Consider the following 144179-nt stretch of genomic DNA (forward strand, 5'->3'; position numbering starts at 1 on the left):
AATGGGAATTTTTTTCAACTCTGATAACGATTAAAAACAGAAAAAAACTCCATTTATCTTTAAACAGGGTTCTTTTTCTTTTTTTTTATTTGTAAAAAATCTTTTTTTCTATGGAATTTGAAGTTATTTGTTACAGAGTATACTTATGATTCTGAAATACAATACATGTTACAGATCGCATATTTCTATTTTTACACTTTAATTGCGTTTTACAATGAAATCTGTTAGCAATGATGATAATGTTTAGTAGTGTATTCATTTTGCGGGAAAAAACCATGAAACAAACACTAAAAATATTTAATCTGCTGATTTGAAATATTTTTGCATTCACCAAAGCGTAGAATGTCACACATCTTGTGACAACATCTCTCCTCCTCTTCACAGACTGTCACAATTTCACAACTCCCTCTCCTCCAAGCATGATATCATTTATAAATGGTCTCTAATTTAAATGGAGGTTTTTTTTTTCTTTCTTTTTTCTTTTTGAAATTCCGGATATGCTGTTAAAGATTTTAAAAATCAATTGTTTAATTAACAATATTTTATTTTACATCATTTGTTATTCATTTATATACTCTCAAAGTTGCTGTGTTTTAGATATAAAAGCATTGACACCAACTAGATTATATTTTTTGTAAGTAGAATAGGCATCTCATGGTTACGCAATTTTTCCACATACCACGCTTACCATGGTAACAGAAAATGTACCCTTTTTCCTGACTGCTGTACGTTTCTGTAAGAGGTGGAAATACGATGGCTTGGAAAAAAGTAAGATTTGCCGTTACCTTAAAGGAGATGGATGAAGTGGGGAGAATGAGGAAATTACTTAACACTGAGACGCCAACTTCGCCGTGCAATTGTAAAAACAACGTAAATGCTTCACGTTTGCTTCACGTTGCAAAGATTGATTTTATATCAAAGAGATATGGTCAAATGATTATTTTTGAGCCTTAACTGCACAAGCTAGAAACATAAATTTCTGATAATGGGTTCCTTTTATAACGTAGGCACCTACTAATGAAGGACTTTTTGATATCCCACCTCTAAAGTAGTCAAATGGGGGTTAAAAGTTTGATTGAAATTTTGTCTTTTTGTTAGGTTCTGTTTAACAACAATATAAGCAGAGATGAATAGTCAGTCATACGTTAAGTATCTATACATATATTTCTCTTACACGGCGGCAAAAAAACGTCTCCTTACAACTCCCCGAATGGCAACGCTAGAAAATCGACCAATGATTGCCGCTAAAAATGTCACCTGCCAAATCTAGATAAGGTGGCTCAACATATAGCGCTTGTAAAACCGGAAACTGAAATAACCAGAGTGTAAAATATTATGTGCTTATGCGCATCGTATTTTTTGTTAAATAATTTATTTATTACATATTAGTTTATAGATGGTGACGAGAAGAGTTTTGTGGTTGCTATGGTGACTAATTAGAATGTAAATTGTTTTTTTCGAGTGAGTGTGAGATTTGTTTTTCGGAACTGCGATGCTGTAATTTTATTGTTTATGTTAAACATGATAGTAGTTTCCTTAATTATTTGATTCGAAGTCCTTTGAGTTTTATTTGAGGTCAGTTTATTTTGTAATTTTTGACAAGAGAGAGCATTCTCACCAAATGAGATTTCTTCCGAAATTCAATGTTTTGTTTATGCAGGTTTTTCCATTGCAATTCACTCATTTCAGTATTTAATAGACTTAATTATAGCCAAAATTTTAACCTTTTTAAAGAGATATCAGTTTTAGAAATTTTATCTTAAGATTTTATACTATAGCACATTTCTAATAGACTTAACGAATTATATGTCATTTATTTGAATTCAAATTTATTTTAATGACTTAGTATTTACTGAAAAGATGTAATTTAAAAAAAAAAGTTGTTATATGGATTTGAGTTATTGTTTCGAATTCTTAGAATTTTGTGCATTTGCAATGTATCTAAGTTAGTAGCGAGCGAAGTGAGCTTGGTTTGCGAAGCAAACCATATAAGATTGCGTAGCAATTTTTGGGGGTTGACGAGCGTTAGCGAGCAGGAGGCGCAGCCCACTAGTTTACTTATATTCATTTTGTTAGGTTTCTTAGTAATAGTTTAAGTAGTCTTAAAGAATTTATTATACGTTAAGGTTTTTTAAACTCGTTTTGTTAGGTCGTCCTTAATAATTTAAATAGCCAGTTATACATTAAGTATTTATTTGCTATAATTTTGTATTTTTATAGAAATAAAAACTTAGTTGAGATGTAATTATTTAGATTTATTTTTTATCCTTTTTAAAATGACTGAAATTTTTTGAGCATAAACGGTGATGTGGCGCAGCATATTGTCATACCAGTTATTGGAGACGGAGCTTCTCTTTTTCGATCAATAGCTTAGATATATTATACAATGCACAAGTCATGACTCAAGTGGTGCATACAAATCAAAGTGCTTCCGTGCGGGAGAAGCCGCGGGCAACAGTTAGTAAATTATATATTCATTGAAGTTGAACTTATTTCATTATGTTCTTGACAATGATTGAAAGGTTTCCACAAGCAAACTTTTTAGACTAAATTGATTTTATTCCTTTTTTTGAGCCTTACTTCATTTTTTTTTTTTTGTTTCGTGAAAATAATTTCAAAAAACTGATGAATCACCTATTACATCTTCTAAATGGTCTGAATAAGGAAAAAAGTTTCGTATTAAACCATCAGTTCATTTAACTAATATAACTTAATGAAATTAAGCAACTGATATTAAAAAATGTCATATCTTGTTTCTATTTTTTAATATCTTAAACATATTAGTGTGCTATCATTTTCTTATTAAGCCTTTATCTCAGTTTGATTATGAAATAAAAAATGTGTTTATGTAATTGAATTTATTCAATATTTCTTTGCATTGGATGTATTCCTGAATTTAAGTAGCTTTTTGATTTTTTGACAACTTTTGATTTATATTCTAGTTGATTAATAATTGATTTTAATTTCACTGTTGAATTTTTTTTTTTGTTAAAATATTTTTAATTTTATTTAATTTGGATCCCCTGAGATCTAGAATGCGCTATCTAGAATGCGCTATCAAAAATCGATTTTCTTTAAATAAATATATCCAATTTTTATAACTTATTTCTTATAAATTCAATTACTTATTTCTTATAATTTCATATAACTATCAATACAATTTAATATTTTACGCGTTTTAGTAATCAACGCATTGCGCGCATAAGGGAAGACTTTGCCACGATCATTTTGAAAGAACCTATAGGTTTGAAAAACAAAATACAGTATGAAACAAAGATTAACAAATAACTTGGACTAAGTTTGAAACGAAATATTTAACTTTTAGAAGATGCTGTACCCTATTAGTCACAAAATTTCTTTGGAGACCTAAAATGAACCTTATTATATTTATTCGATATTTTAATATCTGCTGAGGATAGATTAGAAGAAACATCAGTGTGTATATATATATATATATATATATATATATATATATACACTGGTTATCATAAATTAAGGAAAATTCACAAAAATCGCGATAACTCAAGAAATTACACATGGAATTTTATGAAACTTACCCACAATATACAACACATAGTAAGGTATTAAACAACATAAAAAGAAATTATCAGACATTAATAGTAGTATAGAAATTAGCACATGTATAAAATAAACAAATTGGAAGTATCGGTTTGCAATAGAAAAAGTACCTTTAATATGGAATATGATTGCCTCTAGAAGCAATACAGCACAAACAGCGATGTGTGATGCTTTCAATTATGCGGTCTATCAGTTCAATAGGAAGTGAGAGCCATTGCTCTTGTAAAGCAGTTGCAAGCGTGGCAAGGGTCTGAGGGGGCGGATTGATGGCAGATACACGCCTCCCTAGAGCATCCCAAACGTGCTCGATAGGATTCAAGTCCGGGGATCGAGCTGGCCACTCCATGCGAGTAATTGTTTCCTGTTGAAGATAATCATCAACAATGCGAGCTCTGTGTGGTCTTGCATTATCGTCCTGTAACAGGAAGCAATCACCAATTGCCCCGGCATATGGGCGCACATAAGCATCAAGGATGTTGTCTCGATAAACCTGAGCATTCACGGTTCCCCTTGGAAAGACATGGAGGTATGTGCGCCCTCCTAAGGATATGCCTCCCCAAACACAGACACTGCCTCTTCCGTATGCATCTCTTTCACGGATGTTTGATGGATGATAACGGGTCCCAGGTTCTCTCCATATCAAATAACGTCTACTGTCACTTTCTAGACTAAACCTGGACTCATCCGTAAAGAGAACAGGCCTCCATTGATCTGACGTCCAGTGGACATGTTGTCGGGCCCACTGCAAACGGTCTCTCCTATGGCGTGATGTGAGCGGCACGCAAATGGCTGGTCGTCTCGCATACAGACCACCTTCGTGGAGCCTTCTGCGCACAGTTGACGTTGACACCAACCTTCCGGTGGCTGCAGCAAGAGAGGATCTAAGATGTGTCGGAGTAGCGGTTCTATTCCTGCGTGCACTTAATGTCAAATATCGGTCATCGGCACTGGTCGTAACAGTTGGCCGTCCTTGACTGAACCTCCTAGATGCCGAATCTGTGGTTTGAAATTGCCTCCAAAGTCTATGAACCACAGATGGACTCACATTTAGCCATCTGGCCACTTCTGATTGACTCTGCCCTGCCTCTAGTCTCCCGATGGCTCTCCATCGTAGTTCTTCAGGCAAATGATGCCTAGAGGTCATTATTACGAATTGGCTATCTCAGATTTTCAATGTCGCAATCACAGTAAAATTTGTGTGCTTTCTCTCAAACTTGGACTTTTATGCTCCAGGCAGATGACGTAAGCCGAGTGCAGCGCCACTAATTTGCATATTGCAATTTTACTCAGCTACTCTTAGTGGACAACATATGCAAATTTTGCACGGTTTGGCTTACTTTTGAAAGAGTTATCGCTATTTTTGTGATTTTTCCTTAATTTATGATAACCAGTGTATATATATATATATATATATATATATATATATATATATATATATATATATATATATATATATATATATATATATATATATATATATATATATATATATATATATATATATATAGCGGTTAAGCGGACATTCTTCGGGCAGAAAAAATTATCCGCTTAGGACAGTTGGCCGTTTACGGGAAGGGTACCCTAATAACGAAGTTTGATTACTTGTAATCAAACTTCGATTACTGTAATCAAACTTAATTAAATTATGATTTAATTACTTTATTTATGATTACTTTAAATTATGATTACTTGTAATCGTGATTACAAGTATTTGATTACATAGCAGTAATTATCTGTAATCAATTACGGTTGTAATTGATTACTGTAATCAACGCCCAACTCTACCTTGTACTATGACATGAGCACATTGCAATGAGCTTACATACCTTTAGACTAATTACAGAAAAATATCATTCATTACTAAACTAAACTCATTTATTGCAGGCAGATTGCAATAAGTTCAGAATATACTGAAGGCTTATTGATAACACCATTATTGGCTTATTACTTTGAACCTACGCAAATTTATCTTGTGTAATGAATTTTGTTTTATCAGTTTTCTGAAATTCCATTTTAGAGTTCATAGCATTAGCGATAGAAGGAGAAAAGCTGTCAAACCACTTTTCTCGGAATCAATCGTGAAGCCTTTACGTCTCAAGGTTACATGATTTCCCCATTCTCCCCACTTTATCCCTCTCCTTTACTAAGGTATCCGCAAATCTTGCTTTTTTTCCAAACTATCGTATTTCCACTTCTTACAGAAACGTAAAGGAAAACAGCAGTCAGGAAAAAAGGGAACATTTTTTGTAACCAGGGTAACGAAGAGGGGGTAAGCGTGGAAAGTGGAAAAATCGCGTAACCATGAGATGCCCATTCTATTTACAAAAAATATAATCTAGTTGGGTGACAATTCTTTTACATTTGAACACAAAAATTTTGAAATCATGTATATGAATAGCAAATGATGTGAAATAAAATATTGTTAATTAAACAATTGGTTTTCAAAGTCTTTAACAGCATATTCTGAATTTCAAAAAAAAAAAAAAAAAAAAAAAAAAAAAAAAAAAAAAAAAAAAAACAGCCTCCATTAAAATTAAAGACCATTTATAAATGATATCATGCTTGGAGGAAAGATTAAATTTTCTTTTTGTGTTTGTTTTATGGTTTTTTTCCCTCAAAATGAATACACATCTAAGCTAACAAATTTCATTGTAAAACGTAATTAAAGTTTAAAAATAAAACTTGATATGTGATCTGTAACATTTATTTTGTTTCAGAATCGTATGTATACACTGTAAAAAATAATTGTAAATTCTATAGAAAAAAAAAAATTTACCAAAAAAGAAGAAAAAACTGTTTAAAGATAAATGCAGTGTTTTTCTGTTTTTAATCGTTATCAGCGTTGCAAAAAATTCCAATTTTTTTTTTACAGTTTTCCGTATATTTGACGGATCAAAGCTGTTTTTCTCTAAATATTTTTTTTCCTTTTTTTTCCTAAACGTAAACGGATTAAAACTGTCATATCAAACATGCAGTTTTGCATACCGTAAGACAACTTCATCTTTTTTCTTTTATCATTTTAAGATTATTTCTTTACTTACTCTTTCTTTTCAGAAATTATTTTACGGTTTTGAACATAGTATAAATAAAATTGCAGTTAGAGTATCGATTCGACTTCAAAGTCGAATCGATACTCTAACTGATTATTATCGGTCTTCAGATATCATTTCTCAGTAATTTAAATTCCAGACGTTTTAATAAGTGTGGGCAACTATAGCTTAAAACGTTTTCACAATAACATTATGATTCAAATAAATAAGACTTGTAAGTTATTAAAGATAGACAGTATATAAGATAAAGAATAATTTTCATTATAAACAGCCACTAGAGCACACTTCCCCCCTTTTTAATCCAGTTAATTGATGGGATAGATATTGCATCACTTAAATTTTTGTGAAACTAATTTCATGAGAAAGAAAAAGATGTCATTCAAGATAGAGTGAATAAAAGCAATTTAGGTTAAAACGTTTGCTTTTGGTGGCTTTTTCTTTATCGTAAAGAAAATAATTAGTTTTTTTCTATAAGTGAAGGTATAACTTATATATTCGGTCAATTCACAATTTATAGCAAAAAGTGAAATGTATTCTTATAACAATTGGTAAAAGGGGGCTGGCGAAAACACATTCATTTGGTTATATCTCTTTGAATAAAAAGCGATAGTCGAAAATTTTATAACAAAAAACACCTATAAAATTTAATTTTCTTGCAATTGTATGTCAGCTTAATTTGCTTAATATTGTGCTATCTGTTAAGTGCATTAACAACATTGGTGTTGATTCCAGAAGAATATGTTCGACACGCAACCCTTTACTCAACGAATCAGAGCATGTTTTCACCACTTGCGAAACACTTAACACAAGGCACCTCTTAACCCAGTGTTTGAATTTAAAATTTAAAATATGTTACTTCAAGCCCATTATTGCTTACATAAATTTTAATATACTATTATATTATAAGGATATTTTTCCTTAAATTAAATAGTACTGTGCTACATATATAGTGCTTGCCACGATATAGTCTTTTTTGACTCTTGGGCCACAATAAAAAAACTAAGCAGAAAAAGAACACCATAAATCCGGGAAACTAAAGATCGAATAAGGCATCATAATTTAGAATTTGATTGATAACGAATTTTTTGCAATACCAAAAACTAAGATCTCTTTTAAACCGAAACAGAAATCGGAATTGTAATGCTTCACAACATATTATCTAATTGGTTTTTAAATTGCTAATATTATTCTTCACCTCTTTTGTAAGTAAAGTTATAAAAGAGTTACAGGATATTCCTGTGAGATTAATTACAAGCACATAAAATATCACGATATTCTGTCTCTACAAAAAGAAATAAACACTGACTTGTGATTTTTCAACAGAAGACTTGTGAGAATCCGAATGCAAATAAAGATATCAAAACTTATTCTAATAAAAATTTAATTCAAAAACTAAAAGCATCAACATATACGGTTTTTGAAAATTTCTGAGTATGACTTGTATTTATTATTTTGCTTACAGCGTTTAGCATAGTAATACCTGCTATTCTGGCTAATCAGTTGTATCAAAGCAAAGATTTAATCTCCTATTACAATATTCTGTCGGTATATAGACAGAAACTGAAAGTTCATTTCAATATTTTAGGAATATTGAATTGTTATATTACTAGTTTGATTGAAGGACTCATTTAAATAGTGAACTAACTCTTTTTTTTTTTTTAAAAAAAAGAGAGTAAAAATTACTTTCGCTTCCATGCGAATCATTTTTAGCTTATTTTAAAGCTAGAACGCTTCAAATTTATTCTGCTGCTGCACTTAAAACATCACAAATCATACAAGATCTCAAACTAAAAAAAGGAGCGGGTTCGTCATTCCATTAGTTTTAAATCATGTACACTGTTCTTCAATCTCAAATGACGAGTATTACTGAGACAATGGAGAAGCAAAAGAAACAAACAAAACAGCTAAGCAAACTTGTCTTTACATTGTTCTGCCTCTGTGGAATATTACCAATATTTGGAGTCGCAAGAAACAATTCAAAAAAGAAGACATTATTAAAATCATCTCTGGGATTATTTCACATAATTCTCATAATTTCATACATCTCTATAGTAATGTCAACTTTTATTCACGAAAAAGCTTCAACTTCTAAGTTTGGAGATACCTTACTAATCACCGTATTGATAATATTTCGCAGCGTCATTTTGTATAAATTTCAGAGGCTCAAAGACATATTTGCTGATTTAAGTAAAACAAATGCAAGTATTAGATTACGAAACATAATTTACACATATGCATGGATAACTGTAAGTTTGTTAATTCATGTTACACACTTCCTCTTTGTTGCAATTATACTATCCAAGGTAATTTATGCTAGATTGAATCTCAAGCTAGAATATGACAGCAAATTAAACTTAGAATTCTTCTATGCTTTGTTGGGCACTATAGCATCGTTTGTATTTACTTTTTTTGTTATGTTGCCCATGAACATTTTTGTGGTATATTATGCATTAGTTTGTCAACATTTGAAATCATTGTTGCAAAATTTTGGAACAAGATTTTTGCGAGAGGAATTTTTGAACGCGGATATACTGTGCAGGGAATACCATAACATCAAATCGAAAATACTTTCCATTGACGATGATCTTTCATTGTTAGTTTTCATTGAAGTGATTGCTAGGGCAACAATAATATACGTTTCTATATGCAGTTTTCTTAATTCTAATGAGTTTCATGCTGTAGAAAGACTTGAAACTATCATAACTTGGTTGGTTCTTATTTACAACTTTTTATCTTTCTTGTTCATGATGGTTTCAGCAGTTTCAGTAACTGAAAAATCAGCTAAAATATACACTACTGTCCACGCCATGCCTTGCAATGCTTTTTCAGATACCTCAGGCAAACAAATTCTTCTCTTTTCCATCCAAAAAGAAATTAATCTAACCGCTTGGAACATAGCGCCAATCAAAAGAAGCTTTATTTTAGGCACTATAGGGGCTGTTACAACTTATGTAGCTTTATTAAATGGATTTAATCTTTCAATTTAAATAGTATAAGCATTTATCTGGTTCTAGTTCGTTAATACCTTTAGCTTTAAGGTATACAGTAACTTGAAGCAAAATACATTATCTTCTCAGTGATGGTATTTGAACTATTTAAGAATCAGTAGAATAAAAAATGTCTCAAACGTTTTTTAAAAAAAAAAGAAAAAGTAAATTAATAGTAAAATATAAAAAGTCACACACTTTAGCATTATTGTTATTCAACTATTTCTAAGATTTCGCCCAATTTTCTCGTATTAATAATACAAAATTGTTTTAAATTTATTTCAATAAATTTGCTAAAAATATTAAACTAAATTTACTTAATATATCCTTATATAATGCTGAAAATTTCAAAATATTGTATCTATGCCATTTTTTAATAATTTTGTCACGTATAATTTGCATTAATAAATTTTCAAATCCTATTTCCTTCTGTTGTTGTATTAATATTTCTCCGTATATAAAGTTTTAAAGATATAGCAGAAATTAAAAAACGAACGGTTTTTCCCGCCAAGAAGTTATGCATGCACTTTAAATCTAGTCCGAATTCGTTTTGACATTGTCTATGTGTTACGCACACATTTGATTAACATATAATTTTTTTTTTAAATTAGTTTCTTAAAATAAAATTGATTTGTCACTAAAAATTTCAATGTATCTTAACATCGAAAATGATTGCAGCTATTTTACATGAAAAGTTGTGCAGTGAAAGACCATGGTGTAATCGAACACCAAAGACAGTTCTTGATGTAATGAAACACCAGGAATGTTCCTTTACATCAATTTAAGTGTAGAGTAGTCAACACGATTTTTAGTGCTTATGTAACACTAAAATGCATAATAACAATAAGATATGAAACACATAAAAGCCAGTAAAGTCAATCTTACGATGTAAAGTACGAACGAGAATTTATTAAAGTTTAAGATTTCCCTATTTCTTTAAATAAATATTTTTTATTTATAAAACATCCAAATAGCACATTAAGATAAATTTGAAATAGTTTTAGTAAAGCAAAAAGGGATGTTACAAAACACTAAAATGTATAATAACTATAAGATATGATACACATAAAAGACAGTAATGTTAATTTTACGATGTAATTTAAAGTAAGAACGGGAATTTATTTAAGTTAAGGATTTCCCACTAATTCTCAAAAAAAATTAGCTTATTAATTCAAGAATCCAAATAGCACATTTAGATAAATTTGAAAAAAAGCATTTTCAATAAAGCAAAAGTGGATAGAAGTCACATATTATAAAACTATTAAATACAATTGTCAAAAATTGAAAAATAAAAATATAATTGTTCTTACTACACTATATATATATATATATATATATATATATATATATATATATATATATATATATATATATATATATATATATATATATATATATATATATATATATATATATATATATATATATATATATATATATATATATATATATATATATCGAGCAGCGATGGCTCAGGGGATAGAGCGTTCCCTTCCAGAGGTGAACCGAGTTCGAACAGATATTTTGTTTACTTTTATTTCAGCAAATATTAAAAGATCTTTTCATTAATTTCAATGAATGTATTTAGGGCCGCGATAACTCAGGGGATAGAACGTTCGCCTTCTAATGAGGTGAGCCGGGTTCGAATCCCAGTGATGGCTGGTCTATACGAATTCCGCATCCGACTTCCAACCACAGTACTGATGTGAAATGTCCTCATTGGTAGACAGATCATGGGTTTGTATCCCCTTGCCGACAGGCTAACTGTGGGAGGTTCTGGTGGTTTTCTTCTCCATTTAAAGCAAATGTGGGTTAGTTCCATTAAAAAGTCCTCCACGAAGGCAAATTTCTCCTAGTACTTGATCCAAGAGTTCTCTTGTCTTCTGTATTGGGTTGAAAATTACAAGGCTACGGAGTTAAACATTAGTAGTCGGAACCCAAAAAATCGGGTTGGCTCTTCAACGATGATAATAAAATAAAAAATTCATATAATCTTAAAATAGTGTATAATAGCATAATGTAAATCAACTAGGCCTTCATCCCTTAATCTATGTGCTGGCCATCTCACCATATTAAGGCTGCATTTCAAAGCAATCCCACATCATAGTCCAAGCTGGCTTTGCTTGCTCATTGGATACCAATGTATTTTAGTCTAGCTTTATTAGGAATGGTTGTACTTTTTTTTAATGAAGTTCTAAAAATTTGAAATACCTGTCGTGAAACATTTGACTTACGTACATATCGCCAGTGTTCCCCAATCCCCGGTCCGCGGACCGGTACCGGTCCGTGGATCAAATGGTACCGGTCCGCCCATTTCATTGAAACTGAATTTAAACTCCTAGGTTTATACCCCAAATTAAAAATATCTGTGTTCTAATAAAATTTTATTTATTTAAAAAAAGTGGCCCCCGAAGGTAGTGACATAAATTTTTTAATGTTTGTAATGTATCATTGTCTCCGATTAACCCCTGATGGAACCGTTTCATTGCAAAGAAACAAGCTCAGGGTTCTCATTGATTTAACATTCTAGTAAGTTAAAATGTTAAATCACTTCATATTTAATTTTTGGTATAGCTGTATTTTATTTTGAAGGCATGTTTAAATACAATTAAATTAAATTAGTAATACGAAATAATTAACGTCCTCCCCCCCCCCAGTGGGCCGCGGTAAAATTATCAAACGTTGGCAGGTCCGCGGTGATAAAAAGGTTAGGGAACACTGCATATCGCTACAGTTCCGTTTTAGTGCGCTGTAAAATTTCTATTACTTGAGTATCTATATCATGCAACATTATTATTTCCTATTTATTACCACAACATTGATAAAAAGGTACATATCTTATCACTGTCATTGAACAGTCGTCCCAATCTTGAGTTCAACGTCATAGCCAATGTTCAGCTTCATAGCCTTGTAATTTTGAACTCAATCCAGAAGACAAGGGAGCTCCTGGATCAAGTATTAGGAGAAATTTGCACCGCACTTGCGTTACATGGAGAGGAAAACCATGAAAGCCTCTTACGGTTAGCCTGACGACAAGGGAACTCTATCCCATGATCGGTCCACCACGGAAGCTATTTTAAGTCTGTACAGTATGCGAGCTGGGTGCAGAATTCGTATTGATCAGCCATTGCTTGGATTCTAACCCGGGTGCCTCCCAATGAGGTGAAATCCCCTGAGATCCCTTTTATATCTTGTAGTACTTATTACTTTATTTAATTAGGCATCATTGCTATCAAGAATAGCTTGGAGATATTATATGCCACTCTGAAGCGGAAAAGCTACAGTATAGCTTCTCTCATAAAATTTACAAAATCCGTGAAAAAAAGTATTAAAATAAAAGTTTTGCTTTAAATTTCACTGATTGAGCAACCTCATTAAATATTAGCATTATAAAAGCAGGCTATTTTAATATTCTAGTACTAATATTCAACACCATTTAATATCGGTATTATTAAAGTGCTTGGAAAAAGTAACAGTGATTATTTTCTTTTCCACGCTTCCCTTACTGTTCACTTGCATGCATGGGTGCAAGTCTTCCGTCCCCAAGACGGATTTCCGTCTTTCGAAAATGTCCGCGGACGAAAGTAAGACGGAAACAAGACTGATTCTAAGACGGAAATCGGAATTTTTTTTTTCTGTCCTTAAAAATATTTTTTAGGTCTACATTATTGGTCTAATTTCTAATGTCCTGTTGTTATTTTATCAAAAGACAGATGAATAAATATTTTTTGTACAGTATTTAAACTTGATGTATTATGGTAAAGCTTTCTTAGAGAGTTTGCATATGTCGAGGGGGTACTGTGTATGTTAGGTATTTCAGTCAAAACATTTTCAGTCTTGGCCTTTTTTCCAACTTGCACCCATGCTTGCATGATGTTTCAGTTCCTTATTATTAAATCTTGATTATTCAGTTTTTTGTTCAGAAGAATTTTATTGATTTGACAGAATACAAAAATGCGCATTAGTGTTTAATTAAATACTAGCAGTATGTACGTTCTCCGAAAAAGTGAAGAATAATCAATAAATCAGTGCTTAACACTACAAAATCATGTACAAAACTGAAAAACACTATTAATTATCCAATTCCAATTAATATTCAAAATAAATCCAATTTTTTTATTTATTATTTTTTTCTTTGCCGAAGACTTTACGTTATTAGATTAAACAAAACATGTTTTTAGCAGATTATCCCATTAAAATGGGGATAACTGCACTCAGTATCATATAGCATGATGCTGTTACTTCAGGCGAACTCATGGTACTCAAAACTTATTACAATCAAGCGATTTTCTCTTGTACTAATCCCTTTCGAGGGACCTGGAAAAAAACATCTTTCTACAATATCTATATTAAATTTGCACAACTTTAATACTATTTGATTAGGTATCAAGTATACTAGTTGTACTTGTATTAGTATATCCCGTACCTATTAAAACTGCAGAAATCATATGCCAAAACTGCCAATTACCACAATTAATTATTCCGCTTTGGTTCCAATTTTAACTTGGCTATTTTTTTACATTTCCCCAAAACCAATAAGTACTTTTTCTCCATTAACTTTTCTTTCGAGTACATAGAATTTTTTTTAATCTCAATTAGAACATATTATCAAAACTAATTAAGTACCATTGGCATCAATGACATTATGACGATTTTTTAACGAAACACCTAAAACACTTGGGACCATTTCTCAATTTCTTGATTGCCAATAAATAAAAATCAAGTTGTACGCTTTTTAAATTCGAATTATACTTTCAAAGTTCTATACACCACAGGTGAATAAGTACAGGAATGTTAGAAATATAAATAAAACTCTGTTCTGTATCGCTCACAGGCATTATCCAAATCGAATTACATAATAGAAAATTATTACAAGCCTTAAAAATAACATTTAAAAGGATTCTAAATTGTGTTAAATGAAAAACTTTCTGTTAACTATACTTCAAAAACGCTTTTTTTTTTGCCAATTCAATAAATCAAATTTAATTAAAATCAAAAATTTTTTCCTGTCTTTAGACACCCACGGTAGTTGGTTTCGTAACATTCAGAAAATAAAATGTATATTCTGCAAATACAATAAATTGTTTTCGTAGGTGGTGATTATTATTACAATTGTTAAATCTTATATCTTCATTCGATTATCTTTATTTGATTTATTTTAGAATTCAGCATTTCATCCCAAAATCTAAAACAATCTGTGTCTTGTTATAATTTTTTAATTAAAAATAAATGAAATAGTAAGGGATCTTTATTAGAGTTGCATTAGATAAAAGTTAAAGATATAAAAGTTAAGAGTAAGAGCTCTTTATAAGAGTTCCGTACTTGCTAAGGAACAATTGAAAAAATTATTTCACGATTAAATAGAAAATAATTATTACTAATTATTACTACGTAGGGGAGAGGGGGGCACATGTGAACAATTTTTTTCATTTCTTCATTTTTCCAAAAATATAATCAATTTCTCACAGTAAAGAAGTCCATATGTTTAAATAGTCTTTTCTTTGTCTTATGGAATTTTTTGAGATTTTTCAATAAAATATTTCTTTACTTTATGATATTTTAGAAAAATGACTTCAATTGTTCACATGTGCCCCTATGAGGGGTATTGGATTTTGTTGAGAGCAAATCAGACTGAAAGTCACGTAGAACAAACTGAAAACTTAACTTTATTTACATAAAAAAGAATATAAAAACAATAAGATGTTGCCAGCACAGGAAACTCAAAACTATATAACTAATCTCGAACTCAAACCTCAACATCCTCCCCACCCTGGTCGACCTCGAGGGGGATGACCAGAGCTACCGGACGGGTTATATTGATGCAAGTTCACCACTCTAGCTTTCTTCCACATGTGACGTGGTCGGACATCTTCTTGTAGAAGTACAATATCGCCAATTCGGATGTTAATGATATTGTCCTGATTACGCTTGACAACTCCTATTAGGCGTTCCCACCAGCCTCCCCACCAAGCCGCTCGTGGGGCGATAAATTTCCTAGTTATGCCATTTTGGGCATAATATTGCTGAGTTTTAGCTGATGACAGAACTTGCCATAATAGAATCAAGTCCTTATTTGCTGCATGAAAAGTGGTAGCATTGTCGGTATAGATTGTGTGTGGGAGTCCTCTGCGGCCAACAAAACGTTGTAGTGCCAAAAGAAATTTGTCTGTGGTAAGATCCGACACAAGTTCGATGTGTAATGCACGTGTTGTTGCACAAGTAAATAGTGTTATGTAGGCTGTGTCTCTTGATTTCAAACATCGAATATTCACGGGTCCAGCAAAATCAATTCCTGTGGTAGTAAATGGAGCAGAAGGTACAACTCTTTCAGAAGGTAAAGGAGCTTCGCTTTGTTTTCCGTATTTCGCTTTGGACAGCTTGCAAGGTAGGCATTTGTGAATAACTTGCTTTATAGCTTGACGTCCTCTTAAAATCCAGAAGGTTGAACGTAACTCGGACAGAATTATACGCACACCTAAATGGTGAAGTCGTATGTGTGTATGCTGGATCAAAAGGTGGACAAAATAGTGTTTACCATCGAGCAATAAAGGGTGTCGAGTGTCAGAAGAAATGTTTGAAAATTGCAACCTTCCCCCAAGGCGTAAATAATTATCTTCGAGAAAGGGATTGAAACAGGAAATTTTGGATTTTTTCGGCAGGGGACGTTCAGCTTTTAAGGCATTTATTTCAGCTGAGAAACATTGATTCTGTACAGTCTGTATCCAATAGTTTTTAGCTTTCTCTATTTCATTACAATTCAGTTCATGAGTTATGCGTTGCTGTGTCTTACAGTTGTATACAAAACGTAGTATCCAGGCAGTCACACGAAGAAGTTTCGTATAAGAACTATAACGAGATATATCTATGATGGGTTCTGTAGTTGCAACGTAGGAGGATTGAAATTTGGTTTTTCGTGATTCAGCTTCAACTAAAGGTTGTGTACGTGTAGACAAAACTTTGATAGGCCAAGTTTCTGGATCATGTTTTAACCATTTCGGACCGTGCCACCAAGATTCTAAAATCGATAACTGTGATGGAAAGGTACCACGAGTAAGATGATCCGCAGGGTTATCTGTACCGGGACAGTGGCGCCATTGTGCTGAAGTAGTGTTTTGAAGAATTTCTGTTGTTCTGTTGCAGACAGATGTTTTCCACTGATTAGGATTTCCCTTTATCCAACTTAAAGCTACAGTAGAATCGCTCCATAGTATTGCAGTGTGGGATTTCATGTTCGTTTCCCTGCAAAAATATCGGAGTAGGCGAGCTCCTAGTAGTGCAGCTAACAATTCAAGTCTCGGAAGGGTGACCCTTTTGATTGGGGCTAGTTTATTTCGACTGCAAATGAGATGGATCTCTGTAGAAATATCATCTGCGTGACGAGCGTACAAGCAAGCACCATATGCACGTTCCGAAGCGTCGCAAAACACATGTATGGTAACGTTGGAATTTTCGGAAAAGCCAATCCATCTTGGGATGCATATTTCATTCAGATAGTGTAATTCATTTATCCACTTGTGCCACTGCTGTGCTACAGATGGAGGCAATAGTTCATCCCACTTAATACCACTAAGCCATGTATCTTGAAACAATATCTTCACAACTACTGTAACTGGAGCAAACAAGCCTAGAGGATCGTAAAACTTTGACATCAACTTCAGTAGTAAGCGTTTTGTTACTGGTTCTTTACATGCTTGAACAATTTTTGTCTGCACATCAATTTGAAAAACATCCCTGTTAGTATCCCATTTAACACCCAAGACTTGCGTGATATCCTTAAACGAGACGTTTTCTTGTTTCCACATATCTTTCAAAATCTTAGAATTTGTAGTCCATTTATCTAATGGTAGGCTAATAAGTGATGTAAGTTTCTGCAGTTCTTGGTAAAGAATCAGAGCTTCAGTATCCGTAGACGTTCCGGTTACAAAATCATCCATATAGGTGTTATTCTCAACGTGTCTAGTAGCTGTAGGATATGCTTGTTTGTGTTTTGTAGCCAATTCACGAAGAGAAGCTGCTAATAAAAATGGACTAGAGACGAGTCCAAATGGAAGACGTGTGAATCGATAGGTTACAATTTTATCTTCAGTGCGGAGTCTCCCATCAGGAGTATATGTAGTATTGTACCAAATAAATCGTGTTGCATCTCTGTCTTCTCATTCATCTTTTCATCATCTTTTCATTTTTAGCTTTAGCAATTCTATCTTTCTCAGGTGTATCAGTTAATATGCGTGATTTTTCCTTTTCTCGCTCTCGTTTCTTTAAGTTACTTACTTCACTTACTTAAGTTACTTACTTCTCTTGGAAATGTTCGGATTGATTCTGGTGTAGGACAAGTACTGATGGCACTACTGTTAAGATCATCGTCAACATTTTCTGCTTGACCATTAGTAAACTTTTAAATTATTAATGACCATTGGTAATCATAAATTTTTGAAAGAAAAATTATCAATTAATTAATGAATTATGGAAAAGTAAATAATAATAGTTTTAAACGCATACATATTTTTTAAACTTATAATATCATGAGGATAATAATCTTAATACTATGTAGGGGCACATCTGAACTGTTCACATCTGCCCCACATGCTCTGTTCACAAGTGCCCCATCATTTTTCTTAAACCTAACTTGAAAAATAAAGAATTTTTAATTGAGTAAAAAGAAATAATAACTGTCATAAATTTACCTGAATGTTCATATAATGGTCTGCAATAGTTAATTTTAGCTTATTAGTTGATTTATACTGTGTTTTCACTTGAAGAAGCGAGTGATAAAAGTATATACAACACCAGTTGCTACAAAGAAATTGTCAAAATAGTACAACAAAATGGAGCATTGTTCTGAAAGTTTTGCAGAGAGGTAGGACTAGTATTGCCATCAATTGAAAATTTTTCAAGATTTTTTTATTTCAAATCATATTGGTAAAACATACCATGTTCACATGTGCCCCCTGTTCATATGTGCCCCCCTCTCCCCTACATAAAATTATCAGAATATTGACTATAAAACTTAATTATAGTTAACTGACACTCAATTATAGTTGTTATAAATCTGATAGATATTGCGGTTCAAGATGCGCTAAAACGTCTTTAAAAAAAGGAATGTATTTAATTAAATTAATTGCACAAATTATTTTATTTTATAAGATTTTATTTATCTTCTAAAATCTATTTTATAAATGTATTTTTTTTTTAATTTTTCATTTAAAAAAAGTTTATTTAAATAATGGGGAATAAATATTATTACTTCAATTCAGAATATGGTCTATATAATGTGACTATAGTCCATATATATATATATATATATATATATATATTACACCGAAGAGCCATTACATTATGACCACCCTCCATTTATAACAATGGGCTCACCCAGGTTTTCATGGTTTCTCTCCCAGAAACAATGTATGTTTTCATGGGGCACATTAGGACCCATAATCCTCATAGAACAATCCCTGACGTCTGTAAGCTACTTGAACATAGTTACAGACCAGGTTCACCCACTCATGGCAACAGTTTTTCCTGCAGGGGGTGGTGTTTACCAACAGGATAATCCACCATGTCATAAGGGTCGAATCGTCACTGGAATGTTCGAGGAACATTCCAGTGACTTTCAAATCATGTCTTGGTACCCAAATTCACCTGACCTTAATTCAATAGAGCATTTGGGGTCCTACTTGGAAAACCAAATTCGTGCTGCCACACTACCCCCACGCAATGTGAGGGAATTGCAGGACCAGTTGGTGAGCGCTTGGTACCAGATACCTCAGACTACCTATCAGCACCTTGTGGAATCAATGCCGCGGAGGGTACTTGCAGTTTTGAGGGCTAAAGGTGGTCCTACATGTTATTAGCTGGGTGGTCATTATGTAATGGCTCTTCGGTGCATAATATATTTATATATATATATATATATATATATATATATATATATATATATATATATATATATATATATATATATATATATATATATATATATATGTATATATGTATATATATATGTATATATGTATATATATATATATATATATATATATATATATATATATATATATATATATATATATATATATATATATATATATATATATATATATATATATATATATATATATATATATATAAATGGATCATGCGTGTATGGCTCAACCTAAAATCTATTATGGCTCAAGTTGCCCCAGATATTTTAAAATATTGATTTTAATGAGTTTAAAAGGTTAATTTTTTTCATAGTATTTTTCCCTCAAAAATATCTCACAAAATTTTCGTTAAGAAAATGTATTTTGGAAATTAAAAAATGAAAGAAAGTGATTCGAAATGGAAAAGTAATCCGCCATGAGTAGCTCTTTCAAATTTTGTCCAAAATGAAAACGGGAAGAGTTCTCTGAGCATGTTTTTCATTTTTCTTTCTAAGCGAAGAATAAAAACATGAAAAATGCAATATTTGAAATGTATTTGTGAGTACAATATATTTATGGTTATGTTGGAATGCTCTAGGTTGAAGCCAGTATTGACATTAAACGAGTTTTCAAAACAGAAGATGCATAGTTAACTTGTCTAACAATCCTATACATGGGTTTTATTTTTTTCACGCGTATTGTTTTCTTTTTAACAATAAGTTTAAACATGCTATTTTTTGTTTTTATGGTAATAACTTTTTTCTAGCATTGAAGAATTGCATTTTATAGCACGTGATCAAGGATTCCTCGAAAAGTTCTTTCTGAAAATTTTAATTTAAATTTTTAGTTTTGCTATTTAATATTGTTATCTCATTTAATACTCTAAGTATTAAGTGAAAGTTTATCATCATTATTTATGGACTATCTTATCTACATTGTAAAAAATTGCAGATCAAATTGCAATAAAAAGTACAGTCACTCAGTATACCTGTACTTTTAAAATCATTGAAATTTTACCTTTCCATGTCAGAAAAAATCATACTTTTAGAAAATTAAAAATGTTTAACACATTTCAATTAATGATAATTTTTTTTACAAATAATAAAAGTTGAACTATAGAAAAAGGATTTCTTGTTTTTACAGCTGAAAGCTGAAGATAATACCATGGGGAATACTGAAAATAAGTTTTTACACACACCATAAAATCTTCAAATTACGGTGAGAAGTACTGGCACTCAGATTTCTAATACTTTCTACAATGAAAACCATTATTTTCGCTGCGAAATTTTGTGGAACAAAAATATCATCTATCGTAATTTTTACAACTAATCGGCTGCGCCCCCTGCCCACTAACGCTCGCCAACCCCTGAAAATTGCTACGCAATCTTATAAGGTTTGCTTCGCAAACCAAGCTCGCTTCGCTCGCTACTAACTTAGATACATTGCAAATGCACAAAATTCTAAGAATTCTTACTTTCTTACACATAAAATCTTACGTACAAAATCATCATAGTATAAAATACTAACTTAGGTACATTGCAAATGCACAAACTTCTAAGAATTCAAAACAATCATTCAAATCCATATAACAACTTTTTTTTTTAAAAAAAAAATACATCTTTTTAGTAAATACTAAGTCATTAAAATAAATCTGATTTCAAATAAATGACATGTAATTCGTTAAACCTATTAGAAATGTGCTATAGTATAAAATCTTAAGATAAAATTTCTAAAACTGATATCTCTTTGAAAAGGTTAAACTTTTGGCTATAATTAAGTCTATTAAAATGACAGCACGTTATCTACGCATTTTTCACAAGTTCGTCTTTCATAGCTGTCATCAATGCTCTCTTCCAATCTTCGAGCACGCTTCTTTTGATTATACTTCAAAAGCGTAACAGCGCGACTGAGACTCATTTTTCAATGAATAACTAATAACAATAATGAAACAAATAAATTCGTGATATAAATCAAAAATCGTCAAATAAATTCGTAATATATAAATTCGTGAAAAAAGCCTTTTCGACAAAATACTAAAATAGAGATCTATCGACAAAGACTACTCACTTCTGCCTAGCTTAATAGTATTTGGTGAGAATGCTCTCTCTGGTTATTTCAGTTTCCGTTTTTAAAAGCGCTATATGTTGAGCCACCTCAGCTAGATTTGGCATGTGACATTTTCAACGGCAATCATTGGTCGATTTTCTAGCATTGCCTTTCGGGGAGTTGTAATGAGGCTTTTTTTGTCGCCGTGTAAGAGAAATATATAGATTATATTTACGATAAAATCATTGCAATTAAATAAGTTTTCTTGTAAAAATTACGGCAGTAATTTTTACAATTATATATTTACGGTAAAATTATTGCAATTAAATAAGTTTTAATGTAAAAATTACGGCACGAAATTTTGTGGTATAAATGGATTTTTACAGTAAAATGAATTTTACGGATTCTACACTCACAGTGCTAGTACATTTCACCGTAATTTGAACCGGAATTTTTGATAGGGCAAATCTTTTTTTTTTTTTTTTAAATATATGATTAATACTACTTTTTTTATTTATATTTGATGCTCAGATACATATTTACCTAATGTTTTCAGACTAAAATATTAATCATTTTTATGCGTCTTTCGCGAAACAAAATGGTTTCATAGCTCCTGAATCAAGCGGAAAAGTAGGCAAAACTATCAGAAACAAATATTTTGCAAAATTAGAAAAAATATTACTTTTCTTTTCTTTTTACACACACATTGTTTAAAACACATATCTTGTACTTTAAGAGAAGAGAAGAAAAACTCATCAACGCCTGGGCAAAAACTAACTCACAATCGCAAGAATTTCTAATAAAAGGTACATTTTGCATTCGCATTCTTTTTCAACTATTTGAACGGAATCCACAACATAAATTAATTTTTTTTCACTACAATAATATTTTTCGTATTTTGCTACCATTTTCGATGAAGTGCATAATACTCTGACAAAATCTTTCTATGAATCTTAAATCAACCTTTAAAAATACTGAAAAGCTTTCACTAGGTCCGTTTAAGTTTCAGTGTACTAAAGTACCTCTTAAATTACAGTCCCTCTTTTCCAGTGTCCTTTTAAAGGACGGTGACTTGCCCTAGTTGATAATTAAAGAGACACCCATAAGGAGAGATGGCTTTTAAGTGTGCAATCTTCTATAACAAACTCTCTTCCAAAGTATTATTAAATAAATATATCTCCTGAGGCAAGATTGCAAAACTGGTATTTGTCCTATCTATTTGACTTCAAATAGGAATTCACTAAATAAGCGGCCATTTTATGAACAACATGTTTTAACTTAGTCAATAGGAGGCTTTAATTTTTAAAGCCTCCTATTGACTAAGTCCATTGACTACTCACAAAAGCAATGGATCGTAATTTTACATATATTTTCCTTTAAAATGAAAATTAAATATTTTAAAACAATTTTAAGAATATGCAAAGCATATGCTTTTATAATTATGCAAAATATATAGCGTAAAGGTTTTTCTGCTTGTTTCTAAATATTTCTATATTTTTTTTAAATATATTTATAAGTGTGCATTATACATATTCTGCTGTACGTAATGAATGTTTCTACAAGTTTATGAACAAGCACAATACATGCTTTTGTTTCTGATTTTGAAAAACATGTCATTGCAGTTTTAATACTTGATTTTGATTTTATTTTGAATAAAACTTTGTTGACAATGACAGCTTTTTTTCTGACAATAATTTATAGATAGATTTTAAAAAGATAGAAAAGTGAAATGTTCAATACGTTATAATTCTTCAAAATTTCTTGTGTTTTCATATTTTCTACAAATAACACTGGAAAATCAATTTTTTTTGTTGCAATCATACAAATACTTGATCTGATTCGGGTGTGGGTATTTCAAATCTGAAATTCGATCTTCTTCTAAAGCTACAGATTTTTTATGACACTTTTAATCTATTTTTGGTCGAAATGTACAAGTTTAAAAACTTTATTTATATATATATATATATATATATATATATATATATATATATATATATATATATATATATATATATATATATATATATATATATATATATATATATATATATATATATATATATATATAATATATATATATATATATATATATATATATATATATATATATATATATATATATATATATATATTATATATATATATATATATATATATATATATATATATATATATATATATATATATATATATATATATATATATATATATATATATATATATATATATATATATATATATATATATATAACAGGGAGTTGCATAAATGATGCGATCAACTTGTTATGGAGTTTGGGCACATCATCAGGATTAAAACTGCATAGGAAATGTCATCTTACGCCACTAGGGGCGCTTCCCTTATTAGGATTTGTTCAGAAGCACACGAAGAAAATAAAAAAAAAATATCACTTAAAAACTGCAGCTTGCACAGAGAAACCGATTTCAGATGGGAAATCAGCGACACGAAAGTCTCTAAGACGTGTTAAAAAATCTCATGCAACAGAAAGCAAAACAAAACAAACAAAAATGTACCCCAGCACTCTCATAAGGTAAAAAAATAATTAATACAGAACTTACGATTTTTCACATGAAAAACATTTTAAAAGCAGCGATTCAGCTATTTCCGGCTTTCTGTTACTGTCCATTTTTATTACTGCCATTATTTAATTGTTTTAATTAGATAAAGTCGGCTACAAACTTAAAACGCCTAACATAATCATAATAAAAATACCATTAAACATTCACTTTTCTGTAACAACAATTTTAAACAATATGCATATTTTCAACAATGCATTTCAAGGTTATTCCTACATTGACGTATTAATTATGAAGTACGAAATTTTTGCATGATTAAATACATTTTACACACACATACGCTTTTGAAATATTCCTTTAATAAATTTAAAACATCAACATCTTATTTTTGCTTCTGCTTTATTGATTCACTTCATTTACATTTTACTGGCTCATATTACCCTGTCTTTAAAAAAAAGCCTCTTCCTTAAGATCAATATCCTTAATTTATTTGTGGATAATATTTATGGTATGGCACAGTCTTAAATAAAAGATCGTCGATAAATTTATGTGTTGATAAAACTCACTAGCAGTAAAAGATAATTAAAATGTTATAGCTTTAATTATCGCTTTGCGTTATTGCGTGAGTTTTGCGTTAAGGCAGGTACTTTTCTCTCTCTTTCTCTCTCTTCCATTTTTTATAATTTCTTTAAACAATGAATCTTTCGAAAAGTTAATACCTTGTAATTATCTCGACACTAATTACTTTACGTAGTTAACCACGAAACTGTTTTAAATTTCATATAATTTCGAGTGAGTGTTTTTACTTTGCTTGTGAAATATATCTGTTAAACATTATTATTGTAATCGGAATAATAAAATAAAATTTACAGTTCTATCTTTAAGATTTACGAGAGGTATTGTTTTTCTCGAAGTGTGATTATTAAATCGATTTCGTCGAAGAAGTTTATTTTAATATTTTATTCATAAGACCTGTTCATTTTCCAAAATTACGCAATATTTTAATAATTTGATTTTTGTACTCTTCTACATTATAAGATTCTTTTTTTAGAAACTGTTGAGTTGAAAGTAATTTATTTAATTCAAGACGACATTCCAAATTGGTATTGAGCAAATGAATGAAAACTTAAATCTGTAAATATCCCTAAAATAAATTTCATATAATTTCGATTGAGTGTTTTTACTTTGCTTGTGAAATATATCTGTCAAACATTATTATTTTAATCGGAATAATAAAATAAAATTTACAGTTCTGTCTTTAAGATTTACGAGAGGTATTGTTTTTCTCGAAGTGTGATTATTAAATCGATTTCGTGGAAGAAGTTTATTTTAATATTTCATTCATAAGACTTGTTCATTTTCTAAGACTACGCAATATTTTAATAACTTGAATTTTGTACTCTTCTACATTATAAGATTCTTTTTTTAGAAACTGTTTAGTTGAAAGTAATTTATTTAATTCAAAAATGACATTACAAATTCGTATTGAACAAATGAATAAAAACTTTAGTCTGTAAATATTTAAGTTATCCCTAAAATAAATTTCATATAATTTCGATTGAATGTTTTTACTTTGTTTGTGAAATATGTCTGTTAAACATTATTATTTTAATCGGAATAATAAAATAAAATTTACAGTTCTGTCTTTAAGATTTACGAGAGGTATTGTTTTTCTCGAAGTGTGATTATTAAATCGATTTCGTGGAAGAAGTTTATTTTAATTTTTCATTCAAAAGACTTGTTCATTTTCCAAGACAACGCAATATTTTAATAACTTGAATTTTGTACTCTTCTACATTATAAGATTCTTTTTTTAGAAACTGTTTAGTTGAAAGTAATTTATTTAATTCAAAAATGACATTACAAATTCGTATTGAGCAAATGAATGAAAACTTAAATCTGTAAATATCCCTAACATAAATTTCATATAATTTCAATTGAGTGTTTTTACTTTGCTTGTGAAATATATCTGTTAAACATTATTATTTTAATCGGAATAATAAAATAAAATTTACAGCTCAGTCTTTAGGATTTACGAGAGGTATTGTTTTTCTCGAAGTGTGATTATTAAATCGATTTCGTGGAAGTTAATTTTAATATTTCATTCATGAGATTTGATACTTTTACAAAACTACGCAATATTTTAATAATTTGAGTTTTGTACTCTTCAACATAATAAGATTCTGTGTTTAGAAACAGTTGAGTTGAAAGTAATTTAGTTAAATATATCCCTAAAATAAGAAAATCTCTAAAATGAGATCTCTGCTCAATCCTAAATACATAAATCTCTAAAATGAGATTTTTTTTTAAATAAAGTTATTAAATAAAATAAATCAGATGGAAAAGTAGAGATTTGCTTTATTCTTGTTTCTTCTAAGCATGAACATTTTTAAGCAAAGTTTTGTATCATTTTTAACTTGTTGTTTTCAAAGATGTGTTATTTTATCACATTAAAAAATAAAAATAAACATCTGATAAAACTTGAAAATTATTTTATCATATAGTTTCTTGAAAATATAAAAATTAATGAAATAACTGCAATTTTTTGTTATAATTTACGCAAATATTCATTGCAAATTGTAATACTTTTATAAAAATAAAAACGTGCAGAAGACTCAAAAACACAAAAAAGCTCAACTCCTGTTTTAGATATTTTGTCTCCTTCAGATATTTGGTGTTTTATTTGAGATATTCTATTTACATTCTGTTAACATAATATAATTTATATAGGTTAACATAAAAGTTTCCGTTTTATGACCTTGGAAATAGAATATTTTGGTCGAAAATGAATAGTTTCTGGAATGTAATATTCCAGAATCATATAGAGTATTTTTTTGCTGAAATGTTATTAATTTTGACACTTTTTTAATACCATTCAACATTTTAATGCAGATTAAATTGTTTTAAAATTGAAAAAATATGAAAGGGTTTTTTACTGTGCCATGTTTTTCATGCTGCATAGGTATGATAGAAAAATAAAAGTTATAGGAATCGTGGTACCCCAGGCGGTTTAGAGAATCGGACTCGAGTTTGCCGGATAGCCCGGGGTTTGATCGTCGACGCTGCTGGAACACACCTAGTACGTGCGATATAAGTGCTCATAAAATCTGTGGAATCGAAAGTCCTCTGGTCTGTAGCTGAGCAATACCATGGGTACAGAGATCTGAAGAATATTTCCCTCCCTTTAAGATCTATATCTAAATTGAGGAAGTTCCTCATGAATGGGTGGTGCTTCCATCCATACGTGAGGATCAGCTAAGGCTTATTTTCACCCTTGCGGTGCTGTCTTGTTAAACAAATAGCGCACCTTACAGATTTAATTCACAAAAGGCCATTAGCTGGCGAGCTTGTCTTGTCCAAGTTTCTTTAGAAATAATACCACAACATAAAAGTTATTCTCGTCTTTGCCATTTTGGATTTAAAATTGAACATGTGATTTTCGCTTACTCATTTTTTTTCCAAAATGAGCTTTTAATAATAGAGTGTTATTCGGCAGTATAAAACACTTTTAAAGGTGTTAATTTATTAGATCATAAATAAACGAACTGCTTTTTTAAAAGAAAATATGCTTTATACCTTTCAGAACATTGAAAATGTAAAAAAATTAAAGCAATAAGGTTATGTGGTGAGTCCTTAGATTATATCTATTTCAGTTCATTTATCGGTGTTCATATTTTGTATACAGTAAAATTAGTTTTTTTCCCCAGTCCTTCTTTATTTAGATTGCGAATTTAATGAAGAAATTTTAATTCAATCGTATGTTTAATGTTTAAAAGTATATATATGTTCTAACTTTACATAACTCCAAATTTTCAGGGAAATTTTCCGAAACTACCTAAGAAATATTTTATTAAAAGTTTAGAAAAAGTGTGTTCAATCGGAAATTTCATTCTCTTTGGAAGTCAATTTCACAACCTTTTAAATCTATTTGTTTAAAAATTATCTACAGATAAAGAATCAATAGAAATAATGTGAAGTTCATCGCATGTCTTACTATGAATTTGTTAATATTACAATGCTTATAAACTGAATTCCCATTCTTAATACAATGTGAAAAGAAAGTGAACAGTGAATCTTACAAAATCAATAATCTAAATAACACTTAAATCATGCATGAAACTGAAAGACACATACAAACACAATTAATAAAGCTGAAATAATTCCAATTTTAATTATTTATTATTATTTGTTGCCTTTACCCTTAGCTATATGCTATTAGATTGAGCAAAACACGTTTTTAGTACTTCCTAAAGCATAACACGTTTCCAGTAATCTTGTATCTTGCATGATGCTGTTGCTCAAAATCAGCTCATGATATTCAAAATTTGCCACAATAAAGCAATTCTCCGAAACTTATCACTTGCGAATTAAATTTCACTTAAATTTCTTACGACCGTAAAAAAAATTTTTTCACAGTATCTGTTACAAAACTGTACAGTATTGATTCGACCGTATTTAGTAGGCACCAAATATGCTAATATAATACATTGTACCTATATTAGTGCATTGCAACCATTTAACACTACACCGATTACCATAATACCAGTATTAGTGCCTATTACCAAAGTTAATTAAGCATCATTGGCGTCAATTATAGTATGGCGATTTTTTAAGTTTGTCTTAAACGATTTAGTCACATTTTTTCATTAAACGTTCCTTCTTTTCAGTATATAACTTATTTTTATTTAAATTGGTGTTTATTTCAAATTGTTTGATTTCATAGAAACGCATTTTACATGCATAACTGTAAACAAAATAAACGCGTGGTTTCATATAACTTTAGTAATGCTAATTTGGTGACGTAGTTCGTGCATGCTATCGCGTTCTTCGTGACCATTTAGTTTATTTAACGGAGCAAACAATAAATAATTCATCATTAAAAAACGTTTGATAAACTCCTTTTCTTGAAAAAAATGAGAGCTATAAGCTAGCAAACATCAAGGATGTAACTTTTGAAATATTTGGAAAAATAGAACTGAATAGAATAGTTAGTTTACAAACTATGGCTCAGGCTATGCCAATCCGAAAATTCTATTTTTCAAATGTATATCGATATAATTGAAATTTTTAAAAGAATTTTAGGATGTGGGGCTAAAATTACTCCTTTAATCCTCTGTCCCAATTTCAGGATTATAGAAAACGATTCTTGAGTCATAAGATACACACACAAGCTCTTGATTTTATTGTTATAGATTTTAATTATTGCAATATAATCCACTAACAAATTTGGTACATAAGAGCATATGCAAATTGCTGAAAATTAAATGTCATATTTTACTTAATGCAATATAAGCCACTTTTGGTACATAAGAGGATATATTTTATTATTATGGATACTTACTAAATCTAAAAGATGCAAAATATTAGATATAGTATTTAATTTAATGCGATATGAGCTACTAACAAATTTGATATAAAAGTGCAAACATTTTACAAATCAACAAACATGGATATTTGCCAACTACACAATATCTGAGATTAATTTACTTTTAAAGAGCCCGATTATTTATTCCGAATAGGAAAGTCTTAACTTAATCAATTAGCTAAGCATCGTCTTTCGAAATATTACGCAAGTAAAATACAGAAAAACAACAGAAATAGAATAGCTCAAAACATTTTCAAAGAATGTGGTAAAATTCTATTAAATTCTTTAGAAATCACACTGAAGGAAAAAATCTAGTACCTTTTTTTAACTTTAATATTTTATTCTTGTCTTTTAAAATCTTTCATAAATCTTTTTTCATAGTTTGTGGATATAATTAAAATATGTCTGAACTGAAGAACGAAAGTTTCGAACATAAATAATTACATTAAATGGAAAAAATTACATTATGAGAATTTTAATCAGGTTTCTCTGTCTCAGATGAACATATACTGCATTTATGAACTTTCATTATTCCGTTTTTTCCTTTAATCAAATACGAATGCTTAAAAAAAACCGTACCTTAAAAATATATATTATTTAAAATATGCCTTGTGAAATTATTTTAGTCCCTTATTTTGTGCATTAAACACAAAGATCAATTAAAAGAGTTTAATGATACAGTAACGACGATGATACAGTAAAAATAATATGTTTAATGTTAATTAAAGTAGGTGAAGATCAAGTGTTTTATTTTGGAAAAAGTAACTTTTTACATAAACCTATATAAAAACCAAATGTTGCTAGGAAGAAAGGAATTTTCTAGCTCGAAATTATATATATGTAAAAAAATACTCAATAGAGCTTAAAATAAATATTTAAAATCAACTCTTAACAGTTATATGAAAAAAAAACTTCGTCTCTTTTTTAAGTCGTTTTACATTACATGTTCCAAGAATTCAAATTGCGAAATGTTTAAGTAGCAATTGAAAATTGAAAGGGTTTCTAATCCTTTTTTATTAAAGAGTTTTTGTGCCGCATTTACTTGCTAAATTCAGACTTTTTAAAATAAAGAATAAATGAATTTTAAAAAAAAAAAATTTTCTTCTGTAAAATGAAGAGAAGTTTTTTTTCAAACAAAAAAAGTCATGCTATTAAAATTTCTTTTTTTTTAAAAAAAAAAATTTTCTTACAACTTACTGATTTTTGAATTTGGTATGTAATGGTTTTGTATTACCCATTAACGCATGAAATATTACTTTATGTATTCGACTTTTTTACGTTATTTGTAAATTATAAAACAATTAGGGCATAAATTACTTCATCCCTTTTTGGACCACTGCAACTCTCCCCTCACCCCTGTTATGGTATTTCAACGAACTATCTATCAGCCAATAATCTAATCACTTGATACATTGACTAAAATCTGTGGTGCAATATCTCTCTGAATTTGATATTGTACAATCCAAAAAATAAAAATTATGTGAAGGAACACTATTTCAAATTAGCACCAAATTGAACTTTTATACGCAATTTCAATTATGTAATTTAAATCTAAACAGCTAAAGGTGGTAAAGCATGCATTAATATCACGCCCATTCACACCATACTTGAATTATTTTCGCTTCCAAAAACACCAATGTTGGCGCTCTTGGGGTAGTAAGAAGTTGTTTACAACCTAGACGACTTGGCGAAAGTGTGTTATTGTCTTCTAAGCAGCTATAGGAGGTCTACTGAAGCAAAATTTCGCTGCTAAAATATGTATTTAGTTGTGCAATAAGTATATTTATGTTATAAATCTCTGTGAACTGTATTAAATTATTTTATAATATATAATATTCTATACACTTCGATTTTGCTAAAGGTGGAAGAAGTCGAGAAAGAGAATACTACCTCTCAATAAACTCAACACGGAAAAAGTCTCGTTTTGTAATACGTATGACTAATGGGACATTCTAATCAGATGTCACTTATTGCAGTGAACTTATATACTTTTAGTCTAATTATAAAATAAATAACATATCATTGCTAAATCAATGATATGTTTCAGCCAATTTGCAATAAGCCCAAAGCTGTAAAGGTTTTTTGTAAACCGTCTTAATAAAAGTTTTTTACAGTAAGTCTAAGCAAACTCAGCATGAATGAGTTATTTTCGTACATTTCCTTATTAGTCATATAACCTGATTGCATATAACCTGATTGTAATAAACGCAGAAAATGTAATCAGGTTATAAAATAGTGAAGACTTTTTCCCAATTAGCCAGGTGAATTAAATGCCGGTGACATTTGCAATGAGTCAAATTTTCTAATCAGCCTACAACATATATACCGTCTTTAGATTCTGACTTAATGATTGTTGTTCTGGTACCAATGCATTAATATTTAAGACACTTAAGGTTTTAAATCGTATTAATAAATGGAAAGTGTTGTAAAATTAAATATAATTAATTTTAAAAAATAGGGTGTTCAAACCCTTTAAATTCTGTTCCTAAAAGGGGGAATTCGATTAAAAATAGAGCATTTTATTTAGTAAATATTCTGAAACTTAGGTATAATATTTGAAACATGAAATTTAAAAAAAACGTGAAAAATTATTACATAATTTTTTAGTATATTATATAATTTTTAATTATTAAAAATTAAAAAGTTATAAATAATTATTACGGTAATTATTAAAAAATTAAAAATCAATAGTTACTCAATTTATTAGAGTATCTAAAAGATTTGTCGCCTTGAAAGCTATAAAAACATTGTTTTTTATCAAAAATTTATCCAATGTAAAGAGAATAACTTAATAAATATGTACTATATCATCTTTTTTATACCATAGCAAAACAAATTTATCTAAAGAATTATCAAAGAAGCGACAGCAAACTGACATGTTTCAAAAAATCGATGAATTTTATTGAGTTTTATTGGAGGAAAAGAAGAAAACTGAATTTAATATTAAAGTTCTTCCCGATTCAATACACTTAATTGATGTGTGCATCAATTAAATTTCAAGAAAAAGAAAAAGAAGTCGCGCAAAATTAAATGACGAAAAGCAATTTACGCTTAAATGTTTAAAAACGACTTACACAATTAGATTTGCTTACAATTACATGTTAGTTACTGAAATGTTTTCTTATTAAAATCTGCTAGCCTAATTTGATTTCGACTAATCTATAACATAAAAAAGGACCCTTTAGATTATTTTTAGTATGCACGTAGCTCTTCATTCCTAAACGACTCAATTGACTAGCATTACGGAAACATGGAGAAGCAAATTAAACAAACAAAGCAGCTATATAAATTAATCTTTACCCTGTTTAGTCTTAGTGGAATATTTCCTATAATTGGAGCCACAAGAAACAATTCAAAAAAGATGGCATTATTAAGGTCATCTCTTGCATTAGTCCATGTAATTCTCACGATTTCATACATTTCTATAATAATGTTAACCTTTATATATGAAAAAGCCTCAACTTCTAAGCTAGGAAATACATTGTCAAGTGCTGTAATGATAACATTTCGCAACGTTATCTTGTATAAGTTTCAGAAGCTGAAAGACATATATGCTGATTTGCAGAAAACAAATGCAAGCATTAGTTTACGAAACATAATGTACATACATGCATGGGTAATTTCAAGTTTATTAACTCACATTATGCATTTCATCTCAGCTGCAATTATTCTATCCAACTCTTTCCATACTAGAATTAAACTATATGATAGTAAATTAAACACAGAATTCTTCTATGTTTCGTTGGGCACAGCAGCGTCCCTAATTATGACTGTTTCTGTTTTGTTACCCGTGAACATTTTTGTAGTATACTATGTGATAGTTTGTCAGCAGCTGAAATCATTGTTGCAAAAGTTTGAAGCTAGACTTTCGCGTGAAGAAGCATTGAATGCAGAGATGCTATGCCAGGAATATCATAACATCAAATCGAAAATACTCTCTATCGATGAAGATCTTTCTCTGTTGGTTTTCGTTGAAGTAATAGTTGAAGCTGCATTAATGTATGTATCCATATCCAGCAATCTTACTGAAGAATATCACACCCCAGACAGGCTTGAAATTATCATAATTTATTTTTTGCTTATTTACTATTTTTTGTCTTTCATGTTCATGTCGATTTCAGCAGTTTTAGTAACAGATTCATCGGCTGAAATATACACTACTGTCCAAGCCATGCCTTGCAGTTCTTTCTCAGCTCCCTCAGGCAAACAAATTCTTCTCCTGTCCATCCAGAAAGAAATTAATTTAACCGCTTGGAAAATAATGCCAGTCAAGAGAAGCTTTATTTTAGGTACTATTGGTGCTATTATAACTTATGTTGCTCTTCTACATGGGTTTAAGCTTTCAATTTAATTGGTTTTATATTTTTCTATTCTACTAAATGAATCCAGAAAGAAATTAATCTAACCGCTTGGAAAATAATGCCAGTCAAGAGAAGCTTTATTTTAGGTACTATTTACTATTGGTGCTATTATAACTTATGTTGCTCTTCTACATGGGTTTAAGCTTTCAATTTAATTGGTTTTATATTTTTCTATTCTACTAAATGAATCCAAAAAGAAATTAATCTAACCACTTGGAAAATAATGCCAGTCAAGAGAAGCTTTATTTTAGGTACTATTGGTGCTATTATAACTTATGTTGCTCTTCTACATGGGTTTGAGCTTTCAATTTAATTGGTTGTATATTTCTCTATTCTACTAAATGAATCCAGAAAGAAATTAATCTAACCGCTTGGAAAATAATGCCAGTCAAGAGAAGCTTTATTTTAGGTACTATTGGTGCTATTATAACTTATGTTGCTCTTCTACATGGGTTTGAGCTTTCAATTTAATTGGTTTTATATTTTTCTATTCTACTAAATGAATCCAAAAAGAAATTAATCTAACCACTTGGAAAATAATGCCAGTCAAGAGAAGCTTTATTTTAGGTACTATTGGTGCTATTATAACTTATGTTGCTCTTCTACATGGGTTTGAGCTTTCAATTTAATTGGTTTTATATTTTTCTATTCTACTAAATGAATCCAAAAAGAAATTAATCTAACCGCTTGGAAAATAATGCCAGTCAAGAGAAGCTTTATTTTAGGTACTATTGGTGCTATTATAACTTATGTTGCTCTTCTACATGGGTTTGAGCTTTCAATTTAATTGGTTTTATATTTTTCTATTCTACTAAATGAATCCAAAAAGAAATTAATCTAACCACTTGGAAAATAATGCCAGTCAAGAGAAGCTTTATTTTAGGTACTATTGGTGCTATTATAACTTATGTTGCTCTTCTACATGGGTTTAAGCTTTCAATTTAATTGGTTTTATATTTTTCTATTCTACTAAATGAATCCAAAAAGAAATTAATCTAACCACTTGGAAAATAATGCCAGTCAAGAGAAGCTTTATTTTAGGTACTATTGGTGCTATTATAACTTATGTTGCTCTTCTACATGGGTTTGAGCTTTCAATTTAATTGGTTGTATATTTCTCTATTCTACTAAATGAATCCAGAAAGAAATTAATCTAACCGCTTGGAAAATAATGCCAGTCAAGAGAAGCTTTATTTTATGTACTATTGGTGCAATTATAACTTATGTTGCTCTTCTACATGGGTTTAAGCTTTCAATTTAATTGGTTTTATATTTTTCTATTCTACTAAATGAATCCAAAAAGAAATTAATCTAACCACTTGGAAAATAATGCCAGTCAAGAGAAGCTTTATTTTAGGTACTATTGGTGCTATTATAACTTATGTTGCTCTTCTACATGGGTTTGAGCTTTCAATTTAATTGGTTGTATATTTCTCTATTCTACTAAATGAATCCAGAAAGAAATTAATCTAACCGCTTGGAAAATAATGCCAGTCAAGAGAAGCTTTATTTTATGTACTATTGGTGCAATTATAACTTATGTTGCTCTTCTACATGGGTTTAAGCTTTCAATTTAATTGCTTTTATATTTTTCTATTCAACTAAATGAATCCAGCTTGATTCGATTTTAGTAATTTATTTCTACCCAGAAAGATCAAACGGCTTCGAAAATAATATCGAGAAAGAGAAGCTTTATTTTAGGTACTTCTATAATTTAAGTTGCTCTTCTGCATGGGTTTAAGCTTTTAATTTCCTTGGTTTTATATTTTTCTGTTCTATTAGCTTTCGGCTATAAAATATTTAACAAAAATTACACCAGCTATTCAAAATATACCGAGTAATGCTTATTAAAAGTATCTCTAACGAATTATTTTTTTATTCTGCTCATTAGACTCTAAACTTGCAGAAACATGCCTCTTCATATATATGTTTTATTTCTTCTTCTATTTAAGTATTGTTACAACTTCTGTTGAATTAGATGTTTTATTGGAAACAATTTGTAAATGTGTCTTATTTTAAGTTGAAGTCATATTTAGTTTTGCAATTTGACTTGCAGTTTCAAAATGTGTATTTAACTTATTCCTTATCGAGAATAACCTTGTTCAGAGAGTAGATATTATCTGCTTAAAAATTGTCTACATTTCAATATTAGAGATCAACAACTTCAAATTGGAATCAATGATATAATGCTAAGTGCTAATTTAAGAAGGTTCTATAAAATAAGTCACCAGAGATTAGTTTCTGACTAAAATTTTGAATAACAATTGTTTTTAAACTATATTATCTGTAGTGTATCTTTGTTTGGTTGACAACGTCTTTTATTTTTAAATCTAATTTGAAAATAGTCTTTTCTGAAAAAGTAGTTGAAAAGAAAATAGTTATTTCATTTAATTTTTTTACGGTACATAATTTTTTCAAAAATTTAACAAATATACATAAAAATCTTTTTTTTACAAATTTATTCAGCGTATTTAAATTGAATAGAATTTAGTTAATTAAGTTATCTGTTGTACTCTGAATTTATATTCTCTTAAATATAAGTTCATCTTTCTGAAGAAAAAAAAATTTTCTTCCTAAAATGTGCATATTTTTCTTTTTTTTTCTTTTAAATATATTATTAGGTAAGGTTCACATATATATTTATATACATTTCTGAAAATCCTGTACTTATATTAGTATGATGTCTAAGTTTGATTTTAGAAATGTTTAAAAAAATCCGAAAGTTAAAATGCAAAATATTTTTGATGAATTTATTGCATTGTTTAAGAAAGATGACAAATTTATGGTTTTTTTTTAAATCAATACTAGCTACCATTTAGTATTATATATAAACATTTGCTATGAGTTTTATAGAACATTTAGCATAGACGTAGCGTGAATGAAACTTTTGAGGAGGCTTGCGGTTTTTTTGTTATTTTTCTATTAATTGGAATATATATATATATATATGTGTGTGTGTGTGTGTGTGTGTGTGTGTGTGTGTGTGTGTGCGTGCGTGTGTGTGGATTGGAGCTGTTGTTACAATATTGTAGTGTAACAGCTTCGAACATTGCGTCATCCAACATCTTGTAATATTAAAAGAAGTTGCATCATTCTCTTGACATTGAGAGGCGCCATCCAGTCCAGAAGGGGAACTCCTGAAGGGAAACTCCCGAATTTATAATTAACTCTTACTTTATACCGTAGAACAATCTAATTTCTTATACACATGCATTCCGGAGACCACTGCGCGAAGGCAGCTTTCACGAGTCATGTCAATAATGTTAAACTTATCCTTCTATCCTTTTTATTTCTATTAAATTGTAAGTTTGTTAAATCATCGTCGTTAATTACTCCTATGCTGCACTAACTCCCACAAATATATATATATATATATATATATATATATATATATATATATATATATATATATATATATATATATATATATATATATATATATATATATATATATACATAGACAGATAAATATAGAAACATGCATAAATAAGATACAAAAACGTACTTAGAAGAAACATACCTTTTTTCGACAAATTGGGATTTTTGACCCTCAAGATACCTAATCAAGGAAATATGTTCCCGAAAATTATATCAAAAGATAGGTCCAAAGTTTGTACCCCTTAATTAGAATATAGTATTTTTAAATAATCAATTTTACTTTCTGCATATATTTTGCTGAATCTCGAAAAAATTTTAAACGAATTGAACAATTTTTGCACACAACTATAAAATTTGTTTATCCCAAGATTAAATGCATGTGCAGAATAAATTTTAGTAAATATTTATTATTTTATTTAGTAACAGTCGAAAAAAGTAAAGTAAAAGTATAATTACATCAAAGGGTCCAAACTTTGAACCGCTCTCTTGATCAAACTATTCAGGCCATAATTCACATATTCCCCCGTATTTTAAGGGCCAGATATTTGAATCATCAAAAAAAATATATATATATGTTTATTCCGAGAAAGTACGTTTCTGTATCCAATTTTGTACCTTAAAATATTGTCTACACTAATTAATTATCATATTTGTGGTGACTCTTCCAACAATTAAGATCGAGTCCTAGAATGTGAAGATTCGATCATTGGATCAAAATTTACTCAAGGTAATCCGGAATTAACTTATTTACTTATTGTGCACTGTACAATTATATTTCAAGAATTGATAATATAAAAGTTTCTAAGTGTATTTTTAAACAATCAATTATATGAAAAAAATTATTTTTAAGTATTGAATTTTTTAAACTTTTCCTTTCAGTATTTTTCTAATATCTACTAATATTTACTTCTTTAAGTAAATGTAAGGAAATTGTTTTTATGGGAGTATTTATTTTCAAACATAAAATTGTGATTGAAAAATAAAACAAAATGTGATGCAATTCTAGCTGTCACAAAATATATTTTTAAAAAAAGAGTAGCAGGAATAAAATTAGTTCAGGCTTATAATTAGTGATCTGATTGCTTTAACCACAGAGCCCAAAACGTGTTTTACAGATTTAATTCGTATTTAACTACCACTCAGAAGAGAAAATCAGATCCAGAACTTTATTAAACTATGCAATTCCCTCTAAATCTAAAAGAATAACATTTTTACTATGTGCAATAATGTGCCTTTTTTTTTCAATCTTTTCAGTTCAATCCGATGGTAGGTTAAAAGATGTGATAATCAAATACAATAGTTTATAGCATATCCTATTGAAACATGCCACAAATTGGTAAGTTACATTCAAAATTAATGAAATTAAAACTAATTTAAAAAGGATATTTTATATGAAATGGAACTTATTGGTTAAAATTTATACAAATAAAAAACATAAATATTTCATCAGCTTTTACCTAAAAATTTATAATTAAAACAAATCAGAATAAAAATGTAAAGTTCCAAGCAAAATGGAAGTTGTTTAATGCTATAAAACAAAAACAACTTAAAATGATACTTAAATTTTTGGACAGTCACAAAAAGTAAACAGTGTCTTTAAAAATTATTGCACACTATAAACAGAAAAAAAATTGTCATTAAAAAAAAATTATATTGTGCATACACTAACCTAAATAATCACAATTATAAGACACATTAATACTCATCGATATCAAATTAAAAATCGTTTAGTAATATTCAGAAAATTTAAAAAAAATTCCTAAAATGGTTTTTAAGATACCACTTACAACAAAAAGTGATAAATATAGAATTATTTCGTTAAATTATCAATAAACAAGTCATTAAAAAAGTTATTAATTATGTATTAAACTAAAAATAGTTTTTTGGTGTTAAAGTAATAACCTTAAAAAAATTCTGAAGTTTTGAAAAATTACTAAGAAGGCCCCCTTAGTGCTACGTCTATCAATTTAATATTATATATAACGTTTGTTATGAGTTATCTAATTATTAAAAAATTTATGTTATAGTATAATGTTACATGTAGTTTCATCTTTATGCACCTAGCAATTCTTAAAAAGGAATGGTTAAAAAAAACTTATATCATATAATCATTATATATATCATATCACTTAGATAATTATATATATATAATCTTAGAAATTTAAATTTTTAACGCATTTAAACCTTAGAAGTTTTTAAAAAACATTAACTTTTAATGCTAAAGTAAATGAATATATATTTCAACAAAAATTTCCTTTTAAGAAATCACATTTTTTTAAGAACACCAGTTCTTGATCTATGAATCTATAATGAGTGTGCGTGTGTATATAAGTATACAAGAAACTATAAATCAATCTACCCATGGTAAAGAGTATCAATTGTAAAGTAAAATTTTTATTTTTTTCTCTATTTAAAAATTTATCATATAATGTAATTATAATTTTTTGTTAGGAATTATTTTTATAATTTTCTTGGGCTTTACAAAATATAAATAAACTACAGTTTTCCTCAAATGACAAATTCCTGTTAATTTTATAAAATTTAATCTTAATTGAAAAAGAATAGGCTTAGGCATAAATACAATAAAGAAAAAATAAAATTGAAAATATGGAAAACTATGACTTTAGTTTTGTTTTTCGTGTGAATGAAAACAACTTTAGTTCAGTAAGCATTAAACAAATATTGTTTCAAAAAAATTAATATTGTATAAGGAAAAGAGACTTCAATTTTAAAAATATACTTAGATTGTTGATACTTTTAAAAACTAAGCTCACATTTAACTTAAATATTAAAAGTAATGTTCTTTTAACAAATATAATGATAACAGATTGTTAGAATAGAGTTTTTAAGCTTTTTAATAAAAGTAAAGTGCAATATTGGGATTGATTTGAAATCTTGTGACCATTATTATGTAACAAAAGCTTTAAAAAAATAACAATAAAAAATTATTTTACGTATCATAATTATTATACATATTATAATTATTATATATATTATAATTTTCTGACTGTTTTAATAATAACCATTAATGCGAGATTTTTTTATCCTTGTTACACCATTACCTTATCTAATAAGATGGGAACTGATTTCTAGGCATTTAGTAAAATGTAGGCTAAATATGAATTACTGTTAAAAGGTTAAAATTAGCACAAAATGACACTCAAAGAGATTAATTAGAATAGTTTTATTATTCCCCAATGCAAACAAAATATTTGCATTAAATAAATGATTTTTAATGTGACGATCAATCATACAATACATATTGGGTCTCTATCGACTGAGGAAATATTTAATTTTATATTTCTTAACTGAGGCTGTAGCAAATCAGCTAAATTTTTCAAATATCCTCTTTCACTGTTAGAATGTTCAACTAAAATTATGCTGGTATTGTTATGTATAGCATGTAACACTTCGTGGTGAGACATTTCACCAGTAAAATAAAGATCTGCAGCTACATCCTTCAACACACTTGCACCAGATCCAGCACAGACAGCTATAGTTTCTATTTCAGTATCTAAAAATATGCAATTATATACAATATTAACATAACAAAATAACTGAACAGTTAAACATAAAAAAATTTATAATAAAATACAGATTAGAATGACGGATTTCAAAAATTTATAACGGAAGAACAGTTAAGGTTAACATTACAATTTTTTTGAAGTATTTTAACATGGAAACATTGAGTAACAATATAAATTGTTTTTTTTCCTTTGTAATGCTTTCATTTTTGTATGACATCAGAGATAAAAATTACAAAAATTCTCATGACTGAAAGTAAATAAAATATGCATTTGATTGAAAAAAATAAGTTATCACAAAAGAAATAGCTTTTGAACTTAATTGATACTGTAAATATAAATCATGGACATTTGGCCAATTATTAGCTATACCAATTAAATTTCTTAAATATAATATTTTCCCTTTTTAAAAAAATATAAAAACTAAAAAAAAAGGTTTCTTTTTTTTAATTTTAGAACTGCAAACACTTATTATAGTTCTTGCATACTTAATTTTTTAAAAATTTATTGTTTATTTTGAGTCGGTAAACGATATTTTTAAAACACACTTATTTCGATAAGATAAATGTAAGCAATTTAAGACCTTGAATGTTATTTTAAATTTATCCATTTTATAACACATGAAATCGAATGTCAAACATATTCCTTAAAGCATTTAATTGAGCATGCGGCTGTATTTAATTGTTTAACGATGTCAAAGATATTTCAATTGATGTTTTTTAACAACCAAAATGATGAGGTAATGTAAGGATAATTACTAAGCTCTTTTATTTTTCAAGTTTAATGTATATGAAACACAACATTCATAATATGTTTGTAACATTTATAAGGTTATGAAGTTTAACATTTATAATTTATGAAGATAAAACTGTTTTTATAATATTTATTAGAAAAATAAAAATGTAGTAAACAGATTTCAGAAATTTTAACTTTTTGTGCTGCCACTTGAGACTAAAAGTAAAAAATAACACTGCTTTAAATACACTTTTATCGTACCAATACAGAGTTATTTTTTTCTGAATCAGATATTTTTTTTCAAAACCCTTTAACCCATTTAGTTTATAAGTAAATTTGTACAAAAATCTCTTTGCTAAACTCAGCATTGACATTAAATAATTTGTGGGAAAACCAGTTTTCTGAACAAGAAAACAAATAGATTGTATTACAAATTAAATTTAAAATTGACAGCTAAAGTGTTCATTTTTTTATTGGAATATGAGACACGGGCAATGCATTTTATTCAATGCTTTTAACATAGTTAAAACAAGTGTTCTAAAAGTAAACACCCTAAATAAAATTCATGAAACACTAATTCAATCTATATAAATCTATGTGCAGAGAAACAGAAAAAAAATTCTAAGGTATATCAGAAACTCGTTTAGAAACACCTCTTAAGCTGATATAATGAAGATATTGATAGTTAAATGGTGATAAAAAATAATTTTTATGGCATCAATAAAGCCTATTTTTGATAGTTCAATAATCATAACACAAACTTTACAATTTGACTTCACAATGAAAAGGATTTTACAGTTTATGATAAATAATTTGAAAGATTGAAATACTTAAATTTGTAATACAGAGATGAGAGTAGTTTGAAAGTAAAAGAGAAAATTCAAGAAAATATATATATGTACAGTAGGGAATCGATTATCCGGAGCGATCGGGACCATCACTATTCCGGATAACTGATTTTTCCCGTTTTCTGAATCGCTACAAAAAGCCGTTTTTTTATTGTTAAACCCAACAGAAACAAAAAAAATTTGGAAATAATCTTAAAAAGAAGAAAAAAAGATAAAGTAATACACTAATGATTATTTCCAAAATGATGGTAAGGTAAACATCTTTCAAAAAAAGAAAAATCCTAAAATCTTATGAGGAAAAATATTTTTTTGAAAATGGCGGGAAAATGTATTGACTTTCGTTCCGGTTTTTTGGTTTTCCGGTTTTCTGAATTCCGGATAACGAGTTCTGCACTGTATATATATATATATAAAAATTTGATAAAAAAAGTGCAATTTTTAAACTTGTAAACCATGTGATTATAAATCCCGATGATTAATTTTAAAATTGCATGAATATATAAATATGAATCACATGCATGATTTTAAATTAAGAGAATATGAATCCCGAAATGAGGCTTTTAAATCACGTGAATATGAAACTCTATATCGAATTTAAAAAATGCGATAATACAAATCATGATGTGTAATTTTTAGATCACGTAAATACGAATCAAGATGAGTAATTTTTAAAAAGCGCGAATACGAATCCCACTGTCTAATTTTTAAAGCAAGTAAAAATAGGAAAATCGATGTTTGATATTACAACCACAAAAACGAATCACAACATTGGATTTTAAGCTCGCGTGAATACGAATCGCTACATAGGTTTTTAAAAGCGGGTAATTACAAATCGCGATTTCGGATTTTTAAATCTCGTAAATAAGAATCGCGATGTACGACATTTAAATCACCTAATTAAGAATCGCAAGGTTCAACTTTTAAATCAGGTAAATGCAAAAATCAATGTTTGAGGGAGGAATGAGGACTTCAGTACTTTCGCTTCGCGTAAAATTTAATTCCTCATAAAATATTTTAACTTGTGCAAAAAAAAATTTCAGCGGAAATTAGCTGGAAAAATCTGAAAAAAAGCGTAAATCCGCGGAAGAATCACATCCCTGGTAATAGGTTTTAAATTTTGGAATGGTAAAAATACAGTCCAGAATATCAATGTATCTGTAGTTAAAGCCCATAAAACGTTAATAACTTATGTTCAATAGTAAATTTTTCCATAAATTACTGAAAGTTCAAAAAATAAAAACATTTTAATAAATGTATTATAAAATATAATAAACAACAAATATAATAATGAAAAAATAAAGTATAATAATGAATGAATGTACCTAACGAATGTTTCACACCGAGCGAAAATCTAACATGAGCTAGATTCAAATAATTTTTCACCAGATCTATGCAATCCTTCAATTTTAATGAATGCTTCAGTTTAGCCACTCTTCCAACACCCTTGATTGAATTCTTAAAAGAAATAAAACAGAGTGTTAACGACACAATTATTATTTTTTACTCTAGATTTTCATAATTTATTGTTTGCTTTTAAAATGATAGCCTCTTAAGAACTATAATCTCAATGCATCTCGAGCACTCTATTTAATCATTTTTGTTTTAAATATTCCACTAAAAGAAGTCTTTCTTAACAAAAACATCACAAAAATATGTGATTACAAGAATTACAGGATATTGATTACTGCAAAAAAGTAATATAATAACGATAATGCGTAGTATGACATGATAATGCATCTATTTAATCTTTTTTTTAATTTCGCTAACAAACTCTTTCACAACAAATAATCACAAAAATTTACAATTACCATAATTACTTAAGTTTTATTATTGCAAAATACAAGTAACATAATAATGATACTGAGTAGCATTGCATGCTAATTAATCAAGCGATTTTATTTACTGATTGAAGAAAACTAGCAAAAATTATTTTTCAAAAATGTTTCAAACAATCATGTAATCACATAAAACTATAAGCAATTAATAACACAATGTCATTCATGTGAGGTTGCATAAAATTTTCAAATTTATAATAATAGTGTCTAGATTACTCGCATCATTAATCATCGAAATTAAATCTTTTCATATCAATGTTAATATTTTTGTGGTATACTATACAAAAATACAATAGCTTAAAATTATGTATTCTTAGATTTAGAATTGCCTAAATTTATCAGTTACAGTTTGAATACTATTTAAGATTAATCTCCGAAATAATTTATCAGAAGTGGTTTTTTGATCGCTTTTATAATTAGAAAATTTTTTTATTTGTAGACTTTTTATACTAGCTTTCAAACTGTAAGAAACATAAGGTGAATCAAAATTTACTTTTTGATTAGATAGAATCATACTTATTAAACCTATGATTTCAACAACTTATGATGTAAATTAGGAATTTAACTTCATGTTTTTAATCATTTTTGTTTTAATAAGTAATTTATATTTTCAGATCTAATTAAGGTCCATTTTTTGCAATTTTAATTTTCAAAATAAAATTATACATTCCTTTAAAAAAAGGATAATTCTTTCACTAGTCGAACTAGTAGCTAGTTATTTATGAGAATACCTGTAGAGCATTTATAATTATCAGAAATCTTGCTGAAAAATGTTGCATTCTTTTTTAAATTTTTTAGATGTAACTCTGCTCGTGAGCTTGTCATTATCATATCCATAATATATAGATGTTTAATATTTATAAAATAATTTCATTGCACAAAATATCCAAACTGTAAAACCTTATACTTACAATCCTTGATGCAGATTTAACAGAAATAAATTCTACTTCATCTTGGCATGAAAGCATTTTAAACGCACGCCACTGAGGTTGGTCGGATGATAGCCTCACAAACTGTGTTTCTTTGTGTTTACTCAAAAGGAAAAAAGAGAAAAACATTAATTAACAGTTTTTATAATAAATGCAAAAGTATTTTAAGATTCTACAATCCTTAAAACTCAGTTTATGTAGTATAAAGTACCATTTGCACGTTTCTCATTCTTACATCATTTTATTGCAGTCCCAGTTTATTCCTAATCTATACAATGATAGTTATTTCATTGCTTTCATAATTAGAAAAAACTTTAATAGTAGATTCTTTACACTAACTTTTAAAAAAGTAACAAACGTAAGAATTGAGTTTGAAAAAAAAAATGGATTAGATAGACTAAAAGGATTAGAATGATTAGATAGAGTAAAAGTAACAATTTAATTTGGAAAATTAAAGTAAAAAAAATAGTATGCATAAAATAAAGAAGCTGACAGACGATTATTTCTGCTAACTTATGAAAAATTATTTATAATACCAATTATAAGTGAACCTAAAAAATTAGGCATATATTTAAATATAAAGCATTAATATTAGGCATATATTTAAATATTATTAGAATAAGGAGAGTAACATAACTCTCCTTATTCTAATAAATTTCCAATTTATATTTTAAATCAATCAATTAGCCAATATAAAATTTTTGGTAAAAACAAATAGATAGCAGTTACAAATAACAGTAAAAAAAAGTAAATAAATGATAGTATAAACCATATGAAAATATAATTTTCAGTAAGAAAGAATTGCATAACAATTTGCCTTTTATTATGTTTGTATAACGACTGACAAAATAGCAAAACAAATTAAACCATCCAAATAGAAGTTCATATAATAAGTTCAATATAAGTTGTGTAATTCATTTTTACAATTTACTTAAAATTATTTTGTTTGAAAATTAGAATATTACACAAACTTCCTACATAATATGAAAATGTGGTCACATGCAAATAGAGTATGACACCTTTACTGTTCAAACTTGTATAAGGGATGTGTCCCAATAACCACCCTAAGCAGTCATTCTCAAAATCCATATCAGATATGATGACAAAAAATATACATATTATGGATTGCAAATTGATACGTAAGCAAAGAAAAAATAAAAATGCTATTAATCTTTTATATAGCTGGGAAGAATACATAAGAATGTTTTAAGCCAAACACAACATTAGGTTTATTTAACATCAAATGATTAATAAAATTTACAAATATAAAATAAAAACTGAAAGAAATAAAGTCTAGAAAATGATTTAAGGTAGAATTAGTTTAAAAAAACGCTTTAAATACTGAATTAAAAACCATAATTTTTCTTGCTCCCCCCCAGCTCCAAAAAGAGACATGAAAACCAGTTTTTTAATTCCCAAGCTTAAACCACATTTGATTTTTTATTCATAAGTAATAATACAGTGGAATGTGTAATTTTTTTTTTAAAGTTTATTTAAACTTAATCACATTTTGTGGAAAATATATGACAAAAATATCAATACAATAGATTTTTTAGAAAATGGGATTTAAAAAAAAAACAGAGCTTTAGGCCCCCCACCTAGGAGGGTTAAATTCATTCAGAACACATCTCAGTAAATTTATACTTGCATTTGTGCATATTTAATATGTGAAATAATTTTTACCAAAGATGAACTTAGGCATACTTAGAACAATGCAAAGCAAGTACAGTATTTGTTTTTAATTTATAATTTGTAAAATCAACTATTTGCTATAATAATTAATCAAAATATTGGTGAGCTGCAGATGTATTAGTTTTATACATAATATTAATGGCAACAAACATGTTTAAATAATCATACAATACAGTTACTTCTGAATAAAGTTGGATTTATTATTATCAATTAAAAATGTGTCTTACTTCAAAGATATTAAACTAAATCCACCAATATTTCTCAAGAGACTCTAAATATTCACATTGTATGATAATTTAAATTCAAATATGGCATTCATATAAACAAAGACTTGCTAAATTTGAATGGCATGAATATTACACTTTTATGAAATTCCAAGTTCTATAACACATACTTATAAATAAAAATAAACTATTCATTTTTCACACTTTAAATTGCTTTAAAACACAATTCAATAGACAAAGATACATAATTAGTGCATTTTTGAGTAGTAAGAGACATTATTTTTATTCCTGAGAAATATTAAAACATTCGGACCAATAAATCATAATTAAAATTTTTATGTATCTATATTTTATAAAGTAATTATTTATTAAAATAATTCACAGTAATATTGACTATGTACAGAGAAGCTGACCAGCATTCCGACAAAACTAAAGTAGTGGTATAGCAAAGTCTATAAAATGATCTTTGATACTCATTGCTTTACCTTTTCAGTTAAATATTCTGAGAACAGAAATCCCAAGAAGAGAGCAAGGATAATGTTCTTTTTTCTTTTTTTTTTTAATAATTGGAAAGGTAAAGTGGTGAGTGGATGTTTAAGCAATCATACGATAAGGTTAAACCATATCATAATAAATTTAGAACATAAAAAAGAATAATAAAAAACATATCTTACTATACTGATATTAAATCAAAACCAAGAATATTTTTCATGAAGTTGTCTATATTTATGTTGTTTGGTAAAGTAAATTCAAAAATGGTTTTGCTATCTGAATAGTCTTGCTTGGTTTGAACAGCACAAATATCGCACACATCTGAAATTATAAATTTTTATGAAAAATAATTTATCATGACAAATAATCTTAAAGTTTGTAATTTATCATAACAAATAATCTTAAAGTTTGTAATTTATCATAACAAATAATCTTAAAGTTTGTAATTTATCATGAGAAATATTATAAAAGTAACAGTAAATTTATTAACGGCCAGTTTGTTTTTTAATAAAATTCCAAATTACATTATTTTGTTATTTAATCAGAAATTACAAAATTTACTTAAATATGTTTCTTAACAAAATGTATAAAATTTATATTGTGCATTTCTATTACTATTCTATAATTAGAAAAAAAGTTATGTAAAAAAGGGGAAAATGTATAGTTTTATATAAAACAGAAAAATGTAAATCTATTATACTACTAAATAACAAAACTTATCCTTGCCTTAATATACTATTTCAATTGTATGTTTATATTATACAATACATGTTTTTGGTTCAGGATTTAAACCTTAAGCAATTTTAGATCAAAACTTTTAATAAATAAAAGATCTTTTAAAACAGTTGATTAATTTATGAAATAATTTATGAAATAATTTATAATGAATCTAATTTTATTTATAATGAATCTAATTTTATTTATAATGAATCTAATTTTATTTATAATAAAATAATTTTATTTTATTAATAATTAACAAATTTATAATAAGCAGGAAAGTTTTAATCGAAAAAGTATGTAACAAAAATATTTATGATGCATTTGAAAGATGAATTAACACATTTTTATATTAAAAATATTTAGAAATTCTGGCTTGAACATACTTTTTTTCTTAGTACAAACAAATTTCCAACATAATTCCAACATAACAGATTTCTGTTCATTTTCTGTAAAAGCAGGTGAATACAGAAATGCATGACCACCTGACAACACAAAGTTTTACCATTTTCTTCACCTGATGCATAAACATTGAACATGCTCACTGAGGTATTTTTCCTAAACTGAAATTCTCATTTTCTTTTTCATTATCATGAGTTACTGGTTTTAATCTCAAAATAAAAGCACTTATAGATTTTTTTAAATGTCAGTAGAATTTCTGTACGAAAAATAAGGATGAATCTGTGAGATTCAGAATTGTTCTAAGCGGGTATTTAACATTTTAAGAATAGCAAGTGTAATGAGACTGTTAAAATCAAATGATACATAAAGAAAAACATTAAAAGTAATAGAATGATGGATCGAGATCCGGCTATGCAGTTTTGAACGTTGGAAATTTTAGATTCTTACAGATAATAGAGAATGTAGAAGATTAAAGATTAATAATTAATAGTTAATTCAAATAATTGAGTTCATACAAGTCTATCTAAGTCAAATAGTTCTAGTTTATTCAAATAATCAAGTTTTTAGATTTATGCTTTTTGTTATGAATAATTTTGATAAACAATTTTTTATCTCATTAATCACAGTCATAGCCAACTTTTATTTTAGAAGGTTTTTAATTTATAATTTCAATTCTTCTAGAAAACTTTGAATCAATTATGTTCCCTACTATTTTATAGTTTACATTATGGAAATAAAAATTAGGATAATATTTTAAAATCCATTTAGTTTCAAAAGCATAATCATTTTTCGATAATTATTAACCATTTTATAATCATCATATTTATCATTTTTTCATGCAACATAATCTAAGAAATCAATAAGGGAAAAAATGATAAAAAAAAATATAAAAAACAGATAAAAATATGGATAACTTTGTCAAAATACATCATACTATTGATAGAATAATTTAAAAGATTATCTCTGCTGTTTTGAATTTAAAAGGTTTCTAATATCAAATATCAAAAACATTATACAATCATGATTCAATATTCAATACAAAGGCTTCCTTCAAAAAACTGTACCTTAGAAAGCTATTCCTCATTCCTTAGGTGTCATATCGAACTTTGGTTGTATGTATAGACTTCAAAAATCAAACCTTAAGCAATTTTTTTAAGCTTCAAAAATCAAAACACATGCAAATAAAAAACAAATAATAAAACTCATTTTAGTTAAGTTTTTAAGTTTTCACTTACCAAAACACTTAAGAAGCCAATCATTAACACCACCATCAACTATGTCACAAACTGTGTGAGGAGAATACACAGCAATAGAATTTTTTATGCATTTCATAACAATTCGATCTTTCCAATTGTCTGATACAAGCTTCGGTAAAGGACTGAAAATTGGAGGATGGTAAGCAATAATCATATTTGCTCTTTGGCTAATGGCTTCATCCAGAACTTTTTCAGTCAAATCAATTGTAAAAAATATGGAAGATACCTGAATAAAAAGTAAAATCAAATTAGATGTAAGACAGAGTAAAAGAAAATGTAAGATGGGTGTAGAAGTTTATGCCAGATATGAAGTGCATGTTAGTTCAGTAAAATTAATATTTATTAATTATGTATTCTTTATTATTTTATCTAGCATCATTTCCTAAGATTTTTGTAAGAACTGTAATGGTTTCTTATTGAAGTAAGTTGTAAAGGAATAACTCTTATTAAATTATACTTGGTCTAGTGTTAACATGACACAGGATGTTTTTTTGATCAGAACTATAGCCACGAGATACAGATATGAGGGTCAAGACCCTTTCCCACCACCAAATCAAAATAGTTGACAGAAAATTTTTTTTGTGTATAATGGTATTTTTTATTAAATAATAATTTTCCAAATTATTATAAATCAAAGTTGACTAACTATTTCTTTTAATATCAGGATATCTTTAAAGCAGAATACATTCTTAATAATTGAGAAAACTTAGGTTACTGTTGAGACTTGCGAGGGTAGTCTCAAAGTAACCATAGTTTTGAGTTTTGTATCATCCTAAAAAAAAAAATTATCAAAGTAATTAAAAAAAAAAAATTTGTTGAGGAGATTTCTGTACCGTGATCTGTGGCAGAATAATCGCCAAGTCTGGGCAACTTCTGGGCAGTGGCCTGCAAGAAACTAAAAAAAACATCATAGAAAGGGACCAACTTGAAAGGTTTAACTCGTAGCCATCCCCGGGCAAACATCAACAGATTTTTTTTTAAAAGATGCGCAAGTTTAAAATCTATTTGGCACCTGGGCGATTGTAGTTGGCACGACAGATCAAAATACAAAAATATCCCCAATTTTTTTTTTTTTTTTTTTTTAAATATCTCTAAGGAAAAATTTTTTACAATTTAAGTAATTACGGAAAAAAAAGTTTGTCAGAAAATGCAAATGAAAAAACTTATTATATAAATTTAAAAAAGAAACTTTTCACAGACTTTTACTTTTTTAAAAACTTTTATATGAAGCATGCAAAACTTTTTATTTGAATCTTTCATTAATTTTAAAGGACAGTGGTTGTAAACATTATCAACACGAAATTTTCAAGAAGTATATGTTTGTGATTGCAATAAAAAATTGTCCAATTAATAACATGGGAAGAGGAAATAACTTTGACAATATTTAAAGTCAAACATTTTTATCAGAAACTCATTTTGAAAGATATTAGGCTTTCTTGGCTAGTAGTGGGCTATGTAATGTTCCCCTACCTCAGAAAGGCAATATATATTTTACCTCAACTTTTTTCACATTAAATAACCAAAAAGTTCCGTTTGGCAAATTGGCGATTTCAGTTAGCTTGAAGTAAGTGAATAAAAAATATTTCATTACTAAACTCTTAAACCGTTCTCATCAGGAAGTATCTATCTTTCATAATAATCAAAACAGTTTAATAAAACTATGAAACATTAATAAAATATAAATTTAATTATAAAATCTTGCCTCAATATTATCATCTGGTTTGATAAGTAATCCAGTTTTATCCCATTTCTCAGCTAATTCGGGGGGTAAATTACTTTCAATAATTTTAATTACAGATTTTATATCCATGATACTTCGATAATATTCTACGTTTTTATAATTTACTATATTACTTAAAGATAACAAAGCTGTCTGCTTAGACTGAAAAAACTTATTGCTAATTGATTTGGGAAAAAGAGAAAAATATCTTTGATTTAAAACTTTTAATAATTTTAAGTTCAACAGTTTTCTCATAATCAATTGTTTACGCTTGGGTAAAAGTGACTATTTTTAATTTAAACTCGTCTTTTTAATTTGGCTTATAGCTTAAATAGACGAACAAAGATTTTTTCATATAAGTTTCCAGAACTTTATAATACAAAAATAAACCACTTTATACTATGTGTTTTAAAATAACTATACAAATGTGTCCTTAAAATATCGAAGCAATTGTCGTTCGTTTAATCTTGAAAGTTCAGTGAGGAGTAGTATAAAAAGCAAAGTTCAAACGTTGAAAACATTCAGTGCTTCTTTTTGACAATTCTTTTAGTTAAACCATATCCAATGTAAACACGTTTTCCAAAGTTGGGAAAGTTATATTATGTGTTTTTAATTAATTATTATAATCATAGCTTAATATTTAGTAAAATGGGGAAGTTAAACGTTACGATATTTAGATATTTGTCCTATGAAGAATTTAGGGCTTTAACTGCGGTAAGTGAAGCTCATTTACGTAATAATTGTATAAACATTTATTTCTGACGGAACTAATTTAAAAACAAAATTTAATTATTTAAGTTGTAGTTCCTAACATATTCAAGTATTTGTATTACTGATATATAAGTTTTTATTTCTTTTTAATTTGTATAGTGATCCACTAAAAACAAATTTAGTCGTGACAATATAAGACGCATTACAAACATATTTTGTTGCAATGAGAGAAACATCACATAATGTAGTGTCCTTTTTTATGTATCAATATTGTAATATTGTCTTTCCGTCCCGCTAATAAGTGTTTCAATTAAAATCTCTTCTCCAAATTCACTATCATTTTCCAATAGTGCCTTTTCTTAAGTTTTCAACTGCTTATCCAATTAATTGCTTACTACATAATTAAGAGATAAATTAACGCATTGCATATCTCTTTATTACTTAATAATTCATAAATGGTTGGTTGTTATGTAATTAAGTGAAGCTGTGTTAATTGTCTTCTACATGACATTTAAAACATACTCTAAACTTGAGTAACAATACTAATATTATGCAAAAAGTTATAAATAATTTTCATCAATGTATAATAATAACTAAATTAACTAATTTTAAACAAAACCAGTGATTAAAAGAACATAATATATTTCATACATAATTATAAATAAAAAAGAAACCAATAAAATACAAGGAATACTTCTTAATCAAATTAATTGAAAACATTTTGAAAATTACCAGCAGAAATGATAGTTGAAAAAGGTGCTAACATAAGTATTAAAACCCAGGACAATGCTGGATATAAAATCAACTGAAATTTTTTAAAAAAAAGGGGGGGGAAATTAGAAATTCATGGAAAAAAGAACTTAATTTATTGAGTACAAAATTCATTGTAAATGAAAAAAAAAAAAAAAGCGCAAGGTACAGGGGAATCAGAAATGTATTACTTTAGAAAGAAAAAACTGTAATCTGCTTTTAGCAATAAATGATTCTATATTTATATTAATAAACAATCCTCTATTTTTTTTATAAAGGACGATTTTATATAAATAACGATTTTTAACGAAAGCAGTTGTGATTCTTCTTCTACTATTGTTAAAAAAAAGTCAAAACATGCAAATTATACTGTTTTCTAAAGAATCAGAATTTATTCCTTTGAAAAATATTGTTTCGTTAATAGATGCCAAATAAATATCATAGGCGATTTTAAAAAAAATTGTTCCATTGCTCAAGCGTAAATTACGGTATTGAAAACAGAAGAATTGAATTCCCGAATTTAATAGAGTGTCAAATTCTCTGACCCCTGGTTTTAGGGAAAAATTGTGTATTGCCCTGACTTTTTTTTTTTTCGAATCTCGTTTTGCCTGACAATTCCTAAGGAGAACAAACCCATCATTTTACTTCCAGGCGATATTGTTGTTCAATTTCTCCACATTTGCATTCCCGATTTAGGATCAGAGTTTAGAAACAGTTTTAACAGGATCTGAGTTAAGAAAAAGAATCATATTTATTATTTTTTATTTTTTAAATCTTCTCTTATAAGGATTGGCAAAACTTTGTTGCATTTTTAATTAAATGTTACCATTTCTTTTCCTCTTCTGAATCACTTAATTGATATCAATAATGAAAGTTTATTTGTTTCATTTTGATAAATTATGAATTTTAGTATTTGTAGTCTAGACGAAGATTGATGGTTCTTAATCTTTTGGCACAGCCAATTATGTTTTGAGTTATAACTTACTAAATTCTTTTGATTATTTTTCAAATGATGAAGTTCAGCTTAGTCATATTCTTACTTTATTATTGAATAAAAAATAGCTGTGTTTTAATAGTCTTCGTTTTCTAATTAATATTTTGTATTTCCAGAGGGATATATTTTGGGATATATATTTTTTTTTTACCTTCTGTTCACTGATATGCGTTAAAGAGTGTATCTCTTTCTGAGTGCAGTAAAAAAAAAATTAAAGCTATTATTGATGCTTAATTAATTGTTATAATAAGTAATATTGGTATTGTGGTAAAAGATATTTAAAATGCTTAACCTAATGTATCATTATCAGTACAACAACAGCTAATGCTTTTCTTTTTAAAAATTTCCAAACAACCCTCTGAGTGGCAATGAGCTTCCAGTTCTTTACTTTTAAGATTCTTAAATTTCCTCTAAGCTGTGCTTATACATTACTACTTGACTTGTCTTCTTCTTTGCCCCTGCATCTTTTCCAAGAGTACTCTTTTTACCGGGATCTAATCATTTAATTCTGAAAATATGAGCAGCCCAGTTTAAGATATTGATTGTGATAAATTTAATATATCTGGATGCTTAAAGAATAAATTATAATATTAACACACAAATATAGGTATATTGTGTTGATTAAGATGTTTACTTCTCCCAAAATAAATAAAATAATTTAATCTAATTATATCATAATAAAAATTTTATACCAGAAATTCAGAATTTTAAATAATAATAAAAAAAATTTGCTTTGATAGCCATAGTTTTTCTTCTTCATCACCTATTCCTGTAATTTTTTGTATCGTCAACAGCCACTGTAATAATCTTTGTAACAAGGGAAACTTAGCAAAGTTGTGTGTGATAAATTGAATCGACATTTTCCATTACAATGATAGAAAGAAAATGATGTCTTGGTGTAAAGTTTTTATTTATAATATTGCTTATAATTTTTAGAACAATACCTATACTCATGTTAATTTGGCCTTTTTTTTTTGGTAACTTTTTATTTTATTGTTTTATAGATTGAAATGGGTATGAAAAATCATGAATTAGTTCCTGGAGCTTTGATTGCATCAATTGCTAATTTGAAGCATGGTGGTTGCCACAAGAGATTAATGGAGGTCACAAAAAATGGATTAGCTGCATATGAGAGAGGAAAAAGATGTAAATTATCATTATTTAGCTCATTAAATTTATTTGTGTTCATTCTGCTTTGTATTCTAATATTTTTATAGACTTGTTAGTTTTCTAATATCTTAAAAAAAAACATACATGAAAATCTTTCTGTATAAAATCTTTAGAATCTTAAAAAACTTAAACCAGATTTAATATATATTTCATTTCACCTTTTGAAAATATAATTATATATTTCTTCAAATGCTAGGTAGAATTTAAATTTATTTATCATAACAATAATAAATTGATAATAATTAGTATCTATTAGATTATTATCATAAATTCTGACCTGAACATACAATACAAGAAATCTAAATGGCAAGTAGCATTTAGTTGGTCAATCATAAAATTAATGATTTACAATTTTAAATTAAGAATTATATAGTAATTATTGTGTCAGCACAAATTTAAATTTTAATGTTTCATTTATACACACACACACACATATATATAGATAGATAGATAGATAGTGAAGAAATATATATTTATGCTGCATATTTCTGTTTTTAGGAAAAATGAAGCAACTGACATCTTTGAGAAATATAAGTTAAAACATTTGGAATGCATTTAATTTATTTTCTTTTGAGTATTTTTTATTGATATTTTACAGTTTCTCTTAGATAAATGAGTGCCCATGATTTTTCGTTTAATAAAAACTCATGTTGTGACAATTTCAAATTTCTCCTCACTTGAAAAAACTGTAGGCTTAGTTTCCCAAAATGGTTATACAGATTAAGTCAGTTCTGTGAAAAATATGAATGCTGGATTTGCAATAAAAGAATACCCATTTAAAAAAAATTAATAGATCTGAAATGATTAGCAATAAACAGGTAAAATAAAATATCAATAGTGAAAACTGTTAGAATTCAAATCAGGTAATAAATCAAAATCAGGTACAGAAGTTAGTTGCTTTAGAATGACAACTAAAATTAATGTTCAACCATGTATCTTTTGAACAAATTATGTATCTTTTTCATGCTGTGTCTTTCCTCCTTCTCTTCTTAAGCAATTTGCCACAATAAGAGGGTATAAACAGCAATATTTCGACTATGGAAGCTTTAAAAACTTGCTTTATTTATCAAGATAAGATATTAAAGTTATCTATTACCACTTTTACTTAAATGGTGTTAAATTAAAATTTATAGTCTGAATTTCTAAATGCATATGAAATCCTTATTTTAGATGATGGATACAGGCTCACTAATCCTGGTTACGATTATCTTGCACTTCGTGCTCTTTCTTCAAGAGATGTAATAGCTGCTGTTGGAAATCAGATTGGTACAGGAAAAGAATCTGGTAAGTTTTCTCAATTTTCTATCAAATACAGTCCTCAAAAATGCAGCTCTTAAATCGTCAATGTTCAATCACCTTGTTAAACAGAAAATATTATGAGTGTACAGTAAAATATTAAGTTTTGCTTTTTTTTATGAGTTTAGAAAATGAATGTTGGCTTGTTTAATTGTGATTTTGAATTCAGAATTGGCTTATAACTTTGAATTAGAATGTGGATTATAACTGTGTTTAGTGTCTGATTAAAAATAAATAGTGTGGTGATTAAAAATGGATTTCAGATTATCCAAAGTAGAATGTAACTACAACTTCAAAACTTAAAAAAATAATCTTAAATAAACTTAACAAGCATATAAAATCTATCAGAGCATCTAATTACTTAGGTAATGATTCAAAAATATGTCTATTTTAAACAGAATTTTATTTTATGGCTCCTAACCTTTTAATAAAATTTTTTATCAAAGTAATGGACAATTACAGTCAAATTTTTTTATAATTTTAATGCATTCAGAATCCCTCAAAACTCCGAGAAAACATTTTATTACTTTTCTAAGAAGGCTATTTATTTAGTTATTTTCAATCAAAAAACGCTTACTTTCGTTTTCGCCTGAAACGGGGAGTCACGTGATTATTCACGAACTGACGTCACACGTGTCCATCTGCCGTTCACTTAAAATAGCTGTGCTGTGAAAACCAATACGTTCTTGCTTTCGTTTAAATTTTCTAATTAAATCCAACCATTTTAGATGGTCTAAAGCTATGTGTATAAAAAATTGCGCCTTAATATCGCTTAATAAAAATTTGGATTTGATATAACGTATTTTTATAATGTTAAATTTCAGTGGTACCCACTGAAACATTGTTAATACTTGACGAAATTTTCTAGCTCGGAATATTTAAGATTTTTTAGTTCAATAAAAAAAGTGCATGGTATTGCTTATAAATTATGCGTTATAAATACAAAATAACTTCGTTTTTTCATTTTTTAACTATAATCTCAATTAATGTATACTTCAAGTTCATTTGCAAGATTTATTTTCATCTTAAGTGAAAGAAATGTTGGATCAATTTCTTGTGTAGAATAAATAGTTTCAGATTTTAAATTGTAGGACAGCGTAAGTTACTGATAATTTTTATCTATTTATTCTAGCGTGAATTCAAAGCATGTAATTGTCTTCACAGCAGTAGCCTCTTAAAAAACTTGTGATCCCAGCAAAACTTTAATATATATATATATATATATATATTCCTGCAGATTTTATTAACTTTACTTTTATTGTCTTAATCTATGCTGTAAGTATTTGAAATCAAGCATATGCATTTTAGTTCTTTATTGCAGAAATGGGAATAAAATTTCATAAATGCATATAAAAAAAAATTTCGCCATAGCAAAGTTCCTATTTACTCAAAAAATAAAAATACTGAGAAAAAATATCAACATTACTGTTTATTTTTTAATTATTTAATAAATTATTAAGAATGTGCATTAGAATTTCTTTCCATTTTGTATAAGTTAATTTTTTATTTTTCTTCTCTAGCTTTAGTGAAACAAAAACTTCCAGCTTAATGATATTCGCTGAAACTTTGTAGTTAAATAAGTTAATTAGATATGGATAAATGAGAAATTAAGTGAAATTTTAAGTATAACTAGATTATGGTGATGATGATGGTCAGATATATTTCAATGGACTAGATTCTTGAAAGTGTTGATACGTTTTCGGCTATACCGTATGCATAACCTGATATTTTTTTAAAACTATTTTATTAAATTTTTTTTAATTAAAAATGTATAATGTATTAATTTTACTATTTTAGAATTCTTCATTGCAAGCACTGACAAATAGCTTGCAAAAATAAGGAGAGAAATTAACAATAACCATACTTTATAAATACTATATTGCAGAAAAAGGAATTAAAATTTATAAATTTAAAAATAAAAATAATTTTGAACTGTAACGGAATTCCTATTTAAGCTAGGAATAATAAATATAAGCGCTAATGTGTATTTAAATATTTAATGCATAGTGAAACAAAACAAAAAGATAACATAAACTGCATTAGTAAATATTTACTTAAAAAGAAAATCCTTCAACTCTAGTAATAAATAAATAAATTAAAGAAGCAACATTAAATTACATTATTTGAATTTTTGATCATTAGCACATAGATTGTAACGATGATGGGCTGATATTTTTCAATGGACTAGATTTATGAAAATACTGATTTGTTTTAATGCAATAACGAATTATAAAATCATTCATCCTATATCAAAATGTATAAAATTTCTATCCAATCTGTGACTTATTTTAATTATGTAATTAGGTTGTAATGAAGCATTATTTTAATTTAAAAGTAAATGGAATAAAATAGTATTTTCTATGAACTTTAACACCACTGATTTCAGCCGAAAAGAGATGTTGATCGGCTGTAAAGAGTTTATCATTCATAATCATTTCTTCAGATATTTTAATGATAAATAACAACGTTTGAATTTTTAAAATCTTTCTTTCATTTTGCACACACTCAGAACCGTAAATTTAATTCACAAAATTTTTACTGATAATTTACAAAGGATGTTCATACGATATATGTGTGATATCAAAACTAAAAGAGCATTGAAATAGCCTTAGCGGATGGAGACGGCACGTTTCCCTTCGGCACATTTGACGTTATAACCAATCAGGGGTTGTTTTTGATTGCATCACTTACGGAGGCCTTTAGGGGCAATTTAAATGTTAAATAACTAAATAAATTAACATTTGCCGCAAAAAACAATCAGATTTTCGGTTTCAGGGGAGAATTTCCAATAAGTTAGGTATGAAAATAAAAAAATTTATGATGTGCTGTAATTGTCCATTACATTAAGTGTCACAATAGATGTTGAGGTAATTTCTTCTAATATTTAAATTTTCTAATAAAAGTACCTTTACTTTTTGTCATATACAAGTTAGTGTACAAGTTCAATCCTCAATTCGCTCTTGTTGAAAATAAATTTTGAATTACTATTTATAAAAAAAAAAATTTGCAATGATATAAATGAATACAGAAAGAAAAAAAATTTAATAATAATTATTGTAATAACTCAAACTTTTCAGCCCTATATAAGTTAGAATTTATCTATAAAATAAAATAAAATGCTGTGAATGTGAGTAAATTTTTTCTTTTTCACTCTCACTTAATCTTTTAATAATATTTTACTTTTCAAAGCAATTACATGAGGTGACACAATAGATATTGACATAATTTTTACTAATATTTGAAATTTTCAAATTAGATTAACTTTACTTCCTGTTGTAGTATACAGTAACCCTCCATTTTTAAACTTAAAATAGTGGATGCTGGTGTACAAGTTAGTGTACAAGTCCAATCCTAAATTCACTTTTGTTCAAAATAAATTTTAATTAATTATAAAGTTTAGTTTTCCAATAGTATAATTGAATGCAGAAATATTACTTTTAATAATAATTATCAAAGTAACGCAAACTTTTAAGCCCTATATAAATTAGAATTTATTTATAAAATAAATGCACTGAATGTGAGTAATCTTATGTTTTCTTAATGTTCTTCCTTTTAGAAGGATTTAACTTGAGAACTATCACAACTGTGTAATAGTTTCATTATTTTTTGTATTAGTATTTATCTTTAACATTAACTTTTTAGTAAAAGTAAGTTTTTATCCAAAAATCTACTTATCCAAATGTGTTACCAGTGTATGAATCTACTCCAAAAATTTTGTTGAAATATAAGAGTTCAAAAAATCGACTTATAGACAACTATTACAATTCTCTATCCTTTTATTAATTAATAAATTTTGTTTTACTTTTTTTCTAGACGTATTTGTGGTTACTGACAAAGATGGTAATCAATTGGTTTTGAAACTTCATAGGTAAGATATTTATTATAAAAATATTTGCTCGGTTATTTATTTACATGGTTCATATTAGTTATTTTAAGAAATTCTTATATTCGAACTAGAATCTTGTCATGTTAGGACTTCTTTAAAAAACTGAAATTATCGGGAAATTCGGTTTTAACAATAAAATATTGTTTTCTTTAGCCAAAACCTCAAAAAACTCTACAACAAATCTAGAAAATAATCAATATTTAAGATTTACTACTATAATAAGTGGCAAGTGAGAATTTATTAAATAAATCAAAATTGTTTTGCAATCATTTCTCATAAAAAAATTAATGCAACACCAAACTGATAAATTTTCTTAGACTTGTTAAAATTTTATTATTAGTTTGTCCAAAGTACTCATTCTTTAGCAAGATTATGTTTCAAATAATATTCTTAATTAAAACTATATTTGTTTGCAATAAAAATATTCAATAGGCTGATAGTCTTGACATATTTTTTTTTTTTAAAACAAAGTTAGTTTTGGTGATATTTGTATAAAAAATAATATATTTCTTAAGAAATAATGTTGCGTATTGCTCTAATTTCACCTGAGATTCCGTAAACCTTTTTAGGAAAAAGTTAAAAGGATCATGTTTAAAAATAAATATCTGCTCATTTAATAACATTCATGAGTTTTTATTATTTTTTGTAGTAGGCTTGAAACTAATCTTTATATTAAAGCTTTTGTCATCGATAAAATGTTTTATCTTCACATATTCTTAAAAACCTATTTTCTTTTGGTAAATATGGCTCTCATAGCTCAGGCATAATTGCAGGGTTTGTAGTTGCCCTGATATTTCTGATTAAAAAATATATATAAATTTATCATGATTTTTAGCTCTTTGTCCTGATTTTTTTGTCTTCAGAAAATCCTATTTACTGAGATGCAGATTTTAAAATAAACTGAAGAATTGAAAGATTTGTAATTTTGATTCATTATCTTTTTGTTTTAATTTATAGTATTTGTTAAAATTTCAAAATTAGATAGTTTAAACTTGAGGGTTGTCCACTAATACAGAAATTAGAAAATACAAACTTTTTGATATTTTTTTTAAAGCAACATCATTAAAAAAAAAATTTGTGATCTGAAACTATTACAAGTTGTTTAGTGCTCCATTAATAAAATTATGCTGAAAACTACTAAAACTTTTAGCTCTAAACAAAGTACTACTTAAATTAAAAATAGTTTATTTTATTTCCCTTTTATAATTAAAGTTGCTTTTATTACAAGTAAAAAGAGCAAGTTATATTTTTTATAGTTTTTTGCTTTTTTTAATTGTATCCTGGTATATGTATACTTTTCTTATTAAATATCCTAATTTTATTTGAAAAAATATTTATCTTAATTTTTTTTCCTATGCTCAGAACGAGGCCTGTGATTGATTGTTGTTTGATTTTTTTTTTTGCGCTGAATATGTTATAAACATTTGTGTTAAGTACGTTTCGGCAACTTAAAAATTAGCTTCTCAATCGTCATCACAAATTTAATTGTCTTTTAAATAGTTATAATGTTTGACTTCTACACTGTACTCAAATTTTTGTAACTATTATATTCTTTGTAGTACTTCTTATAGATTTCATATAAAAATAAATTATGTTTCAGGTTAGGCCGAACTTCTTTTCGAAAAATTAAAGAAAAAAGAGACTATCATAAACACAGAAACAGTGCTTCTTGGCTCTATTTGTCTAGATTAGCTGCTGTTAAAGAATTTACTTTCATGCAGGTATTTTATTTTCATCAAAAATATTAGCATAACTTTGTAATTGTTCTAATCTTACTTTAACCTGTTTGTTAAAACATTGAAATTGAAAAATAATTTTAAGACTGGCTTTATTCTCATGAATGCATATAAAATTCGTGCTTATGTGAAGAATTTTTAAAATGTATTTATAACTTTTGAAGGCTCTGTTCGACCGAGGTTTTCCAGTACCCAAACCAATTGATTTCAACAGACATTGCGTTGTGATGGAATTAATAAAAGGATTTCCTTTGTAAGTATCACATATTCTTGATTAAAAAGGTATTGATTTACTATTTATGATACTTTTTTCTTTAATAATGAATTTCTTCATAATTTTTATCAATAAAAACCATTTTGTTATAAAATTGTCTGGTATTTAATGAATTCATTTCAATAAATTTTGGTACCTAATTAGTTTTTAATTAACATGATGGATTAAAAACTACTTCTAGATCAGAAAGCTTTTTAGGGCTACAACTACTTAAAATATAATTTTGTACAAACTTAAATTGTAAACTTTAAAATATTTATGAATTGTAAAAGTTAATGAAAGATTCACACAGTTTCATTTTTAATAGAATTATTACATGATTTCTCATTTGCAAAACAAATATATACTATTGTAATAAACTTGTTTACTAGAAAACTGTACTTAACTGATAAAATCAACTTATATTTTTTTTAACTTTCATTTCTAAATCTGCCTTTTTGAATTTCAATGTTTCAGTTGGATGTTTTCATTGAAGTGAGTTTTAAATAAAATTTATCGAAAAAATTTTCAGACAATAGTATAGCTCTAGTTTATACCTTATTAAAAATTCAATTACATTGACATTTTAGGGTGAGTAGATAACAAATTTTGTACTAGGATATCTATTTACCTAATCTGATATATTTTGTTCCCAAGTTGCACATGCTAATTTGCTTTGTTTAAATAAAATAAGAAAAAGTTTTAATTTGCAATAAAAATAAATTGTTATGAAGTCAAACATTAACTTCTTTTAACCTGTTGGTGAATATTGTGGGAATTTTTTCCACTCGCTTACCATTTATTTTAATAAAGCAAAAATTTTTTATTATTAAAAATCTTTATTTTTTCTATAATATTTCAGATGTCAGATACGTGAAGTTGATGATGTTCCAGCTTTATATGAAGAATTGATGAACCTTATTGTTAATCTTGGAAATCATGGTCTCATTCATAGTGACTTCAACGAGTTCAACATAATGTTGGACCCTAAAGGAAGACCAATACTAATCGATTTTCCTCAAATGGTGTCAACTTCTCATCCTAATGCTGAATGGTAATTTTTTTATAACTTAATTTGAAATACTGTACCCAATTTTTTTTATAAATTTTAATTTTTAAGAAACATAAAGTCGCATTAGAATCACATACATTGTATTTACATACAACTAGTTAAAAGGCTGTTCACCCAAATTCTATAATAAGTTACTCTTTATTGCTTTAGTTTTTAGAGTACTATTGTGATGGCAAGAAAGTGTTTTCTGTTTGCACTGAAATTATAGTGGATAGCATTATGTCTTTTTTTTGTCAGAATTTAAATTTTTTTTTTGAAATTTTATAGTTGATACCTTTTGTTTGCTATAGAAACAAATTCCATGTGATTTTGTTTAGAGCTGTGGGTTTGAATACAGAGTACGAAAAGAAATGTTTTACTTTTTTATTTTCATTAAGGCAAGAAAGTGGCTTATGCCTACAAAGAGATATGTGAAGCTGATGCTATTGAGTGTTGAGCAGAATGTACATGTCAGAATTGGTTTTAAAAATTTCATTCTTGAAATTTTTCTCTGAAAGCTAACCAACATTTTGATCAAACTTCTGAAGTTGAGAATGACAAAATGAAAACCATAATTTAATAGAATCGTCATATTACTGCACGAGAGATTGTAAAACAGTTAAATATATCACATATACATATAAATATTAGAAATCATATAAGACGTTTTGGACTTTTTTGCTGATATGGGCCAGAAAATTTATTGACTAGTGATCATGAAGTTACCACAAAGATAGCAAAAGGTCGTGGAATAAAATAGATTATATTTGGCAGAATAAAGTTCATTTTTTATATTGCAAAGTTTATTCCACATTAAAATATTAAAATTACCTTCTTGCCAAAGTAATAGAATAGATTAAATACACAATATATTGTGTGTTAAACCTAAGCTCACCCTTTTAGTAATTTCACTATTACTCACCAGTCTGTTACAATAACCTAACATAACTATCATGGAGCAATAATCACGACTCTATGAAAACAATCATTAATTATTACCATACGTAAAATTCAATGGTAAATATGCCGTGTAAAAAGCAATTAATATCAGTTAATATTCCCTGTATCTTATTTCATATTTTAGCATTAAAATAACAAAAATTCTATAAGAATTCTATGTTTTTTAGCTTAAACTTTTCAATTATGAGATCAAAATCTAAAAGGTTGTATTTTAGATATTTTTGTTAAGTTTTTTTTTTTTTGGTAATGTTACAACCTGTACACTAATGGTTACAGTGAAATTCAACCTTGACTAAACTAACATTCCTCTGCATTTGGATTCTAGAAATAAGGAAAGAATCATTTACTAATTGTTTATTATTATTATTTTATAATGAAATTATTATTTTGTGCCTAAGTAAGTGTTTACCTAACTCTAATGTCATTAAAAGGTTCTTAAATCGAAATAAGGAAGCCCTCATCTTATTCAAAAAACAGCAGTCACTCTTCTTTCTAAATATGGATTGTATTTGATACTAAGTGTTCTAAAATCACAGTCTATATTGTAGATTTTTAGAACCCTTCTTGGGCACTTTGTAATTTTTTTTTTTTTTTATTATTATTATTATAACAAATGTAATGTTTTTTTACCTCCTTGTGCTTTTTTTTTTCCTTGTTGAACAAATGAGAATAAATGCCATCTTGTTTTTACAATTTGATAAACATTATTACCTAAAATTTATTTAAATTATACTTTTTTCAGGTATTTTGATCGAGATGTAACTTGTATAAGGGAATTTTTCAAAAAACGTTTCAACTATGAGAGTGAATTATATCCAACATTTCAGGAAATATCGTAAGTTTAAATAACATTTGTTGCTGCTTCATTTCAATATGTCCTCACACAAATGAAAATTTATTCATAGTTGGTCCTTAAAATTCAAGAAAATTTTTTTTATCAAATTTAAAGTTAACAATTCTATTAATGAAATATTTAGGATAGGATGACTTAAATCTGAAATTAGTGTTGCATTATACAACATGAATAGAAGCTGCATGCCTGTTTGATTCTATTAAATCTTTCTTTAAAATCTAAATTAATTCTATTAAAAATCATTAAGTATTTTGTTCATTAATTCTTATTAAAAAAATACTAATAATTTTTTAACAACCAGTTATATTTTTAGGGAATGTTTTAGCTCTATTTTGATCATTTTAATAAAATAGCTTATTTCTTATTTTGGACATTTATTTAACCTAAAATATCTTATGATTTAGTTTCTAATGAAAGATTATTCAAAGTTTCATTAAGATGTATTTAAATTTTCAGCCTATTAAAGAATGTTTGATAAAAATTTCAGTCCTAATTTTGAAAATTTAACTCTTTAGATCTAGTTATGAGAGAGTCTCTAGAAAAGAAAAAATATCCTCTCAAGGGTCATGATTTCTTAATAGCTGACGGCCTGAACTCTCTGAAATTAAGCACACTTCTTCTGTATAGAATCAACTATCAATTGAATAAGGAATTTTTTCTTCGATACCAATAAAATAGTTTTTAATGAAATTGACTCCCCATATTGCTATGTATCATTGTAATAATTAAAAGTAAAAACATTTATTTAACCAGTAGTTGATTCTACTACAAAACAATCAGAATTTCCAGAAAATCAAATGCATTATTTTGGGGGGAAATCATACCTACTGATTTCAAAGAGAATTTTGAATTTTATTTTATTTATTTTTTTCTTAATCTTGCTTCTAGCTCTGTGGATCCTCTGTGTTCTTGAATTTTATTCAGACTGACCTAAAAACTTAGGGATATTCTTGATGTGTTGCATGACTAAATTTTTTTAATGCATTTTTGAAATTCAAAACTCATTTAACTCTTTAAATTGTTTATTTTATATAAAAGTAGTTGTTAAATAATATATAATTTCTGACAATTATATGCTTTATGTAGGAGAGAAGATACTTTAGACTTGACTACGTGTGCCAGTGGCTATTCAAAAGAAGTTCAAGAAGACTTAGAAGAGGTATTATATTTATTATTATCTTTGAGTATTGAAGAGCAAAGTTAAAGATGATAAATAACAATTAATTCAGACAATTCTTTAAATACTATAGATTTCAATCAAAATCTAATCTGCAGCAGCTTAGAGATGTTTCTATACATTCTCAAATTTTCCTTTAAAAATGAATTAATAAGTAACCTCTAATGTCTTAATATTTACTCTTACAAGGTAGTTTAAAAATACAATAGAACTTCGATTTAACAATACTTGTTGAACTAGACCAAAACTTTGTCAATAACAGAACATTGATATATTGGAAACATGGAAATTCCTATGAAAACTAAAATTTAGATATATACTAGTTTACTTATATTTTATTAAGGACCTAAATACAATATGAAACTTTATTGTAATTAATTTAGAAAAATTTTATTATTTGAATGATAAAATCCAAAATTTTTTTTACTTTTTTTTTGAAGTGTACTGTGAATTTTTCAACAACTAAAAATCATCTGTTTCTCTTGTTTTTGAAAGAAAATTTTCAGTCTCAGCAACATAACTACTACTTCATTAAATGATAGTGGTGGATCTGAAGATTTGCAATCCCCATCACAATTATATTTCATAATTTCAGCTATTGATCTTTCCTCTGATTACAAGTAATCAGATCATTTTAACATTGCTGAGGCAAATACCAAATTTACAGAGTACTTGCATTCTGTTATAAATCACTGCCAGCATTCCCCAGGTCGAAAATAGCGTATAACTATCTTTTTTGAATTTTTTTATGGAACATAGGTATTTCAGGGAAATGGTGTTAGAGGATGCTTTAAATGCCAAGATTTTTTTTTTCTATATTCTATATATACACTACTCTACAATAATAGAAGAGACACTTTCAGTTTTTGATTTTATTTTTTGAATTTTCAAGAAATACTTCTTAGACTATTTTATAACTTTAGAAGTGTTTCGTTCATGTGATTTTTCATACTTTGCAATGAAGTTTAAAGCTATCAGAAACTTGAGAGACCAACAATAAATTACGAAAGGAAAACAAGTATTTTTGATCACCCTATGTCAGAAAATCAAGCAACAAACTTCGCAACTTGTATCAGTTATTTTGATTATTATTTGAAATAACTGCATAAAATTTTGTAAATCTAGTTTAAGTATTTATGGAGATATGAACATTTTTATAAAAGACTAATTCTTTGGTCATATATATATAGCTTTAAAAGTATTCAATAAAATCAAAATTTTGGAGCAATTCAAAATTATTGTTTTAAAATGTGCAAGATATAAGTATTTAAAGTAGTTCTTTTGTACCACATGCACGGGAAAAACTTTAATTTTTTTCAGAATTTTGTAGTGAATCAGGTACAGCAACTAATGGAAAAAATCTGATTTAAATATCCTAAGAACATAAAAAGCTTCAAGTAATTTTCTAAGTAGTTTTTGTTTTTATTGCAAATCTTAAAATAATCAATGATTTTTCCACAAATTTTATATATGTAGTATTGCAAATTACACTTTATAATAACTGGACAGCAAAAAAAAAATAATAATTATGTGGAAAATCCTTTTGAGCTTTCTTTTAAAAACTGCTTGAAATTTTGTTTAATAAAGTGCATCCTTCATATTACTGTCTTATTAGTTATACCAACCTTATTTTTATTCTGTAACTTTCCTACTTTTGATTTCGATTTTAACTGAAATTATGCTGATAAACATTAATTAACAGTAACTAATATGACTTTACTGAATTCAACAATATTTAAAATTAGTAAATGTATATTTTTTTCTAGGCTTTAGGTATGATGACATTGGAAGAAGTTCCTGAGAAAGATGAAACACCTGAATCTGAAGGTGAAACACAAGATTTTAACAATAAGGAAGAAGAAACTACAATAGAAGAAAAAAGGGATCACAAGATGAAATCCAAAAATGCCATTTTAGAAAGATATCTTGACGATTCAGTGGAAGCTCTTAAGTTTAATAGCGATCCACAATTTTCCGAAACTTCAAATGAGACTTGTGATTTGCCCATTCTGCACAATGAAGAAAATATCCTTTCTGAAGAACTTAAACCAGTTAACTCTGGAGTTATTTCTAACAAAGAAATTAATGAGAAACATGAAGAAATTTCAGGTGAAAGCCACTCAGAAAGTGATGCAAGTGAAAACAGAGACGTAATCAAGAAAACTAAAACGAAAACATATAGCATACGTTCTGTGACAACTATTCCACCAGAAGAGGTTAGACATAGACTCAAAAAGCAACTTTCAAAACAAGCTAAGAAAACAGAGAAAAAAAGGATTATAATTAAAGGTGAAGCTAGCGCCACAAATCGTCAAAGAAAATCAAACATGGCGAATATTAAAGAATGTGGTGTGTTTGCTGAATGGTAAATGTAAAAATAAAATTTCTGTTCTATTACTACATTTATTGTACAACTTTTTTCAGAAATAAGTTAAATTCATATATACAGCTGAAACAAATTCATACACATAAAATATCTTGAGTTTCATACAAAAAATAATAAAAAATAAACATAATATTAAAGCAGATAAGTTGCAACATCTATCAGTCAACTTTAATCTCTTTACTGATCTCTGGTTCTAACTCAACTTTGTCTGCAGGCTGAAAGGAAAAATAAAAAATTATTTAATTAGATTTGATAGCAACTTTTTTAGTATTAATGGAGTACACACTTAAAATTGCACAGAATTCAAAATAAAAGCCATCACACCCTAATGATTGCTTTTGTTATATTTACATAACATTGTCTTCATGAGTTGAGATGACCACCCCTAACATTTATATGTACAGTGCACAAAGAATATAAGCAGGCAACCCTGAATAACTTGATCTAATGATCAGATCTTTGCATTCTAGAATTTCTTCTTAATTGTTCAAGGGGTGACCTCAAATAGGCTAATTATTAAGTGCAGATGATATTTTAAATCACAAAATCAGACACAAAACGTATTTTCTCCAAATAAATATACTAATTTTTGACGGATTAAGATTTCTGACCACCAAAATATGAATTAATCTAGAAAATTTTGTTTCCAAAGTTGGGCCAATGTAATGCTAATTTTGCATATTTTGCCACATCCCAAGAAATTTTCTTTTAAGTGAATTGAAAACTTTTTGCACATAATTATAAAACTAGTTTAGCAGAACATAATTGCACGCAAAAATAACTTTAAATATTTATTATTTTCCGTAATAGTGGAAAAATTTTGAATCGTAACATTTAGATTTTTATATCATTTTAAAGAATGTAATTTTACGTGGCAAAATACAAAACTTTAGTGAAATCTGTCGAACAGTGGCAAAATACAAAACTTTAGTGAAATCTGTCGAACAGTTCTCAAGAAATCGAATTTTAAGCACACAGCTTTTTTAAAATACGATTTCTCAGGGCCTATTAGACTGATTTTGCTCAAATTTTGGGGTGTTAAACTAAATTCTTTCAAATGAGAAAAATTTTATACCTTACAATTCAAAATTTTATCAATTATTATTAAAAAAAATAATAAATAATATTTTGCATGAAATTTATCATTGGATAAATGGAAAGAAATTTTAATTTGCTTAAAAAGTTCTTAAGATATGACAAAATATGCAAAAAGTAAAATTCGCATTTAGGGGCACAAACTTTGAATGGCTCTCCTGACCAGACTATGGGCACCATGTTTCCTAGAATGCAGCATATTTTGGAAGTCAGTTCCGAATATATTGAACAAATAAGTTTATCCAGAAAAGGTATGTTTCTGAGTCTGATTCCATAATCTAAAATATCATCTGAACTAATTAATTAGCATATTTCAATTTGAGATCACCTCTCAAACCATTAAGAGTGAGTTCTAGAACATGAAGATCTGATTATTAGATCAAAAGTTATTCAGAGTGGTCCGTTTATTTTTTTACACACTGTGCATATAACTATTAAAAACAAAAGAAATTTCAAAACTTAGGATCATATAATTATTGGTAACCACTTAAGCTTTACTCAATCTAAAAAATTGGCGTAAATTGTGATTATTAACTAAATTATCTACTAAAATTAATTTTACACATAATGAACAAGATAATTATCGATAATTTTTAAAAGATAATTATTGAAAATAAAAATAAAAAAACAAGGAAATTAACAGCTTGGATAAATCTCAATGCTGTATATTTTTATTTATAATTATCTAATATTTATATTAGATTATGATTTTCTACACCAAAATATTGAATTTTTGTTAGTAATAGTCAAAATAATTTGATTGACATCAAAAACCGAACCCTAATATGCAGATAACTAAATATCAAGACATCTAAAAAAGCAATTTTTAAAAAATTTATGTTATTAGAACTAGTTAACAATAGCATGATCCAAACATAAGTATTAATTATAGGTGGCTTCAATTTATTTATATAAAACAGAAAAATATGCACACATTCTGTTATATAATCATGGTAAATTAAAAAATTTCTAACCACAATTGAAGAAAAGTAGTATTCTTTTTAATCATTATTAATACCCAAGAGAAAAGTGTAAAAGAGCGACTTATAATCTTTATGTTTGAGTCAAATTTCTACCTAATTTGAAAAAGAAATATATAACGTTTACAAAAAAAAAAAAAAAAAAAAACTGCGGAATTTAAACAATATAACTGATAAAAAATAAATTTAAAGATTTAAATAAAATAGAACAAATTTCTATTTACCAAAATCTAATAGATATCTTATATAACAAATAAAGATCCTATTTCAGAATTTACTTAAGATATGCTTCTCTTTAGAGACATTAATACAAATTAAACAATTTTATTTCCAATAAATTAAAAGCAAGGTAAAAAGTAGACAGTTTCTAATTAGACATTCAATTTGGAATCTTTGATAAAAGGATAAAGATATAAAGAGGAAAAAAGGAGATACTTCTTATTTAAAATCATCGCATTTAAAAATTCCTTCTTCCCATTATTGTGGCAATAACTTGCATATAAAACATTAATATTGGCACCTCTACTAATTATTAAAGTCAGTGGTACAACATCGCATCGATGTCCAAGGCCTACTATACCCATCCCATTTTTTTATTATCTTGGGCTCTGTAGTGTGGCAGCAAATGTTAATGTTGGGTGGTCAGCTAAGTACAGAACCCCTAGTGTTTAGCGTTCAAGCATGTGTTGTGGCTTGAACAAGTCTTTTAAATAACAAATACTATTGTTTTTCTTTAAATTGGTGGTTTAATTTTTTAATTACTATCATAAAACCTTGTATTATTGCTATATTTTCATAAATATTTTATTGTTTTGTATTAACGTTCATTGTTATAGTAACAAAACAAAAAAAAGTTTAATCAGAATTCTAAAAATGTCAACAAAGTGAGCAATAAAAAATCTGCTTTTAAAAAAATATTAACTTATTTAAATATAAATGAATGAAAAAATAAATACTAAAATTATAATTGTGAAAGTCAATGCCAATAACTTGGCGAAAGAATTTTGACGAAATTATGGCTGAGGATGATAGGTGTCAAAATTCCTCATTTTTAGATTGATTGTATAGAAAAAATTTTTTAGTTCAAGCACAGTTTATAGGTCTTTTAAATAGCAAATAATATTGTTTTCATTTTAATTATTATCTTATACCTTGCTTTATATTATTACAACACTTTCATTAGTATTTAGTTGTTGTGTACAATAGTTATGGCAATATTAAATTATTTAGAAGAAAAAAAGTTACGAAAGAGTTCTAGAAATGTTGACGATGTGAGGAATAAAAAATCGGACTTTTAAAAGAATGCCATCCATTTATTAATGAAAAAATAAATACTAAAATTATTATTGTGAATGTCAGTACTAATCGATGCCTTTTATGGCCCTGCTGAAGAGATAAAAATTTGAGTCAAACTTGCCTGGATTAACAATAAAATAAAGGATTAGCTTATTACTGCATCCAAAATTTAGATATGCAAAATATTAGTAAATTATTTTGTCACTATACATTTTTATTATTATTTTTGCATAGATTTGAAATTGTGATAATTGAAAAAATAATATGGGCAGAATACGATGGACTACGCTTTATCAATCTTTATATCTGACAACAATAAAAATGTGACTATAATTCGGATTTTAAATTGCAAATAAATGAACCTTTAGATTACTTTGGTATTCAGATAACAGTATTATACATTATTTTTTAAAAAAATTAAAACTTACAAACGAACAGAAAAAAAATTTAACACCCTTAATTTTAGAAAAAAAGAAATCCACTCTAAACTTCAGTCACACATTTCATTATTATGCACTATTTAGAATTGTAGCCAAGGAGTAGAATATAAAAAGTTGTAATTCACCGCCTCTCCCCCAACCCTTAAGTTACTGATCCTAAGACTAGTGACGAAATTATAGAATATTAATTAAGTTACTAATCCAAAGACTAGTGACGAAAATATATTATTAATTCGTAAATATTTAAACTAGTCTCTAAACATGTTTTTTAAGATATTTTAGTGGAAAAAGGTTAATAAAGTGCATTTAAATCTGCAGAGCCACTGAAATTTTTTTTTACCGTAGTTGTAGTCAAATCTTAGTGGTCAAGAACTAATACATCATGTCAATTTTGAGCCTTACTATGAGTGTGAAAATTCTTTTGAGAAGCTCTAAAATTTTGAAAATATTTTTCCATGATTTTGTATTAAATTATAATATGAAATGATTGTCATTAAATTTTTGAAAATCCTTTTCCTAATATAAATATCATATAGAGTACAAAAATTTTTTTATATATTCAATGAAGTAATTGCATCAAATTTTCAAAAATTCCTTAGAAAGTTTTTTGCAAATTATCTTTTTGTAACATAAAACATCAAAAATTACATAAGTTACAAATGCGTTAAGTGTTTAGATAGAAAGTTTTCTTAAGACGAAAGATGACAAGGCTAAATGTATTGAAATTAGTAACATTTATATAGAATTTTTAGAGAATTATATTACATTGCAAAATGACGGTTAAGTGGAGGGGGGGGATTTTTTCACTGTGAAAAGGATTTTAAAAAAAAATCATGAAATATTGTAACAGCTATTAAATTTGCTAACAGCTATTTAAATTTTATGATAATCAAATTAGATTTTTTCCCCCCCAAATAAGCTGGTTGGTAATCCAAAAATGGAACAAATTTTCATTTCAAGCGCAGCATATGAATTACTAGCTCAATTCCTCATAGTTTGCTAATAAGTTTTTCTAAAGTTTTAATTAAAAAAAAAAAAAATTTTATTGGTTATAAATAGGGTTGCAAGTTTGTCGCGGGGAAAAAAAAGACATAAATTCGCAGGTAATTCGCGCAAAAGTTCTAAAAATTCGCGAAATTTTCGCGGATAACATATGCACTGATATTTACACCGAAAATCAATTTAAAAATAATAAAAAACATAAAAAAGTTACAAAATTTTATTTTTAAGCAATATTAATGCTGTTACTTAAATGTACAGAATTTTGATACAAAATATTATACATGGTTAGGTGATTCTATTCTCGCTAATGTTTCTCCTTTCATCACTCAATACATTTTTGTATTTTGAAAAAGATCGTTCGGCATCCACGCTGTTAGTTGGTACTGACAAACATCAAATTGCCACTTTAGACAGTTGTGGATAGCGTTCCATCTTCGATTTCCAAAACTGAATTAATTGTCTACCTTCAACATGTAGTTCATTAACTGTCGCTTTGTAAGCATTAAATTCGTACTTCAACTCTTCTTCATCCTCAAACATGGGGATAGAGTTAAAAATAAAAGAACTATCATCTTCTTGGAAAACATCTAAGTATTTGAATTGACTAGGATCAAAAGCTCTGCATGCTTTAAAAAAGCTTGATGCTGGTTGACGAAATCTATGTGTTGTAATATTGCCTTCAAAAAAGTATGCCTGAATTTTTTCATGGCATGATTTTAAAGCTTTTTTAGATTTCAAGTGCTGGCAGGTTACAGATTTGCTTTTTAAATCTTCAGCAAGATCAGACATTTCATTAAAAATAACATGCGAACTTATTCTTTGTTTTTCATATAAATTTAATAGATTCAAAATTAAAGATGCATATTTTTCAATCTCTCTTAAATCTTCACTCAATTCTGCGTTACAACATTCTTCGGAAATCGTGCTGATCAAAGAACTACTGCTATTTTGTTGCTCTTTATTGAAGAACTCTGCACATTCAGCTAAGTAATTAACGTGAAACAAAGCTGCCTTAAACCAGCTATTCCATCTGGTTAGTACGGGAACCGGTGGTAGAGCGGCGTTTTTGCCCTTTTCAACTAAAAAGGCTCGAAATCGACCCTTACGTGAAGGACATGCTGTGGATGCACGCTTTAAATGCACAATAAAAGAATTCACTTTTTCAAATTGATTTTGCCATATTTCTCCTAGGAGATTTAAAAGATGTGCATTGCAAGTCACGTGAACAGCATTCAAGAAAACTGCTTTCAAACTTTTTTCCCATGCTTTGTTCATGTAAGACACATTGTCAGTGACGAAAGATGAAATGGTATTAAAACGAAGCTTGTACTTTTGACATCACTGGATAACTGCTTCGCTAACAGTTTTAAAATTTACACTTTCCAGTGGTATGCTTTCTAAGAAAAAAGCAGATAAAGAAATGTCAGAACCATCATCTTGTATGTCCACAAATGGAACTGCTAACACGTCTAATACATATCTGTCTTCAGAGTCTGTAGTTTCATCCGTCACAATACTTACACCAGCTGCAGAGGCTAAAATATCGGCAACTTGATTTTTATGAAAATCGTGAATCTTAGGCAGGTAGTGGTTTCGTAAGTGGCTAGAGCTTGGAATGACACCAATATCTTTAAGGGAATTTTCCAGGTAACCCTTCAGTGCAGGATTATCTAGCTTGTTCAGGGGAATGTTTGCCGCTGCAAATACACCTACCAACTTTGAAAGTTGAACACCACGGTGTTGCTCTTGAAGGGTTTTTTTTTTCAAACAACTTTTCAATACCTGTTTGAGTTACACTGGGTTCACTGGTTTTCTTTTTTAGATGTAGTTTACTTTTTAAATGTTTTTCACAGCTATCTTTCCTCGAAAAATCTACTGGAACATTGCAATTGGCACAAAACAAAAGATTCTTTCTTACTTCAAAAGTTCCTTTTTTATATTGCAACGCTCGAGAGCAGTTATTTTGCTCGTATGGCTCATTTTACCATCTAAGAAGAACTGAAAACTTTCCTTAACCTCGCTTGAAAATGAAATGAGATATTTTGAGTAGACTTTGCATTATTTTTGTAGGAATGAAAGTTACAATACACTTTCCTGTTATCCATCAAAAGATTAAAAGAGCCGCTCTTGAGTATTCCATTGTTAACAAGCATTTCCACATGCCTTTCTGTACCTATTGAAATAATCAGTGTAAATATATGTACCTTCTCACTACTAGGAATTTCCTGTGAAAGAGTCAATTTTTCTTCTACTTTTGTTTTCCTTTATCTTTTATATTCTAGTTGACTGTTAGGGAAGGGAGGCATTGGTGTCAATCAGTCAACAAAAAGATAAGAAGACCACCCTTTTTGTGACCACCAGTCTTCAATCAACTTTTCAGTCCTACTAATTCCAGCAATGAAATTCAATCACCCAAACAATTTGTTAACTACAAATTTCTTGTGGTTGCCCCCACCCCCTTTACATGGTCAGTGCTATAAGATGGGGGCTCATACAGTGAGAGGACTGTCCCTCTGGTCAATGGAGAGGGAGATAAGAATTGATAGATTTATGAAGAATTAGAATGTAGAAAATCTTATCTTTCAGTTTGTTCATGGTATTCAATTGCAATACAAAAGCGAGGAGCTTGTATAGAGCCTAACCCAATTCTAATGTCATTTTGCTAGATACTTTTGTGAGTGCTTTGAAAAAATATAATCAATTTTTAAACTTCAGAAAAATAATAACTACAAATATATTTTTATTGATAAGATAAAACAGAAAAAAATAACTTCAAATTGTGAATAATTTTCATTTAAATCGCGCGAATTGAATAACTTCCGTTCAAATTGCGCAATTTTAAAAAATTCGCGAATTTTTGAAAAAAAACTTGAAATTTCACGGAAACGGTCGCGAAAGTTCGCGCCGCGACAAACTTGCAACCCTAGTTATAAACTACTCTGTGATTCCTAAGTAAATTTGCTTATGTGGACTTTCTAACATAATTAAAAAATCATACAACATAAAATTCAGTTTTTTAAAATAGTATTATGTCTTGGTGAATATGCATGTTTGGTTAAACCAGAATGTAAATATTGCACATGATAAAAGAATTCATGAATAAAAGCTATAAACTGATTAGTTTTTTTTACGGCATAGGAAACTAAATATTACTGTTAAAAATTATAATTTTTTTATTGTTTCTCGAACAAAAATGTCAATAACCACAGGTTTTAAACATACATAATATAATATTTTTAAAATTTCAACACAATATTGATTTAAAATAAGGATATGCAGCCTTTTTCAAATAGAAGGACTCAAAAATCAAATAGGTTCCAGAGGAAAATTATAAACAAATTTAAAATAAAATATTATAATCAGATAATATTTTTAAATTTATAAATTATAAACCAATTTAAAAACAAACAAATTTCATGTTAAGGTTTTCGAGAAAAATTATGACAAATTTAGAAGATAAATTGCATTTTAATACATTCTTAACTATGAAAAGACATAGTTAATTCAAAGCTAGTAGAGCACTTTTATTTAAATTCTAAAACTATAAAACTTTAATGAAATTTTGGAAAGATAAGATTTTTTTTTCAGTATTGGCTTTGAAAAAAAAATATATTTCACTATGAATACAATCTGTTCATCAGTCGCTATTTTGCCTAATTTAATAGAAAATCGGCCAACACGGAGAGACAACTGAAGAAAACCAAGATAGAGAAATTCAACGGGTAAAATTCGCAACAAATTCCTAACAAACATAAATACAATTTATATATAAAATTACTCTAAGTAAAAGAACTGGAAAGTGACACTTGTGCTTACAGATACTGATTAAGAAACATTCCCATAAAAATTTCAAATTTTCTATGATCTTGAAAAATAGCCAAACGAATAATTATGCCGATCATGTTTGATTGATTGTGTTATTAAGTACTTCTGGAATTATAACAATAGGTATACAGGAAATAATTTCATATGAATATCAAAATAACCAACAAGTTACAAAGACTTCCAGTAAGAGCTAGTCAAATACTAATCAGAATATACCGGAATAAAGTGAATTAGAACAATATAACTTGTATCCAACTCCAGAAAACTGCAATAAACTTTACTTTGATTTATTCAGAATTACCATCTAGACCTTCTAATTTCAGTTGGCCTGAACAGGTACCATGGATATAGAAATATTCCTGTTACCAAAGATAGGTACTCGGGCTCTAAGTTTTTTATGGCCGCTTGCAACTGATAAATACCATTATTTTCTTCTAAAATTGACTTATAAATTATTATTTAACCATTTAAATAAAAATAAAAAATAAATTTTTGGCCTGTGATATAGTTGATGTGATATAGTTAGTATGTGATATAGATAGTATTTACAACCTTTTGAGTTGCAAAGAACTAAGTACTGCTATAACTACTTTGGAATCGCTATTTAGTATTTAATAGTTAGTTATTTAACGAACATAATATAAATTGAAATAGTGGAAAACAACTATAGTATAAAATACTCAAAATTTTACTAGATATATATGAGATCATATTTATATAAAGTTGCAAAAGTTTTGAAAACAAAACTCATATTGGTTAGTTTAATTAAGAACAGGTCACAATTTCATATCGTAAATGCGTGTTATATAGCAGCATTTAAATTTCTTTCAATATGAATTAATTTTTACAAGATTAAAATATTAATGAAACTTAAACAGCAATTTCGAAACTAAACATACTTTAGGAGTCTTTGAAAATGGACATGCTGCTTTTGGTGCGTCTTTATTTTCTCCTGCCTGCGACGTTTGAATAGATGCTTTAGGAGCCCAAGGATTCCAAAATTTCAGCATAATAGGTTGAATAAATCTGTACCACAAAAACAAAAGAACAGGAGCAACAATACATGGAATGCACACCATCTAAAATAGGAAAAGAAACAAACACTTAAAAAAAATTATAATAATTTGGTATATTGTATTAGTAATTAAATTCAAGTGAAACTCAACCTTTTAAAAAATTAGGATTGACAAGAACTGTAAAAATTCAGTAAATATATCTATAAATCAGAATGTAATGAAGAGTTAAAGGAAGTAGAATTAAAATTAGTATTTTGTTTCTAATAATTTAACATTCACGTAAATGTAAATCTGATTAATCATTTATCATGTATCATGTAAATAAAAAGTAAATTGGGAGGGGGGAAGTTGAGTCCACAATGAGAGAAACTTTTTGATCCGAATTTTCAAAACACGTTCTTTAAAATGCAATATTTTATGGATATAAAACTGTATCAATTTAAAAAGAATAAATCTTTTAAACCTTAGATGGAGTAAAATTTTAGACTTTTTTCACTTCACTTTTATAATTACTACTAATATTTATATTTTAATATTTGCGCAAGTAATAATTAAAAATTCGGATTATTTTTTTAAAAAATATTTAATCAATGACGCTGAAGGATAAAATGATTTTTTTGCGTTGTTCTATCCAATATTTTTCTTTATGCAACTCGTCACTTTAACTGTGCCATTAGATCTTTATTAGTAAACAAATCAATATTCCGGTAACAGAAATTTTTTCCCATAAAATTGCGGCAAATGTTTTGAAGAAAACCTTATCAAATCTGATATAACTACACAAATACTTCCATTATACTCTCTGATTACTCACTGATCAGTTTTTACTTTTGTATTTGGTGGTCAATCATGCTTTACTTAATTGGTTTGGGTTTGGGTGACGCAAAAGATATCACTGTAAAAGGATTGGAAATTGTTAAAAATGCCAAAAGAGTATATCTAGAAGCTTATACTTCGATGTTAACAGTAGGAAAAGAAAAACTTGTTAGTAGTTTATATTTTTTATTATAAATGTTTTGCATTCTTCCAAAAATTTAAATCTAAATTCATAACATTTTAAAAATTAAAACTTTTGTAACTCATATTTAATATCTTAGATGAAGGGTTAAAGGGGTAACATGATTTTTTCTTTGTTTTGGTTGTTCTTCGGCGTTAAATAAAATCTGATATTTTTTTTAATTTTCTCTACCAGTAATTCTTTATTCCATTTGTAACCACTAAATCTTATTTTCTTAACTTCTTTAACAATTTTTCAGGAGGAATTTTATGAAAAACCAATAATAATTGCTGACAGAGAAATGGTTGAGCAAGATTCTGGTAAGCTAAAAGAAAATTCACTATAAATCTATACAAAGTTATTTTTAAAGGTATTTTTTTCATACAGCCATTGTTTATCAAATTTATTATCATCTCATAATATTTAATCGTACATTTGTTTTCTTGATGCTATATACCCGATGACAAATATTTAGGGCAGCGTGACACAATCCTGTAATCGATCCTTAATAGGTTACAACCCTGTAGCTTGTTCTATAAAAATTTAAAAAGTTGAGTGGATTCAAGAAATAATAAGGATTTTTAAAATAACTGACCCTCTTAGTATGGTTGCAACAAAAGAACATAGAGTATGTTAATAATTTTAAATAAAGATCTGCTCGCTTGTGTTGATTATGTATTAACACTACTATAATTTAATATAATAACGTATTCAGTAGCATCATTGCGAAAATCGTTTAACATGAAAAAAAGCTAGGACTGGGAAGAAAAACTTGATATAAAACTACATTTGTACTGTTAAATTTTTTTATACAGAACAGTCAGAACAAATTGAAGGGGGTGAGTCTCGATAGTTTTCAATTTAACTCGTCAATTGCGGCTTGCTAGTAACCAACACTCTGGATCTTGCATTGGATGAAATTCTACAATTAGCATACAAAGTTTTACTCAATTTACATATCTTTTTTGTTTGTTTTTATGGTATAACCGTTTCCAACAACTGTAATTATTTTCTATAGTTATTACACATCAATATTGTCTCATCCTAAGCTTGCTGTATTTCTGTAAAAATTATCCATTTTTTATTTGCTTTATTCTCTGCATTATTACAATTCAGTCAATAGTGTATTAATGTATACATATGATATTCTAAATATATGTATATTGTAATGTATACATATAATATTCTAATGAGATAATTGCAGTTTAAAAAATCTATATATTAATAGGCTAGCAATATTTTGTCTCGCTAAAAACTCCCAAACTACGCAACAGAATTAAACAAATAAGGTGTCGTTTTAAAGGTACTGTTATCTAGATGTGCAATAAGGTCTTAAATTATGAAAATTTCCTTTAATTAATTAATAAAATTAATAATTTAGTTTCAACCAATGAGAATTCAGCAAATCATTTTTCGGGTGGTTCGCATAAGCATTGTTTCCGTAAGCATCGTTTGATTTAAAGCATTTCTGAATTAATAGATTGATAAACAAAAATAAGAGTGGATAAAAAACAACGGAACTGAATTTCTTAAAAAAAGAATTCAATATCTTTAGTTCCTTTGATAAATTTTTAGTTTCATGATAAATTTTTTGTTTCGTTACAATAGAATGGCAATGGCATTGTGCGAATATTCAAACCAAAACAAACGTGCGAATATTCAAACCAAAACAAACTTTCTACAAACAATTATTTTGATTTGAGATTTAAAACGATATCTTAGTTATTTAGTTCTATTTTTATTTATTTAGTGCCTGCTGCCTAAATAAAATGCCTGCTATCAGGCGTCGAAATATCTCTGGCAGACGTCAGAGAAATGAATGGCGGAATTCTATATGCAATGGAAATGCGAAGCAGTTCTGGGGGTTGGCGAGCGGAGCCCCCTAGTATATATATGTTTCCACAAGCTTCAAAAATTTAATTTTCTGAAAAAAGTTTTTTACTACAAGTAAAAAAAATAATAATAATACGAAAATTCCAAAATAACATATTTCAGTTCCCAAAATAATTCCAAAAAGTTGTTACCTGCTTAAAACATTGATTTTCTGTGGTTCATCTCTCAAAAAATTTTGATGAAATAAGACGTATTGAGCACCCACTTCTATTTCTATAATATGGTTGTTTCTGTTGCAGAAAGTCTAACTTTTTTATCATCTTTTTAATAACTACTATTGTTAAAGAGGTTTAGTGTTGTGATATCTGCTACTGTTTTATTTTTTCCTTATTATTTTATGATGCAAATTAAATTTGAATTTTGTATGAAGCTTTTTTTGTTTTTTTTCTACAGATTCAATTCTATCAAATGCTATTGAAGAAGATATTGCATTTTTAGTTGTTGGTGATCCTTTTGGGTAAGTAATTTCTGATTTTTATGACTGAAATAAATATTGAGATCAACCAGTGTTTTCACTACAGCGTGAGAATGCGAGAATCTCACATATTTTTCTTTTCTCACATTAAAAATTGATTAACGCGAGAAATTCGCGCATTCTATTAATCAATTTCAAAATTCGCAAATTTCTCACATTTTGGAAAAAGCTTCGAATTACGCCATTTAGAATAAAATCCGTCTCACTTTTCTTCCTGGATCTTTCATTATTTTCAACATCTGCCTCATTATCTAGCTTCCCTATTTGCCAGTATCCAGTATTGTTCAGAACCTTTTCGAACAACAGAACACAACCACGGAACCCCTTTCAGAACACATTTCTCTGCAACCACGTGTTTACCGTAGATTAGGTTTCTTCATGTAAGATATTCAAATTTTTTATCCACTTATGTAAGATGGACAAATACCTTGTAAAAGCAAAATCTTCTATGATGATGCACGAAAAATATTCAATACTTTAAAAAATAGAAGGCGTTAAAAATTTATTATAATTAAAGAAATGATTTTTTTTTCAAGAGTTTTTGTGTTTTTTTACTTTTTAGAAATCTCACTTAACTTTTTGAAATCTCACCCTGTTTTTGAGAAAGGGTGAGAAATTCTCACCCATTTATTTTTCTATGATGGAAACACTGTCTACATTCATTTAACAAAAATTTCATTTATATTAAATCATGCAATGTCTTGCCCCTGCTCCCCATAACTTATCCTTAATCTGAACTTGTAAAATATTCTTTCATTAAAAACATATAAGTCTGGGTAAAAAAAAATATGAAATAAAAAGAAATTTATGAAGCTATATAATATTACTTAGGTGATAAATCGAAGATATTTAAGTTATAATAACTGAAATAAAAATAAGTTTTTGGAAACTGTAGACATATTGTGCCTTTTTTAATATTGATATTATTTAGAAACTGAGGAGCTAGTTGGGCATGTTTTGAAAACGACATAATTTTGAAGTTATAAATTTCAATGCTATAACTGTAAATAAGTTTTAAAATTAATATCATAATCAAATGCTAAGATGTACCGAATTTTAATTGAATTACTATTTATTTGACAATGTACATTAAAACTTTTATTCTTCTATGTATTTGCATTGAAAAGAATAGTTTTAAATTAATTGTGTTTACGAAGAATTTAGTTTCTATGAATTAATTCTATATTATCTTTAAGGAAGCCCTGGATTATTTGTAGCTAAGCTCAGTTATACCGAAGCCACTTTCTAATTTTGTGCAATGAAAGTATGAAATCAGAATGTTTGAATTGATAATACCTCATATGAAGTCAGAACATTTTAGTCTCCATGTTTGATGTCATTACTTATTATATAATGGATTATTTTCTATTGATCATTTAAGTTAGAAATTGAGAAAAAAAATGTCTATTTGAAATTAATATTAATAATTTTTCTAAATTAACCATTTTTTAAGCCAAAAATATTTATTTCACTGGCGATTGTTTACTTTTAAATTTTGATTCAATCAAATATGTGCTGTTAGGTTGCCATTCAAATAGAAATGTTCAGCATAAATCTAATCTTTTTTTTTTCTGGTGTTGAATTTCAACATTTTTTTTAACATTATTTTACTTAATTATGTTTCTTTTAAATAGGAGAGAGAAAGGTATCTATGTGAATAGTAACTAAATATTTTTTTAAACCTAAAATATTCATTTTGCTGACTATTATTTTTCTTTAAAACTAAAATTTATATTATATTGTTCTGATATTTGATCAAATAAGATATGCACTATTGTGTTAAAAATTCAGTTAAAAATTTTCAATATGAACACATCTTTTTTTTTTTCCAGGTTATGAATTGTTAAATTTCAATATTTTTTTTAACTTTTTTATCCTGAATAATTTAGTTAAATTCTATTTTCTCTTTTTTGTACATATTATTTAAAAAAAACAAAGACATTTTAGTGTTTTTTTACATTTGACTGTTTTTACATTTAAGTTTTATTTCTTTTCAAACTTAAACACTAAAATGTAAAAACACTTAAGAATTATTGAGAATCCATGTTTTTTTTAAAAACCATCCATAAATCCATGTTTGATAAATCCATGTTTTAAAAAAAGAAATGTTGTGTGATCTGTGTTATATATAGATAGATATATTGCCTTTTATAGAGCTACTACTCATTCTGATATGATTTTGAGAGCAGTTCAAAAAAGAATTCCATATAAAGTTGTTCATAATGCTTCTATTATGAATGCCATTGGATGTTGTGGCTTACAGGTACTTTTTTTGTATCAGTTTTTTTTTTTTTTTTATCATTATCTGTTAATTTTCTATCAAAGAAACTTCTTTCTATATTCTAATATAAATGAAATTTTTATTTTATTGAAATGTTTTAGATAATTAATTATGATGGAATTAATATTAGTCATTTAAGGTGCATATGTTAGTTTTTGTTCTATTTTTGTACTTAAATACACAAATGATTAAATATGGTGTAGAATTGGTAAATAACTTCATGTAAACTTAAATTGCAAACATTATATAAAATGAATTAAGCTTTTTTAAATTTTAACAACTTGTTTTTAATAGACCCTTTTGTAAATTTTTGGGCCATCATATGAAAACTTCTTGACCTTTGTTGTCAACTAATTTAAAGGAAAAAAAATTCCAAATTTAAAAAAAAAAATCATAACTATAAATTAGGTAAATAAATTTTTCAAGTTGAATATGTTTATTTACTATCAATAGTTCACATATACATGCACAAGAGCCCAGTAAGTTTTTTTTTTCAATTGATTACTCAATGTAGATTTTAATGAAGCATTTGTATATTTAATTATATATTTATTAACATATATGTATTCTTTTAAGCTGTACAGGTTTGGTGAAGCTATATCCATTGTGTTTTGGACTGATTCCTGGAAACCTGAAAGTTTTTATGACAAGATTAAGATTAATAGAAGTAATGGATTGCACACACTATGTTTACTAGGTAACACAAACTTTCTATGTTTTTTTTAATTGCATTACTAATTTATAGTTCAATTTTCAAATTCAATAAGTGCAGGTTCTCATTACCTAGTAAAATTTTTCTGAACTATAATACGAAAAACTTAATGATAATTTTTACTTTTTAACGTTTCTCATTGTAATCATAGGTAAAATTCTGAAAATTTCCCTCAAAGTTGTACTTATGGGTTTAAAAACAGCTACCTCATAAAGAATAATTAATTAGGAAGAATAATTAAGTATATTGAAAGAATAAATTGAAATATTCAATTTATAACAAGATATCAGATCATATGAGTTTTAGCATTAATTTGTATAGTCATCGCCTAATACATTAATTTGGTCAATATTACAGCTTTCTCTTTGGAATCCACATTGGTATTTGCCAATAACTTTTATCACATGAAGTATATATATTATATTATATATTATATTATATATTATATTAGAGAAAATTTTAAGTATAATATTCATCAGGGTTATTCCTCTGTAGTTGAATAATGAAATACGAAAGAGGAAAAACTGTTAGCTTTGTTCTATTATAGATTTGTTATTACACAAAGTTAAAATATTAAATATCTCCTCCCCCCCCCCCAATTATCTATCTCAAAAAAAACATTATAAACAGATTTATATATTTTTTTTAAATAATTGAACAAATAAAATTAAATTTTTATATACACCCGTGTGCAAATTAATTGAAACAAACTCAATAAATTCAGAAAACTAAGAGAAAATGCTATTTTATTTAAATTTATACAAACTCAAAAATTTTTAGTACACAATATGATCTCCACGACACTTTATTAACATTTGGACACGATTTGGCATGGATTCTACTAATTTTTTACAGTCATTTATAATATTTGTGTCCTTGTACCACGCATGAATTAACGCCGTGATTAGCTTCTCCATAGTTGTACAGTCCATATTTAATAGGCGATTCTTCCATATGGCCCAGAGATTCTCAATTGGGTTGATATCAGGAGAGTTCCCTGGCCATTCCAACTCAATTTGATTCTCAGACATGAATTTCTTGACAATTTTGGACGCATGGCAAGGAGCTAAATCCTGTTGAGAAATCCCTGTTCCATCAGGGTATCGTTTCTTCAATTCTGGAACAACTTTTTTACCAACAACTTTTATGTAATGTACTGCTCAGAACGCATCATACCGTCAATAGGCTGCAAAGGTCCAACCCCATTGTAACCGAAACAACCCCAAAACATCTTTAAAAAAACACGAAAAAAAAAGTTTGTTTCAATTAATTTGCACAAGGGTGTAGATTTTTTTTTCAGATGTTTCTTCTTTTGTCTGAATAAAAAATTAATATTTGCCAATTTAACATTAATGGTTTTAATAGCAAGTTTATAAGCAGTTTATAATTACATATCATCTGCAATGAGCATTAAAAATTAGTTTTAAAACATTGAACTTGTTATTAGTTTCCAAAGCTAAAATAAAAATTTATGCCATGATCTCAGTATCTGTCTCTTAAAAAGAATGAACTAAATATCTTAACTTATAAAGTGAAAATACTTCATTTTCACAGTTCCCCAACCTGACCCTAAGTATGAAAATTATATTTATTTTAAAAAGTAATAAAATTTCAATTTATTTTGTAATTGTGTATTTATGTTATTGTTCAAAGCCTTTAAAATTAAATCCGAATGCAACTTACATTGTAATAAATATTTTTCCCTGAAATAGAATAAAATATTTTAATTTCTAATATATATTTTAAGATATTTACTTTTTGTGTAAGGTTACTAAAAGTTAGCAGGAAACTTTTATTATGCCAAATTAATCATAATATTCAAATCTTATTATATATAATGATTTTGTATTTCCATTTTATAATTATAGATTTAAAGATAAAGGAACAATCTGTAGAAAACTTAATAAAGTAAGTAGAAATTGTTTCTTTTTCATATTTTACCATTATCAGTACAATTATATTTTATTTATAATTACATATTAAATAATTGCAACAAGGTGGTTAAAAATAATATTTTTAATTAATATGCTATAGATAAATATCTATGTTATTGTTTTAAGAAATAATTTGACAAAAATGTACAGTGTGCAAAAAAGGACCACCCTGAACCTATTTTGATCTATTGATTGGATCTTTATGTTCTAGAACTCAGCCTTTATAGTTAGGGGAGATGACATCAAATATAGTAATTAATTAGTGCTGAGTGTATTTTAAATTACAAAATCAGACACAAAAATGTATTTTGTCTTTGGGAAAAAAACACCTACTTTTTCAAGGTATTTGGATTTCTGACCTCTGAAATAATGGGGGGTTGCTTCAATATGGAAAATATGGTCCCCATAGTTTGGCCAGGAAAGTGATTCAAAGTTTAAACCCCTTAATGTTAATTTTATTTTCTGTGTGTTTCGTCAAACATTGAAAATTTTTGCTCACAATTATAAAATTTATTGATCTAAATATAATTCCATGCAAAAACTTTTAGTAAATATTTATTATTTTTTCATTATTTTAATCAATTAAATTTTTTAAAAAATTGAATTGTAAGGTGTAAAATTTTTTACATGTTTTTAAATAATGTAATTTTGTATAACAAAGCACAAAATTTGAGCAAAATTAGTTAAACAGCTCCTGAGAAGTTGAATTTTAAGAATGTTTTTTTTAATTCAATTTTTAAGGAACCATTCGACCGATTTCATTCAAATTTTGTAGTTTGCCTTATAAAATTAAATTCTTTCCAATGACCATATTATTTAAGAAATATTGTATGTATTGTTTGGTTCTTTCAAATTTTTTATTTTTACGATTCATTATAAATTTGTGATTTAATTGTATTATTTTTTACTTTTTGATTAACTAATGAAAAACTAAGATCCAAAGTGGAAAATATCTTATAAACTAACAATTATTGGTTCACAAGGAAAATAAAGATGAATGATAAATGAAATTATTTTTTAATGATATTTTTAATTAACATCACCAAATGTTATAAAATCACTAGCACCTGGGCGATACAAATATTATATAGAATCAAAACATTGATCTTAGGCAAATGGAAGAATCTATTATCAAGAGAACTCTCTGGGGATGGAGAATTGATAATCTGGTTAACTGTGAGTCAATGCATTTTCTGGTTTTTGACAGCCCGATTAGAGTACATTCTTTCAATTACAAAATTATTAAAAGGAGGTTCAGTTCATAGTTTGGCCAAAGCCTGGGAGCTTATACAGACAAAAGTAGAATTGTCAGCACAGAGAACACTGATGTTTAGGAAAGAAGAAAAAAGCAGAATGGGCTGTGGTTTTATAGTTAAAAATAATGGTGTTACTAATCATACAGCCTCATACTGACTAAATAACCATGCTAGTGACTATCTGGCTAAGCTCATCAAAATTGTACTTTTATGGCTTAAGATTAATTATTAATTTTAAGTTTTTCCTTTAAGTAAGTCTGTTTAATATTATTGTTAGCTGGTTCAATTTCTCTTATTTTTATGCTGAATTCTTAAGTTTTTTTTTTTCTTTTTTTAAGTCTGCAGAAGCTTAAAGCTAACTAGTTTCACTTTAACTGTTCATTTTGATTTTTTACTTTATTTCATTCTGTCTTTACATTGATTTAGACTTTTGTTTTCAACTTTTGTACAACTTGTTAATATAGTTATAGTTAACTATTACTATGAAAATCACATAACATACAGATTATTGCTACAAACACATGTAAATTCTTTTTGCAAAAGTACCTTTACTTAATTAATTTCATAGCTCTTTGTGGGCCCATGCCTTCTTTAGAATCATTTTCTATCTCTGCTACACCAAGGGGTTCCAGTTGGTCCCTCTCACTGCTTTAAAATTCTCATTAATGCAGTTAATTTTCCTTAGTATGAGCCAATGCAGATCATTTCCAATTTTGTATCAGTTCTAATTGGTTTATAAAAAGGTATTCTGGAACTTAGAGAGGGTAGGTCTGCGCAAATTTCATTAAACTTTTTTTTTATTCCACTACAAACATTTAGAATCTAAAATTAGAAAACTATTTTATACAGCATGTAAACTATTTCTATGAAAATTACTCAACTTAGATTATTGCTTTAAGCCTATATAAATCCTTTTTATGTGTTATATTTTATTCAACAACAAAAATTTTAAATGGAAATTGGCAAACGGATCTACAAATGTGCTTTTAATTAGATTGTTTGTTATTGCATGTATTTGTTTTTCTCTGAAACATGGTAAAATATGATGTATATCTTCAGTTAACAAATGAGTTTACCTCAGTGTTTTGAGAGTTTTACAAATTCGAAACCTAATTGTATCATGTTTCTTATTAAAAAAATTTTATGTCTGTTTAATTATTATAAACTTTAATTTTCTTAAACAAGTATAATATTTTTTGTTTTATTAAAGTATGATGTATAGATAACATTTTTAGGTGTACAAATTATTTTACTGCAATTATGTAAAATGTTAAAGTTAGTTTTAACACATTTCTCTGAAAATTTCAATGTGAAATTTCCCTTTTTTACCTTTATTTATTGCCTTTTAGTTTTATTTTCTGAATTAAAAGTAATTTCTTTTGTAAATGAAGATGCATAGAGACTTTTGTTTAAATAACAAATTATTTTACAGTGATAGTTTACATTATTGTAAATAGCACAAAATTTAAAACTTCATTTTAACATGCTTCTATAATAGAATTTCAGTGAATGATTTCTTTATTTTAAATGTGATTATTATTTCATGTTTTCATTTTCTCACCTAAATATATATTTTTAATTAAGTATGAAAACCGGTCTTATGGGAACAAATTATTTGACAACAATTTTAAAATTCACAAAATTGGAACCTAACTTCCAACATGTTATTCATAGAGAGTTTATTTGCAAAGTTTTCTATTGGCTGACTACAGCCTAGATAGTATTTTGCACTTTGATTATTTTGTATGCTATAATTTATCATTGGCACTTTTATAATTAACATTATTCTCAGAGGTAAGAAAATATATGAACCACCCAGATTTATGACAGCTTCTTGTGCAGCACAACAGTTACTAGAAATTATTGAAAATCGCAGAAATAAAGGAGATGGTGATATAGGTAAATAATTCTTGTTTTTTCTGTATTTTTAATTGTCTAAATTGAAAGTATATATGTATGTGATGTAAGAAATTTTGTAATAAAATCTTAATTCCGCTTTATTTTCTTCAATCAGTTTGATGTAGGAGTGAAAATAATTTTATGTTGCTGTGTATTAACTTTTATTTCAGAATTAATACTCTTAAAATTCCTGACATCCTGAGTTAATCCTGACAACAAATTTTATGATATCTTAATAAAAATTTAAAATCAATCACTGATATGATATTACTAGACAAATCTCGCAAAAGGAATTTATGAAGAACTTCAAATCTTAACTCATATCTCTTGTAAATAAACAAGTAAATATTTATCTATTTCATGCTGAGTTAAAGTAATTATAATATTTCAATTTCAGCTTTTACAGAAAATACTATTTGTGTTGGTATTGCAAGGTTAGGTTCAGATGACCAAAGTATAGTTGCCGCCTCATTGAAACGAATGGCTTCTTTAGACTTGGGTTCTCCATTGCATTCATTAATAATCTGTGGTGATCTTCATCCTGTTGAGAAAGAAATGTTGCAAGTGTTTGCTGATGCTAGTAGTGGAATTGAAATTTTTCAACCTGTTACTGATGTATAATAAAGAATTTTATTATTTTTTATTACTGTCCCTTGTTTTATTTATTTGATGTAACACATTAACAATCTCAGAAATGTCACTTGTAAGCCATGCTGAATTTTTAAATGCAAACACTTTAAATTAAGGATGTTTGGTAAAATTTGGTTATTTTAGGGGTATCTTTTTTCCTTGAAAATTTAGTTTCTAAATTATATAGGGTGTCTCAAAAGTATTGTGATTAGCTTTTAGGGAGATAGGATATATAATAAGGATTGAAAATTTCTTACAAACCCATGAGCAGAAAACAGAGGAAAGTAGCAGTAGCAAATCTGAATGGACACAAGAGATGAACTATAAGCATTTGTTGGATATTTTTACAAATAGCGTATGAGATTAATACAATTCAAAGTTACAACAAAGTAAAAATAAACTTTAATATTTTAAGTTTTTTTTTTTCTAAACCCCAAATCATACATCCTACAAAATATTATCATTTTTGATCTTTTTGTTATGGAATTTTAATTTGTTGTATTTCAGATCACCTTCAGTAGAGTCTTGTATATTATAATTATAAATTATTTCTCCTTGCTTTTTACATGATATTTAAGCATATTTTCTAAAACATCCAATGTCCTTAAAGTTCTTCACTTTGCCAAAATTTATCCATCAATCCTAAAATTTATAAAAAATTAAATTAAGAATCAGGATATTTTTTACGTGTTTTTTAAATATCAGAGTTATTCATATAAACAACATAAGATTAACTGATATATGCACTTTCAGATACTACAATTTGGTTAAGGTTCAAGGAACGAGCTGAAACCTCCCTGCTACTGGTATGAGGTTAAAATCGTTTGCTATGAATAATGTTAGCTTTTAGCAAACACAGCTTTGTGTGTTCATATTCTCAGAATTTCCAGATTTAAAAATGGGTAGTTATGCTGGGGAACAATTTTTTTTCTTCTGTTTTACGAGCTTTTAACGGATTTTGAGTACCTTCGTATCTATCGCTAATTTCAAATCCGCAATCTGTTTCTCCCACTAAGCTACAGTTTTTTTTTAAATCTGTTTTGTTTTGAAATGAATATGTTTAAAAACGTTATATATAACAGGTGGTTGCATAAATGTTGCCACAAACTTCTGAGGACTCATCAGCAGGATTAAAATTGCATAGGAACCCATGCCCAGAAATGTCATAACCGATAGGGGTGCTTCATTACTATGATCTTATAATTCGAGTGCTTCTGATCGGGTCATAATAGGGAAGGCGACCCTAACCGCGTACGACGACATTTCTGGACATGGGTTCCTATACAATTTTAATCCTAATGATGTGCCTTAACTCCCCTAAAAGTGTATCGCAATATTTACGTGACCTGATATATATAACGTTTTTAAACTTGTACATTTTGACCAAACTAGACTAAAAACGTTTTAAACAAATATGTAGCTTTAAGAGTTTTTGAAATCTTCACTTCCGAGGTTGAAGTATTTGTATAAATGCAACAACAAATTTTCTTCAATGTTTATGTCTCCATTCAATGATGATTGCTGCAAGCGGTGAGTTGACAAGTAATGTATCTTGTTTATTAGCTTCGATAATTATAGTAAGATTTAGAGTCAAAAGACAACTTGCATTTTCTTCTGTAATATTTTTTGAGCACGAACGAATCAAAATTTGTCAGTATCGTACAGTCAAAGTATAAGTTGTATACTACTCCTTGGAACAAATATATTTTAACCAACTTTATGCACCCAAGCAAACATTTTATTTAAAACACTAAAATAAGAAATATTGCAAGTTGATGCAGACGCGTTGTACAAAAAAAAAATAAAAGTTCTCAGTTTAAAATTATTGCAAACAGTATAGAATCGCGTTGAACGAAATAAACACGATTATTTAGGGTTCATAATTTCTTATAAATTTTATTGCAATGAGAATGGGGGACATTCATGGCACCTTCTCTAGAAGTTGTAGTTCCGATTCAATGATGTTCATATTAATATATAGAAGAGAAAGTAAGCGGCAAGTGAAACTTTTTATTAACGTTAATAAGGAAGTAGAAAAGTTTTTAAAACTAAGGGATTTTATTTTGTTTTGGAGCAAAATAAACTGCTTCATAAACAAAAAATGTTTTAACTGAATCAAAACGCACGCATTACAGTTGTATATTATAAAGCAAATTCACTGCTTTCGGATTCATAAATATGTTAATGAAAATGTAGTAATAGCACAAGAAACTTATAACTCTAGGAACATAACATTTCCTGTGTTTAAAAGATTGTAACAGATTACACGACTTTTCGAGTAAAAGATAAAAATATTAACTATATAGTCGTGCATTTTTTATACCTTAGAATTTGTCATAATGTACATAACATGCTTAGCTGTTCCAAGATACAATCGTCACAAAGTTAGAATCAAATTGCAGTCAACTTAAATGAACCATCATTACTTTCTCAAAATAAAATATTTCCAAATTTAACACAATTGAATGGATTCATGAATCAATATTCAGAAAATGAAAATAGAATAAAAAGAATAATTTACTTTTAAGTGATAAAATTTTCTTGTTTATCACCAACTACATTAGTTCGAAACTTGGAAAGTCAATTTTTACTGTGATGGTTAAGATCATAATTAGGAATAAAAGTAATGTTAATGTTGCCAATTGGTTCGTTGAAATTCTCGCTATACTAAGGTACAATACTATCCCCAATTAAAATAAGCACCTTTAATATGTGATTTTTTTAACACTGTATTCCTTAACCACCTAACCTAATATACAAGATGTTCCACAGAGGCCACCCTTACTATTTTTAGTCAAACTCTGTTAGCCTAGTCTGAAATTATATTACCCACTGGCCCTAATTATTAGGTCACTAACGAAGAGCGGCTGGAGTAAATTCTCCACCCTTATAATCATTTACTATTATGTGATTATTGAAGTATTTGGTAGGACTCCCTGTTTAAGGTTTTGATTGCCTGGTTAAGGCCTGCATTAAGGTTTTGATTCGACGAGACTTTAATTCTTGTTATTTTTCTTCCTATTTACTCCATCCTTATTTTATGTTTAAAAAACATTTGTGCTATGGGAAATCCTCCATCATTTATTTTTATTTTCTGAAACAAAATATTTATGCTTAACAAATCTTATTCTTATTCTTATCACTTCAGGCCAAAATGGAATATTTACCTAAATCTTATATGGTTTAAACATTTTAAAAGTAAGACCAATTGTCAGCCATAGGATCATGAAGATTAAGGCTCCACAACTCTAAGACCAACTACATGATGGCAGCAATATGGTCAGGATTGCGTGCCAGCCACCTTTACTTCAACGGCAAGCTGGTACCCATCGTTCTGATCCTGATGGTTGGGCTTCAAACCACCACCAGGAATAGAAGTGGAGACTTTGAGCTTTAAAACACTGTTCCATCACAGCCTGGGACAACATTATGGCTCTATTATTAAATTACAGATATCCCCTTAACAGCTGCAGTAAAATTATTTATTTCTTCTAAAAGCATCATTTCCGAGCAATTGCAAATTTGATAAATTAGGAGAAATATTAGCATTATTTAATCAATTCATTTTAATAATTTGGCAAATAATGAATTACTTACTCGATGAACTAGACTTGATAGGTATTATTCCTTTGCCAGGATGTTTTTCCCATGGATTGTCATTAATGTCTGCCAACCTGATGTACTTAGGAAATTCTTTTATTAAAGCTGATAATTCGTCTGGATAATTGGTAGTTATGGCATCTACACCTAGACTAATATAGAAGATTGATTAGGCTTCTGAATAAGCTAATATTTCGTCTACTTCATACCATTTTAAAAACACAATGATATTCTGCATTTAAGTCAAGTTTGGCAATATGTGTTTTAAGATTTAATGACTTAAAAATTTGCACAATCAATTTTTTTTTCGACACTGTTTTCTTAAAATATTAAAGAACTATAAATAATTATTATTTACAAAGAGTTATCTTTGGCAAAACAAATTTTATATATAGGTGAGAAAAAATTTTCAATTTGCTATCAATTTGCATAAAACTATCCATTACGTAGCGAAATGCCTAGATATTACATAGGGAAATTAATATTAAGGGACTCAAACTTTCCACTGATCTCATATGCCTAAACTATTAGAATCATATTTTCAAAATTATGGCCAGCCCCCATATTTTGTGATTCATGAATCTAAATCCTTCGAGAAAAAAGTATGTTTGTTCAGAGAAAGTACATCATGTCAGGTTTTGTGACGCCAGATATCTTCTGCTCTTATTAATTAGCATATTTATATAAAGTTAATATCTGAAAACCATTAAGATTTAGTTTTAGCATTTGAAAATCCGATAGTTAGTTTATAAATTATTTACGGTATTCACTTTCTTCCAGCTGTAACAAAAAATGTCTCTTTGTAATCTTTCAGGCTATAATCCACCTACACAAAATGACTGTTAGGAAAGAAATACAAGTTATCTCCAATTAATGAGCATAAAAATCAGGAACTGTGCATACCTCAAAATGTCTCTCATTGTGGTCATCTTATCAACAGTCCACCAATACACTTTAGAGAAATGATGACTTTTCTCTTCATTTCGCATCTTGAGAAGTTTCTTAAGTCTCCTGTAGCAACGTGGTAGCCAGTTTGTGATACCATCTCCTTGCCAAATGCGATGAGAAACTTGACTATGGTGCAATACAGAACTAATTGTTTCGATATCTTCATTGCCAAAAAACGTAAAACCTTTGAGGAGAAATTATCTTAATTTCCCGTGCAGATCATTAAAATGACAATGACAGTAAAATTCTAACAATCTCGAGAATATCTTTGATTTTAATTTAGTGTCACAAAACCTCACTCAATCTTGTTTGAAAAATATTTAATAAAGCAATCAAAAAAGGGAAGAAAAAAAAAATCAGAAACTGAGCAGTTCCTTAAAATGAATAGAAATAGAAAATAAAAGTTGACTACGTTTCAGCTTACAAAAAATAAGTACATAATATAAAAAGCCGGACACATCGATTCCTAGCAGACTAATGAGTCATAGATGCTATGACTTCAAGTGTTTTGTGGATGACTCTTTTAAAGAGTTATCTACAGGCCGGCGAAAGGGGCGGACTGTCGCCCTGACAACCGGGTAAGGGGTCACCGAATAAGACCCAGATTTAATGTTCTGTAAATTATTTATTTTTTCATTTTTTAATGTATTGTTTGCTTTAAATATATTTATAGGTTAAATTATATATTCGTATGTTAACTTTCTTTATGGTTAAGTTTCTTTAAATAAAAGTTTTTCTAAAGATGAAAAGAAGAGTGTGCAGTAGAAAAATCACTATCGCTTGACACTCGTTTACAGCTGTCGACGACAAAAAAAAATCTAAATATTTTTTAACAAAATGGCGACATATTGAATGCAAATTACAATAATACTTACATATTTGTATGTCATAAAAGATTATGCTCATTAAAAATATTACCTAATTCTAAACTACTTGAGATGTTTTAGGATTGATATAGATTTTATAATTCTCTGATAGAAATATTACAATTTAAAATAAAATAAAAACGGATTTCTATAAAGCGTTTTGACTACACCAGCAAGACAATTCAAAGAATTTTTTTTAAGATTTCTTTTCCGAAATTGAGTTAAGGGCGCCGTTTTCAGTTATCGCCCGGGGCACAACGTATCTTCTCCCGGCACTGGTTATCCATCCACATTCTCTACTTATTGCCAATTTCGCTATCAATTTAATTCTTTGTATTTTGTCAAAAATTCGAATCAACCATTCTTGTCAGTGTAATCACTTACGTAAGTGGAATGGGCAAATTAATAATTGGTCAAATTAATAATCAGTTAATAAAAAAATATATTCTTCAGTCAAAGAACAAAATTATTTTTCATACATATTTTCCTAAACTTTTTCTAAACCCTTAGATCAGTGGTCCCCAACCCCCCCAGTTGCAAACCGGTTCACTCTAAGAACATTAAATTATTTCTATTTTATTTACTATGGTGTATTTCTCTAGAGTTTGTGCTACTTTCTATAGGTTATGGGAGCAGAGATATTACTTAATCTGAAATAAACTTAAGACTAAGGTCCTTCTCCTAAAGCCGTACTTATACCACGCACGAAAATGTATTTTGTTTAGAAGACGTGTTTAAATAGAATTTAAGTTATTAATTCAAAACCTCTTAAAATATAAACAGTCAACATCCGCTCCTCCCTCCTCTATCAGCTTGCCTCAGTAAAATTATCAAACGTCTATGACACTGTTCTACTCGTATATGCTTTTGTGATTCATATGTCACTTAAAATTGAGAATAAAGTTATTATGTTACGATGTTAATTTTTCTTTTTTCATGCTTAAAGTTACAAAAAAAAAAAAAACATCATACAACATTGAAATAAATTAAGCTATTGTTTTCAGGTTTAAACTTTCGCTAATTTAAGGGAGCATATGCTGCATGGGTAAGATTTATTAAAATTTGCTGTTCCATTCTTTAAACAAACATATCAAATACACATGGATATCTTTATGATATGGAGGCATGGAGACGTCTAAAAAAAATTCAACTTTTGAATTTATTCCATTAAGATTAATTAATAGATTTTATGAACCCACGACTGATGAACGGGTTTGAAATATAAAAAGCGCTTGACAACAATGTCAGTTTTTTAAAAAAAACCTATTTAAAAAAAAATCCATTATTTTAACAAATTAAATCTATTTCGTAGAACAAATCTCACATTTTCACATTGAGTAAAAGACCATTGAGAACATTTAAAAAATGTATTTTCAAGTTGAGTTACCAATTTTATCACTGCAAAACGAAGCATCATCTTCTTGTAATGTCCTCATGAAATTCCCTATAAATTCAATTTGCTTTAAAGATGGTAAAGCTATCATAAGATAAGCTTGAGCTCCTGACTTTCCTGCAATAAAAGAAAGCGTACTGAAAATTGAATTATCTTTCAATTTAGAATTATTTTTGTGAGTTTTTTTTTTTTTTTTTTTGTTGAAAAATAGTTTAGTGGAACGCAATTATTAGTATCCAAGTCAAAATTTTTGATGGTTTTCCATTGATGGACCAACATAATCTTGATGGCAATCATCATCTCAATGTGGGAATTCGGACTGATTTATGATGGTTCAACATAAGAATAGCAACTTGCTCTGATGGTTTGTTCACGTTGAACCATCACGAATTTCCATCATTGTATCTTAGAAATCAAATGTTGGAACGATCATGAACCACCATCATCCCAATGTAGGAATTCGGATTGATTTATGATGGTCTAACATTAAAAAAACTAAATTGTTTTGATGGTATATTGCTGAGAATCAACAAGAATTCTCATTATGCCATCAAGGAAATGTGCAGTTGGAACCATCATGAACCTTCACGGATCATCATGAGAATTAAACTTCTCTTGATGATTAACCATCATAGTATTAAAGTATCATTTTCCATCATGGAATGATAAAAGTTTGTTGGCATATCAAAAACCATGAACATGCAATGGAAAATGTTGGATGATGGTGACCATCATGAATCACACTGAAACCAACATAAACCATCAAAAAATTTTGATGGGACCATCAATAATTTTGACTGGGGTATATTACTGTGGAGTGGAGCATCGACGTATTGAGTGATTGAACAGATTGATTGAGTGATTGATCAGAACATGATTGTACTTTGTTATCGTAACAAAACTTATGCTGCAAAAGTTTGTCAGGACACAGTCGGTAAATCTCCCTTAAAAATCATAGACTAATTATTTTCTGGCAAAAATGAAGAATTAACGAAGTAACTTTAAGAATTCTATAAGCACTTGCAACACTATATCAACTGGCCGAAATTAAAATATTGATTTTTGCTATTTTACTCACTTTTAAAGAAATTAAATTGCTGAAGCTTAGTAAGCTCACTCGTTAAGGTGTGAAAAAAACATCATTTTTGGCAAAATTTTCGAAATTTAAATTATAACAAATTTTGAATTCCTGAACTCTTAGCTGCCTAGAAATCTTTTACTTTTGTTTATTCTCCAAGCAATTTTTGTGCAGGGGAATAACTGTGGTTTTACGGTATTTAGCGTATATGCAAAAAAAATGCCTTATATTTACCTAAAAATGGCCATTTAAAAAAAAGAATAAATTAATGATAATTTTTTTCTAGTTTTATAAGTTTATACACATAATAAAACATATGAACTAGTTTTTTTTAAATTTTATATTAATATTTTTTTAAAAAAAGTTGTCGAAACTGGTAGGATATCTAAAAGAAATTTAATCTTAGTAGGTATATAAAGATAACAGTACGATGTAAGAAATATTTAAGAAAGGCAGACTTCATTATAAAGAAATAATTTTAAAAATATATTTTTCTAAAAGTAATTATAAACTTATACGAATTTTTAGTTACCTTTATTATTATATTGCGAAACAGAAAGATTAAGAATGCTATAAAGAGCAAGAGAACGTTATTTTATTACCACGTTTCCAGTATATGTCTTTAAGCTTGTTGGCTAAACTTTTGCTTGCATGTTTTAAAGCAAGCGGTGCTAATTTTCCAACTTTCAAATCCAGAAACAGGAGAACCAATTCCTTTCTGAATTCTTCATGACCTAGAATTTTGTAAAATTCATTAAAAAATTAAATATTTTGTTAACTATTTTAAGATAAAAGTCACATGAGTATTTTGTAATATACTAAAGTAAAGAACAAATGCAGAATAATCAAATATATTTTAATAAAATGACAAACAAATTGCAATATTACATATTGGTAATTTTTTTATATTATTCTCAATCTAAACTTATGTGTATTTTTATTTAAATATCTAAAGGTAATGCTCTATTATAGCATCAAAACTTGCATGCATATTTATTTAAATGTATGAAGATGGTACCTCATTATAACATCGTAGCTTGTAATTTCTTAAGTATTTGAAGATTAATCTAGCTCGTAGCATGTAATTTCTTAAGTATTTGAACTTTAAGACTTTTATGCATTCGTATTTAAATAAAATGAACATGATGTTTGATTGTATCATTGAAATTTGCATATAATTCAATTAATTTTTAATTTGAAATTTGTATGTAATGGTTCCGCAGTGGACTGATCGTAAGGACACGGTTCCCAGTAGACCACCCAAAGTCAAGCATCACTGTCTGCGGTCAATAAGCGACCACTCTGATCAGCCAGAGTAGGGACCGAGGGTGAGCGATATCTGTTCTCGTTACACTGTTCTACAGTAAAATGCTCGATTTCGCGCGCAGGTCGTTTGGCTTCCAAATCGGGGGAGCTATCCCTTCGGCAGAGGATCAAAATTTTGATGGCATGTTTTTGGATCATCCTCAGGGATGCTTCCCAGACCACCACCAATAGCTCATTGTGCAGCTCTAGTGCAACGCAAATGAAGTACCTACCTAATTTAAACATATTTACTATAATTGTACTTTGATTCTTTATTTATCATGAAAATTTTAGTTCTTCTTAATCAGAAGTTGTTACTGTAGTTGTAGTTCATTTACGTTGTACTAGAGCTGCAGAATGGGCTATTGGCGACGGTCTGGGAAACATCCCTAAGGATGATCCGAAGGCATGCCATTATAATTTTGATCCTCTGCAGAGGGGATGGCACCCCTGCTTCGGTAGCCCGACGATCTGCACGCGAAGTCGAGCACTTTACGGTAAAACAGTTTAAACGAGGACCAATACCGCACACCCTCGGTCCCTACGCAGACTGATCCAAGTGGTCCCCCACTCGTACACTGACCGCAGCCAGTGATGCTTGATTTCGGTGATCTGCTGGGAATCTTGTCTTAACGATCAGTCCATTGCGGAACCTTAATCAGAAGTTAAATGATTGCTTATTTCACTTATATACTTAAAAATTTGCTCTACCTCAATAATGGCTTACATAATATCATACCTGGTGTTGTAAGATTCCGCATTTTGTCGAGATATGCATCAATATTTTCCCACATCCACCATTTTCTAAGAAAATCGCAGGGAAATCCATGGTGTGTGTATAATGCCTCTCCATCCGAATTGAATTGTACATCGAATTCTAACGCATTTGCTCCTTTGTTCAAATAGACGTCTACTTCCGCCAGTGAGTTCACCATGTGAGCAATGTTCCAAATGGGTCTCCTGCTGTTCACCGCTGGTTCAAGAGCTGCAGTTATCTGTCATAAAATTTGTTGTTTACCTAGTCATGAAATTTTCCGCCACTGTTATTTTTTAAAAATTCAGTACTGCATGTGTTAAAATTGTAAAATTAATAATCTCGAAAACAATCAATGCTGCAAGCACACTTTAAAAATTTGCATTATTTTTCATCATTTATTTTCTTTGTCAATGATTATACTGTGGAACAAATTTTTTGTTGCATTTATAAAAATACACTGGCGTAAGAAATTAAGAGAATTTGCAGACTTGATTGATTATCTCTAGAACTACTGGACCAATTTTAATGAAATCTGATCTGTACATACATTGATACAATACAAAACAAATTACCATTTAACAACTGTAATACACACGTATGATCGTGAGTAACACTCGTTGCAGTCTGAAGGTAAGAAATTGCCACAGGACAATTCAGAACGATTGCCACAGGATAAACTGCCTTATTTCAAGTATGAAATCGCGCTTGAAAGCCTGTATACAAGTATCTGTAAGAGGGGACCATACCCCGTATTAACCCATTTTCTCTTCTTATTCTGCAACCTCTGTTTCATACCTTCAGACTCCAAAGAGTGTTTGCGCACGATCATGCGCATGCGTATTACAATTGTTGCTTGGTTGTCTGTTCTGTATTGTGTCAATGAAAGTTCATATCGAATTTCATTAAAATCGATCCCGTAGTTCTAGAGATAATCAACCAAGTCTCTGCAAATTCTCTTAATTTCTGTTGATATTGCCTAACTCGGATGTTGGAATTTCCAATCTGAAATTAGTTTTGATCCTATAGCTACAGATTTTTTTTTAAAACTGCATTTTTAGTCTATTTATTATTATTATTATTAATTTTTTTGTCGAAATGTACAAGGTTAAAAACGTTATATAAAACAGGGGGTTACGTTGCGAGAGGGTTAATGTTGCGAAAAACTTTTTAAACTTAGAAGATTCGATAAAAAATTTACAAGTTTAAAAACTTTATGCTTTTTAAGTATTTTACAATTTTTTTTATTTAGCTCCTTAACGTTAATAGCGGCCATGCACAGTTACTTCAAAATGTAACGTACAAAAGCGAGCAGGATGATACATGAAACTGGCAAATCTCTCTATTTACTCGTAATAGTGTTTTATGTCGCTCAAAAATAAACACATATTTTCAAGTGGCGATGGGTACCGATTTTTGAGCGCTTGAAACTTGTCAACTTTTATTTCGATCTGCATATTACTGAAGCCAATTAAGTTTTTCAATCAAGTAATTTTTTGCCGTTACAGTTTCTTGGTAATTTTTAGTGTTTTTATAATCACAAGCAAAGTGATTTCTTCAACTTTTGACAGATTTTGTACTAATGTGGCTTCCGTTGCAAGTTCTTTGATTAAGTGTTATTGGTTTTGATTAAATAAATGATGAGATAACTGAGTTTATCATTCATTTTACAAAAACTCTAAGTACACTAGAATTTTATGTGAGGTGAAAGCTACATTAACAGCCCATCGAAAATAGAAGAAAAGAATTAATTCTAAATATGGATAACATTCTTTTGAGAAACCGCTATTTAAAGTATTGAACGCTTATTATTTATTTAACCCCGGCTCTTATCAATTTTAAAAAAAGAAGAAAAAATAGCTCTACTTTTTTCATTTACACAAGCTTTGACTTATATATATTTTTTAATGTTATTTAAACAGTTTTCTCCGATGTCTCCGATTAAAAGAAGCATTACATTTTTTTGGCCAGTCGCTTATTTAAGATTAAGGGAAAAGATGACTTAACATGTCTTATATCAGAGATGCCAACTGCTCCGGACACAACAAAATAGTTAAGAAAACGGTAAATAACTACAAAGTGAATTTTGCAAATATTTGACAATTTTTGCTAGCTTCTTAAAAGGTATAGCATGACATAATTACTAAAAAGTGGTGAATTATATAAGCCTACGAATTATTTAGAAATAGTAATGGATGAAAATCTACTAAATTATATTTACTAAACCAAGAATCACAATTGATAAACTACCACTTTAAAATATATATTTGCTGTCCGGAGCAAGTTGGCATCTCTTTTATATACTAGTGAATAGGAATTATATTTTTGTAGTGGTAGAAACACTACAGCAGCTATATTTTATTTAAGGGTAAAATTCGTTTTTAATTGTTAATTTATAAGTATAAATTTTATTCGCTATGTAATATAATAATATAATGGTGGTTTACATTACCGTCAAGAAGAAAAGAATCCATGTGCACTGAATCCATACAGTATGTTTATTGAATTTCATTTTCACACTTGAGTTTTTTATGCCTTTCTTTTACGTCAGTATTTCCATGGTATCAAGCTAAAAAAGCACGAGTTTCACAATTTATTATGAAGTTAAATTCAAATTAACAAAATTCAAATTTTTTAAAACTATTAGGTCGATTCAAAACTTTTTTTTGCATGGAAAACATACAGACAAAAATAATAATGATGCAACCACAAAGATGTTTAAAATCCCAGGATTGTTTTTACAAAAGAGGTGATAGTACCCATCTAGTGGAACGATAATAGCATGGAACAAAAGGTCGCATTCCGCTCTGAGACGCTGAAAACAATTAAAGTAAAATGTCACAACTTGCTTGTAACATTGTCAATCTGTCATTGTCAATCAACAATTGTGCAATCTGATTTATTTTATTTTAAAACCGTCATTCAACAGAATACCCAATTTTTGGGTTTACGACTTCTAATGTTCAACTCCGTAGGCTTGTAATTTTGAACCCAATCCAGATGACAAGGGAACTCCTGGATCAAGTATTGGGAGAAATTTTTCCTTCGTGGATGACTTTTTGATGGAACTAACCAGCATTTGCGTTACATGGAATGGAAGACCACGAGAACCTCCCAAGGTTAGCCTGACGGCAAAGGGACTCTAACCCGTGATCCGTCTACCACTGAGGATATTTCACGTCAGAACTGCTGTCGGTGCAAGCCAGATGCGGATTCGTATTGACCAGTCATTGGTGGGATTCGAACCCGGTTCACCTCATTGGAAGGCGAACGCTCTATCTACAGAATCATCCCTGTTTAATCTGATTTATTAATCAAAGCGCAGGGCTCATTACATGGTTTTCATCAGCGACTGCAGCATCTTTCAAGTGTTGCGTTAATTTTATCAGTGACAGCGGCCTTCAAACCGAATTCACGTGTGTCTTGAATACTAAAAATATTACTGTATAACAATCACGAGGTAAGTTCTCAGTGACGACGGGGACTCATCTTGTGATTGTTAAACTACATGCGCCTTAAGGATAAAAATACTCCTCGGTTGAGGTCTAGTGAGCAAAAAGGTCAAGTCGTAGATCCGTCACGATTTTAACCTTTTCAGCTTCTCATAGTAGAATGCAACCCTATTTATTATGGAAAATATTGCTGATATGACTGGGTACTATCAGTAAAAACAAATTAGACTTGACCTGTGCAATCTTATGTTCCTTTGAAAGAAAGTAGAGAAAAAGTATACTCATAAAGGGTTGCAAATTAATATTGAAATAAGGTAAAATCAAAAACACTATCAAAATTTGTCGAATCAGTAGTGAGGAAGGTCGGTGGAAAAACTCTAAAACCCGTAAGACTCTCTTAGAAAACTTCGAGATGTTTCTTATAATCACCATTTGTTTCCTCGGGTAGATTTTGATGCTTTCAGTTCCGTCTTTCCTCAGTTGTGATTCGTTATATTTCGATAGTGATTTCAATTTTTTCCTCCTCTCCAATACTAATTTGAGACCTCTAATCTGTATGTTCACATTCACATTTTAAATTAGGTACTTTCATATTTTAATTTACTTACATTTGCATTTTATTTTATATATGTACTTACATTTTCACAATACTTACATTTATATTTTACATCCAGTTACATTTTTCAATTTGATTGTGTTAATGTAATAATGCTTAAACATTTTAAAGGAAATACATTTAGGCACATTTTAATTATTTACTGTGTATATCTGGATGCTTCAAAAATGTCCAATCGCATCCAATTTAATATTTTCTAAAAATAACTGCACTATAGCTAAACATTTTAATTAAATGAATATGAAAAAATACGGTTTTCATTTAAATATTAAGAAAAGAGAGGAGAGAATTCGAACAATTTAATAGAATAAGAATATAAAAGAATTAATGAATTAAAGCAATAAAGATAAAGTAATTTCGGTTGTAAGCTTACAACATTGTTTCCATAATTTTAGGTTCAACACCTAAAAATAATGCTTTTTCTCACTATTCTCTTTGAGCTGCATTTAGTTACAAGGAAATGGCCAAACCTTAACAAAAACTTCTCGTTAAATCAACAATTCTGCGTCTTCGCCTATATCTAAGCAGTTTAATTAATTTTAATGATAAAATTTAAGATGTTTAAAGATACCTCCAGTCCAAAAGTGCCCTCCTTTTCCCTGAAGTTAAAAGTTCAAATCTTGTCCAAAGAAGTATTAAGTATCTGTTAGCTTTCACAGCGATATTATTCTTTTGTTTCCACTGGCATACACAGACGATAAACAAAAAAGCATTAATAACAAGAAAAAGTAGTTTGGTTGCCTAGCAACCAGCCAGAGTTAGAATATTACAATTACAAGAGTTGCCAGCAGTGTTAAAAGAATTATTTAAACTAACTCTCCATTGATGTCGCAACATCCACCCCACCCTGGTCAACCTCAAGAGGGATGACCAGCTGTATAGGTCGAGTTATAGTCTCCACTCTTAACACGCATGTCCGAATTTCCCCATCATGTCCCTTAATTAGATAGGCCTTCTTCCACATGTGTCTGGATCTGACGTCTTCTTGTAATAGCACAAGATCTCCTGCACAGATGTTGAAGGAGTTATCAATATTGCGAATTTGGTGATAAGAGCGAAGTTGCAGCAGATATTCTTTGGACCATCTTTTCTAAAATATATCCAACACGTCTTGTTGTTGTTTGAAGAGTTTCGTAAGTCTTAGATTGTTATTCAGATTCATGGGTATAGCTGTTAATTTTCCACCAGTTAGGAAATTTGCCGGTGCCAAGGCTTCCGTGTTGTCTTCATCTCCCTCTTCATATACAAGGGGTCTGCTGTTAAGGGCGGCTTCTATCCCTACAAGTGCAGTGAATAGATTTTCTTCGTCTAATAGTGCCCGATCAAGAGATTTACGAAGACAATTTTTCACTAATCCGATTAGGCAGGCCGGGATAGCCTCGTTAGTAGGGCACTGGGCCCATGTCCAGGAGTTCGTAGGTTCGATCCCCGCCGGCCGAAAACTCCCCGAGTAGTAAATGGTGACTGATGCACGTTAAATTGGTCGACTCGCAAAGTTCTCCATGTTTCCATAACAAATCAATACTTCTGGGGGTACTGATCCAAGAGTTTCCTTGTCTTCTGGATTAGTTCAAAATTACAAGGCTACGGAGTTGAACATTAGTAGTCGTAAGCCCATAATTGGGTCGGCTGTTCAGCGTGGATGTAAAATCCGATTAGGCGAGCCACGATGGCTCAGGGGATAGAGCGTTCGACTTCCAATGCGGCGTACCGGGTTCGAATCCCAGTCGATACGAATTCCTCATCCGGCTCGCACCGACCATAGTGCTGACGTGAAATATCCTCAGTGGTGGACGGATCATGGGTTAGAGTCCCTTTGCCTTCAGGCTAAGAGTGGGAGGTTCTCGTGGTCTTCTCTCCATGTAACGCAAATGCGGGTTTGCTCCATCAAAAAGTCCTCCACGAAGGCAAATTTCTCCCAATACTCGATCCTAGAGTTCCCTTGTCTTCTGGATTGTGTTCAAAATTACAAGGCTACGGAGTTGAACATTAATAGTCATAAACCCATAAAATTAGGTCGGCTGTTCAACGACGGTTGTAAAATTATAAATCTGATTAGGCGCTCCCGCCAATATGTGTTAATCATTATCCACTATTTCCGTGCCATTAGGTAGACTGCAAGTAAATTCAATATCCGCATTCGACGTAGAATTTAAAGTGTCCTTTAGTTGGCTAATGAAGCGAGCCATATTAGCTCGAATTGTTTTACGTTTGCTGTTCGATAGTCCCATTTTGTCTACCGAGTCATTTTGAGTTGAAGTCATTCTGATTAGGTGTTAAGGAAATAAAAATGAAGTTAAGTTAATAAATTCTCACCTTTTTTAAAGATTTTTAAAAATTAATAAATTTAAAAAAAACGTTTTTTTTTATTTATTTATTTTAAAAATTTATGCAATATAATCTACACAATAAGAGAAGAAATATTTTTTCGTATTTTGCTACCATTTTGCGAAAAATTCAAATAAACTGAAATCTTACTTATCTTTCATTCTAAGAAGCAGTTCAAAATAAATAGATTATCTTTTAAAAATGGGCAGCTTGTCTCATTCTTACGTTATACCCTTCATATTCATTTCATTTATATATAGAATAGTTTTTTTTTTTTTTTAATTTTGATGCAGATTTAAAAAAATGAGTTGTATCTTCACTATGAGCCAACATTAATTCAGCCGATATAATTTGGTTTAAAATTTCTTCCCCAAAAATAAATGGCATGGATATATATTTTTTAAAATTTACCAATAATATTGTTAAAAAAACTCTTGCCGTGCATTCTTAAGTTTAAATTACTTTTAAAGAAGAAAGAACTTTATTCTTATTTTTTTTCTCGTGTAAATGAGCTGCTTAATTACACAAAATCTTAATCAATATACAAAAAATTTACCTTCATTCAAAATTTTTAGGGAAATTTTAAGGTAAATAACGAAAAAGTATTTTATAGCTTTTTAATTTTGACAAATAATGTATCCTCCATTTATATGTTTACACATAAATGGAGAAAAACACTAGAAAGACAGATGGAGCTAATTTGGCACCTCTCGTTTTTTGTTGTTCTGTTATTTGAAAAATAACTTGCAGAAAGTTTTGAGTATTTCAGACTTTTCATGATTTGATCTTTTCATAAATGCTTATTTAACCACTAATGTGTTAGTCTAATAAGAACCTATTCATAGAACTTTATATCTAGAATGACTGGAGGGGCTAGAGTAATTCCATTGGTATTTTGGTAGGTATCCCATAATACTAGGTAGTTTTGGGTATAAGGTGCCCTAGTTCATTAAAAAGCAAGAATACTTCAACGTATCTAATTATTTTTTATGGGAAACTTAATTTAAAAACTGATGCATACATATAATTGTAAAGCTAGTGTTCTCTTTAAACAAATATTTTGATTAACAAAATCGAATAAAATACAATAGAACTCCAATAATTAAGTCTATAATATATTTTTATTAAATTAAATATCATAAAATTTTAAGATTTTGGATGTCTAGTTGACCTACGCACAAACAATCTGGTAAGGATGCGACAAGTCCCTTTAGTTTTTTAAGGTCACAACAATATTTTGTCTTTCTAGTGTTAGATATAACTCTCTTATTGGCAAGTTGATTATAATGAAGCATTAATATGTGTGAGATTTCTAACGGGAACCAAATATTATGTGAACATTTTAAGGCTTTACTGACCAGACATAATTATACAGATCAGACATAAAATAAACATTAAATCATAATAGCTCAATACTTTTATCAGAGCTGCTATGGCTCAGGCGATAGATCGTTCATCTTCCAATGAGTTGAACCAGGTTCAAGTCCCAGCAATGGCTGGTCGATATGAATCCGCATCCGATTTGCACTGACCACATTGCAAATGTGAAATATCCTTAGTGGTAGACGGATCATGGGTTAGAGTCCCTTTGCCACCAGGCTAACCGTGAGAAGTTCTCGTGGTTTTGCTCTCCGTGTAACGTAAATGCGGGTTAATTCCATCAAAAAGCCCTCCACGAAGACAAAACTTCTCCCAATACTTGATCCAGGAGTTCCCTTGTCTTCTGGATTGGGTTCAAAATTACAAGGCTGCGGAATTGGACATTGGTAGTCGTAAATTCAAAAATTGGGTCTGATGTCCACGACGGTTATAAAATTGAAAAAATAAAATACTTTTATCAAAAAGAAGATAATGTTTTTAATTTTTTTTTTAAATTTCAAATCATATTTAAGTAAAGAAAAGGATGAATATTTTATTTTTTTTCTTCATATTTAATAAGGAGTTAATAAGGAGAAAATAAAAATGAGGGATAAGAAATATGTTGTTTCTTTGATTGATCGTTGCCTTACCAAGTTCCAACATGCTTAGCTAATCTTTTACGTTTATTTTGTTTTATCTTCCTAGCTATATGAAAAGACAAAATAACAATACTACTATTCATATTGATGTACTATCTTTTACTTTACTATTTTGAAAAAAGATATATGTAAGGAAAGAGAAAAACAAATTGATCTTTTTTAAAAAGAAAATTTAACAATGACTAGCGAAGGGAAAGGTTTCGATTGTTTTAATATAACGTTCAAAAATGCTTTAAAGTTTCATGTTTGAACAAATTTTAACTAGAGAACAAGTTAACAACAAATAAAGTATAAAAACTTACGTTTAGATACTATGCAGCTGTCGTAAATACCTATTGTCGATGGGTACAAAGAAAAAAAATCAAATATCTTTTTTTTTTTTTTTATCTGAGGAAATTTAAATCAGACGTATCAAAAGGTAAGTATCAAAACTGAACAAATACGATTGAACTTGGTATTAGTGATAAGATAACATTAGTTCTATTTTCCTACTAATGCACAATATGTCTCCAAAAACGTAAATGTGACAAAAATTGTTATCAACATGAGACAACGCCGTACTCCGGATGTATTTTATATTTGATTTTTCTCAATATTTGCTTGCATACTAGCTAGAAATTTCCTTCTAAATTCCTAAGGAAATTCGAAAATTGTCAACCCCTATGCTGCCGTGCAAGAGAAAAATCATAAGCGTCATAAAATTCGAAATTGAGATTTTATAATTTTGCCATTTTTGTATAATAATCTAACTATTGCAAAAAATAAATAAATGAATTCTGTTTTATAAGTTTTCTTTAAAATCAATTTAAAGTTCATAGCATTAGCAATCGAAAGAAAATAGTTGTCAAGTTATTTATCTCGAAATCTATTGTGAAGTATTAACTTTATCTTTTCAACTGCACCGCAGTATTTTAGACATAAACATACTCTGAAATTAGTGTGTTTTGGAATAAATAAATTTTCAAAGAATATTTCTTGACTGGTATTTTCTAACAAATTGACGCTAACTTTCATAAAAATTACAAATTAAACAATATAAAACCATTTTTATAAAAATTTCACATGCGCAAAAAAGTACGAAACTTTCGCAAAGTGTCCTCATTAACGTTATACATACTTTGAGTTTAGGGCGTTTAGGACGAAGCAAATACTTTTTAAAATTAATTAATGCTTTTTTTCAATTTAATTAAGAAAAAGTATTAATTAATTTCATTATTTACTTAATTTACTAAAATTAATTCGTTTTTAATTTAATTTTCATTGATCATTATGAAACCAGTTTCAAATAAATATTGCATTGCAAAAATATATAAAAATTTCGCAAATTGTCCATCCTTACGATATACTAGCGTGTTGAGAACGAAACAAATTTACTTTATTTTAATTGAATATTACTTGGCATATTGGGATGTTTTCAATTAAATTGACACTTCATTATAAAGCCAGTCTCAACTAAACTCAGCATTTCAAAAAATTTTTAAAAAATTCTCCAACTGTCTACCCTTATGTTAGCGATATACGTACTCTGAACTTAGCGTGTTGATTACTTAACAGGTATTTTTTTTAAAGAAATGAATTGAATATTACTTGAAATATTGCAATAGTGGGCTGCTTTCAATTAAATTGACTAGAGCTATGGTAGTTCAGGGGATAAAGTGCTCGCCTCCTAGTAAAATGACCCAGTCTCGAATTCCAGCTTTGTCTGGCCGATGCAAAATTTATTCCACGTTCGCACTGACCACAGTGCTGACATAAAATATCCACAGTGGTAGACGGATCATGTGTTAGAATCACTTTGTTATCGGGCTAGCCGTGGAAGTTTTGCTTGGTTTTCCTTTCTATGTAACACAAATACTGGTTAGCTTCATCAAAAGTTCTCGACGAGGCTTAATTTGTCCCAATACTTGATTTTAGAATACCCTTGTCTTCTTGATTCAATTCAAAATTACAAGGTTACGGAGTGGAACTTTGATAATAATAAACTCGGTATTGGGTTAACCATTATAAAGTAAAACAAAATTAAATTGATGCCCACTTTTCAATTTGAAACCTACTTCAATTAACCTTCTCATTAAAAAATGTTAGAAAATATTCGCAGTGTGTGATGTAAGCGTAATAACATACTCTGAAAATCTGCCAGTTTTGGTCGAAACAGGCTTTTAAGAATTTCTAAACAAGCAAATTGCTCAAACAAATGGACTTTATCATTTCAATATAAAATCATTTTACAATAATTTCGATTCTCAAGTATTTGTAAGAAACTCTGAGAGTTTCACTCTTCTTTTTCATCCTACGGTCAGCCTAGGACAAACAGCCATGCTCTATCTTGCTGGTAGCTGTCTTGTGGGTTAATGTGCGAAACCAAAAAGAGAAGTATCCCCATCGTCAATATTTTTGAATTTAAATTAAACTCAGCTGCGCGACAGTCCTTGAGGGCCAAGGCCTACTGTGCCCATCTCAGTTTTCTTGACCTTGGGCTCTGGGGTGTAGGAGCAGATGTTCCGGTCAGGTGGTCAGCCGAACGCGGAACCCCCACTGTTTAGTTCCCAAGCATGCTTGGTAGTCATTTATCGACCCACTGAAGGGATGAAAGGCTGAGTCTACCTTGCCCGGTCCGAGGATCGAACCAAGGACCTGTGGCACGACAGCGCGAAGCGCTACCGCTCAACCACCGGGCGTCTGGGCGTCTTTTGAATTTGGAGCACAGGAAAAAAAGGGTTCTATTTTGAAACAACCTCCACAAAGGGTACATGAAAGGGAGGTGGATGGGCCGATTCAATTGAGAAGCAGCTGGAGGTATTCTGGACATCGAGAGCGAGGTCATGGTCAACATTCGAGAGCAAGCAACGCCTATCTTCCTATGTAAATTAGACTGAATTCTATTTATCTCTTGTAAAAGACACTCCCAATTTTTTCCAGCAACTATATTACCATAGTGAAGTATTCTTGAAATATTATATTTCGTCTTGATTTATCATAATTTATCATGGAGAGAAAAGGGGGTGCTGAGGCAAACTCAAGGCTGGTGTAACTTGTATATCTCCCTGCTAGCTACCAAGAACCTCGACATGGTTTGGGATTCATTAAATAATTATTATTTCTCCACTGATAATAAGGCTACTAAATAAGACTGCGTAATGAGTAGTGGTAAGTTCGCAGTTTTAGAAATGTCATAAGAAATATTGGGGCGTGATGACCGAGATGCAGCATGTCTTGAAAACACTTTTTTCGGTATTTTGAAGCTTCACGGTTTACCTCAACTCCTCACCTTTCCTTAAAATTTAAAATTACTTAGGTAAGTGAAAGAGAATTTGTCATTAAGGATTTCTCCCATGGCATAACGTACTCTTAATACGATGTCTAATTTAACTGTCATCATACTTATTACTGGATAAAATCCGGATAATACCGCAATAATACGATTCAACTTGTAAACCTTATTAAGTTTGCAAAAAAACTTGCTATGTACTATGATTTCAAAGCACAGATATTATTAATCAATGTTGAAACTGTTTCAATGATAACCCATTTTCACTGAGGAAGAATGACAAAACATACGCTTAATGTAATCACACCAGTACCTAAAGTTTACCTGATTCCATTAGACTGCTGATTCTAAGAGGAAAACATCCGTAAATAGTGTCAGTTTTTTTTTCAATAATTTTGAAACACACTTCATCTTTGTCACAAAATGGCACACTTCGACATATCCCCTTCGATATCACATGTTACGCTCTATTTTATAAACATATGCAAGCAGTTCAGATGAAAAACATTGTATAGATCGTTTATCAAATTTGATTTGTAAACTTTATTAATATTTTTAATGATATTTGTGAGTAATAACAATAATTAAGATTAGATGCGTACTTATTTTGATGATAAGAATGAAAAAAGATGATTGCTTAGCATTCTTTAATGAAGATTCGAGAAAAGAACGATCTTTGGTACAGATTTATAAACTAGGTTCCATGATTTATGATACTATGAATGATACTACGATATAATAAATAATAAAAAATGTAGGATTGTCAGCAATTTTTTTTATTTATAACTATTCAATATTTTCAGTTGAACAATATAGGTTTTAGATTAGTAGTAGTTCATTTACGTCGCACTAGAGCTGCACAATGGGCTATTGGCGACGGTCTGGGAAACAATCCTGAGGATGATCCAAAAACATGCCATCACAATTTTGATCCTCTGCAGAGGGGATGGCACCCCCGCTTCGGTAGCCCGACGACCTGCACGCGAAGTCGAGCACTTTACGGTAGAACAGTTTAACGAGGATCAATACCGCACACCCTCGGTCCGTACGCAGACTGATCCAAGAGGTCACCCGACCGCACACTGACCGCAGCCAGTGATGCTTGACTTCGGTGATCTTCTGGGAACCGTGTCTTAATGATCAGTCCACTGCGGGACTATAGGTTTTAGAATATTCGTAAATGAAACAAATTTAGTTACTTTAACCGTAATGCAGTTCTTTTTTTATAAATTTAAAACTCCTGTCTCTCCCTTCACAATTTAATTAAAATACAACAACGAAAAAAATTTCTTTTTGAAAGTTTCAACTTATGCACAATGAGCCTATTCTGAGGAGGAGCGATCTGAAAAGATGTGCAATTTACCAGGTCCTAATTAGTAATCATTCACCCAGTTAAGAAAATAGCCATTGACCACTTGCCAATATTTACTTCACACCTGCTATTTTTCAACAATAGCAAAGAAATAGCAATATAGCACGGCACAATAGCAACTATAGCATGGCAACAATGCAATTTTTATATATAGCATGGAGTTTGCAATATACAAGAGTAGCTTAGGTAGCAAGGTATATCCTATCCCTATTTGGAATTAAAAACTTGTTTTCCATTGTATGAATTTATTTAGTTTTTCTAATATACTGCAACGGAAATTAAATTTTTATCTTTTTAATTTAAGAAAAAAATTGAATAAAAAATATAAGTGCAACTTTCTTTTCAATTTATTTTCATTTAGTTCTCTTGGTTTTTGAAAAGAAATGCAAGTTTTATAATCTCATTAGAAGCAAAGATTATTGATTTGTTTAAATCAAAACGCAGATGAGAACTGAAAATAATAATGCTAAGTAACTTAAGATTCAATAAAAAAGTTTTTAAAATAAAATCGGAACTACTATACAAATTAATTTTACATCAAATAAAATAATTACACAAAATGTTCTGAAGTCAAGTTATTTGAATGAATACTCACGCTCTAAGGACTTAAATCCAGTCATCTCCTAACTCCAAGGTGAAATTAATTTTATGATTACGTGAAATTAATTTTATGATTGCAAAATTTTTATCCCGATAGAATTTGAAACGCGCTGCATAATTATCGAAAAACCAAATTCCTGCAAGCAAAAGGCATAATACAAAGCTGAACGTAATCAACTCTCTTAAAACATATCATTCTAACCTAATATAAATTTTTTAAAAAAAAACTTAGCTTGATTTGGTTGTTATTGTCAAACTAGAGCCACGCTTAAATATTGTTGGAGAAAGTTCGAAATTTCTTCCTTTACGATTCCAAAGACATTTGTATTGTATTGTAGTTCATTTACGTCGCACTAGAGCTGCACAATGGGCTATTGGAGACGGTCTGGGAAACATCCCTGAGGATGATCCGTTCGTTGGTTCGTTGTAGTGGAACTGGGCGTCTGAGGCCTTACGGCCCTTTTGAGGATAATCCGAAGACAAACCATTACAATTTTGATACTCTGCAGAGGGGATGGCACCCCCGACGACGAGAGGGGTAGCCCAACGACCTGCGCGCAAAGTCGAACACTATAGGGTAGAACAGTTTAACGAGGAGTAATACCGCACACTCTCGGCCCCTACGCAGACTGATCGAATTGGTCACTCACCCGCACACTGACTGCAACCAGAGATGCTTGACTTTAGTCATCTGCTGGGAACCGTGTCTTAACGATCAGTCCACTGCGGTATGTTTTACAAAGACACTACCACAATTTCAAGTAAGGGCTAATGAAAGTAATCAGTAGGCATCACCAACACGTGCGCTATCCCGCCGCCTAATCATACGTCGACTTTAAGGGTTCTAAAACTTCCTAAGGGGTCTGGACACTACATTAAAGTGCCCAAACCACTAAGACACGATTGAAGAAAGTGCTTTCCGATCAAAACGCAGTCCTTATCGAACCCAGGCCCAATCCATAGTTGGCGAGGACTACACCGACTGGGTAGTGCGTACAGATTAAGAAATCATTTTTAGACACAGAAGGCAGTGCCGTGTGTATCGTAATTCTATTCAAGAATGTTTACTTCTAAAATGGTGACTAGTGCAAACTAAATCTGTCGGGGTCCCTAAGCCCCCAAAGTTTCTATGACCTCTGGCGGTACTGGATTGGAGATTGATCATGCTCTGTTTCAGGTTAAAATAACGACCTGCGGATGGATGAATGATGTGCGAATGTGTCGTCCTGTAAAACGGGATGTGACGTATGTTTGTTGTCTCCAGATCATCCTCAGGGATGTTTCTCAGACTGTCGAGAATAGCCTATTGTGCAGCTCCAGTGAAATGTAAATAAAAGTACCGTACCATACCACGTTTGCAAACGGAAACTATTGTGTTACACCGCGACTATTCAATTACCACATTCACACTTTTAACAAAGATGGCATTTGCTTTTAAGGCGTATTATTGTTTATTCTAGCTTTTTAGGCTTCCTTGTAAAAACTCGCATTATTTTGTCCATTCAGCTTCCCTTTCTATCACAGCTTTTTTTTCTTCTTTTCTCTCCATCAATCTCTAGGTTCCACTTGTTGTAGGGTACAGTTGTATATCTATAGCATGAAAAACAGTCTTTTTTCTATTCCTCCTGTATATACTGATTGTAAGACATAGTTTCAAGTGTGCCACGGAAGTCAAGCACCTCTGGCGATGGTCTGTGAGTGGTTGGATGACTATTTTGATCAGCCAGCATAAGGATCGAAAGCACGCAGTATTGTTCCTATTTAACAGTAAACTGTTTTACCGTAAAATGCTTGAATTTGATCCTAGGGCAATGGGTTTATAAAGCGAGTGAGCCATCTTCACCTTATAGGATCAGAATCATGATGATATGTCTTCGGATCATTCTCATGAGTGTTTCCCAGACCGTCACCAATAACTGATTGTGAAGCTCTAGCACGGCGCAAATAGTATTACTACTATTACAACATCACCTCCGCAGATGATCAATATTGTGATGGCTGGTTTTCGTGTTCTTTTTAGGGCTGTTAATAGCCTATTGAGAAAATCTAGTGCGTTGTAAGTAAAGTACTACTACTACTACAAATCTAAATGGCGATAGCATGTCTTCTGTTCATCTTCAAGGATTTTCTCCAGATCGTCGCCAATTGTGCAGCTCTAGAATGATGTAAAAAAAGTACGATTGCTGCTGCTACTACAACTAAATTAATATTACTGCTACTCATTTGTAAAGATGTTATTCAGTCACTTCAGTACACCAACCAGCTACTCCTTCTATCACAGTTTTTTGCCTCTCGATCAATCTCAAAGTCTCGCTTGTTTCCCGTCACAGTTAAAAGTGTAAAACAGTCTAGTTTTTCTATGATGCATCTCTGAAGCCTTGTTTTTGACTACAACAAACTGTATTGTTCCTTATAAAGAAATTATTGTGCGTAAAACACTTAAAAATCCTGAAACTCATCAAAGTTTTGGTGTACCAGAGGCGAAGGTCATGCCTTCAGGCCTTGAAGTCAAAGAAAAACATAAATACTTAACAAATATATTGGATAGGAGTGCTTAGGTCAGGGTTTCTTAACCTGTGGTTCATGGACCCTTTAGGGGTCCATGGGTCATATTTTGGGGGTTCACCGATTTCTCTTAATTTTAAAACATTTGGATCAATAATATTTAAACAACGTTGATCTTTTTTTTCTGAACGGTGAAAATACATAAATATTTGAAACTAGGTGATTTGTGAGCGGCAAGCCACCCCGTGATCGAGATACCCCAAATTCCGCGCGGACTGCACACAGCCTTCTAACATCCCTGCCATATTTTTAACATCCTCCACCAACCGGCTTTCAGTTTGCAGCTATAATTCCGTTTGCTACAGTGTATCGTTACGAAGCGGGATTTTCCATACTGGTGACAATAAAAACATAACATCGAAATCGATTGGATGTTGAACATGATATGCGCGTTGCTTTGTCAAAAACTATCCCTCAATTCAATTTATTGATTAAGGAAAAGCAGCAATAACCTTCACATTAAAAATTTTGTATACTAATAAAATAATAAAATTAAATGTTTTTTAATAATTTGTGTTTTTTGCAATTTTTTTTTCATAGGGGTAGGGGGTGCGTGACTTCTTAACAAATCTTAAAAGGGGTCCATTATACGAAAAAGGGTAAGAAGCACTGGCTTAGAAGAACGAAAGCAAAACTTTTTAGCTAACACTCAGCAAACTTGCAGCTAACAACAGGCTTTCTTTATTTTTGAGATTCATTTTTTTACGACCAAAGTTTATAGTAAATCCAAAGCTGTTATCGGCGGCAAGGAAAATCTTATGCGCGATTACTCGTGTTAAAATAATTCTAAAACTAAGTTTGCGACCTAGGTGCATAAATCGATGGATTTATGCCTCATTCATCTTCTATTAAATGTTAGAGATGGGCAGTCCTGTGTGCTCATTGAAAAGTACAGTTTATTGCAAAGTATATGTATGAAGATGAGGTTATATCGACAATTTAATCATAAATCTACTGGGTTATATACTCAAAAAAAAATCTGAAGGCAATGCAGTATACCTTTCAGAAAGAAGGACATAAACATCCAAAGTAATCTTGGAATTAAACCTTGAAGCAACAGTGCGTTAATCAGTTTAGCGGATAAACCATGGGTTATTACATTAATTTTCTCTAACTAAGCTAAAACCAGTAGGAGGAGACGATGAGAACCACAGTTTTGCAGACGATGCGAACCACTAGACATGCCATAACCGGTCACATGACCGTTTCAGAACTTTTGCATCGAAAATGCGCTTATCATCCTATCGTTTTTGCACATTTGACTTCATGATTTTTTCTAACAATTATATACTGTTAATATTCTATTATTATTTTTTTTTGTATTTTGTTTGTTTCGAATAATACTTGTCGTATACCTATTTCTACCACAACTGGTCATTTGACCGGGAGAGCAATTTGTTGTTTTATAAGGTTATCGGAACAGAAATTACGATGTAATACGTGCTCAACGTATTACATTCGATTAGTTGCACATTTCTGCAAAGACTGTTGCGTAGTTAGTTCAATCAGAATAACTGTGATTTCGAATTCCAAGAAAGTACGAGGGTTGCTATTTATATTCCTGGCCTAATAATGAAAACACAAATATGTAGGATCGAAATTGGTTTTATTGTTTTTCAAAATATTCTCCATGATGATCAATACACTTTTGCATGCGTTTGAACAAATTTTCAAAGCACTTTTTCCAGTCCGATTGAGGTAACTCCAAAACATGCGTTTTGAATGCATCAACCGCTTCTTCGGGGGTCGAAAATCGTTGTCTACATAATTTATTTTTGATGTGTGGGAATAAGAAGAAGTCATTGGGCGCCAAATCAGGGCTGTACGGCGAATGACCCATCAGTTCGATCTTTCGCTCCGTCAGAAATGCTTTTGTTCGAGTCGATATGTGAAAGCTCGCATTGTCATGATGAAGAATGATTCGCCTGTTCTTCTGCTTTTTTCGCATTTCTCCGATGACTTCTGGCAAACAAATGATCGTGTACCATTCAGAATTGACCATCCTGCGTTGCTCTAACACCACTGTTGCCACATGACCGTTAATGCCGAAGAAACAGGCAATCATTTGTTTCGATGTGCATCTTCCTCGAACAACTTTTGTTGGGTTTGCCTCGTCTTGGAAGACCCATACAGTTGATTGCTGTTTTGTTTCCGGCTCATATGCATAGATCCATGATTCGTCACCTGTGTAGATGTTATACACAGCTTTTGATGTACCTTGAACGTATTTTTCCAACATTTCCTTGCACCAATCGACACGAGCCTTTTTTTGAGCGTTTATCAGATTATGCGGGATCCAACGCGAACAAATTTTTTTTACGCTCAAATGTTCATGCAATATTTTATTGATGCTAGTCATACTAATGTCCAAAGACGCCTCTATCTCACGGTATGTCACATGACGATCTTGCTTTATCAGTTCACTCACAGCATCGATCTTTTCAGGCACAACAGCAGATTTTGGACGACCAGCACGGGATTCGTCCTGGATCGAACATCGACCACGATTAAATTCGTTATACCAATTTTTTACAGTGCTGTAGGATGGCGCTTTATCGCTGAATAAAGAATTAAGTTCATCGGAGCACTCTTGTCTTGGCAAGCCACGTCGAAAGTTATGAAAAATAATGACATGAAAATGTTCACGATTTAATTCCATTTTTTGAAAGAGAAGAACTTTTCAATTTACTGTCAACAACACAAATGAAGCTATAATGGTAAATCGTCTGCTGAATTTATGTTTAAAAATATCAAACTTTTGATTAAAATCGTCTGCGGTCGCCTAGCAACACTTACTGCTGCCAAGGCCGGAAATATAAATAGCAACCCTCGTACCTAGAATCTTAGATTGGCATTTTTGTGTAAGAAAAAATGATAAAAACTAAATGTTTTGGTAGGTAGCTTACATTTTATTCTGATAGCTTTAAATCATTTCTAACTAACTGTTAGCTTTTACACAGAAAAATGTCGAAACAATCAAGACAGCAGAAGTTCTTTGAAGAAATAATATTAATTATAAGAATAAATATAAGAATTATGATTCTTATAATTATAAGAATAATTATAAGAATAAATATAAGAATTATGATTCTTATAATTATAAGAATAATTATAAGAATTATAGAAATAATCATAATTAGAAGAAATATGATTGTGGACAATGTACAATGGAAACACTCTGTATATGTTCTACAAAACGTGTTAGGCAATGAAATAAAAATTCTTATTCTTCGTGTTTGTAATACATAAAAATTGTCAATATACAATTTTGTTTAATAATAATAAAGTTTTTTTAGTGTATTTCCTTCTTAACATCCATATTTCATGCATTCAATCAAGAAACATGAACTCCGGTCATTTGACCGGCTATTGTAGAAATAGGTATAGATTAAGTGTTGGTACGTTTAGTATTAAGCATAATTCTTGCAGCCCAATACTGTCCCGCAGTGAACTGATCGTTAAGACACGGCTCCCAGCAGATCACCGAAATCAAGCATCACTGGCTGCTGTCAGTGTGCGGGTGGGTGACCACTTGGATCAGTCTGCGTAGGGACCGAGGGTGTGCGGTATTGGTCCTCGTTAAACTGTGCTACCGTGAAGTGCTCGCCTTAGCGTGCAGGTCGTCGGACTACCATCCCCTCTGCAGAGGATCAAAATTGCGATGGCTTGTCTGCGGATCATCCTCGGGGACGTTTTTCAGACCGTCGCCAATAGCCCAATACATATTTCATACTTTGCCTAAAAACGTTAGGCATTATATACAATGCCTAGGCATTATATATGTTACCAGTAAAGTATGAAACGCCGGCATTGTATAGAATACCGAATGTTTTTAGGCAAAGTATGAAATGTCAGAAGTATTACATACTTTCCCCAGGCATTGTATAAAATGCCTAAGCATTCTATAGAATGCCGGATGCTGTTTAGGCAAAGTATGAAATAAACGTCCTGATGAGGTTATTATGTAAATGATGTGCATGAATGACCGAAATCGGTGGTTGGTGACTTTCACCGGTGAATGTTGACAATCACATAGTCACATACTAGGTCTAGTTAAGTGCCACTGCTCGGTATACATTTTCCCGGTATACTCAACACTGATGCTTTTTTTAAGGTTCAGTGCCACTGCCCGGTATACATTTGTCCGGTATACCCTACACTGATGTTTTCTTAAGGTAAAGCGCCATTGCCCGGTATATATTTGCCCGATACTCCAAACTCTGATGTTTCTTCTAATCTATCGTCAGTAAGTATTAGAATATCAAATAAATGTAATCTATCGTCAGTAAGTATTAAAATATCGAATAAATGTAATTATATCCAGTAATAAATGAATATCAAATCGGGTGACGTTTTGAATTCGTTATTTTATAGTGATATTTTGACGAATCGGAAATGTATTTTATACATTTTCTTCTTTGCTGGTTTCTCATTTGACATTCTATAGAATGCCTTGGCAATGTATGAAATATAAATCACTTCATACTTTGCCGGCTAATTTTAGGCATTCTATACAATGCCGGATTTCATACTTTGCCGGTAGCATATATAATGCCGACGTTTCATACTTTGCTGGTAACATACACACTAAGTATAAATACGGTATTCCACTAAAATATTTAATGTATTTTTTGAGGTATATAATATTTATTTGCTTCTACTTGCTCATACTTTTAAGGTTGCTTTAGTCTAGTAGATTAATTTTCATATGCTTAATCCTCATCTCATAATCTCCTTTTGTATAGTCATTATTTAACCTTCTCGGGACGGGTTAGTCATAAATGTATTCGTTCGGAATCGGAATCAGGATGGAAAAAAAAATAAAAAGTGGTTGCTTAAATTTGGGCATGGCTTCTCTATTATAATTTGAGGCTTATTTTTGATTTCACTTTAATTATAACATATTTAACAACTTCAACTAACAACTTCATTATCGTTAAAAAATCTTTTTCAATCAACAGATAGATAGAGCAGGCGCTATTAATTTGAGCTAACAACTTCATTATCGTTAAAAATTCTCAAAATTTTTTTAAAGGGTGTTTGGGGAATCGTGTTTTGAGAATTGTGTTTTGAGAATCTTATATAAAATAATTGGAACACTTAGAAAATGTTAAATGGTTCAAGCATTGTGCAATACCTCAGTATCGAATCCCAGCATGTCCCCTCCAAAGAGATCAGGATTTTCCAATGGGGAATTAAATGGATCATCTACAAAATAATTAAATGCAAAATACGTACAAAGTAAAATTTGATACTTTCAGACAACAACTAAATTATTTTAAATCTCTATTAAAATCTTTCAAGGCAAACTAATTAATAATAGGGAGATTTCGCAAATTTACGTTAGCTTCCGCACGCTCCAGTACGTAAGACTTCAAGTAATTGCGCAGGCAAAAATAATAATAATAATAATATTAGAATATTAACTGTATAGAATTGTTAGAAAAAGTCATAAAGTCAAATGCGCAGAAACGATAAGATTATAAGCGCATTCTCGATGCAAAAGTTCTTAAACGGTCATTTGACTGGCTATGGTATGTTTAGTGTTAAGCTGTATGCTTTTAATCATTTGCAAGAATGATATAAAAACTTAAAGTCAGTTTAAATTGTTATTCGACATAATTAGTCAAAAATATATCAGCATATAATACTTGAATAAATTTTTGCATTTCAAATGTATGTTTCTGACATAACGCTTTGATATTAGTTTCAAAACCACAAATGTCGGGAATTAGGAATAGAAAACTAATTAACCACCATCAGATAAAGAAAACTAAAAAGACTACGATTTTAATTAAGCCCAGTAAATTATAAATTAACTATTGACATTGTAAGTAAAACTTAAAAATATATTACGCATTATTTTGAAAAACTTAAAAGAAAAACGATTGATTTTTCAATAAAAATCATAAATACTCTGACACATATGAATTTTGAGAAGGATAAATACTCAATGTATTTTCCCCATGTTATACAAGTTGTTTTAATTTACAATTATAGGTTGGTATCGTGATATTCTTCAATTTTCCAAAAACAAAACAGTTAGAAGTTGTATATTTTAGTCTGTTATAAACAAAACCTGAATAAACGATCTTCTTTTGAGAAAACGCACCGAGTAAGTAAATAAAATTCGAGAGCAGTTGTAAACATATTAACCAAACTGTTAATCAATATGAAAATATGATAAATTTTATGAATTTTCCATCGCTTTATCAATAACATTGGAGTTTTAAAAATTGAGTCAGACAGTTTAACTCAGAGCTGCTTTTTAAGTAAACATTAACTGAAAATAAGTAAGACTCTTTTTGATCTTCGTCGAATGATTATGGACAATTGCATTTCAAAAATCAATCCCTTACCTACAGGAAAACCGTAAATGCATCCTAAGAACAAAATAAAAATGCCGATAACAATCGAATTTCTACGCCATTTTTAACAACGGAGTGGAACAGAACGAAAAATTTCACTTCTTTTAAATAACACTTATCATGGAAAACAAGCAGCTACTCCCACAAAACATAAATGGAATGAAATCACGAAAATTCAGATTTATTCATATCTACTATTCTAGGTTCTTATCTCTTCCTTTTAGTGAAGCTTATCTGCTTTACTACTGTACCAGTACCATTTTGCATTTTAAGTTATATTCAGGTAAAGGACCCTTGAAAACGCACGATAAATATCGTCCCCCCATGAATAAAACCCACCGCCGTGAAAGAGGAGAAAATCTTACAACAGTATAGTTTGTCAATGGAAATAAATCCCCTCGCCACGATGTCTAAGGCCGCTATGGAAACAAGAAATAGCGCATTTCAAAGAGAGGATTCCTTTTTTTACCACCCGAGTCAAAACCTGCCTTTAATATTGACGCTCGTAACCATAGTCACCGCCACTGCTCTAGACGAACGGCGAGGAAAGTTTCTTACATAGACAGACTACATTTATCAGGCGTTGCCGACTGAGCTATTTCATTCATTGAGGGTGGCAATATAATAAATGTATTGCCGCGAGTCGTGGAGGCTCAGGGGATAGAGCGTTCCCCTTCCAATTAGATGAACCGGATTCGAATCCCAGTGATGGCTGGTCGTTACGAATTTCGTGCATGGCACACACCGACCACAGTGCTTACATAAAATATCCTCAGTGGTAGATGGATCACGGGTTAGAGTCCTCTTCCTGGCAGGCTAATCGTTTGAGGTTTTCATTGTTTTCCTCTTCATGTAACGCAAATGCGGGTTAGTTTCATGAAAAAGTCTTCCACCAAAACGAATTTTTCCGAATACCGTATGAAGGAGCTCCCTTGTCTTCTGGATTGGGTTCAAAATTACAAGGCTACGAAGTTGTACATTAATAGTCTTGAACCCAAAATTGGGTCAACTGTTCAATGAAGGTCATAAAGTAAAATAAAATGTATTGGTGGGAGCCGCTGTGGCTCAGAGGATAGAGCATTCAACTTCTAATGAGATGTACTGGGTTTGAATCTCGCAATGCCTGGTTGATTCGTATTCTGCAGCCGGCCCGCACTGACCACAGTGCTGACGTGAAATATCCTCAGTGGTAGACGGATCCTGGGTTAGAGTCCCCTTGTCGTCAGGCTAACTGTGGGAGATTTTTGTGTTTTTCCTCTCTATGCAGTGCAAATGTGGACTAGATCCATCAAAATATCCTCCTCGAAGGGACATTTTTCCTAAAAGTTAATCCAGGAGTTCCCTTGTCATCTGGATTGGGTTCAAAATTACAAGGATACGAAGTTGAACATTGGTAGTGGTAGACTGAAAATTCGGTCGGCTGTTCAATGACGGGTATAAAATGTATTGGTCTTTGTTCCAAAACAAAGAATTTGTTGTTGATTTTTCAAATGAGGGGAAATATATCGATATATCGATGTTAAAATCTTATATCGCGATATTAAAAATTCTTTATTACCCCGCACTAGTTATTAAGAGTCACATGACGGCGGGAGAATCTGGGTGTCTTAAGATGGTTATTCTATCAAAAAATGCAACAATAGTTTTTTATTTTTAATTTTAAATGCTTATTTAACCAATCAATTTTTACGAAAAATATAGTTCATTTCTTTTGTCTCATAAATATTACTATTATGGTTATCGGTTTTGTACAATTTGTTTCTTTTCAGCTAATTATTTATTATCCTCTTTTTGCATTTCTTTGAACTTGACTAGGGTAAGCTAACCAGTGAAGGAACACTTAAGCTTCGCTTGCATTTTGAAAAATCATATTAATTTCAAAATTCATAATTTTAGTTAAATGACAGTGTCAACATAATCGTTACTAATTGAAAATTATGTAAAAAAATTGTAGAGAACTTGCATAATATTGTTTTAAAGTTTTGGACGTTCAAATAAAAAGTAGTAAGAAGACCAAGTGAAGGAACAGCTCTTACCAGTGAATGAACACCCAGTGAAGGAACACTTAATTTTGGTTACGTTTTAATGCTCTTTATGAATTTATAAGCCATACAAATATTTAAAAACAATCCTATTCTTGAAATTATAACATATAAATACTTGGAAAATGTTTACTTTTTTTTGTAATCATGAATTGAAAATTAAAGTGTCTACATATTAACACATACTGTTCATTCACTGGGAAATCTATGCCCAGTAAAGGAACATGCCTGTTCCCTTACTGGTTAGAAGTTGCTTATCGCATTTTTAACATACTTTTGATGCGGAACATCTCTAAAGGTACAAGAAAATTAAAGTTCATATTTCATTTTCATAAACTTAGAAAAAGGAACACTTGTTCCCTCACAGGTTTTTCATCGTTTGGTGATCCAGTGAATAAACACCCCCTTATCACAGTACTTTATTATGCTATGATGCTTAAAAAAAATAAAACGTAACTTCAATAACTATATTTTGAATTCTCTTTTCCACAGTGAGAAAAATAAAACTATTACATGCAATTAATTCCACTTCATATAAATACAAACACTCACCTTATAATTTTTTCAAAGAAACAAGATGTTGCAGTGTTAATAACAAACTCAAAAAATTTTCTAGAGAAGTCTATTTGACCAGGTAATCCAAAACATTGCTAAATGACTTCCTATTGTTTGGCAGTAAGCTATTGTTACCTATAAATCTAAAGAAAAACTTTCAAATTCTTATTTTTAATCAATATATATGAAATGTTCCTTCACTGGATAGTGTTCCTTCACTGGTTGGTTTACCTTACTATTTTCTTTTTAGTAAAAAGATTACACAATTGTCAATAATATCTATCATAATATATTCAGAGTTTACATAGAATATCCAAAAAATTTTTGAAATCTTCCTAACATTTCCCTACCTTTTCAGATTAATTTTGTTCTTCTTTTAACTTAAATTTTAGACATTAATTCCCTTGAATTGTGTAGCATTATGCGGATAACTTTTTCTTCAAGTTTAATTGCGGGTAACTTTTTCTTCAAGTTTAATTGCGGGTAACTTTTTCTTTTTGTCCTGTGAGATTGTCAATATTTTTTTCTTTCAATCATTTAATTCTTTTTTGTACTGAGTTTTAAATAATTTAATCCCACTGGTTCTGTTTTTTCTTACTTCGCAGTGGGTTGATCGCAAAGACACAGTTCCCAGTAAAACACCAAAGTCAAGCGTCACTGTCTGCTGTCAGTAAACGGGAGGGTGACCACTTTGATCAGCCTGCTTAGGTACTGAGGGGGCGAGGTATCGGTCTTCGTTAAACAGTTCTAAATTCATTTTTATTCTATAACCGTCGTTGAACAGCCGACCCGATTTTGGGTTTACGACTACTAATGTTCAACTCCGTAGCTTTGAAATTTTAAACCATAGCTTGCACCACCAAAGGTATAATTTGTTATGGGAACCTAAAGGACATTGAGATTCGGCAGATTTAATGCGCATCAGTTACCATTTAATACGTGGGGAGTCTTCGGCTAGCGAGGATCGAACCTACGACCTCTTGAATACAGGTCCGATCTCCTACAACTTCACGCACAGGGGGGGGGGGGGTGCATGCCTCCAGAGACATATTTTGTCTGTTTTTCGGCCATCATTCGCGATTTAAGACAGAGATATACTTATTTTTATATAAAAAACACTTTATTTTCGGAAAAATATAGAAAGAGTTGCTGTTAAAATAATATTAAAAAATAAATAAATAAATGAATAAATTATCCGTAATTTATCCGCTTTTATGCTATTATTTGCTGTTTTTCAAAAGAAAAAAAATAATTTTTAAAATAAGAAAACGTTATTCACGCTAAAACACATTAAAAAAGTAATATGAAATAAAATAAACAGTGAAAAAAATTAAAAATCTCAAATCACGGCTGGGTTTCGAACCCAGGTTATCCAGAACTAACTAGTCCGCAGCACTCTACCAACCACGCCATGCTTCACACGGAGCTCTTGCGAATATTTAGCTTTAAGCACCCTTTTCCAGTAAGTAAACAAAACGTATTTTGGACCTTTGTTGGTCCCCTAATAATCCTATAAAAATTTCCTTTGGTACGATTCTTTGGTATATTGAACCTTAGTTTCAGACCGAGTTTGAAAATTATAGGTTAATATTAAAGAGAGTTAAAGAGGGAAAAGCTTGCACGCCTCCAGAGGCCATATTTCTCTGATTTTCTGCCATTATTCGCGCTTTAAAACCGAGATATACTTCTTTTTGTCTAAAAAACACTTTTATTTTCGGTAAAATATGGAAAGACTTGTTGATAAAATATTAATAAAAAATAAATAAATAAATAAAAGAAATATCCGTAACTTATCCTCTTTTTTGCTATTATTTGCTGTTTTTCGAAAGAAAAATAGTAATTTTTATAATAAAAAAACGTTATTCACGCTAAAACACATTGAAAAAAATAATATGAAATAAAATAAACAATGAAAAAAATTAAAAATCTCAAATTGACGCAGGGTTTCGAACCCAGGTTCTCAAGGACTAAGTTGTCCGCAGCACTCTTCCAACCGCGCCACGCTTCACACGAAGCTATCGCATACATTTAGCTTTAAGTTCCCTTTACCGATAAGTAAAACAAACGTATTTTGGTCCTCTGATGGTCCCCTAATAAGCCTATAAAAATTTCCTTTGGTACGATTCTTTGGTATATTGAACCTTAGTTTCAGACCGAGTTTGAAAATTATAGGTTAATATTAAAGAGAGTTAAAGAGGGTGAAGCGTACATGCCTCCAGAGACCATATTTTTCTGTTTTTCTGCCAATATTCGCACTTTAAAATCGAGATATACTTAATATTGTATAAAAAACACTTTTATTTTCGATAAAATATGGAAAGACTTGTTGATAAAATAATAATGAAAATAAATATATAAATAAAAGAATTATCCGAAACTTATCTGGTTTTATGCTATTATTTGCTGTTTTTCAATAGCAAAATAATAATTTTTATAATCAGAAAACGTTATTCACGCTAAAACACATTGAAAAAAATAATATGAAATAAAAAATGAAAAATATTTGAAGTCTCAAATTGCCGCAGGGTTTCGATCCCAGGATCTCCAGGGCTAACTAGTCAGCAGCACTCTACCAACCACGCCATGCTTCACACGGAGCTCTCGCTAATATATAGCTTTAAGTACCCTTTTCCGGTAAGTAATTAAAACGTATTTTGGTCCTTTGTAGGTCCCCTAATAAGCCTATAAATATTTCCTGTGGTACGATTCTTTGGTACATTGAACCTTAATTTCTGACCGAGTTTGAAAATTATAGGTTAATATTAAAGTGAGTTAAAGAGGGTGAAGCGTGCATGCCTCCAAAGACCATATTTGTCTGTTTTTCTGCCATTATTCGCGCATTAAAACCGAGATATACTTAATATTGTATAAAAAACACTTTTATTTTCGATAAAATATGGAAAGACTTGTTGATAAAATAATAATGAAAATATATATATAAATAAAAGAATTATCCGACACTTATCTGGTTTTATGCTATTATTTGCTGTTTTTCAATAGCAAAATAATAATTTTTATAATAAAACGTTATTCGCGGTAAAACACATTAAAAAATTAATATGAAATAAAAAAATGAAAAAAATTTGAAGTCTCAAATAGCCGCAGGGTTTCGAACCCAGGTTCTCCAGGGCTAACTAGTCCGCAGCACTCTATCAACCACGCCATGCTTTACTCGGAGCTTTCGCAAATATTTAGCTTTAAGCACCCTTTTCCGGTAAGTAAACAAAACGTATTGTGGTCCTTTGTTGGTCCCCTAATAAGCCTATACATATTTCCTTTATTACGTTTCTTTGGTACATTGAACCTTAATTTCTGACCGAGTTTGAAAATTATAGGTTAATATTAAAGGGAGTTAAAGCGGGTGAAGCGTGCATGCCTCCAGAGACCATATTTGTCTATTTTTCTGCCATTATTCGCGCTTTAAAACCGAGATATACTTATTTTCGTATAAAAAACACCTTTATTTTCGGTAAAATATGGAAAGACTTGTTGATAAAATAATAATAAAAAATAAATAAATAAATAAAAGAATTATCCGTAACTTATCCGCTTTTATGCTGTTATTTGCCGTTTTTCAAAAGAAAAATAATAATTTTTAAAATAAGAAAACGTTATTCGTGTTAAAACACATTAAAAAAATAATATGGAATAAAAAATAAAAAAAATTAAAAATTTCAAATTGCCGCAGGGTTTCGAACCCTGGTTCTCTAGAGCTAACTAGTCCGCAGCACTCTACCAACCACGCCATGCTTCACACGGAGCTCTAGCGAATATTTAGCTTTAAGCACCCTTTTCCAGTAAGTAAACAAAACGTATTTTGGTCCTTTGTTGGTCCCCTAATAAGCCTATAAAAATTTCCTTTGGTACGATTCTTTGGTATATTGAACCTTAGTTTCAGACCGAGTTTGAAAATTATAGGTTAATATTAAAGAGAGTTAAAGAGGGAAAAGCTTGCACGCCTCCAGAGGCCATATTTTTCTGATTTTCTGCCATTATTCGCGCTTTAAAACCGAGATATACTTCTTTTTGTCTAAAAAACACTTTTATTTTCGGTAAAATATGGAAAGACTTGTTGATAAAATATTAATAAAAAATAAATAAATAAATAAAAGAAATATCCGTAACTTATCCTCTTTTTTGCTATTATTTGCTGTTTTTCGAAAGAAAAATAGTAATTTTTATAATAAAAAAACGTTATTCACGCTAAAACACATTGAAAAAAATAATATGAAATAAAATAAACAATGAAAAAAATTAAAAATCTCAAATTGACGCAGGGTTTCGAACCCAGGTTCTCAAGGACTAAGTTGTGCGCAGCACTCTTCCAACCGCGCCACGCTTCAAACGAAGCTATCGCATACATTTAGCTTTAAGTTCCCTTTACCGATAAGTAAAACAAACGTATTTTGGTCCTCTGATGGTCCCCTAATAAGCCTATAAAAATTTCCTTTGGTACGATTCTTTGGTATATTGAACCTTAGTTTCAGACCGAGTTTGAAAATTATAGGTTAATATTAAAGAGAGTTAAAGAGGGTGAAGCGTACATGCCTCCAGAGACCATATTTGTCTGTTTTTCTGCCAATATTCGCACTTTAAAACCGAGATATACTTCTTTTTGTCTAAAACACACTTTTATTTTCGGTAAAATATGAAAAGACTTGTTGTTGAAATAATAATAAAAAATAAATAGATAAATAAAAGAATTATCCATAACTTATCCGCTTTTATACTATTATTTGCTGTTTTTCAAAAGAAAAATAATAATTTTTATAATCAGAAAACGTTATTCACGCTAAAACACATTAAAAAAATAATATGAAACAAAAAATTAAAAAAATTTGTAGTCCCAAAATGCCGCAGTGTTTTGAACCCAGGTTCTCCAGGGCTAACTAGTCCGCAGCACTCTACCAACCACGCCATGCTTCACACGGAGCTCTCACGAATATTTAGCTTTAAGTACCCTTTTCCGGTAAGTAAACAAAACGTATTTTGGTCTTTTGTTGGTCTCCTAATAAGCCTATAAAAATTTCCTTTAGTACGATTCTTCGGTACATTGAACCTTAATTTCTGTCTGAGTTTGAAAATTATAGGTTAATATTAAAGGGAGTTAAAGAGGCTGAAGCGTGCATGCCTCCAGAGACCATATTTGTCTGTTTTTCTGCCATTATTCGCACTTTAAAACCGAGATATACTTCTTTTTGTCTAAAACACACTTTTATTTTCGGTAAAATATGAAAAGACTTGTTGTTGAAATAATAATAAAAAATAATTAAATAAATAAAAGAATTATCCGTAACTTATCCGCCTTTATGCTATTATTTGCTGTTTTTTAAAAGAAAAATTATAATTTTTATAATAAGAAAACGTTATTCGCACTAAAAATAATTAAAAAAATAATATGAAATAAAAAATTAAAAAAATTTGTAGTCCCAAATTGCCGCAGGGTTTCGAACCCAGGTTCTCCAGGGCTAACTAGTCCGCAGCACTCTACCAACCACGCCATGCTTCACACGGAGCTCTCACGAATATTTAGCTTTAAGTACCCTTTTCCGGTAAGTAAACAAAACGTATTTTGGTCCTTTGATGGTCCCTTAATAAGCCTATAAATATTTCCTTTATTACGATTCTTTCGTACATTGAACCTTAATTTCTGACCGAGTTTGAAAATTATAGGTTAATATTAAAGGGAGTTAAAGAGGGTGAAGCGTGCATGCCTCCAGAGACCATATTTGTCTGTTTTTCTGCCATTATTCGCGCTTTAAAACCGAGATATACTTATTTTCGTATGAAAAACACCTTTATTTTCGGTAAAATATGAAAAGACTGGTTGATAAAATAATAATAAAAAATAAATAAATAAATAAAAGAATTATCCGTAACTTATCCGCTTTTATGCTATTATTTGCTGTTTTTCAAAAGAAAAATAATAATTTTTATGATAAGAAAACGTTATTCGTGTTAAAACACATTAAAAAAATAATATGAAATAAAAAATTAAAAAAATTGAAAGTCTCACATTGCCGCAAGGTTTCGAACCCAGGTCCTCCAGGGCTAACTAGTCCGCAGCACTCTACCAACCACGCCATGCTTCACACGGAGCTCTCACGAATATTTAGCTTTAAGTACCCTTTTCCGGTAAGTAAACAAAACGTATTTTGGTCCTTTGTTGGTCTCCTAATAAGCCTATAAAAATTTCCTTTAGTACGATTCTTCGGTACATTGAACCTTAATTTCTGTCTGAGTTTGAAAATTATAGGTTAATATTAAAGGGAGTTAAAGAGGCTGAAGCGTGCATGCCTCCAGAGACCATATTTGTCTGTTTTTCTGCCATAATTCGCGCTTTAAAACCGAGATATACTTATTTTCGTATGAAAAACACATTTATTTTCGGTAAAATATGAAAAGACTTGTTGATAAAATAATAATAAAAAATAAATAAATAAATAAAAGAATTATCCGTAACTTATCCGCTTTTATGCTATTATTTGCTGTTTTTCAAAAGAAAAATTATAATTTTTATAATAAGAAAACGTTTTTCGCGCTAAAACACATTAAAAAAATAATATGAAACAAAAAATTAAAAAAATTTGTAGTCCCAAAATGCCGCAGGGTTTTGAACCCAGGTTCTCCAGGGCTAACTAGTCCGCAGCACTCTACCAACCACGCCATGCTTCACACGGAGCTCTCACGAATATTTAGCTTTAAGTACCCTTTTCCGGTAAGTAAACAAAACGTATTTTGGTCTTTTGTTGGTCTCCTAATAAGCCTATAAAAATTTCCTTTAGTACGATTCTTCGGTACATTGAACCTTAATTTCTGTCTGAGTTTGAAAATTATAGGTTAATATTAAAGGGAGTTAAAGAGGCTGAAGCATGCATGCCTCCAGAGACCATATTTGTCTGTTTTTCTGCCTTTATTCGCGCTTTAAAACCGAAATATACTTATTTTCGTATAAAAAACACCGTTATTTTCGGTAAAATATGGAAAGACTTGTTGATAAATAATAATAAAAAATAATTAAATAAATAAAAGAATTATCCGTAACTTATCCGCTTTTATGCTATTATTTGCTGTTTCTCAAAAGAAAAATTATAATTTTGTTAATAAGAAAACGTTATTCGCGCTAAAACACATTAAAAAAATAATATGAAATAAAAAATTTAAAAAAATTTGAAGTCCCAAATTGCCGCAGGGTTTCGAACCCAGGTCCTCCAGGGCTAACTAGTCAGCAGCACTCTACCAACCACGCTCTGCTTCACACGGAGCTCTCACGAATATTTAGCTTTAAGTACCCTTTTCCGGTAAGTAAACAAAACGTATTTTGGCCCTTTGTTGGTCCCCTAATAAGCCTATAAATATTTTCTTTATTTCGATTCTTTGGTACATTGAACCTTAATTTCTGACCGAGTTTGAAAATTATAGGTTAATATTAAAGGGAGTTAAAGAGGCTGAAGCGTGCATGCCTCCAGAGACCATATTTGTCTGTTTTTCTGCCAATTATTCGCGCTTTAAAACCGAGATATACTTATTTTCGTATAAAAAACACCGTTGTTTTCGGTAAAATATGGAAAGACATGTTGATAAAATAATAATAAAAAATAATTAAATAAATAAAAGAATTATCAGTAACTTATCCGCTTTTATGCTATTATTTGCTGTTTTTCAAAAGAAAAATTATAATTTTTATAATAAGAAAACGTTATTCGCGCTAAAACACATTAAAAAAATAATATGAAATAAAAAATTAAAAAAAAGTGAAGTCCCAAATTGCCGCAGGGCTTCGAACCCAGGTTCTCCAGGGCTAACTAGTCAGCAGCACTCTACCAACCACGCCATGCTTCACACGGAGCTATCACGAATATTTAGCTTTAAGTACTCTTTTCCGGAAAGTAAACAAAACGTATTTTGGTCCTTTGTTGGTCCCCTAATAAGCCTATAAATATTTCCTTTATTACGATTCTTTCGTACATTGAACCTTAATTTCTGACCGCGTTTGAAAATTATAGGTTAATATTAAAGGGAGTTAAAGAGGGGGATGCGTGCATGCCTCCAGAGACCATATTTGTCTGTTTTTCTGCCTTTATTCGAAATTTAAAACAGAGATATACTTATTTTCGCATAAAAAACACCGTTATTTTCGGTAAAATATGGAAAGACTTGTTGATAAAATAATTATTAAAAATAATTAAATAAATAAAAGAATTATCAGTAACTTATCCGCTTTTATGCTATTATTTGCTGTTTTTCAAAAGAAAAATTATAATTTTTATAATAAGAAAACGTTATTCGCGCTAAAACACATTAAAAAAATAATATGAAATAAAAAATTAAAAAAATGTGAAGTCCCAAATTGCCGCAGGGTTTCGAACCCAGGTTCTCCAGGGCTAACTAGTCAGCAGCACTCTACCAACCACGCCATGCTTCACATGGAGCTCTCACGAATATTTAGCTTTAAGTACCCTTTTCCGGTAAGTAAACAAAAAGTATTTTGGTCCTTTGTTGGTCTCCTAATAAGCCTATAAAAATTTTCTTTAGTACGATTCTTCGGTACATTGAACCTTAATTTCTGTCTGAGTTGGAAAATTATAGGTTAATATTAAAGGGAGTTAAAGAGGCTGAAGCGCGCATGCCTCCAGAGACCATATTTGTCTGTTTTTCTGCCATTATTCGCTCTTTAAAACCGAGATATACTTATTTTTGTATGAAAAACACCTTTATTTTCGGTAAAATATGAAAAGACTTCTTGATAAAATAATAATAAAAAATGAATAAATAAATAAAAGAATTCCGTATCTTATCGGGTTTTATGCTATTATTTGCAATTTTTCAAAAGAAAAATTATAATTTTTATAATAAAAAAACGTTATTCGCGCTAAAACACATTAAAAAAATAATATGAAATAAAAAATTTAAAAAAAGTTGAAGTCTCAAATTGACGCAGGATTTCGAACCCAGCTTCTCCATGGCTAACTAGTCCGCAGCACTCTTCCAACCACGCCATGCTTTACACGGAGCTCTCGCGAATATTTAGCTTTAAGTACCCTTTTCCGTTAAGTAAACAAAACGTTTTTTGGTCCTTTGTTGGTCCCCTAATAAGACTATAAATATTTTCTTTATTTCGATTCTTTGGTACATTGAACCTTAATTTCTGACCGAGTTTGAAAATTATAGGTTAATATTAAAGGGAGTTAAAGATGGTGAAGCGTGCATGCCTCCAGAGACCATATTTGTCTGTTTTTCTGCCATTATTCGCGCTTTAAAACCGAGATATACTTATTTTCGTATGAAAAACACCGTTATTTTCGGTAAAATATGAAAAGACTGGTTGATAAAATAATAATAAGAAATAAATAAATAAATAAAAGAATTATCCGTAACTTATCCGCTTTTATGCTATTATTTGCTGTTTTTCAAAAGAAAAATAATAATTTTTATAATAAGAAAACGTTATTCGCGCTAAAACACATTAAAAAAATAATATAAAATAAAAAAAATTAAAAATCTCAAATTGCCGCAAGGTTTCGAACCCAGGTTCTCCAGGGCTAAGTAGTCAGCAGCACTCTACCAACCACGCCATGCTTCACACGGAGCTCTCACGAATATTTAGCTTTAAGTACCCTTTTCCGGTAAGTAAACAAAACGTATTTTGGTCCTTTGTTGGTCCCCAAATAAGACAATAAATATTTTCTTTATTACGATTCTTTGGTACATTGAGCCTTAATTTCTGACCGAGTTTGAAAATTATAGGTTAATATTAAAGGGAGTTAAAAAGGGTGAAGCGTGCATGCCTCCAGAGACCAATTTTGTCTGTTTTTCTGCCTTTATTCGTGCTTTAAAACCGAGATATACTTATTTTCGTATAAAAAACACCGTTATTTTCGGTAAAATATGGAAAGACTTGTTGATAAAATAATAATAAAAAATAATTAAATAAATAAAAGAATTATCCGTAACTTATCCGCTTTTATGCTATTATTTGCTGCTTTTCAAAAGAAAAATTATAATTTTTATAATAAGAAAACGTTATTCGCGCTAAAACACATTAAAAAAATAATATGAAATAAAAAATTTAAAAAATTTGAAGTCCCAAATTGCCGCAGGGTTTCGAACCCAGGTTCTCCAGGGCTAACTAGTCCGCAGCACTCTACCAACCACGCCATGCTTCACACGGAGCTCTCATGAATATTTAGCTTTAAGTACCCTTTTCCGGTATGTAAACAAAACGTATTTTGGTCCTTTGTTGGTCTCCTAATAAGCCTATAAAAATTTCCTTTAGTACGATTCTTCGGTACATTTAACCTTAATTTCTGTCTGAGTTTGAAAATTATAGGTTAATATTAAAGGGAGTTAAAGAGGGTGAAGCGTGCACGCCTCCAAAGACCATATTTGTCTGTTTTTCTGCCTTTATTCGCGCTTTAAAACCGAGATATACTTATTTTCGTATAAAAAACACTGTTATTTTCGGTAAAATATGGAAGGACTTGTTGATAAAATAATAATAAAAAATAATTAAATAAATAAAAGAATTATCCGTAACTTATCCGCTTTTATTCTATTATTTGCTGTTTTTCAAAAGAAAAATTATAATTTTTATAATAAGAAAACGTTATTCGCGCTAAAACACATTAAAAAAATAATATGAAATAAAAAATTAAAAAAATGAGAAGTCCCAAATTGCCGCAGGGTTTCGATCCCAGGTTCTCCAGAGCTAACTAGTCCGCAGCACTCTTCCAACCACGCCATGCTTCACATGGAGCTCTCACGAATATTTAGCTTTAAGTACTCTTTTCCGGTAAGTAAACAAAACGTATTTTGGTCCTTTGTTGGTCCCCTAATAAGCCTATAAATATTTTCTTTAGTACGATTCTTCGGTACATTGAACCTTAATTTCTGTCTGAGTTTGAAAATTATAGGTTAATATTAAAGGGAGTTAAAGAGCCTGAAGCGTGCATGCCTCCAGAGACCATATTTGTCTGTTTTTCTGCCATTATTCGCGCTTTAAAACCGAGATATACTTATTTTCGTATGAAAAACACCTTTATTTTCGGTAAAATATGAAAAGACTTGTTGATAAAATAATAATAAAAAATAATTAAATAAATAAAAGAATTATCCGTAACTTATCCGCTTTTATGCTATTATTTGCTGTTTTTCAATAGAAAAATTATAATTTTTATAATAAGAAAACGTTATTCGCGCTAAAACACATTAAAAAAATAATATGAAATAAAAAATTTAAAAAAAATTGAAGTCCCAAATTGCCGCAGGGTTTCGAACTTACGCTCTCCAGGGCTAACTAGTCAGCAGCACTCTACCAACCACGCCATGCTTCACACGGAGCTCTCGCGAATATTTAGCTTTAAGTACCCTTTTCCGGTAAGTAAACAAAAAGTATTTTGGTCCTTTGTTGGTCTCCTAATAAGCCTATAAAAATTTTCTTTAGTACGATTCTTCGGTACATTGAACCTTAATTTCTGTCTGAGTTGGAAAATTATAGGTTAATATTAAAGGGAGTTAAAGAGGCTGAAGCGTGCATGCCTCCAGAGACCATATTTGTCTGTTTTTCTGCCATTATTCGCTCTTTAAAACCGAGATATACTTATTTTGGCATGAAAAACACCTTTACTTTCGGTAAAATATGAAAAGACTTGTTGATAAAATAATAATAAAAATTAAATAAATAAATAAAAGAATTTTCCGTAACTTATCCGCTTTTATGCTATTATTTGCAATTTTTCAAAAGAAAAATTATAATTTTTATAATAAAAAAACGTTATTCGCGCTAAAAGACATTAAAAAAATAATATGAAATAAAAAATTTAAAAAAAGGTGAAGTCTCAAATTGCCGCAGGATTTCGAACCCAGGTTCTCCAGAGCTAACTAGTCCGCAGCACTCTACCAACCACGCCATGCTTTACACGGAGCTCGTGCGAATATTTAGCTTTAAGTACCCTTTTCCGGTAAGTAAACAAAACGTATTTTGGTCCTTTGTTGGTCCCCTAATAAGCCTAAAAATATTTTCTTTATTACGATTCTTTCGTACATTGAACCTTAATTTCTGACCGAGTTTGAAAATTATAGGTTAATATTAAAGGGAGTTAAAGAGGGTGAAGCGTGCATGCCTCCAGAGACCATATTTGTCTGTTTTTCTGCCATTATACGCGCTTTAAAACCGAGTTATACTTATTTTCGTATGAAAAACACCTTTATTTTCGGTAAAATATGAAAAGACTGGTTGATAAAATAATAATAAAAAATAAATAAATAAATAAAAGAATTATCCGTAACTTATCCGCTTTTATGCTATTATTTGCTGTTTTTCAAAAGAAAAATAATAATTTTTATAATAAGAAAACGTTATTCGCGCTAAAACACATTAAAAAAATAATATAAAATAAAAAAAATTAAAAATCTCAAATTGCCGCAAGGTTTCGAACCCAGGTTCTCCAGGGCTAAGTAGTCAGCAGCACTCTACCAACCACGCCATGCTTCACACGGAGCTCTCACGAATATTTAGCTTTAAGTACCCTTTTCCGGTAAGTAAACAAAACGTATTTTGGTCCTTTGTTGGTCCCTTAATAAGCCTAAAAATATTTTCTTTATTACGATTCTTTCGTACATTGAACCTTAATTTCTGACCGAGTTTGAAAATTATAGGTTAATATTAAAGGGAGTTAAAGAGGGTGAAGCGTGCATGCCTCCAGAGACCATATTTGTCAGTTTTTCTGCCATTATTCGCGCTTTAAAACCGAGATATACTTATTTTCGTATGAAAAACACCTTTATTTTCGGTAAAATATGAAAAGACTGGTTGATAAAATAATAATAAAAAATAAATAAATAAATAAAAGAATTATCCGTAACTTATCCGCTTTTATGCTATTATTTGCAATTTTTCAAAAGAAAAATTATAATTTTTATAATAAAAAAACGTTATTCGACCTAAAACACATTAAAAAAATAATATGAAATAAAAAATTTAAAAAAAGTTGAAGTCTCAATTTGCCGCAGGGTTTCGAACCCAGGTTCTCCATGGCTAACTAGTCCGCAGCACTCTTCCAACCACGCCATGCTTCACACGGAGTTCTCGCGAATATTTAGCTTTAAGTACCCTTTTCCGGTAAGTAAACAAAACGTATTTTGGTCCTTTGTTGGTCCCCTAATAAGCCTATAAATTTTTCCTTTACTACGATTCTTTGGTACATTGAACCTTAATTTCTGACCGAGTTTGAAAATTATAGGTTAATATTAAAGGGAGTTAAAGAGCCTGAAGCGTGCATGCCTCCAGAGACCATATTTGTCTGTTTTTCCGCCATTATTCGCGCTTTAAAACCGAGATATACTTATTTTCGTATGAAAAACACCTTTATTTTCGGTAAAATATGAAAAGACTTGTTGATAAAATAATAATAAAAAATAATTAAATAAATAAAAGAATTATCCGTAACTTATCCGCTTTTATGCTATTATTTGCTGTTTTTCAATAGAAAAATTATAATTTTTATAATAAGAAAACGTTATTCGCGCTAAAACACATTAAAAAAATAATATGAAATAAAAAATTTAAAAAAATTTGAAGTCCCAAATTGCCGCAGGGTTTCGAACTTACGCTCTCCAGGGCTAACTAGTCAGCAGCACTCTACCAACCACGCCATGCTTCACACGGAGCTCTCGCGAATATTTAGCTTTAAGTACCCTTTTCCGGTAAGTAAACAAAAAGTATTTTGGTCCTTTGTTGGTCTCCTAATAAGCCTATAAAAATTTTCTTTAGTACGATTCTTCGGTACATTGAACCTTAATTTCTGTCTGAGTTGGAAAATTATAGGTTAATATTAAAGGGAGTTAAAGAGGCTGAAGCGTGCATGCCTCCAGAGACCATATTTGTCTGTTTTTCTGCCATTATTCGCTCTTTAAAACCGAGATATACTTATTTTGGCATGAAAAACACCTTTACTTTCGGTAAAATATGAAAAGACTTGTTGATAAAATAATAATAAAAATTAAATAAATAAATAAAAGAATTTTCCGTAACTTATCCGCTTTTATGCTATTATTTGCAATTTTTCAAAAGAAAAATTATAATTTTTATAATAAAAAAACGTTATTCGCGCTAAAAGACATTAAAAAAATAATATGAAATAAAAAATTTAAAAAAAGGTGAAGTCTCAAATTGCCGCAGGATTTCGAACCCAGGTTCTCCATGGCTAACTAGTCCGCAGCACTCTTCCAACCACGCCATGCTTTACACGGAGCTCGTGCGAATATTTAGCTTTAAGTACCCTTTTCCGGTATGTAAACAAAACGTATTTTGGTCCTTTGTTGGTCCCCTAATAAGCCTAAAAATATTTTCTTTATTACGATTCTTTCGTACATTGAACCTTAATTTCTGACCGAGTTTGAAAATTATAGGTTAATATTAAAGGGAGTTAAAGAGGGTGAAGCGTGCATGCCTCCAGAGACCATATTTGTCTGTTTTTCTGCCATTATACGCGCTTTAAAACCGAGTTATACTTATTTTCGTATGAAAAACACCTTTATTTTCGGTAAAATATGAAAAGACTGGTTGATAAAATAATAATAAAAAATAAATAAATAAATAAAAGAATTATCCGTAACTTATCCGCTTTTATGCTATTATTTGCTGTTTTTCAAGAGAAAAATAATAATTTTTATAATAAGAAAACGTTATTCGCGCTAAAACACATTAAAAAAATAATATGAAATAAAAAATAAAGAAAATTAAAAATCTCAAATTGCCGCAAGGTTTCGAACCCAGGTTCTCCTGGGCTAACTAGTCCGCAGCACTCTTCCTACCACGCCATGCTTCACATGGAGCTCTCGCGAATATTTAGCTTTAAGTACCCTTTTCCGGTAAGTAAACAAAACGTATTTTGGTCCTTTCTTGGTCCCCTAATAAGCCTAAAAATATTTTCTTTATTACGATTCTTTCGTACATTGAACCTTAATTTCTGACCGAGTTTGAAAATTATAGGTTAATATTAAAGGGAGTTAAAGAGGGTGAAGCGTGCATGCCTCCAGAGACCATATTTGTCTGTTTTTCTGCCATTATTCGCGCTTTAAAACCGAGATATACTTATTTTCGTATGAAAAACACCTTTATTTTCGGTAAAATATGAAAAGACTGGTTGATAAAATAATAATAAAAAATAAATAAATAAATAAAAGAATTATCCGTAACTTATCCGCTTTTATGCTATTATTTGCAATTTTTCAAAAGAAAAATTATAATTTTTATAATAAAAAAACGTTATTCGACCTAAAACACATTAAAAAAATAATATGAAATAAAAAATTTAAAAAAAGTTGAAGTCTCAATTTGCCGCAGGGTTTCGAACCCAGGTTCTCCATGGCTAACTAGTCCGCAGCACTCTTCCAACCACGCCATGCTTCACACGGAGTTCTCGCGAATATTTAGCTTTAAGTACCCTTTTCCGGTAAGTAAACAAAACGTATTTTGGTCCTTTGTTGGTCCCCTAATAAGCCTATAAATTTTTCCTTTACTACGATTCTTTGGTACATTGAACCTTAATTTCTGACCGAGTTTGAAAATTATAGGATAATATTAAAGGGAGTTAAAGAGGCTGAAGCGTGCATGCCTCCAAAGACCATATTTGTCTGTTTTTCTGCCTTTATTCGAGCTTTAAAACCGAGATATACTTATTTTCGTATAAAAAACACCGTTATTTTCGGCAAAATATGGAAAGACTTGTTGATAAAATAATAATAAAAAATAATTAAATAAATAAAAGAATTATCCGTAACTTATCCGCCTTTATGCTATTATTTGCTGTTTTTTAAAAGAAAAATTATAATTTTTATAATAAGAAAACGTTATTCGCGCTAAAAATAATTAAAAAAATAATATGAAATAAAAAATTAAAAAAATTTGTAGTCCCAAATTGCCGCAGGGTTTCGAACCCAGGTCCTCCAGGGCTAACTAGTCCGCAGCACTCTACCAACCACGCCATGCTTCACACGGAGCTCTCACGAATATTTAGCTTTAAGTACCCTTTTCCGGTAAGTAAACAAAACGTATTTTGGTCCTTTGTTGGTCTCCTAATAAGCCTATAAAAATTTCCTTTAGTACGATTCTTCGGTACATTGAACCTTAATTTCTGTCTGAGTTTGAAAATTATAGGTTAATATTAAAGGGAGTTAAAGAGGCTGAAGCGTGCATGCCTCCAGAGACCATATTTGTCTGTTTTTCTGCCATAATTCGCGCTTTAAAACCGAGATATACTTATTTTCGTATGAAAAACACATTTATTTTCCGTAAAATATGAAAAGACTTGTTGATAAAATAATAATAAAAAATAAATAAATAAATAAAAGAATTATCCGTAACTTATCCGCTTTTATGCTATTATTTGCTGTTTTTCAAAAGAAAAATTATAATTTTTATAATAAGAAAACGTTATTCGCGCTAAAACACATTAAAAAAATAATATGAAATAAAAAATTAAAAAAAAGTGAAGTCCCAAATTGCCGCAGGGCTTCGAACCCAGGTTCTCCAGGGCTAACTAGTCAGCAGCACTCTACCAACCACGCCATGCTTCACACGGAGCTATCACGAATATTTAGCTTTAAGTACTCTTTTCCGGAAAGTAAACAAAACGTATTTTGGTCCTTTGTTGGTCCCCTAATAAGCCTATAAATATTTCCTTTATTACGATTCTTTCGTACATTGAACCTTAATTTCTGACCGCGTTTGAAAATTATAGGTTAATATTAAAGGGAGTTAAAGAGGGGGAAGCGTGCATGCCTCCAGAGACCATATTTGTCTGTTTTTCTGCCTTTATTCGAAATTTAAAACAGAGATATACTTATTTTCGCATAAAAAACACCGTTATTTTCGGTAAAATATGGAAAGACTTGTTGATAAAATAATTATTAAAAATAATTAAATAAATAAAAGAATTATCAGTAACTTATCCGCTTTTATGCTATTATTTGCTGTTTTTCAAAAGAAAAATTATAATTTTTATAATAAGAAAACGTTATTCGCGCTAAAACACATTAAAAAAATAATATGAAATAAAAAATTAAAAAAATGTGAAGTCCCAAATTGCCGCAGGGTTTCGAACCCAGGTTCTCCAGGGCTAACTAGTCAGCAGCACTCTACCAACCACGCCATGCTTCACATGGAGCTCTCACGAATATTTAGCTTTAAGTACCCTTTTCCGGTAAGTAAACAAAAAGTATTTTGGTCCTTTGTTGGTCTCCTAATAAGCCTATAAAAATTTTCTTTAGTACGATTCTTCGGTACATTGAACCTTAATTTCTGTCTGAGTTGGAAAATTATAGGTTAATATTAAAGGGAGTTAAAGAGGCTGAAGCGCGCATGCCTCCAGAGACCATATTTGTCTGTTTTTCTGCCATTATTCGCTCTTTAAAACCGAGATATACTTATTTTTGTATGAAAAACACCTTTATTTTCGGTAAAATATGAAAAGACTTCTTGATAAAATAATAATAAAAAATGAATAAATAAATAAAAGAATTCCGTATCTTATCGGGTTTTATGCTATTATTTGCAATTTTTCAAAAGAAAAATTATAATTTTTATAATAAAAAAACGTTATTCGCGCTAAAACACATTAAAAAAATAATATGAAATAAAAAATTTAAAAAAAGTTGAAGTCTCAAATTGACGCAGGATTTCGAACCCAGCTTCTCCATGGCTAACTAGTCCGCAGCACTCTTCCAACCACGCCATGCTTTACACGGAGCTCTCGCGAATATTTAGCTTTAAGTACCCTTTTCCGTTAAGTAAACAAAACGTTTTTTGGTCCTTTGTTGGTCCCCTAATAAGACTATAAATATTTTCTTTATTTCGATTCTTTGGTACATTGAACCTTAATTTCTGACCGAGTTTGAAAATTATAGGTTAATATTAAAGGGAGTTAAAGATGGTGAAGCGTGCATGCCTCCAGAGACCATATTTGTCTGTTTTTCTGCCATTATTCGCGCTTTAAAACCGAGATATACTTATTTTCGTATGAAAAACACCGTTATTTTCGGTAAAATATGAAAAGACTGGTTGATAAAATAATAATAAGAAATAAATAAATAAATAAAAGAATTATCCGTAACTTATCCGCTTTTATGCTATTATTTGCTGTTTTTCAAAAGAAAAATAATAATTTTTATAATAAGAAAACGTTATTCGCGCTAAAACACATTAAAAAAATAATATAAAATAAAAAAAATTAAAAATCTCAAATTGCCGCAAGGTTTCGAACCCAGGTTCTCCAGGGCTAAGTAGTCAGCAGCACTCTACCAACCACGCCATGCTTCACACGGAGCTCTCACGAATATTTAGCTTTAAGTACCCTTTTCCGGTAAGTAAACAAAACGTATTTTGGTCCTTTGTTGGTCCCCAAATAAGACAATAAATATTTTCTTTATTACGATTCTTTGGTACATTGAGCCTTAATTTCTGACCGAGTTTGAAAATTATAGGTTAATATTAAAGGGAGTTAAAAAGGGTGAAGCGTGCATG

General features: G+C 29.6%; 6 protein-coding genes across 10 annotated transcripts; 2 read left to right on the plus strand and 4 right to left on the minus strand.

The window, feature by feature from the left end:
* Positions 1-15369: 15369 nt before the first annotated feature.
* LOC147808235 (uncharacterized) lies at positions 15370-21432 on the minus strand. The gene is made up of 4 exons (XM_087166946.1): positions 21322-21432; positions 17897-18008; positions 16407-17765; positions 15370-16307 (listed from the first exon to the last, which is right to left on the minus strand). Exons 1-4 carry the CDS (start codon positions 21430-21432, stop codon positions 15370-15372), a joined length of 2520 nt encoding a protein of 839 aa, XP_087023072.1.
* An 18937-nt stretch (positions 21433-40369) lies between these two features.
* On the minus strand, positions 40370-52042 carry LOC107441927 (NIF3-like protein 1). The gene is made up of 6 exons (XM_016055344.4): positions 51557-52042; positions 49834-50080; positions 47662-47800; positions 45054-45174; positions 43630-43762; positions 40370-40714 (listed from the first exon to the last, which is right to left on the minus strand). The coding sequence occupies exons 1-6, from the start codon at positions 51827-51829 to the stop codon at positions 40449-40451; spliced, it is 1179 nt and encodes a 392-aa protein (XP_015910830.3). The 5' UTR covers positions 51830-52042; the 3' UTR covers positions 40370-40448.
* RIOK2 (RIO kinase 2) lies at positions 51961-68813 on the plus strand. The gene is made up of 10 exons (XM_043047204.3): positions 51961-52288; positions 55034-55175; positions 56370-56483; positions 60309-60363; positions 61982-62102; positions 62282-62370; positions 63233-63424; positions 65124-65216; positions 66321-66393; positions 68178-68813. Exons 1-10 carry the CDS (start codon positions 52223-52225, stop codon positions 68778-68780), a joined length of 1548 nt encoding a protein of 515 aa, XP_042903138.2. The 5' UTR covers positions 51961-52222; the 3' UTR covers positions 68781-68813.
* On the minus strand, positions 68795-78892 carry LOC122270316 (UPF0729 protein GD16342). Its single transcript, XM_043047205.3, has 3 exons — positions 78602-78892; positions 78335-78514; positions 68795-69012 (listed from the first exon to the last, which is right to left on the minus strand). Exons 2-3 carry the CDS (start codon positions 78512-78514, stop codon positions 68956-68958), a joined length of 237 nt encoding a protein of 78 aa, XP_042903139.1. The 5' UTR covers positions 78602-78892; the 3' UTR covers positions 68795-68955.
* A 154-nt stretch (positions 78893-79046) lies between these two features.
* Dph5 (diphthine methyl ester synthase) lies at positions 79047-90541 on the plus strand. The gene is made up of 8 exons (XM_087166261.1): positions 79047-79435; positions 79708-79768; positions 81735-81798; positions 83971-84079; positions 84674-84794; positions 86678-86717; positions 89792-89898; positions 90296-90541. The coding sequence occupies exons 1-8, from the start codon at positions 79301-79303 to the stop codon at positions 90517-90519; spliced, it is 861 nt and encodes a 286-aa protein (XP_087022387.1). The 5' UTR covers positions 79047-79300; the 3' UTR covers positions 90520-90541.
* Positions 90542-90907: 366 nt separating this feature from the next.
* LOC107441484 (dermonecrotic toxin StSicTox-betaIB1i) lies at positions 90908-114372 on the minus strand. 5 transcript variants are annotated; one of them, XM_016054765.5, is made up of 8 exons: positions 114122-114372; positions 102925-103041; positions 100458-100713; positions 99016-99147; positions 97330-97452; positions 95032-95260; positions 94126-94280; positions 90908-91170 (listed from the first exon to the last, which is right to left on the minus strand). In XM_016054765.5, exons 2-8 carry the CDS (start codon positions 102982-102984, stop codon positions 91133-91135), a joined length of 993 nt encoding a protein of 330 aa, XP_015910251.3. In that variant the 5' UTR covers positions 102985-103041; positions 114122-114372; the 3' UTR covers positions 90908-91132. The 5 variants fall into 5 exon arrangements, with proteins under 5 accessions (XP_015910251.3, XP_015910255.3, XP_015910248.3 ...); XM_016054769.4 differs by lacking the exon at positions 114122-114372 and adding an exon at positions 109189-109313 and having other exon boundaries at positions 99019-99147; XM_016054762.5 differs by lacking the exon at positions 114122-114372 and adding an exon at positions 109189-109313.
* Positions 114373-144179: the final 29807 nt, after the last annotated feature.

Source organism: Parasteatoda tepidariorum, chromosome 6 (genome assembly GCF_982258835.1).
Source record: "Parasteatoda tepidariorum strain Cologne lab strain chromosome 6, Ptep-v5.0, whole genome shotgun sequence".
Taxonomy (NCBI): Eukaryota; Metazoa; Arthropoda; class Arachnida; order Araneae; family Theridiidae; genus Parasteatoda; species Parasteatoda tepidariorum.

Excerpts from the sequence above, each read along its gene's own strand:
- LOC147808235 (XM_087166946.1), bottom strand. The coding sequence starts at position 21,432 with ATGAGTCTCAGTCGCGCTGTTACGCTTTTGAAGTATAATCAAAAGAAG. Across the intron at positions 17,766-17,896 it reads AAGAGAAGTAAGTAACTTAA|ACAGAGATGCAACACGATTT; the intron begins GTAAGTGAAGTA and ends ATGAATGAGAAG. Across the intron at positions 16,308-16,406 it reads ACTACGTTTTGTATACAACT|CTGAAATAAATGCCTTAAAA; the intron begins GTAAGACACAGC and ends AATGTTTCTCAG.
- LOC107441927 (XM_016055344.4), bottom strand. The coding sequence starts at position 51,829 with ATGAGAAAACTGTTGAACTTAAAATTATTAAAAGTTTTAAATCAAAGA. Across the intron at positions 47,801-49,833 it reads TTGGCTTCTTAAGTGTTTTG|ATGTGTGCGATATTTGTGCT; the intron begins GTAAGTGAAAAC and ends TTATAATTTCAG. Across the intron at positions 40,715-43,629 it reads CGGTGTGAAACATTCGTTAG|ATACTGAAATAGAAACTATA; the intron begins GTACATTCATTC and ends GCATATTTTTAG.
- RIOK2 (XM_043047204.3), top strand. The coding sequence starts at position 52,223 with ATGGGGAAGTTAAACGTTACGATATTTAGATATTTGTCCTATGAAGAA. Across the intron at positions 55,176-56,369 it reads ATATGAGAGAGGAAAAAGAT|ATGATGGATACAGGCTCACT; the intron begins GTAAATTATCAT and ends TCCTTATTTTAG. Across the intron at positions 60,364-61,981 it reads TTGGTTTTGAAACTTCATAG|GTTAGGCCGAACTTCTTTTC; the intron begins GTAAGATATTTA and ends ATTATGTTTCAG.
- LOC122270316 (XM_043047205.3), bottom strand. The coding sequence starts at position 78,514 with ATGGTGTGCATTCCATGTATTGTTGCTCCTGTTCTTTTGTTTTTGTGG. Across the intron at positions 69,013-78,334 it reads CATTTTCAAAGACTCCTAAA|CCTGCAGACAAAGTTGAGTT; the intron begins GTATGTTTAGTT and ends TTTTCCTTTCAG.
- Dph5 (XM_087166261.1), top strand. The coding sequence starts at position 79,301 with ATGCTTTACTTAATTGGTTTGGGTTTGGGTGACGCAAAAGATATCACT. Across the intron at positions 79,769-81,734 it reads AATGGTTGAGCAAGATTCTG|ATTCAATTCTATCAAATGCT; the intron begins GTAAGCTAAAAG and ends TTTTTTCTACAG. Across the intron at positions 84,080-84,673 it reads TTGGATGTTGTGGCTTACAG|CTGTACAGGTTTGGTGAAGC; the intron begins GTACTTTTTTTG and ends TATTCTTTTAAG.
- LOC107441484 (XM_016054765.5), bottom strand. The coding sequence starts at position 102,984 with ATGAAATTCAATAAACATACTGTATGGATTCAGTGCACATGGATTCTT. Across the intron at positions 94,281-95,031 it reads ACAATGAGAGACATTTTGAG|TCTAGGTGTAGATGCCATAA; the intron begins GTATGCACAGTT and ends CTTCTATATTAG. Across the intron at positions 91,171-94,125 it reads TATCAAGTCTAGTTCATCGA|GATTGATGGATAAATTTTGG; the intron begins GTAAGTAATTCA and ends TATAAATTTTAG.